Source organism: Sphaerodactylus townsendi, linkage group LG17 (genome assembly GCF_021028975.2).
Source record: "Sphaerodactylus townsendi isolate TG3544 linkage group LG17, MPM_Stown_v2.3, whole genome shotgun sequence".
NCBI lineage: Eukaryota > Metazoa > Chordata > Lepidosauria > Squamata > Sphaerodactylidae > Sphaerodactylus > Sphaerodactylus townsendi.
Window position 1 is genome coordinate 6,067,234 of NC_059441.1, and position 105,937 is coordinate 6,173,170.

At 55.7% G+C, this 105,937-nt stretch overlaps 1 protein-coding gene across 1 annotated transcript; it reads left to right on the top strand.

Annotated features, from left to right (window-relative positions):
- Positions 1 to 52,082: 52,082 nt before the first annotated feature.
- RASGRF1 (Ras protein specific guanine nucleotide releasing factor 1) lies at positions 52,083 to 105,365 on the top strand. Its single transcript, XM_048482105.1, has 27 exons — positions 52,083 to 52,448; positions 62,399 to 62,505; positions 63,894 to 64,042; positions 64,864 to 64,961; positions 65,460 to 65,713; positions 68,442 to 68,521; positions 69,942 to 70,135; positions 70,293 to 70,402; positions 70,830 to 70,948; positions 71,120 to 71,280; positions 73,418 to 73,484; positions 74,268 to 74,404; positions 75,092 to 75,174; positions 75,387 to 75,635; positions 76,140 to 76,510; positions 77,210 to 77,335; positions 77,731 to 77,901; positions 78,567 to 78,673; positions 79,776 to 79,888; positions 81,524 to 81,584; positions 82,919 to 83,022; positions 83,414 to 83,498; positions 91,769 to 91,966; positions 96,333 to 96,412; positions 100,797 to 100,914; positions 101,148 to 101,216; positions 104,021 to 105,365. The coding sequence occupies exons 1-27, from the start codon at positions 52,185 to 52,187 to the stop codon at positions 104,111 to 104,113; spliced, it is 3,768 nt and encodes a 1,255-aa protein (XP_048338062.1). The 5' UTR covers positions 52,083 to 52,184; the 3' UTR covers positions 104,114 to 105,365.
- Positions 105,366 to 105,937: the final 572 nt, after the last annotated feature.

Genomic DNA, 105,937 nt, shown 5'->3' on the forward strand with positions numbered 1-105,937 from the left:
ACCCCCCCCCCCCCCCACCCCCCCCCCCCCCCACCCCCCCCCCCCCCCACCCCCCCCCCCCCCCACCCCCCCCCCCCCCCACCCCCCCCCCCCCCCACCCCCCCCCCCCCCCACCCCCCCCCCCCCCCACCCCCCCCCCCCCCCACCCCCCCCCCCCCCCACCCCCCCCCCCCCCCACCCCCCCCCCCCCCCACCCCCCCCCCCCCCCACCCCCCCCCCCCCCCACCCCCCCCCCCCCCCACCCCCCCCCCCCCCCACCCCCCCCCCCCCCCACCCCCCCCCCCCCCCACCCCCCCCCCCCCCCACCCCCCCCCCCCCCCACCCCCCCCCCCCCCCACCCCCCCCCCCCCCCACCCCCCCCCCCCCCCACCCCCCCCCCCCCCCACCCCCCCCCCCCCCCACCCCCCCCCCCCCCCACCCCCCCCCCCCCCCACCCCCCCCCCCCCCCACCCCCCCCCCCCCCCACCCCCCCCCCCCCCCACCCCCCCCCCCCCCCACCCCCCCCCCCCCCCACCCCCCCCCCCCCCCACCCCCCCCCCCCCCCACCCCCCCCCCCCCCCACCCCCCCCCCCCCCCACCCCCCCCCCCCCCCACCCCCCCCCCCCCCCACCCCCCCCCCCCCCCACCCCCCCCCCCCCCCACCCCCCCCCCCCCCCACCCCCCCCCCCCCCCACCCCCCCCCCCCCCCACCCCCCCCCCCCCCCACCCCCCCCCCCCCCCACCCCCCCCCCCCCCCACCCCCCCCCCCCCCCACCCCCCCCCCCCCCCACCCCCCCCCCCCCCCACCCCCCCCCCCCCCCACCCCCCCCCCCCCCCACCCCCCCCCCCCCCCACCCCCCCCCCCCCCCACCCCCCCCCCCCCCCACCCCCCCCCCCCCCCACCCCCCCCCCCCCCCACCCCCCCCCCCCCCCACCCCCCCCCCCCCCCACCCCCCCCCCCCCCCACCCCCCCCCCCCCCCACCCCCCCCCCCCCCCACCCCCCCCCCCCCCCACCCCCCCCCCCCCCCACCCCCCCCCCCCCCCACCCCCCCCCCCCCCCACCCCCCCCCCCCCCCACCCCCCCCCCCCCCCACCCCCCCCCCCCCCCACCCCCCCCCCCCCCCACCCCCCCCCCCCCCCACCCCCCCCCCCCCCCACCCCCCCCCCCCCCCACCCCCCCCCCCCCCCACCCCCCCCCCCCCCCACCCCCCCCCCCCCCCACCCCCCCCCCCCCCCACCCCCCCCCCCCCCCACCCCCCCCCCCCCCCACCCCCCCCCCCCCCCACCCCCCCCCCCCCCCACCCCCCCCCCCCCCCACCCCCCCCCCCCCCCACCCCCCCCCCCCCCCACCCCCCCCCCCCCCCACCCCCCCCCCCCCCCACCCCCCCCCCCCCCCACCCCCCCCCCCCCCCACCCCCCCCCCCCCCCACCCCCCCCCCCCCCCACCCCCCCCCCCCCCCACCCCCCCCCCCCCCCACCCCCCCCCCCCCCCACCCCCCCCCCCCCCCACCCCCCCCCCCCCCCACCCCCCCCCCCCCCCACCCCCCCCCCCCCCCACCCCCCCCCCCCCCCACCCCCCCCCCCCCCCACCCCCCCCCCCCCCCACCCCCCCCCCCCCCCACCCCCCCCCCCCCCCACCCCCCCCCCCCCCCACCCCCCCCCCCCCCCACCCCCCCCCCCCCCCACCCCCCCCCCCCCCCACCCCCCCCCCCCCCCACCCCCCCCCCCCCCCACCCCCCCCCCCCCCCACCCCCCCCCCCCCCCACCCCCCCCCCCCCCCACCCCCCCCCCCCCCCACCCCCCCCCCCCCCCACCCCCCCCCCCCCCCACCCCCCCCCCCCCCCACCCCCCCCCCCCCCCACCCCCCCCCCCCCCCACCCCCCCCCCCCCCCACCCCCCCCCCCCCCCACCCCCCCCCCCCCCCACCCCCCCCCCCCCCCACCCCCCCCCCCCCCCACCCCCCCCCCCCCCCACCCCCCCCCCCCCCCACCCCCCCCCCCCCCCACCCCCCCCCCCCCCCACCCCCCCCCCCCCCCACCCCCCCCCCCCCCCACCCCCCCCCCCCCCCACCCCCCCCCCCCCCCACCCCCCCCCCCCCCCACCCCCCCCCCCCCCCACCCCCCCCCCCCCCCACCCCCCCCCCCCCCCACCCCCCCCCCCCCCCACCCCCCCCCCCCCCCACCCCCCCCCCCCCCCACCCCCCCCCCCCCCCACCCCCCCCCCCCCCCACCCCCCCCCCCCCCCACCCCCCCCCCCCCCCACCCCCCCCCCCCCCCACCCCCCCCCCCCCCCACCCCCCCCCCCCCCCACCCCCCCCCCCCCCCACCCCCCCCCCCCCCCACCCCCCCCCCCCCCCACCCCCCCCCCCCCCCACCCCCCCCCCCCCCCACCCCCCCCCCCCCCCACCCCCCCCCCCCCCCACCCCCCCCCCCCCCCACCCCCCCCCCCCCCCACCCCCCCCCCCCCCCACCCCCCCCCCCCCCCACCCCCCCCCCCCCCCACCCCCCCCCCCCCCCACCCCCCCCCCCCCCCACCCCCCCCCCCCCCCACCCCCCCCCCCCCCCACCCCCCCCCCCCCCCACCCCCCCCCCCCCCCACCCCCCCCCCCCCCCACCCCCCCCCCCCCCCACCCCCCCCCCCCCCCACCCCCCCCCCCCCCCACCCCCCCCCCCCCCCACCCCCCCCCCCCCCCACCCCCCCCCCCCCCCACCCCCCCCCCCCCCCACCCCCCCCCCCCCCCACCCCCCCCCCCCCCCACCCCCCCCCCCCCCCACCCCCCCCCCCCCCCACCCCCCCCCCCCCCCACCCCCCCCCCCCCCCACCCCCCCCCCCCCCCACCCCCCCCCCCCCCCACCCCCCCCCCCCCCCACCCCCCCCCCCCCCCACCCCCCCCCCCCCCCACCCCCCCCCCCCCCCACCCCCCCCCCCCCCCACCCCCCCCCCCCCCCACCCCCCCCCCCCCCCACCCCCCCCCCCCCCCACCCCCCCCCCCCCCCACCCCCCCCCCCCCCCACCCCCCCCCCCCCCCACCCCCCCCCCCCCCCACCCCCCCCCCCCCCCACCCCCCCCCCCCCCCACCCCCCCCCCCCCCCACCCCCCCCCCCCCCCACCCCCCCCCCCCCCCACCCCCCCCCCCCCCCACCCCCCCCCCCCCCCACCCCCCCCCCCCCCCACCCCCCCCCCCCCCCACCCCCCCCCCCCCCCACCCCCCCCCCCCCCCACCCCCCCCCCCCCCCACCCCCCCCCCCCCCCACCCCCCCCCCCCCCCACCCCCCCCCCCCCCCACCCCCCCCCCCCCCCACCCCCCCCCCCCCCCACCCCCCCCCCCCCCCACCCCCCCCCCCCCCCACCCCCCCCCCCCCCCACCCCCCCCCCCCCCCACCCCCCCCCCCCCCCACCCCCCCCCCCCCCCACCCCCCCCCCCCCCCACCCCCCCCCCCCCCCACCCCCCCCCCCCCCCACCCCCCCCCCCCCCCACCCCCCCCCCCCCCCACCCCCCCCCCCCCCCACCCCCCCCCCCCCCCACCCCCCCCCCCCCCCACCCCCCCCCCCCCCCACCCCCCCCCCCCCCCACCCCCCCCCCCCCCCACCCCCCCCCCCCCCCACCCCCCCCCCCCCCCACCCCCCCCCCCCCCCACCCCCCCCCCCCCCCACCCCCCCCCCCCCCCACCCCCCCCCCCCCCCACCCCCCCCCCCCCCCACCCCCCCCCCCCCCCACCCCCCCCCCCCCCCACCCCCCCCCCCCCCCACCCCCCCCCCCCCCCACCCCCCCCCCCCCCCACCCCCCCCCCCCCCCACCCCCCCCCCCCCCCACCCCCCCCCCCCCCCACCCCCCCCCCCCCCCACCCCCCCCCCCCCCCACCCCCCCCCCCCCCCACCCCCCCCCCCCCCCACCCCCCCCCCCCCCCACCCCCCCCCCCCCCCACCCCCCCCCCCCCCCACCCCCCCCCCCCCCCACCCCCCCCCCCCCCCACCCCCCCCCCCCCCCACCCCCCCCCCCCCCCACCCCCCCCCCCCCCCACCCCCCCCCCCCCCCACCCCCCCCCCCCCCCACCCCCCCCCCCCCCCACCCCCCCCCCCCCCCACCCCCCCCCCCCCCCACCCCCCCCCCCCCCCACCCCCCCCCCCCCCCACCCCCCCCCCCCCCCACCCCCCCCCCCCCCCACCCCCCCCCCCCCCCACCCCCCCCCCCCCCCACCCCCCCCCCCCCCCACCCCCCCCCCCCCCCACCCCCCCCCCCCCCCACCCCCCCCCCCCCCCACCCCCCCCCCCCCCCACCCCCCCCCCCCCCCACCCCCCCCCCCCCCCACCCCCCCCCCCCCCCACCCCCCCCCCCCCCCACCCCCCCCCCCCCCCACCCCCCCCCCCCCCCACCCCCCCCCCCCCCCACCCCCCCCCCCCCCCACCCCCCCCCCCCCCCACCCCCCCCCCCCCCCACCCCCCCCCCCCCCCACCCCCCCCCCCCCCCACCCCCCCCCCCCCCCACCCCCCCCCCCCCCCACCCCCCCCCCCCCCCACCCCCCCCCCCCCCCACCCCCCCCCCCCCCCACCCCCCCCCCCCCCCACCCCCCCCCCCCCCCACCCCCCCCCCCCCCCACCCCCCCCCCCCCCCACCCCCCCCCCCCCCCACCCCCCCCCCCCCCCACCCCCCCCCCCCCCCACCCCCCCCCCCCCCCACCCCCCCCCCCCCCCACCCCCCCCCCCCCCCACCCCCCCCCCCCCCCACCCCCCCCCCCCCCCACCCCCCCCCCCCCCCACCCCCCCCCCCCCCCACCCCCCCCCCCCCCCACCCCCCCCCCCCCCCACCCCCCCCCCCCCCCACCCCCCCCCCCCCCCACCCCCCCCCCCCCCCACCCCCCCCCCCCCCCACCCCCCCCCCCCCCCACCCCCCCCCCCCCCCACCCCCCCCCCCCCCCACCCCCCCCCCCCCCCACCCCCCCCCCCCCCCACCCCCCCCCCCCCCCACCCCCCCCCCCCCCCACCCCCCCCCCCCCCCACCCCCCCCCCCCCCCACCCCCCCCCCCCCCCACCCCCCCCCCCCCCCACCCCCCCCCCCCCCCACCCCCCCCCCCCCCCACCCCCCCCCCCCCCCACCCCCCCCCCCCCCCACCCCCCCCCCCCCCCACCCCCCCCCCCCCCCACCCCCCCCCCCCCCCACCCCCCCCCCCCCCCACCCCCCCCCCCCCCCACCCCCCCCCCCCCCCACCCCCCCCCCCCCCCACCCCCCCCCCCCCCCACCCCCCCCCCCCCCCACCCCCCCCCCCCCCCACCCCCCCCCCCCCCCACCCCCCCCCCCCCCCACCCCCCCCCCCCCCCACCCCCCCCCCCCCCCACCCCCCCCCCCCCCCACCCCCCCCCCCCCCCACCCCCCCCCCCCCCCACCCCCCCCCCCCCCCACCCCCCCCCCCCCCCACCCCCCCCCCCCCCCACCCCCCCCCCCCCCCACCCCCCCCCCCCCCCACCCCCCCCCCCCCCCACCCCCCCCCCCCCCCACCCCCCCCCCCCCCCACCCCCCCCCCCCCCCACCCCCCCCCCCCCCCACCCCCCCCCCCCCCCACCCCCCCCCCCCCCCACCCCCCCCCCCCCCCACCCCCCCCCCCCCCCACCCCCCCCCCCCCCCACCCCCCCCCCCCCCCACCCCCCCCCCCCCCCACCCCCCCCCCCCCCCACCCCCCCCCCCCCCCACCCCCCCCCCCCCCCACCCCCCCCCCCCCCCACCCCCCCCCCCCCCCACCCCCCCCCCCCCCCACCCCCCCCCCCCCCCACCCCCCCCCCCCCCCACCCCCCCCCCCCCCCACCCCCCCCCCCCCCCACCCCCCCCCCCCCCCACCCCCCCCCCCCCCCACCCCCCCCCCCCCCCACCCCCCCCCCCCCCCACCCCCCCCCCCCCCCACCCCCCCCCCCCCCCACCCCCCCCCCCCCCCACCCCCCCCCCCCCCCACCCCCCCCCCCCCCCACCCCCCCCCCCCCCCACCCCCCCCCCCCCCCACCCCCCCCCCCCCCCACCCCCCCCCCCCCCCACCCCCCCCCCCCCCCACCCCCCCCCCCCCCCACCCCCCCCCCCCCCCACCCCCCCCCCCCCCCACCCCCCCCCCCCCCCACCCCCCCCCCCCCCCACCCCCCCCCCCCCCCACCCCCCCCCCCCCCCACCCCCCCCCCCCCCCACCCCCCCCCCCCCCCACCCCCCCCCCCCCCCACCCCCCCCCCCCCCCACCCCCCCCCCCCCCCACCCCCCCCCCCCCCCACCCCCCCCCCCCCCCACCCCCCCCCCCCCCCACCCCCCCCCCCCCCCACCCCCCCCCCCCCCCACCCCCCCCCCCCCCCACCCCCCCCCCCCCCCACCCCCCCCCCCCCCCACCCCCCCCCCCCCCCACCCCCCCCCCCCCCCACCCCCCCCCCCCCCCACCCCCCCCCCCCCCCACCCCCCCCCCCCCCCACCCCCCCCCCCCCCCACCCCCCCCCCCCCCCACCCCCCCCCCCCCCCACCCCCCCCCCCCCCCACCCCCCCCCCCCCCCACCCCCCCCCCCCCCCACCCCCCCCCCCCCCCACCCCCCCCCCCCCCCACCCCCCCCCCCCCCCACCCCCCCCCCCCCCCACCCCCCCCCCCCCCCACCCCCCCCCCCCCCCACCCCCCCCCCCCCCCACCCCCCCCCCCCCCCACCCCCCCCCCCCCCCACCCCCCCCCCCCCCCACCCCCCCCCCCCCCCACCCCCCCCCCCCCCCACCCCCCCCCCCCCCCACCCCCCCCCCCCCCCACCCCCCCCCCCCCCCACCCCCCCCCCCCCCCACCCCCCCCCCCCCCCACCCCCCCCCCCCCCCACCCCCCCCCCCCCCCACCCCCCCCCCCCCCCACCCCCCCCCCCCCCCACCCCCCCCCCCCCCCACCCCCCCCCCCCCCCACCCCCCCCCCCCCCCACCCCCCCCCCCCCCCACCCCCCCCCCCCCCCACCCCCCCCCCCCCCCACCCCCCCCCCCCCCCACCCCCCCCCCCCCCCACCCCCCCCCCCCCCCACCCCCCCCCCCCCCCACCCCCCCCCCCCCCCACCCCCCCCCCCCCCCACCCCCCCCCCCCCCCACCCCCCCCCCCCCCCACCCCCCCCCCCCCCCACCCCCCCCCCCCCCCACCCCCCCCCCCCCCCACCCCCCCCCCCCCCCACCCCCCCCCCCCCCCACCCCCCCCCCCCCCCACCCCCCCCCCCCCCCACCCCCCCCCCCCCCCACCCCCCCCCCCCCCCACCCCCCCCCCCCCCCACCCCCCCCCCCCCCCACCCCCCCCCCCCCCCACCCCCCCCCCCCCCCACCCCCCCCCCCCCCCACCCCCCCCCCCCCCCACCCCCCCCCCCCCCCACCCCCCCCCCCCCCCACCCCCCCCCCCCCCCACCCCCCCCCCCCCCCACCCCCCCCCCCCCCCACCCCCCCCCCCCCCCACCCCCCCCCCCCCCCACCCCCCCCCCCCCCCACCCCCCCCCCCCCCCACCCCCCCCCCCCCCCACCCCCCCCCCCCCCCACCCCCCCCCCCCCCCACCCCCCCCCCCCCCCACCCCCCCCCCCCCCCACCCCCCCCCCCCCCCACCCCCCCCCCCCCCCACCCCCCCCCCCCCCCACCCCCCCCCCCCCCCACCCCCCCCCCCCCCCACCCCCCCCCCCCCCCACCCCCCCCCCCCCCCACCCCCCCCCCCCCCCACCCCCCCCCCCCCCCACCCCCCCCCCCCCCCACCCCCCCCCCCCCCCACCCCCCCCCCCCCCCACCCCCCCCCCCCCCCACCCCCCCCCCCCCCCACCCCCCCCCCCCCCCACCCCCCCCCCCCCCCACCCCCCCCCCCCCCCACCCCCCCCCCCCCCCACCCCCCCCCCCCCCCACCCCCCCCCCCCCCCACCCCCCCCCCCCCCCACCCCCCCCCCCCCCCACCCCCCCCCCCCCCCACCCCCCCCCCCCCCCACCCCCCCCCCCCCCCACCCCCCCCCCCCCCCACCCCCCCCCCCCCCCACCCCCCCCCCCCCCCACCCCCCCCCTCCCCCACCCCCCCCCCCCCCCCCCCCCCCCCCCCCCCAACCCCCCCCCCCCCCACCCCCCCCCCCCCCACCCCCCCCGCCCCCCACCCCCCCCCCCCCCCACCCCCCCCCCCCCCCACCCCCCCCCCCCCCCAACCCCCCCCCCCCCCCCACCCCCCCCCACCCCCACCCCCCCCCCCCCCCAGCCCCCCCCCCCCCCCCCACCCCCCCACCCCCAACCAAACCGCAAAACACCCCCCCCCCCCCCCCCCCCCCCCAAACCCCCCCCCCCCCCCACGCCCCCGCCCCCCCAAACCCCCCCCCCCCCACCACCCCCCCCCCCCCCCACCCCCCCCCCCCCCCCCACCACCCCCCCCCCCAACCCCCACCATGCTGGCAGGGGGCTGATGGGAATTGTAGTCCACAACATCTGGAGTGCCAAAGGTTCGCCACCACGGCTATAGGGTCTCCATCCTATTGATGTTTTCCTTTGAGTGTATTTATGTTAAAAGATATTGAAGCGTTAATGGCCCTGTCTGATCTGAGCCATAATTTAGCTGGGAGTTACTAGTCTCTTGCTCTTCCAGGGCACTAAAGGAACATAAACTACATAGAAAGGGTATGATTTAGATTCCTGCTCCTCCAGGCCAGCCATAAAGGCATTAGCCATAACACCAGGTTATACAACCTTGCAGCGAAAGAGGTTCAGAGGGAGCTGCTGGAACGTTTCCCTAGAAATCTCCTGCCCTCTGAGGTCCTTTTGGTTTCCATTTTCTGATCCTGGGTCATACGAACTTCACCTGTTATCCTACGTAAAAGGTTGGCTAAGGATGCTGTAAGCAAGATGCATGTGTGGCTGATTCCCAGATGCCCAGATAACCTCTGACCTCTGACTGTTGCTTTGCTTCTGCCTTCAGTCAGTCAGCTGTTTTGGCTGCAGCTCAAAATAAAAAGGTTTCGCTTCTCTCCCCTGGGACTGGTCGTCGACTGGGCTTGGCCTGGCGCCATGCCCCAAGCCTGGACCACCAACAGGTGGTGCAACAACTCAATTGATATCACTCTCACACCGAGCTATTTTCCTTGATTTTTGAGGATGCTTGTCCACTTTTAAACAATCTGCCCTCCCTTGGAGTCTAAACGATGGTCAAGAAATACCTTCCATGCACTGAACTGCAGCTAAAAGACTGACATTACAACCCTGGAAAAATAAAGCCCCCCCTGCCCCCCCGGTAAATCAAGGGGTGGAGGACTCTCTCAAGTACTGAGCACCTGGCATATAGACAGCAATTGTGTGTGGGCTTATTTTTAGATATTTGGAAACCGTTTATAGAAACATGTGCCGCGTTGCTACCACCGTCATATTTGTGTCTGTCTGTATATCCCACTGGTCCAGTGAGAAGAGGATTCTGCTCTGAATGGCTCGTTTGCCCGTGGGCTACAGGCTCTCGTTTGCCCTTTTTGCCAGGGACTGATGGGAATTGTAGTCCATAAACATCTGGAGCACCAGATGTTTATTGGCTACCAATCTTGATCCTCCTTGATCTCAGAGTGCAAATGCCTTAGCAGACCAGGTGCTCAGGAGCAGGAGCAGCCGCAGAAGGCCATTGCTTTCCCATCCTGCCTGTGAGCTCCCAAAGGCACCTGGTGGGCCACTGCGAGTAGCAGAGTGCTGGACTAGATGGACTCTGGTCTGATCCAGCAGGCTAGTTCTTATGTTCTTATGTTGGACACCCCTGCAGAGTCATCAGCCGTCTTTCTGCCTCAGTCAGCCAGCTGTTCGGGTCATGCCTTCTGCTGCCCCACAAACCTCAGTTCAAAGTCTCCCCTTTGGGACTGTGTTCCATAAAACCAACCGCACATCTGGACTGCCGACACACCCTGCTGTGGCGCATTCTCTCCGGACCCATCGTCCCATCATAGCCCGTCTTGAGAGTTGAAGCTTTAATTTTTAAAAAATCAACCCCTTCCCTGTCGCCAGAAGAAGGTACCCCAAGGCGCACGCTGACTCCCCCCGTGCATTTGCCAGACCAGATCCCTTTTCCGGTCTTTCGGCTGCTGCGGCTTCTTTGCTCTGTTTGGCCTTTTCGGTATCCAAGACCGAATCTTTAGATTTTGTTCAATGATGTCAACAAACCCATCAGCTCAGGAGGATCCGTGCAGACAATGGCTGGTCGTGCAGAAAGGGGAAGAAAGCAGAGGAAGGGCCTGTCAAAATGGCGCCTCTTTTTCCTCATTTCAGTCATTGGCTCTCTGCAGGCATCCGTTCTGACAGCGTTTCCACTGCCAGCAAATATCGGGACAGGGGACCCTTCTGTCCCTAGAAAGTAGCACGGAAGAACTTCAGTGGATCTTCCCCTCCTGATCTGTTGCCATGGCAGCACACACATCATGCGTTTGGAGAGCTGGTTAGTTGGAAGGTTGCCTCACATTTCCGGCTCCCAGCGTCCTTCCGCCAGCACTGCTGCTTGTGCCGCTGAAGCGCCTCGCTTGCCTTTATTTTATTCCGAGCGGTTTTATTTTACCACAGAAAGAAACTCATTTGAGCCCACTCACCTGCAAGAGCAGCACTGGCGCCATGTTGGGCCACGGCACGCGGCACGTAGGGTCCCGTGGGGTTCCCTTTGTTGATTGTGTAAAGTGATTTGGGCCTGTGGTTGGGGGAGCGTTGGGCTAGGTGCGGGGTGGGGGTGGGGAAGCAGAGATAGAAGCCAGTGAGCAGGTGCAGGGATGTCCGGGTCTCGGGTAGGACCAGCAGAAGTGAGTCTCTCTTCTTCAGCTAGGGGTCAGTCTTTGTATTGGTTTCACAGCTCACTCGGCACGCAGGCCTGCCTGCAAGAAAAACCCAGCAAGAGGTACTACGTGCCATTCCCTCAGCTCTGAATGCTACCTTATCTATACAGTTCTAAAATAAATCCTTTCCCTGATGAGCACTTCTTGTGTGTGGGCTGGAAGGCCACGGAACAGAGACAGGCTCAGAGTCCAAGGACAGGCTTGTCAGATAACCCCCCCCCCCCAAGAAAAGGTACTTTAACATGAGGGATAAAAGTAAGGGGGCTTTCCCCTCCCTTCCACACATTGGCATCATTTAATGCAAATTATGCAAACAGCTCAACAGAAAGCAAATATTAATAAAATCAAATCTTCTGTCATTCTAACTTTTGTCTTAAGTACATGTCTCTAAAATAAGACAAAGCATGTTTTAGATTTGAAGAAAGAATGTTACAGAAATTGGGGGACAGGAGGCATAATGTAGGAGAGGAAACACCCAGCCCCCGCCATCTCTTAAGGATGTCCTGCAGAGTGTGCAAAAATAGTCCTCTCAAGGGAAGGGGGCAAGTGAGGCGGAGGGATCCACGGCTTAGATGGGACACCTTTTGGTGTAAGATACTTGTCAGCTAAAGCCAGAGGTGGGATCCAGCAGGTTCTCACAGGTTCCCGAGAGTAGGTTACTAATTATTTGTGTGTGCCAAGAGGGGGTTACTAATTGGTGATTTTGCCACGTGATTTTTGCCTTAGTTATGCCCTTCCTCTCAGCAGTAGCGTGCAGAACTTGGAGCAGTCTAGCAGGAGGTGCACCGGCGTGCGTGGCAGCCTGCGCCTGCGTGCATTCGTTTCCCGCCCAAGGATCGGTGCAGCGGCTGCATCCTTGCCACAGCCCTGCCCAGGAATGCCCCGCCCCTGGAATGCCCAGCCACACCCCCATCGTGCCCCACCCAGCCCCATTGGCGCTACGCCACAGTTTAAATCCCACCACCATGGGAACCTGTTACTAAAATTTTTGGATCCCACCACTGGCTAAAGCCAATGTGATTCTGGACGGAATCAATAGGAGTAGAGTGTCCAGATCAAGTGATGTAATAGTAGCTATTTTGCACTGGTCAGACCTCACCTGGAACACTGTGTCCAGTTCTGGGCACCGCAATTCAAGAAGGATATTGGCAAGCTGGAACGGGTCCAGAGGAGGGCGACCAAAATGGTCAAAGATCTGGAGTCCATGCCCTATGTCGAGAGACTTGGGGAGCTGGGGATGTTTAGTTTGGTGAAGAGACGGTTAAGAGGTGACAGTTAAGAGGTGTTTAGATATTTGAAGGGATGTCATGATGGTGAAGGAGCAAGCTTGTTTTCTGCTGCTCCAGAGACTAAGACCAGGAGTCATGGGTTCAAGGTGAAGGAAAAGAGATTCCACCTAAACATCAGGAAAAACTTCCTGACGCTGACAGTAAGGGCTGTTCAACAGCGGAATGCACAACCACCTAAACATTAGGAAGAACTTTTTTACTGTTGGGGCTGCTGGACAGTGGAATGCTTGACCTCGGAGTGTGGTGGCGTCTCCTTCTTTGGAGGTTTTTTTAAAGAGAGCCTGGATGGCCATCTGACAGGAGTGCTTTGATTGTGTCTTCCGGCCTGGCAGGGGGTTGGGGTCTCTTCCAACTCTATGATTCTATATCAGGTGAATAACAGCAAGTGTTTGAGGCTACATCTTAATAATCCTCAAGCAAGTTTTCAGGCTGCCTTTGGAATTGCTGGCAATTAAAATCTCCTTTTTCAGTTACACTAATGGGCTGGCTTGTTAAGAACAGCCCGGCACTTTTGACACAACCCCCCAACCGGCAGCTGAACCTGACACAGGTTGTGAAGTTACATAAGAATATCTGGAGTCATAAGCATAGAAATGACTAAAATCACGAATATACACACTCCCCCCCCAGAAGGCCTCGGGCTGCGGCTGACCTGGAGTTCTCCTGATTATAACCTATTTCTGGGCTGCAGAGATCCGGTCCCTTGAAGGAAAGAGCATCCTTCTCCCGAGGGTGGACACTATGGCATCACGTGAGAGCTGCCAACCTCCAGGTGGGGCCTGGAGATCTCCCGCTATTACGCTTGACCCCCAGATGACGGAAATCAGCTCCCCTGCAGAAAATGGCTGCTGCGGGGGGTGGGCTCCATGCCGCTGAGGCCCCTCCCCTCCCTAAACCTCCCTCCATAAACCACCCACCCCATTCAGGGGTGGGCGGTTCCTAAATCATCATCATCATCATCATCATCATCATCATCATCATCATCATCATCATCATCATCATCATCATCATCATCATCATCATCATCATCATCATCATCATCATCTTCATCTTCATCTTCATCTTCATCTTCATCTTCATATTATTATTATTATTATTATTATTATTATTATTATTATTATTATTATTATTATTATTCGGACTGAATATTCAGACTGTGTTTACTAGTGACTGGATTTCTGTGTCTGATTTCCCATGCAGCTTCAAATCATCCATGTACAGCAAATGTGAGATATTATTATTATTATTATTATTATTATTATTATTATTATTATTATTATTAACAACAACAACTACTACTACTACTACTACTACTACTACTACTACTAAAAAAATCTCACATTTGCTGTACATGGATGATTTGAAGCTGTATGGGAAATCAGACACAGAAATCCAGTCACTAGTAAACACAGTCCGAATATTCAGCACAGACATTTCGATGGAGTTTGGCCTGGAAAAGTGCGCCACTGTGGCAATAAAGAGGGGCAAGATCACCGAGAGTGATGGGATTGAAATGCCTGATGGCCAACTCATCAAATGCAACCAAGAAGCAGCTTATAAATACCTGGGCATTTTGCAGCTGGATAACATCAAGCACGGGCAAGTGAAGACTGTTGTCAGCAGAGAGTAATAACCCAGAAGGGGTCCAGGAGAGAATTTTGAAATCTAAATTAAATGGCGGGAATACCATCAAGGCCATCAACACCTGGGCCATACCCGTCATCAGGTACACTGCGGGAATCATCAACTGGACACAGGCTGAGTTGGATGCATTGAATAGAAAAACTCGGAAGCTTATGACAATGCACCATGCCTTGAACTCACGCAGTGATACTGATAGATTATACCTTCCCTGGAGATCTTGTGGCAGAGGCTTACTGAGAGTACAGCAAACAGTGGAAGAGGAGAAGCAGGCGCTGGCTGATTATGTGAAAGAAAGTCAAGAACAGGCATTGACTGAAATGAAGAACAGACATTTGCTGAAGACCCAGAAAACCAACAAGAATACAGAAAAAATGTGATTAAAATGAGGACTGAAAGCTGGCACAACAAAGCTCTGCACGGCCAATTTCTGGAGAAAATCAAGGACAAGGTGGATAACAAAAAGACCTGGCAGTGGTTAACAACTGGAACTCTGAAAAAGGAAACTGAATCCCTGATTTTAGCCGCCCAAGAGCAAGCCATCAGAACAAATTCGATCAAGGCCAAAATCGAAAAATCCTCAGATGATGCAAAATGCAAAAAGAAGCTGATGAAACTGTAGATCATGTCCTCAGCTGCTGCAAAAAGATTGCCCAGAGACACAACTCAGTGGCCAAGATGATCCACTGGAATTTATGCAAGAATTACAACATAAGAACAGCTAAGAACTGGTGGGAACATTGTCCAGAGAAAGTAATGGAAAATGAGAAGGTCAAGATCCTGTGGGACTTTTGAATCCAAACAGATAAAGTGTTGAAACACAATACACCAGACATCACTGTGTTCGAGGACAAGAAAGTGAGCATCATCGACATAGCAGTCCCCGGTGACAGCAGGGTCATTGAAAAAGAACACAAGAAGGTCACTAGATTTGAAAATTGAGCTTCAGCATCTATGGCAAAAACCAGCTGAGGTCGTCCCAGTGGTAATTGGCATGCTGGACGCCATCCCAAAAACACTAGGGCAGCACTTGAAACATCTTTGAATTGACAAAATTAACATCTGTCAAATTCAGAAGGCAGCCCTGCTGGGATCCGCACGAATACTATGCCGATACATTACAACTTCCTAGGCCTCTGGGTGAGGCTCGAATTGTAATGAAGGCCAACAACCAGCTAAAGATCTGGCAGCTGTGAAATCTACAATAATAATAATAAGCCTCTGGGTGAGGCTCGAATTGTAATGAAGGCCAACAACCAGCTAAAGATCTGGCAGCTGTGAAATCTACAACAACAACAACAATAATAATAATGAAGGCCAACAACCAGCTAAAGATCTGGCAGCTGTGAAATCTACAACAACAACAACAACAACAACAACAACAATAATGAAGGCCAACAACCAGCTAAAGATCTGGCAGCTGTGAAATCGACAATAATAATAATAAACCCCACCCTCTCCAGGCTTCACCTCCAAAACCTCCAGGCATTTCCAGCCCAGAGCAGCAGCTAACCCTGCGTCATGTCCCTGCTCAGGTCCCCCCCGCCAAATCCTGCCCTTCCCAGGCCCCCCCTGCTAGTTCTCTGCCAGTTTCCCACCCTGGAGTTGGCAACCCAAGGCCCAGAACCTCTGTAAGTTGGTTCAGAAAGAAACCAGGAGATCTCCAGCCACCACCTGGAGGTTGGCAGCCCTCGGTGTGGGCTCCTGGGATGAGCTGGCAGAAGAGTGGCAGCGAGTGAGGGGCTTCCTTTTGCCCAGAGCCGACAAGGAGCTGCTTTTGGCCAGATTACGCCCGAGAGGACGGTCTCCTGCAGCTCAAGCGCACGTCAGGATGTCGGTGCACTGACAGAGGAAGACGGAGACGTCACGGAAGCCTCCCTGGTTTGGACCTGAGAGCCTCACCCAGTGCAATGGCTGGTGGGTGCTTGGCTTGACCGGCAGCAGGGGTCCGGGGGGGCTGCTGAGCTGAGGGACCGGCTGCTTCCTTCCCTGTCGCTCTGTTCCAGCATTCAGAGCATGTGACCTTCTTTAAGACGAAGGCCTGCCTTGCTAAACAGGGACACGCGTCCCCCAGGTCCAGGGGCTGCTGCCTGCCTCGTGTTTCATTCTAAGTGCATTTGGTTTGTCTCTGCAGAAGCACAGCCGCCGCATCATCGTCAGAGGGAAAGACCCTCTTTGGGTTTCCTGGCAGGGGCTTCTGGGGGAGGGAGCCCTCTGGCTGGGGAGCCGGGCATCCTTGGGGGTCTTGTTTTAATCAGTGGGTGGAGGTCAAGGAGGGACGCAGAACAGATGTAGATGCCAGCAGCCTGACACCGGCTGTTCCGTGTTGCCCCTTCTTCGCAGAGGCCAACTTTTCTCCGTAGGGGTGAGGGAGGGCAGGCGGCGTCTCCACAAGCAGTGTCAGCAGGGAGAGCGTTTCATCCGTGAACTCTTCCGGCAGAATTATCTCCTCTTAGTGTCCTGGAATGGATTTCCTCCCTTTTGTATCCAGAAGCTGATCTGGGGGAGCTGAGCCCCCCCCCCCCCGGCCTCCTCTGCAAACCTAGCCGGCAGCACCTGCGCTCGATGCGCGAGAAACCCGTCTCACAAAGCTTGGCTTACCGGAGTGCCTGTTCAGCAGTGAAGGGGGATGCTGCAGCCAAGCGCGATGGCCGAGGGTTGCTCGACCAGGCAGAGCCAGTGGCCGGCCCACTCGGCCCAGAACCCCGAAGTCTGAAGCTGTTGTTACCGATGGGAAAATAAACAAAATATTTTCCTGAAGTCAGGTTGCCTGGCTACACTGGCTCCCTGCCTGGACACGGAGACTTGTGTGGTTCAGAAGCCTCCATAAGGTTCACAGAGGAAGCGCGATATGCTTAATGTTTCTTGTGCCAATGCTATATATGATTTCCCTTGTGTGTTTGTGTCATTCCTAGAGGATGTAGTAAAGCGCCCTCTTAGTTAAAGTTTATATGCCTGCTTAGTTTAGGATTTTAGTTTAATAAGGTTCTCTCCAGTTAGGATTTAAGGTCTCTATTAGTTTTAGGTTGAGCCCTGCCAGTAGGTAGATGTACGGAAGAGTCCTGCCTTATAAGTATAAGTATGTGTGTTTATCCTTTTAAAGGTTTTCCCTAATGTTTAAGTTAGAAATGTTATTTTTGAAATTTGTGTCTGAGAATAGAAGCAGTAGCCAGTTAAGGTCTGATATTAAGTAACAAGGAGGTTGACTCTGGAAGGCTGCTTAGACCAACGCCCAGCCGGCCTTTTGACAAGAACAACGACCCTCTTTGGACTTGCTAATCGAATCTGTTGCCAGCACTCAAGGGGTCCACCCGAGCCTTGGAAGATGTCAAACTTACTGTTTTTGCTATTATTGGACTGTTTGAAGTTTTACTCTCAGGATCCAGAAGCTCCATTGGACTGTTCTACACATCCTTACTTTTCAGGATCCAAGAATTCATTGGATCATTTAAACTTGTCTCTGTCTAACACTCCCAAGGAACCACCTCAGGCAAGAAGGTGCAAACTTTTCTTCTGGGATTTGATCTCATCAGCATGTGCAAAGGGATTGTTTTCTCCCTTTGGTGTTCTAGGATTTTTTCTCTGTATTAGATGGAAGGAGACCGCCCCCTTCCTGGGTTTTGCACTGTGGGGGTGGGACTGCCCTACACCCCTTTCTGGGTTACTGGGAAAGGTATAAAGGGGCTGATGCACAGCCATGTGGAGTTCCTTTCTGCTGAGCTGTGCCAAGAGATCACTTGCAATAAAATCCTTCCTGCTTTGAAGAAACGCCGGCTTCCTGTGCCTCATTAAGTTGCTGAGCTGAAATCACTTATTGTTACCTGGCAATTCGCGGTAACACTGTAATGCTCAGAACCCCGTCCCATGTTTGATCGTGCTTCCAATAACACCAGAATCTGGAGAAGGTTTTGCTGGGGACTTCCAGTTAGCTGGCTGGGCCAGCTGCTGCGAAAGGCTCTGGTGGGCCTCAAGTTGGGTTCTTTCTTGATGTTTGTTTTAGGAGACCCTCCGCCTTCTCCCTCCCTGAGAGGTTGTAGAATCGCCCAGATGCTGGCAGCACCCACCCAGATTTTGCCCCGGGCTCCACTTTCCTCCGGTACAGCTCTGCTGACGCCCCATGAGTGGCATTCAGAGATCCAACCGACAGACTGATTTGGTCATGCCCCCACCCCAACCCCAGGGTCTGGCAGCTCCCCCCAAAGTGGACAGTCCCAAGGGAGGGAACCACGCTTCATGATCGTTTGACTGGTGGGAATCCTGGTTGGAGGAATGGAGTCTCCTGTTCGGAGTCTCCTTAAAGGCTCTGAGCAGAGCACCACCAGACATGCACAGAAGAACCGGCGCTTGTTCTCTGCCTCGGGTGTTTGGAGCCAGTGCCCCCTTCCTGCACGAAGGGCCCTTCTGTGGGGCTCCCATCCTCCTAGGTCAGTGATGGCGAACCTTTTTGGGACCGAGTGCCCAAATTGCAACCCAAAACCCACTTATTTATCACAAAGTGCCAACATGGCAATTTAACAATAATACTGAGGTTTTAGTTTAGACAAAACGGTTGGCTCCGAGGCATGCATTACTCGGGAGAAAGCTTGGTGGTAGTTGGTGGCTTTGCTTTGAAGCAACCGTGCAACTCTTCCAACGGGTGAATCACGACCCTAGGAGGGTTTACTCAGAAGCAAGCCCCATTGCCCTCAACCGAGCTTACTCCCTGGTAAAGGATCACTCTTTAGTTCTTCGCATGAAAATCAGTGGGGTTTAACAGTACTTAACAGGGTTACCTACACTGCTTCCCCAAAACTAGGTCTTAGGTTTAATGCTAATAATCGAGCCCAGTGCCCAGGCCAGCCTAGATGTGTGTGTGTGGGGGGGGGGACTCTGTTTGCGCGTGCCCACAGAGAGGGCTCTGAGTGCCACCTCTGGCACCCGTGCCATAGGTTCGCCACCACTGTCCTAGGTTCTGTGTGCAGCTCCAAGCTGTAGCTGCTATCGTCTGAGACCTGGGTGTCCTTCATGGGGTCGTGTAATGTTTGGGAGGGCTGCGGTTGCCGATCTGGAAGGGTGTGATTGGCTGCAGGCTTCGTCTACAGCCTAAGATGTGCAGGTGCTTATGGGTGGGGAGGGGAGGGGGGCAGAGGGCTTTCCCCTGTGGGATGCTCTGAGAGACACCCAGGTGTGCCTTTGTGCTGTTCTTGGAGGTGCTCCTGGGGCTGGCACACCCAATACTATCCAGTGCTGTGCTGGCACAAAGTTCATACCTGGTGGCTGCTGCTGTGTTCCCAAGAACTCTGACACGGGTGGGGGGGGGGGTTAGTTGCCACCCTCATCCCTTTCAAGCCAAGGTTTCTGTTTGGGCTGCATCATGGTCTTTAACCTTTAACCTAAGTCAAAACACTGAAGTCCTCAGAGCAGCTCAGGGTAAGCAGCAGGCCTGCCCTTTCTTCCAGTCTGGCTTCTCTGTGGCCGGCTGTGGTCTTTGAGGGATGTGGGGGGGGGGGCTGGGCCTTTGCCGGGAGTTGCCTGGGACGAGGGTCTGCTGTCAGAACTGGTGAGAAATGCAGAGGAGGAATGGGGGGGGGGGAGGTTTCGGAAGACAGTTTCCCTCTTCCAAGGCTGTGTCCTGAAAGAGCACCAACAGTGGCCTGGCCAAGAGCCCTGAATAGTTTTCACCTTGCTCTGTGTTCCTTTGGTGGCCCTGGGCGAGCCTGGATGTTCTCAGCCACCCTCTGCAACAAGGCTTGCCTGGATAGGGCTGGCAGCATTCTGTCTCGGCCACCCTTTGAACACTCTGACGTGCCACATAAATGCTAAGCAATCACATTTTTGCTTAATCTGCGTGGTGGTCGCTGGCTGGAGAACAAAGCCTCCAGGGGAAAGCCGATCATTTTTTTCAGGGTAAAGAGCCCAGTGTTTTTGTCTTGCATGTCCTGTTCAGGGATTAGAAGGAATCCAGGCATTGACCAGGGAAATCCTGCAGGTCATTTGGCAAGGAGTCACCTGTAAGCCTGCCATCCCAAAGGTTTCTTGCTTTCATGTGAGCGTGGCCAGCTGCTAAGATCTCCACTGGTGTTGGGGTGTCCCAGAGGTTTGGTTGTCGGCTCCCGCAGGGTGGCAGCTTCCTCCCTAAGTATTGTCGATGGCTTTCACGGCCAGATTCAACTGGTTGTGGTGGGTTTTCTGGGGGGCTGCGTGGCCGTGGTCTGGTGGATCTTGTTCCTAATGTCTTGCTTGCATCCGTGGCTGGCATCTTCAGAGGTGTATCACAGAGAGAAGTCTGCTAGACACACAGCCTGGAAAACCCATCACAACCAGCTCCCCCCTGACCTTCTTCAGACAGACTTGCTTTACAGTTGCTTTTAACAGATGAATTTTGCTGCTGATCGAACATGATGCTAAATTGGTCTTTTTTCTTGGTCTTATTCAAAAATACAAAAGAGAAGATAACTTATCATTACAGTGAACAGAATGCATAGAGCTATATTATCTTAGTTTACTTACATTATTGTCTGTCTGATGGAACATCTGGTTCCATTCCTCTTAGTTTTTTGAAAGAATAAGATGGGTCAAAAACAGAGGTTGGGACTTTCCAGTGTGTTCCTTAAACTGAGGAGCTGAACTTTTATTCCAGTGTGGCGTATTTGCCTAGCCCTAGGGCAGTGATGGCGAACCTTTTCGAGACCGAGTGCCCAAATTGCAACCAAAAACCCACTTATATATCGCAAAATGCCAACATGGCCATTTAACCTGAATACTGAGGTTTTAGTTTAGAAAAAGCACTTGGCTGCAAGGCGTGCGTTACTCGGGAGAAAGCTTGGTGGTAGTCGGTGGCTTTGCTTTGAAGCAACCGTGCAACTCTTCCAACAGGTGGATCACGACCCTAGGAGCGTGTACTCAGCAGCAAGCCCCATTTCCAGCAACCGAGCTTACTCCCAGGTAAAGGATCATGCTTTAGTTCTTTGCATGAAAATCAGTGGGGTTTAACAGCGCTTAACAGGGTTACCTACACTGCGTCCCCAAAAGTGGGTCTTAGGTTTAATGCTAATAATCGAGCCCAGGCCAGCCTAGATGTGTGTGTGAGGGGGGATTCTGTTTGCGCGTGCCCACAGAGAGGGCTCAGAGTGCCACCCCTGGAACCCGTGCCATAGGTTCGCCACCACTGGCCTAGGGACATGGGGTACCCCATGTCCCCGGGCGCCAACCATTTCAGTCACGTGGGGGGGCGCCAAAACATCCCCCCACAGACTGAACCATTCAAGCTCCTCATTCAAGCAAACTGCAAATCTGAACTTCCATGGGAGTGCCTGGTCTTAGCCCCGCCCACTCTCTGTACCTGTCCCAGCAAACCGACCTCATCTGCTGCTTCTGAGCTTGAGGTTTGCACGTGGCACAAACCAACTGTGAAGGGGGGGGGGCTGCTCTGCTTCTCATTGCCCCCCCACCCTTACCTGCCTTTGCAAAGAGGGCTTAGGCCTGCTGCTGCTGTTGGAGCCTGCTGTCTGAGTGAGGACGCGTTCCTGAGCAGGATGTGTGACCCCAGCGCAGAAGGAAATCTTCTGCAGGCAAGAAACACTTTATTCCCTCCTGGGACTGGCCGCTGGATTGCAACAGAGCACCTGGGGAGCCAGATGTTGAAGGGTTTTCTCTTTCTTGGGGAGCTGCTGCCTGTCTGGCTGTTCTGCAGGGCTGTTTCTGAGAATATTTAAAATATCTGCATCGCGTCTTTAAATTTGCAACCTGTGGCTCAGGGTCCTCACATGACCGGAGTTAATTGTTCTCCAGCCCAGAAACACAAAGCCCAATAAATGTGATTTTTTTTGCTAATTTCAACTTGGAACTCTTTTCAAGTTGCAGATTGCCTGCAACAGCCATATTGGTTGGACTGAAATAGTAACTCATTTGGAGCAACTATGGGCGTTTCCCCACTCTCCCCTATCCCCCCTATGCTGCGCGCTGCTCTCAGTGTGTGGTATCCCTGGCGCGCGCCCAGGCATCCCCACAACCCCGCACAGAGCATCAAAAGGCGCCCTTTGCAAGAGTGCCAGGGATGCCGCACACCGAGGGGGCGCAACAGTGGCAGTGTCGGGGCGACTGCGCTGTCACCGCCCCTCTCGTGGGGAGTGCCGGGGACCCCGCGCTACTCTCCTCAAGTAGCGCGGGGCTTAAGGTAAGTGGGGAAAGGCCCTACAATATTGGGGGGAGGGGGGTGCTAGTCATAATATTTATTTGTTGCTGCGTGGCACCACGGGTCAACAGCTAGGCTCAGGAGAGCTGAGACAGCAACTCACCAAGAACAGGACCAAGGGGATGTATTCTGCTCCTTGGAAAAAAGACTTCAGTAGACTTAGAAGAGTTTGGCTTTGTGTGGGGTTGCATGGCTGATGGCCTTTTCTTCTTGGGAGGAGCCGTGGCTCACTCCCTGAACATGTGCTTTGTTTTCAAAAGGATCCAGGAACAAGGAGTGTGGTGTGGTGGTTTACAGTGTTGGATAGGATTTGGAAGACCCAGGTTCAAATACCCACTTGTGCCGCAGAAGATCATGAGTGACCTTGGGCCAGTCACAGTCTTTCAGCCTACCAAAAAGGGTTGTTGTGAGGATAAGATGGAGGGGAAGAGAATAATGCAAACTGCTTTGGTCCCTATCGGGGAGAAAAGCAGGGTATAAAGTGAAGCAAACAAACATAAAAAATTAAACAAACTCTCATAGCATTTCCTGTTTAGAGGCTGTCAGGTAGCAGGGTATAGGAGGTCAACCGTGGTCTGAGACCCTGCTTTCAGCCCAGAGTGGACAACATTGTGCTGTATGTACCAGCTCAGCATAAGACTGCTTCAAATATTATATGACTTTATTTGACAATATGATAAGGATGGAAAAGGTGAAGGAACACGTGAGCTACCTCTTGTAATTCCATTTGACACGGTTCTTCCTTATTCACAATTTGTACTGGATGGAGGTCTCGTGTTGATTTCTGTTAATCATGGACCTGGTAGTGACGTGGAGATGTTTGACATGTTGGTGTTGGGTTCAAATCATAAGAACATAAGAACAAGCCAGCTGGATCAGACCAGAGTCCATCTAGTCCAGCTCTCTGCTACTCGCAGTGGCCCACCAGGTGCCTTTGGGAGCTCACATGCAGGATGTGAAAGCAATGGTCTTCTGTGGCTGTTGCTCCCGATCACCTGGACTGTTAAGGCATTTGCAATCTCAGATCAAAGAGGATCAAGATTTGTAGCCATAGATCGACTTCTCCTCCATAAATCTGTCCAAGCACCTTCTAAAGCTATCCAGGTTAGTGGCCATCACCACCTCCTGTGGCAGCATATTCCAAACACCAATCACACGTTGCGTGAAGAAGTGTTTCCTTTTATTAGTCCTAAATCTTCCCCCCAGCATTTTCAATGGATGCCCCCTGGTTCTAGTATTGTGAGAAAGAGAGAGAAATTTCTCTCGGTCAAGGTTTTCTACCCGATGCATAATTTTATAGACTTCAATCCTATCCCCCCTCAGACGTTTCCTCTCCAAACTAAAGAGTCCCAAACGCTGCAGCCTCTCCTCATAAGGAAGGTGCAATCCTTTCTCAAGGATTGATGAAGCTTCTTTGGGCTGGTGGACCAGTTGTGTCTGTTCCTTAAAGTTTTGTAAGTAGAAAATTGATTTCTGGCTGCATTAATCTGGGAGGAAATATTCTTCTCCCTGCCCACGTCAAGGAAGTGTCCTGGATTGTTTTCTGTCTCAGAAGACCAACATGGCAAATGCAAAGATTAGGTTTCACTGCATGCTTTGATTTAGGATAAGTGAACCAGAAGAAGAAGAGGATTTTGTGAGAGGCAGACATGCTTAGATTTGTTTGGGAAATGTTCTGTGGGGGGGGGGGGGGGGTTTTGTGAGTGGTCTCCATGCTTAGATTAGTGTGTGGGGAATGTTTTGCTTCAGGGGAAGGGTGTTTTGTGAGAAGCACATGAACACATGTGGGAAATAGAAAGCTCGGCTGAAGAAGAAGAAGAAGAGTTTGGATTTATATTCCCCCTTTCTCTCTTTGTAGGAGACTCAAAGGGGTTTACAATCTCCTTGCCCTTTCCCCCTCACAACAAACACCCTGTGAGGTAGGTGGGGCTGAGAGAGCTCCGAGAAGCTGTGGCTAGCCCCAGGTCACCCAGCTGGCGTGTGTGGGAGTGCCCAGGCTAATCTGAATTCCCCAGATAAGCCTCCACAGCTTCAGGCGGCAGAGCTGGGAATCAAACCCGGTTCCTCCAGATTAGATACACGAGCTCTTAACCTCCTACGCCACTGCTGCTCCTAGTTCTCCTCTCCTCCACTATATCCTCACAACAGACCTGTGAGGTAGGCTTGGCTCCATGCATGTGACAGGCCCAACATCACTCAGTGATCTTGCCTAATGTGGAAGTGCGCGCTCTCCTGTGTATTTAGGTTTGGTATTTGTGCATGGCAAATGCATGCGTCTTCCCTGTTTGCAGAACACTGCCATAATGCGAGGAATGTGGGAATTACTTTCCCTTCTGCTTCCTGGGGATGGCTGCTTTATTTCACTTTGGCCTTGGAGCGGCTTCAAATGAAGAATCCATGATGTTAGTAAGTGCCTTGCAGTGTCAGCATTAAAATTCAATGTGTGCAACTACTGTGAAAAACATGACTTGAAATTTCTCACTGTCCCCTCCCTCCTTCTGTTCTGGCACTGGGCTGTTTCCAATGTTGGGGGGCAATTGGGGGTGCTGGATATAACACCATAAAACTTTTTCACAGCAGTAATAAAACATTTTGTAAGCATTTTGAAAATGTCACAATTTTTAATTTCTGCTGAGCGGCACGGACTATTGCTGTGTTCAGATTTGTGAGTTGGGGCCTGTTCTAGAAGGTGATAAAACTATAAAACATGTAGAAAAGCAAGACCTGCTGAGAAAGAGTCAGCATGGCTTTTGCAGAGGCAAATCCTCTCTTACAAACGTACTAGATTTCTTTGAGGGTATAAACAGGCATGTGGATAAGGGGGAACCAGTGGACATTGTCTACTTGGATTTCCAAAAGGCTTTTGACAAAGTTCCTCACCAGAGACTGTTGAGAAAACTCAGCAATGAAGGAATAAGAGGAGAAGTCCTCCTATGGATTAAAAACTGGTTGAGAAACAGGAAGCAAAGGGTGGGTGTAAATGGGAAGTTTTCACAATGGAGAGATGTCGGGAGTGGTGTCCCCCAAGGATCCGTTTTGGGACCAGTGCTCTTTAACCTATTCATAAATGACCTGGGAGTAGGGGTGGGTAGTGTGGTGGCCAAGTTTGCAGGTGATACCAAATTAGGCAGGGTGGTGAGAACCGCAAAGGATTGCGAAGAGCTCCAAGCGGACCTTGATAAATTAGGTGAGTGGGCTAAAAAATGGCAAATGCAGTTCAATGTAGCAAAATGTAAAGTGATGCACATAGGGGCAAAAAATCCAAACTTCACATACACACTACAGGGGTCAGTGCTATCAGTCACAGACCAGGAAAGGGATTTAGGCATCTTAGTTGATAGATCCGTGAGATCTGGGGGAGGGGGAGGAGCTGTAATGCTTTAGAGTCCACCCACCAATGCTGTCGTTTTTCGATGAGAGTGGTGATTCCAGGAAATCTCCAAGTCCCACCTGGAGGGTAGCAGCCCCATCCTGGCCTGTTTTATTCTGATATCTCCTGGCCTGTTTTGTTCTGATGATATCCCTGTGAAGTAGGACACACACACACACACACACAGAGAGAGAGAGAGAGAGAGAGAGAGAGAGAGAGAGAGAGAGAGAGAGAGAGCACGTTGTTGGGTGTGAGATCTGCCTGCTTCTTACTTCAAACTCTCACCCGCATTCCACATATGCCCCAAAGGCAGGGTATAAGAAGTGGTGGGATTCAAATAATTTAGCAACCGGTTGTTTACAAGCACCATTTTAACAACCGGTTCTGCCGAAGTGGTGCGAACCGGTTGAATCCCACCATCAGTATTCTAAGCACGGGCAGCCAAGCCCATGTGCAGACTGTTGTGTGTGGACAGCAGCAGAATAGCCAGGGAGCTGACGCGTGGAGCCCTGGGCTGAATGGGCCAGGCCAGTCTGATCTCTAAGCAGGGTCTGTCCCGTCAAGTATTTGGAAGGGAGACCACCAAGACAGACGAGGGGTGTGATGCGCAGAGGAAAGCAACGGCACTCCACTTCTGTTGGCCTCTGCCCTTCAAACCCTCACCAGGGATCGCTGTAAGTCAGGTGGCAGGAAGGGCGGCTGAGTCAGCCATTTTGTGGCACTCCCGCATCAGCTCCAGTGGGCCACGGAGTGCTTCAGCTGTCTGGTCATTTTAACAGGAGCCGCAGTGAGCTGATCCTCTGTTTATTCACCCCGGGGGGACGTTATGCAAGCAAGCGGCATTCTTGGCCTCTGGATCTTCTGCCTTCGGGGCAGGATCAGAAGAGTTCCTGGGAGGGGAGGGGGCACCGGGGGAGCAAGAGGGCGGCGGCAGTTCTGCAAGGATGAGCAATTCTTCCGCCAGGCTCGGAAATCTCTCGGCAGCTTCACTCCATCCCGCTCAGGTGGTTGTTCCAGCCACCATTCCGCTCTCAGCCAAGCCGGTTGTGGGGAAACGCTGATTGTCCCGGCAAGAACGCCGAGTCCCCCGGTGGAAGTGTAACCTCTGTCTGTGGGTTCTGTGGGGCAGAACTTGGAATGAGTTTGCAACAACAAATTTTAAAAACAAAATGGTTTACTTTCTTAACATATAACATCAACATTTAACATCACACTTCAAGGTCCTGTTCAGGTTGCATTTTCAAGTCCTTCTAGTTACAGTCTACTGCTACTGCCAAGTCCAATTCTTCTTTGCAAGTGGGTTTGGCTCCTGAAGACTCCAAGGGCTTGGTGAACAGGATTCAACAGGATGAAGGTTTCCCGGAGAACTCTCACCCATCACAACCACAAAAGAAACCCTGAAACAATAAACTCCAATATTTACAACATAGCAAAAATAAACAACTACCTTCCCAGTAGTTCCCAACAACATTGCAGTTACCTTAACAAGATGTTAAGGGCTTATAGAAACCAAGGTCCGAGTCTGGTAGCCTTGTCTGCTCCAAACTACATGAGGTCTGCAGCCTCTTGCTGCTTTGAGTCAACCCATTCTGAGCATGGGGGTTACAGAAGCAGGCTGGGAACTCGCTCTCAGCTAGCACGTTTATGGCGGGCCTGAGACCAACTTCAGCCGATGACCTTTTGAGCTTCTCAATTTAAGTTCATGACCCGTGGTTGGACATTGTGAATGCGGACTAAGACCCGGGGGTATTCGGGGCTTCTCTGCTGCCTGCCCTGCAGTGTGGGGGTCCCCAGTGTGGTGCCGGGGGGGGGGGAGGTCATGGAGCCTGCCGTGTGCCTTCAGGCACGGGTGGGCCTAGGGGGAACCTTTGCCCAGGAGAGATCCTGATCGGCTGTGCAGATAAAAAGGCACCCCGTTAAAACGGAGCTTCTGCCAGAAATGCTGAAGAGTTATTGTTGGAGTTCTATCTAGCCTGAGTCCTGTGGCGGCCACTTCGTGATTGTGTGCAGCCCCCTGTGGCAGTAGTCTAAGGGTGCCCAAGGCTCAAAACGGGCAGGGGGCCCTGCTACTCACGGGGGGGGGGATCTGAGGAGCTGGGGGGGGGAATGGCAGGCAGGCAGGCAGGCAGGGCCGCTTTCGGGCCAGGTCGTGTTCAGCCCTGTGCTGCACCGGCCTTTAATTCCTCCAGGCAGAGTGAAATTTCCTGGCCTCGCTTTGATATTCATAAAGCATCCGGTCTGCGCTTGCTGGCCCCGTTGGATGCGGTGCTGGAATTTCCTATTGGGGGCTTAGCGCTCAGACTGCGTGCTCAGCAAGGGCAGGGGGGAGGGGGGGAGGGAGGAGGGAGGGAGGCAGAGCCCTCGGAGGGGGCCCCCCCCCCGCCAGCCGTCCAGCCAGACAGGCCAGGCCGGGCTGGTCCCGGAGCCGGCTGTTGACTCTGCCTTTCCTGCCAGCCTGAAACATCTCGCTGCCTCAGCTGTTCTCTGGCCTGAAATAAGCCGCTTTTTCATGGTTAAGAAAACAGCCGCGAGGAAGGCTCCTGTTGGCGCGCAGAGGCCGTCGGCGCCCTTGTTTAGAGAGCGCCCAGAAGTCTCGCTCGCTCGCTCGCTCGCTCTTTAGGGGCATTAACTTGATGCGGAGCAGTTTTCCCCTTCTCTGCCCTTTCTGGGGGGAAAAACAGGCACAACTGCAAAGGGGCCTTTGAAAGTGAGTTTCTTCCCCAGTGATTCCTCTCTGCTTTCTGCTGTTCCGGAGTTTGAATTGTTCTGCTCTCTCTTTTCATTTTGACCACATGCCCAGTCGGGTCTCCCCCCGGCCCTTCCGCCGTTAAACGTGCGATTGCCTTCTGCTACACCATTGATTGCAATCATCGGTTGCATAAGTGTGGCTGATATGGGGGTGGGGGCTGGGAGCCAAGGGGTCTGGGGTCTAGCTCCGCTGCCAGGCACTCAGGCTGCCCCGCAAGGGGGTGGGACCGTCTCTCACGATGCTGTGAGAGATACACACCTGTTTGCCATCCCATCCCTCCTCCTGGCCCAGGGACTGGCCCTGTCTTTCCCATGCAAAGTGCAATTCTTCCCCTCACACAGACCCCGTGACACACAGGCTGTGGCCATGCCGTGAAGAGTGTCCGCATGAGCCCAGGACACAGCCGGACCTCCGCCCCTCTCCTCCGGGTCCTGGAAGGCCTCTGCCGTCCTCTGGGGGATGGGGGGGAGGTGTTCTGAGAGGTCAACCCCTTTCCTCCCCTGGCAGCTGGGCTTTTTGCAGGTGAACGGAGTGTGTTTTGAGGAGAGGCTGGGATAGTGAGTGGGAGCCCCTCCATCCACGAAGGCCCAGCAGCCTCTTTGCATTCTGGGTGAGGGTTTAGACAGGGCAGCATCAAGGCGATTTGGGCGTGGACACGTGGCTTGTGGAGAGAGCATCATCATGACTGCTGGAGCTGCAGCCGGGCCACTGTGCTGCTGGGGCCGTGGCCGGGATTTCCTGTTTGGGGTAGGATCCCAACTCTTCCCTTGGGCCAGCCATCCTTGCTCAGCACCCACCTGTTCGGGGAGTTCACATCTAAAGCTTAAGCTTCCTGTGATTGGCACCCCTCTTCCCACCAAGCTCCTACTTATTTTGGGACTGTTGCTTTGGGGGGGGGATCCAAACCTCGCTTCCTGTGCCTGCCTGCCTGCCTGCCTGCTGCAGAGTCATGCCAAGAAGCAGGCTTGGACCCTGGACGGGACAGGAACAATCATGCTGTGTCCCTGGATGGGATGTTCAAATCCAGAGGGGGGCTGTGGGCTCCTGGGCAAAGTCTCCTAAGCAAGTACCGGCCCTGCTTGGCTGCTGAGATCTGGCAGAGATCAGGTTTTCCTCCCCCTTCGTGCTGTCGCTGATTTGATTTGACCCGTCTCATGTGTGCTTCTGAGTTAACGGTGCAGGAGGACGCTCTGGTTTGAAACTTCAGTGTTGCTGTATTTGTTATAAATAAGTGACTCTGTCTTCGCTATCTCCATCTAGACCCGTGGTGGCGAACCTTTGGCACTCCAGATGTTATGGACTACAATCCCCAGCAGCCCCTGCCAGCATGGCCAATTGGCCATGCTGGCAGGGGCTGGTGGGAATTGTAGTCCATAACATCTGGGGTGCCAAAGGTTCGCCACCACTGATCTAGACCTCACATACTGTCTTCATTTAGGATATGTTCGCAGTGCACAGAGAGGCGGGTTCGAAAGGCACTGGAGCTCTATTAAATAAGTACACCGGTCAGCTTGGACTTTGCAAGGAGCAGGTGCTGGTGTGGATCCTGAGGACTTTTCTCTAAAGCCGATCAGAATCTGTAAGGATGCCCTCCCCCCCGGCCCCCTGCTGCTCGCAATCGCAGTATGCAAAACCTCTGCATTCCGCTGAAACGCTCCTTCCCTCCTAAGACTCCTGCGTTCCTGATTAGGTCACCTGTTTCTCTGCCATCCCACCTGCCAAAGAACGCTGCCCATCCAAACGAATCTTTTCCTGGCAACACAGACACACGCGCTGCAGAGCTGGGTTCTGCAGTGGCGTAGGAGGTTAAGAGCTCGTGTATCTAATCTGAAGGAACTGGGTTTGATTCCCAGCTCTGCCGCCTGAGCTGTGGAGGCTTCTCTGGGGAATTCAGATTAGCCTGGGCACTCCCACACACGCCAGCTGGGTGACCTTGGGCGAGTCACAGCTTCTCGGAGCTCTCTCAGCCCCACCCACCTCACAGGGTGTTTGTTGTGAGGGGGGAAGGGCAAGGAGATTGTAAGCCCCTTTGAGTCTCCTGCAGGAGAGAAAGGGGAGATATAAATCCAAACTCTTCTTCTTCTTCTTCTTTCCTATCACTGCCAGTGTATTTAAGTGAAAAGAACAGAAAATGTATAAGAAATGCAGATCTGTGATTTCTGAAAATCGTTTCTGACCCAGTACAGGCGAAAACTTCTGTCCTGAGGTGAAACAGGAGGGTCACGTATCTTACAGAATCCAGGGGGTTCCTTTTGTTTCCTCAAGAGGGAAAGAGCACATTCAATTGCTGGGGGCGGCGGGGGGGGGGGGGGATCTTGCAAACAGCAAGGCAGTGCGTGGACACGATTGGCCGGGTATGCTCTGTGTGCCCATGACTGGCAGGATTCTCTATTGATAAACTGATATTTTAGTTGTTTTGTAAGTTTCAGATATAAAATTTCTGAAGTCCAAATCAACCACCAATCAGAAAATAGCCAAATTAATTCAAGTGAACGCAACCTGACCTTCATCTATCGCAGTGGTTCTCAACCTTCCTAATGCCGCGACCCTTTAATACAGTTCCTCATGTTGTGGTGACCCCCAACCCTAATATTTATCCAGTTTACAAATGGAGAACACTGGTGCAGAGAGTCTTAGGCGACCCCTGTGAAAGGGTTGTTCGACCCCAAAGAGGTCGTGACCTACAGGTTGAGAATCGCTGATCTATTGGAAGAAAGGTTGATTTCTCCATTCACAAACACATGCACGTATATTTGTAGTGAATGGACATTTCAAACCATATTTTATTTTGATCAAGTCTTGGGAAGGGAAAAAAAACATGTTCACCTGGTCATCTTCACTGTCCTTTGTATATACTGAAATCTCTCTCTCTCTCTCTCTCTCTCTCTCTCTCTCTCTATATATATATATATATATATATATATATACACACACACACACACACACACACACACACACACACACACACACACACACACACACTGAAAATATATACTGAATATTTACTGAAATATACAGAGTTATTCTGGTCTGCCCATTGAAATTAAAGGGCAAAGACTGGATTTCATGGTAGAGTTTTCAGATATTTTCCCTTTTTGAAGACAAAGTAACATTTTTAGCACTAAGGAACATATTTCCTGAAAGGTTAGTATTTTAGCCACCGTTGGGTTGTGTCCAAGGGCTGACAACATGAATCCCAAGAGACTCTTGACAGAATCAGAAGCATCAATAAAAGGCAGTGCCTGTTAAAGAACATTTTAGAAAAGAAGGTGTTTTACTCCCATTTTTATAAAGTCAGTACACAGAAACCTGTCTTGGACAGCTACATCGAGTTGCTCGTAGACTTCTGACGAATGCCAAAATCTTTGGTTGCCCTTTACTTCACTGAAGCAAAGGAGAAATATCTTGGGTGCTGTGTGGTTTCCGGGCTGTATGGCCGTGTTCTAGCAGCATTCTCTCCTGACGTTTCGCCTGCATCTGTGGCTGGCATCTTCAGAGGATCTGATGGTAGTAAAGCAAGTGGAGTATCCTCTAAAGATGCCAGCCACAGATGCAGGCGAAAACGTCAGGAGAGAATGCTGCTAGAACATCGCCATAGCAGCCCGGAAACTACACAGCACCTGCGATTCCGGCCGTGCAAGCCTTCTCGGCTACTACAGGAGAAATATCTTACGTATCACAGCTGTGTCAAGGTGCAAGGGAACGCCCCTGAAGTCAGACTCACACACAACCTACACCAGGCAGACTCCTTGCGCAACTCCTGGTTGTGGTACCGCTTACACACACTCTTACTGAAGTTCTCCGTCCAACGGTTTCGCGGCAATACCGCCGAGAAAGCTGGCAGGAAAAGTGGGATAAGGGCATGGGTATGGCATTTTGGGAGTCTCTCAAAAGACGCAATGAATCAAAAAAAGCAGCAGGCAGAAGGTGGAAAGAAAGTTTGACATCACCAGCGGCATCTGGAAGGTCGGGAGCCTCTTCGCCAGGTGGTAGAAGGCAACAGGTGGAGAAACTGGCGGCCTCTATAATAGCCGTGAGAGTGGAGCATAAGCCCTTCCAAATGCAGCTGATGTCTCTTTGCAGGTCCTTTGGCGGGCGGGTGGGTGGGTGGGGGAAGCGGATGGGGAACAACCGCGATCCACCCGGGTCATGCGTGGCAGTAAGACTCTGCCCTCTCGCAGGCCTCTCTCTCTCTCTCTCCAGTTGAACAGGGTCAGCCTATTCACAAATTCTCAGCAACCTCAAGTCTCCTCCTCAGCAGGATTGGACTTATCGCGGTTCCTCACGCTTTGTGGGCTTGCAGCACTTGGGCTGACTGGCTCAGCAGCACTGGGATGGGCAGGTCGCATTCCTGGCCGTGGGCGGAGACGGTCCGTCAGACAAGCAACGGGCAAGAGAAGCTTCTGAGTGCTGGGGATCTGCTCTCCAACGCCCCCCCCACCCCACCTCTGACTGCCCCAAATCCACACAAGGGCTCAATTTGGGCTGGTGCCTGGGATCCCTGTATTCCGGGAGAGAGGAAGACCTACAATTTCCCAAAGAAAAGACATAAAGGAGAACAACGTATTGTTGAAGGCTTTTGAATCCAAATGTGGAGAACAGTTTGCACTCCAAAGTTTTCCTAAGATACGAGAAAGAGCCATTTCATACTGGTAACAAAATCTACAAGTACAGTACAGACTTCCAGCCTTGTTCCCCCAGTTTATCCCACACGCGTGCCCAGCTTTTTCCAGTCCCTCTGGCACGATCGCAAGACCATTTGGGTAAAAAGAGACTCTCTTTGCCCCTGTCCCTTTTGCGACCATCAGGGCCTCCCTCCTCCTGACATTGCAGTGCTGCAGATGTGAGATGCCCATGAGCGATCCCATCAGCTGGGGACCAACGTTTCAATTGAGTCACAATTCGGGAAGAGCTTGGCCTTACAAGTTCCTGAAGCTGCAAGAACGGCAACCAGCCGCTTAATGTGTGTCTTTCCCTATTAGCTTATTCCTGCAGGAGCTCTTTAAAACTCCCTCAAAATTTGGTTTCTGGGGGCTGACCTGCTTTGCATATATAGAGCAGCCAGAAGTTCATCGTGGTGAGCAGCAGCAGCCGCAGCTGAGAGAGAGAGAGAGAGAGAGAGAGCGCGCTCTGGAATGTGCACTCCTGGCTGCCCCCCCTGGGCCCAGCTCCTGCAGCCTCTGGGTGGCCTGTCCTCTCTGCTGCCTTGGAGTGGATTCTGCCCCGGTGCAACCAGGTGAGGAATAGCATCTGTGCAACGCCACCTCGGTGTTCCAGGAAGCCCTTTTCCAAAAGGGCAGCCCTTCTTGCCCTGGGCAGCTGGCTTTTCAGAGTAAGCTCCAGCACAGCGCAGCTGCATGACTCAGTTGCCAGCAATGGGATTACATGGGGTCAGAAAAGGGTCTGGGGGAAGTCGATCCTCTTTAGGGTCACACAAGCACTGGCTGGAGCCAGCAGACGCTGAAGGGGAGGCGCCTGACCCGGCCCTGAGGCACTAGGCAGTGGAGGCGAACCTTTGGCACTCCAGAGGGATTCTCGAGCATTTTGACTCTCAGCCCCTGCCAGTTGGCCGTGCTGGCAGGGGCTGATGGGAATTGTAGTCCATAACATCTGGAGTGCCAAAGGTTCGCCACCATGGCACCAGAAGATTTATTTATTTATTTATTTTATTTCTTCAATTTATATACTGCCCGATTCCTGAAGATGGCTTTGAGTTTGTCCTGGATTTTGCATCGGCCAATCTGGCTTCTTCCTGGGCTGCTCTGTAGCCCGAACTGGCCTTTGTGGGAACCTGGATGGCTTCCCAGATATCTTGCAACTTGGCCTCCTGCGTTATCTGTATAGCCCAGTGGTGGCGAACCAAAGGCATGTGTGCCAGAGGTGGCACTCAGAGCCCTCTTTGTGGGCACATGCGCTGTCTCCCCAGTTTGGGCACTCTGCAGTGACATAGCGCCAAGGCGGCGAGGGGTGTGCAACCTGCTGGGCATGTGCCCCTGTAGGGTCGTGGCAAGGGCGTTCTGGGGGCGTGGTCGGGGTGTTTCATGTCATTCTGGGAGCTTTCCAGGGCAGGGCGGGGGCGTGGCAGGGGCGCAGGATGCACGCATGCCCCGGGCACAGTTTCCCCTTGCTCCACCCCTGGCACTCTGTCTCTAAAAGGTTCGCCATCACTGGTATAGCCCCAGCATGGCCAACTTATGGGGTGGAAAGCTTTGCTGAGGGTCGTGAATGGCCACTTTGACTTGGCCATGAGGACAAAGAGCCCGTGAGGATGCCACCCCTCCATTTGGGGCTGTGAAATTCTCTTAAAGGCTTAGAATTATAGGGGGGGTTGATTTCCAGAAAAGCACAACCTCCGAAGCTGCCCTGCCTGGCTGGGAACGGCCCCCTCCCCCCCCCCCCCCCCCCCCGGCAACAGGCTGCTGCTGCTCAGCCAGACTGTCCGTTCCCATGATCCAGAGCGGGCTGCTGAGTGCTGTTGGATTGCTTGGCTGCGGTGGCTCCTGGTGACTCTGTTTGCCTAAAAGTGCACGATCCAGGCCCCCGCCCTCTTCCTGGCACCAGCTGATGTTGCCCACCCACATGAAGCGGCCTGATACTGCATCCATCGGCCCAACGAGGTCAGCCTTTCCTCCTCACAGTGGCAGAGGCTGTCCAAGGGCTCAGGCAGACGTCTTTCGCACCCCTGCGTGCTCCCCGGTTCCTTTGACTGGAGGTCCCCGGGATGGTCCTCGGGGCCTTCCACATTCAGAGCAGATGCTCGTCCTTCCCAGTGGGACCCACGGCCCCTTCCCTGACTGCGCAGAAACGTTCCTGGGGAGAGGTGGGGCACAGCAGGGTTAACTTCCAGGGAAGGTGGGGTGCGGAGTCTCAGTGGGCAGGCAGCCTCGGCGCTGGAGCAGCCCTGCCAGGCCATGAGTTTCACCAGGGCCTGCCTTTGCTGGTGACGTAGAGACCAGGGCTTGAGCAAGGAGGACTGGGTGACTCCTGCGGTCTCCAGACTTGGCAGGACACTGGCCGGAGGCGGCGGCTGCTGCTGCTGCTGCTTTGGAATCTGCAGAGTGTAGCCACACGTGGTAAAAGATATTGTGAATGCTCAGTTAGACCTAAGAGTAATGTTCATAGGCTAACAGGAGCAGCAGTGGCGTAGGAGGTTAAGAGCTTGTGTATCTAATCTGGGGAACCGGGTTTGATTCCCGGCTCTGCCGCCTGAGCTGTGGAGGCTTCTCTGGGGAATTCAGATTAGCCTGTGCACTCCCACACAGGCCAGTTGGGTGACCTTGGGCTAGTCACAGCTTCTTAGAGCTCTCTCAAAAATGCCTCTCTGGATAGTTAAGGTTGCCAACCCCTGGACTAGCCTCTGCAAAGAGTCGACGTCTGTCCTTCAGGGGCTGTCTTGCCAAGTGGGCAGAAGCCAGAGTGAGGAACAGCCTGTTCAGCCAATGGGCCCCTTCCCTGTCTCTTACTGATGCCGGATGTGTGCCTGTGGGTTGGGTGGGAACATCTGTCTGTTGTGTCCAGGCTGGGTGGAGCGGCTGCACGCTCTTTTGGCCGGGAAGTTCCACGTGCGGCTGAAAAGGCTGGAAGCTGGAAGAAGGAGCACCGGTGCTATGGACAGAGAGTGTTTGGAGACTTGCATAATGCTAAACACTATTTAAGATGCAAAGGCTTTGAAAGGAAATACTTGTTCTTGATGTAATCTCTTGTGCACTTGGTGGCAGAGAGACGCCAGTTCAGTGCTGGGCTTGGCCTGGCTGAGTCCAGCTTTAAACGATGGATTCGCCCTCTGACGTCGACGTGATTTTGGAGGCAGAGCTTTGTAGGCGGAGCCACCGGGATGAAGCTGGACCTGGTCAGGCTGAGCCCCCCGTGCAACACTTGGCCCCTGGATATTTGTAAAATAGACCGTGTGGCCCCCGCTCTGAAAAGAGCCCCCCCCCCCCTGCTCTAGACAAAGGCCATCAGCTAAAGCCTCCCCTCAGAGTCCTGTTCAGGCTGACAACTAGAATAGGCCGAGCACAGGAGCTCCTAAAGGGAGGCTGCTTTTGCTGCCCTTTGGCGTCCATTTTGTGGTCACATCCCGACACGTCCTCAACATTGCAGAAGTCCCTGCAGGCTAAAAAGAGCTGGACTCCCAATCAGGTGCCTGCATTTTGCTCCTGTCCTCCTTCCAAGGAGTTCGGGGCAGTGCGGTTGGATCTCCCTGGTTCCCTCAACCTCCCCTGAGGGGAGCTGGGAGACTCTCAAGGCACCTCCCCTCCACCACCTGCTGCCCACTCCGGTGCGTGGTGCTCCTGCCATTCTCTGTGCCAGTGGGACTTCTCTCCCCCTGCCTGCTGCGAAGGTGTTCCTGGCTTCCTCCCTTGCAGCCCGTGCCTTCCTTCTGCGCCGGCATCTGGGCCGGGCTGCTGCTCTGCCTGCCGCAGCCCCCTGGAAGAGCCTGGCCCACCCGCTGCACTCGCAGCATTTATTTTTGGCTTGGAGGCTGTCAGAAGGGTTTTGAATTCAAGCATTCCTGAAATGTGAAATCCAAAAGGCTATTTAAAGTCGTGATGCAGGAGGAGACGCGGTATATTTTTAGCAGCATCGCTCCAGTGTTTAGCCCAGCAGAAACGGCTCCCTCGGCTTCAGCTTCTGCGGCTGGAAATCAAACTTGGGAAGTGCTGAGGGGTGGGGGGTGGGGAGCGCTGGTCGTGGGGGTGCCTCTGACGTCTCCCTCCCCTGGGAATTCATGGCAGCCCTGAAATCTGCAGGAGCCCCCTCCCTCCCTCCCTCCCTCCCTCCCTCCCTGGTGCCTTTGAGTTTCCCTTCCAGTTGACTCTCTCTCTCTGTCTTCCATGTTGGTTCTGAACCCACCTTGGTTTTCTGATTAAAAGGAAGGAGAGAGAGAGCCAACATGGGCAACCGCTGGGCAGAGGGCAGAGCTGGAGAGCAGAGAGGAAGGGCAGAGCTGACGTGGGCCTGACTCTGCTCGCCCTACCTGCCCCTGGCTTCGTTCCTGTTTCCGGCAGCCTTCCTTCCTTCCTCTGCTAGTGCCGACGGACCCGCAGAAGCCTGCCCTGCCATCAAACCCAAATGACAGCCCCCAAAGACGACTTCTGCCTCCTGTGTTTATCTTGCTCTCTCAACATGTTTTCCAGAAGTATCACAGTACTTGGGCTAGTATGTACTCCTGTCCATGGTATGTCCCTGAAAACATAATTCCATTGCGAATCTGCAAACCCAGTTCACATATCCCAGTCTGGCTTAATTTGATAAACACGATATTTTCCTTCCAGCATCCATGCAGTAGTGCATAGGTGTCAAACTCGTGGCCCTCCAGATGTTATGGACTACAGTTCCCATAATCCCCATCAGCATGATGCTGGCAAATGATGATGGGAACTGTAGTCCATAACATTTGGAGGGCCACAAGTTTGACACCTGTGCAGTAGTGGTTCCTGCGGCTGCCATTTGCCCATTCCTCTTTAATTGCCCATAGAATGCGTATGGTTCTGAATAAAGCTTTCTGGAAGGGCTGGCCTCCACAGTGCTAAGAACTTCAGAAGAAGACTGCTGGATCAGACCCAAGGCCCATCTTATATAACCCCCCCACCCCCCGCAACACACACACACCCCATTGTGTGCCATATACTGCTGGCCAACATCTTCTTGAAACCAGGGCATGATTAGTGGCCTTAAAGTTGTGGGTATGTTTATGCTTCAACCTGGAGGTCCCAAGTTTAATGTATGAAGCTTTGCCTGCCCTGCATAGAGACCAAAATACTCTAGGTTGGTCACTCGAGGCTTTGGCAATGTTCCCAGCCAATGAAATCCTTCAGAGCTTGAAAAGGAGGTTGATTGACCAAGAGTGCCAGAATCCAACCAGAGAAGCCACTAAGTTCTGTTCCCCACTCTACCTTGGAATCTACCCCTAGGTAGCTTGTATGGCAATCAGAGGCCAATCAGCGCCGAGCCTTTACTTGGGCAAGATGTAGCGCTCCCATCAGCCTGGTTACAAGGCAGACAGCTGAAAATTCCCCATCATGAGAGAGTTTGCAAGAGCACCATGAACTGCGTGGAATTGCTCGAACACCTGCTTTTGCACTTACCTCTCTTTAAGACAACCAGATTAAATCTTTTGCAACAGGTTCTGGCAAAGAAAAAAAGTTTGTCAGACCAACAAAAAAAATTATACCTGTTGAATAATGAGGTTGCTAATATAACGGAGACAACAGCCAAATTTCTACCTCTCACCATCGTGATGCGTCTTTAAACATAGAGTAGGAGTTCTGTAGCACTGCAGCCAATTCTCAAACTCAGTTATATTACGTACGACTTCCCCTCCCCCCTCGTTTGTCTTTATGCTGATACGCCAATAAAGGTTGTCTCGACTCAACTTGACTTGACATATTCCGTGGCAGAAATAGTTCCTTATGTCTGTCCAAAAACTCCAACCGTTCCGCTTCAGAGGATGGCTTTTGGGTTCTCATATTATGGGAGAAGGAGAAACTGCCCCTTCTCTCCATGCCAAGCATAATTTAATAAATCTTTTTCGTGCCTCTCCTACTCTCTTCTGTTCTAGGCTAAGCAACCCTACGCATGTAAACGGGTCCTCACAGGGTAGCTGCTCTACCCCCTGAGCTGCTCTACCCCCTGAGCGTTTGGGTTGCTCTATTCTGCAAACTTCACAAGCTCTGCAATATCCCTTTTCCGGTGCAGTGGCCAGAACTGTAGAAGAAGAAAAAGAGTTTGGATTTATATCCCCCCTTTCTCTCCCGTAGGAGACTCAAAGGGGCTTACAATCTCCTTGCCCTTCCCCCCTCACAACAAAGACCCCGTGCGGTGGTTGGGGCTGAGAGACCTCCAAAGAGTTGTGACTAGCCCAAGGTCACCCAGCTGGCATGTGTGGGAGTGCACAGGTTAATCTGAATTCCCCAGATAAGCCTCCACAGCTCAGGCAGCAGAGCGGGGAATCAAACCCTAGCCCTCCAAGATTAGAATGTTCCGTTTCAGTTAACCATATCGCCATCGCCGCATAAGGTATTCCAAGTGTAAAACGTACTCGAGAGTTGCCTTTGGGGCACATTTACAGCTGCAGTTTAATTCCTTCTGCTCTTATTCCATTTTCCAGGGCTAAAGCGTGGAAATTACGTCTCGTGAGTGAGCCTGCAGGAACGGGGCCTGCTCTGCCTGTGGTGGTGCAGCCTGCCAAAGCAGCTCTCAGAGGCGCAGACGTCTTGCTGCCACCCGGGAGTCAGCAACCGCCTCCGCCTGCCTTGGGCCCAGGCCCCTGGCTCTGATGCTGGTCAATAAACACGTGGGATATTTCACAGCTGCATGATCCCTGCTGGGCAGATCGGGGTCGGTGGCGCGAGGGAATCCTAACTACACATCAGAGATGGTTTCTGGAAGAGGTCTCATCATTCCAGAGCCTTGATCTCCCAACTGATGCGCATGGGCATGTGTAGAGTGCTCTCATGTCACAGCCAGATGATGACAATCCAAGGCAAGAGTCGAATGGAAGTGGTTTACCATTGCCTGCCTCTGCATCGTAACCCTGGTTTGTCTCGGTGGTCTCCCATACAGGTACTAACCAGGGTGACTTTGCTTAGCTTCCAAGATCTGGTGAGAAGGGGTCTGCAACCTGTGGCTCTCAAGATGTTCATGGACTACAGTTCCCATCAGCCCCTGCCAGCATGGCCAATTGGCAGGGGCTGATGGGAATTGTAGTCCATGAACATCCAGGGAGCCGCAGGTGGCAGACCCCTAGGCCCTATCCAAGTCATGGTCAAAACTGATAAAGTTAAATTTACTTTTGAAGTGTGGTCATCACTCCTCTTGTCTTATTTGGAGCAGCTTTGCTCAAGGATTCCGCATTTTGACCACCACTTTGGAAGTCTTGTGCCCCTCTTCCAAATTAATGCCAGTTCTGTCCAGCCACAGGTGGCCCTTTTGAGAATACGCCTGAGCAGAAGAACTTCAGCCGAAGACAAACGCTGGTTGGCTCTTGTCTTCTCTGTAGGGAAGCCGTGCCGCTTGCCGGCTGCCGATACTCTGAAAAATGTCTCAGTCTGATGTAGATGTTACCTGATTTGCACATCGTTAGTCATAATTCTGAAGTTTTCGTCCTCCTCCATGTATGTGCCCAAGTGCTAATGAGGAATTTCCACGATGAATCACCACCATAAGCTGCATAAAAGCTGATGCGTTTGTTATTTGACAGGAAGGCCGGGCTCTGGCGAAGGGCTTTGGGAAGCATCCATTTTGCTAATCCATCCGGACAGTGGAATGCAAGCAGAAAATATGATGAGCTCGTCACTGGAGCCCTGACATATTGATGTGGCACCTGCACCTGCCTGCGGGCCTTCCAGAAAACGCTCTGGAGTGTGGCTGGCAGGGAGGAGGGGCTTCTTTTCCGCCATGCACCAGAGCAGAGCTCCCCGGGAGCCTTTCGGCTTGGGAACGTGCCAGGGTCTCTTAACCTTGAAGCACACAACAGATTCTGTGCTGTTGATCAGTTAACGGCATAGGTGTCAAACTTTAGGTTCTCCAGATGTTATGGATTACAGTTCTTATCATCCCCTGCCTGCATAGATGCTGGCAGGGGGTGATGGGAACTGGTAGTCTGCTACCATCTTGGAGGGCTGCAGGTTTGACACTTTATGACCTTTAGATTGGATGCTTGTGCCCTGGTTGAACGTGGCTTTTGCTGTCCCCTTCATTCCAGCGGTAGTTAGTCCCTCTCCCATTTCCCCAAGGAATGGAATGGATCAAGCAATCAGGTGCTGAGGATCGAGGGAGGGTGCTGCTCACCCGATCCTTAGCACCCAATTGCTCGACCTGGCCGTTGGCGCTAGTTAGACCAGGTCACAGTCATTTCCCGCCAGTTCAGACCCGATCTCGGTCTTGGAAGTGTCCTCAGTGGAGGGGTCCTCTTCTGACTCAATGCCGCCCCCCCCCCGGCATCATCCCCTCCCCGACGGAGGGGTTGCATTTCAGCTCCCTCTTTCCTGGAGCGGGTTTTCGGGTCGGGTCGGTGCTCAGGTTGGCAGGGCACTCGGTTGCCCTACTGCTCTCTTTGGGCAGGCGGCGATCAGCTGCCCCAGCTGACACCACCGTCCCGCGTAAACCGTTTCTTCCTGCTCTTTGCGGGCTTGGCTCAGATGGCCTTTCCTCCCCCCAGTCCTGGCTGGTGGGGCTTCTCCGGGGCCTGGTCATTTGCTGGCGGGCGCAGTGCACTTCTGTCAGCCCTGGATTGTGCTTGGGCCCAGGGTTGCTGCACACAGGCATGTAATGGCCAAGCATCTCTGGTAGCCTCTTGCCTCGAAACCCCTAGCTTTATGGTGGTGGTCAAACCTATGGCACTCCAGATAGTGGACTACATGTTTATCAGTTCTTCGCCAGCATGCACACTGGGCTGGCCATGCTGGCAGGGGCTGATGGGAATTGTAGTCCATAACATCTGGAGTGCCAAAGGTTCGCCACCACGGCCCTACGAGCTCACCGTAAGTGACTCCAACTGGTCAGCGCAGCACAGATGCTCCCCAGCAGGTCTCCCAGTGGCTGTCTGCCATTGTCGTGGCCCCTGCGCCTTCTATTGCTTGCCTTCAGTGGCCCAAAACCCAGCTTCCCGACTCTGGAAAGCATTAGGGCCCCTTTTAGCCACCAAAGACAGACGCTTGTGAGCCCTCACTTGACAGTAGTGTGAGTGTTGATGGAGAAGAGACATAATGACAAAAAGCTGCTGTGATTTCAGTAATGCTTTTACAAAAAGTCTATGAATCTCAACAGCATCTACATACCGCTGAGCCATAACAAGACACACATGCGCAAGACAGAGTATTGACCTGGTCTACTGACAGTGTGTTTGATTGCCTGAGGTGGTGGGGCTGTGTGGCAACTCTCAGAGATGGGAAGTCTGGTTAAGGGGCGGAGAGGACAGCAACTCTTCCCAGGCCTGGATATGGGGCTGGGGGTCTTCCGCGGGATTGTGGCTCCCCTGGCAATGCCCCCCGTCTTGGTCTCTGTGGTCCCCAGAGGGGTCCCAATCCAGGCACCTGGCTGCTCCCCATTTGCTGGACTTTAAAGTTGAACTGTGTAATGGGAAGAGTTAACGGGGTTCTCTGTGTCCAAGGTGCTGAGACTGGCAAACGTTATCCCCCCCTCACACACAAACACACAAACACTTTGTCCTTTTACCATCTTTGGTTGCCCTCAAAGGTAAAAGGTCTGGACTCCATGGCCTGCAAAGAGAGACTTTGGGAGTTGGGGATCTTTAATCCGAAGAAGCAAAGGTCAAGGGGGGACATTAGCTATGTTTAAATAGTTGAAGGGATGTCACGTCGAAGAGGGAGCAAGCTTGTTTTCTGCTGCCTCAGAGATTGGGATAATGGAGTAATGGATTCAAGGTGCGGGAAAAGAGATTCCACCTAAACATTAGGAAGAACTTCCTGACCATCAAGGCTGTTCGACAGTGGAATTCACTGCCTCGGAGAGTGGTGGAGTCTCCTTCTTTGGAGGTTTTTAAACAGAGGCTGGATGACCATATGTCGGGAGTGCTTTGATTGTGTGTTCCTGCATGGCAGGGGGTTGGACTTGATGGCCCTTGGGGGTCTCTTCCAACTCTATGATTCTATGATGATCTTGTAAGGGAGGCTTGGCTGAGAGAGTGTGACGTGCCCCAGCCACCTCGTGAGACTTGGAATGGGGTTCAAGAAGGACAGCTCTGTTCTGTTTCCTTACAGCTGAGAACAAACAGTGAATCCAGAAGGTTTCTTCTGGTTTCTCCTGGCTTTTTCTGATCAAGGCTCACTTTCTTCTGCTTCTCCGGCCTTCTTCTGCTGTACCTGGCGGGGAAAGGTGGGTTTTTGTTGTCTTGAATGTTCAGGCCCAAAGGACAAGACATTGGATCTCCAACCCTGGTTGCAGAAGTCACCTGGGCCGCTCTGTCTTTCGGCGCACTGTTACAAACCATTCTGTGCAGTTCACAAGCTTGCTGCTGACGTTGCTGCAACAGATCCCTCAACCAGCCTCTTCTGGCGCTGAATGAACGTTTCACTTCCTCCTGTTCAGCCCCCCCCCCCCTTTTCAGATTTTGCAGCTTTCCTGTTGCTGGGTGACAGCTGAAAGGCAAACCTGCTCTGGGCCGGCCCACCCTTCACCCCAGGGAGGATCAAGGGAAGGGGCAGCGCCTTCAGTTCCGCCCCCTGGCGGCTCAGCTAGAGGATGCTGGAAAGCAAAGGACACAGTCACCTGATAACAGCCCCCTTCTCATCACCAAATGGTGGAAATGCCTGCTGTTTTTCAAGGGGGTGGGGGTGCTCTTACTGTCCACCTGTACCACAAGATGCTGTTCAGAAGTGTCTCCCCCATCCAGTATGTGTGTTCCTCATTTTTGTTACCCGGGTGTAGAGCTAGGCACTTCTTCCTCTTCCTCTGCCAGAGTCTCCCATCCTCCCTTTTGTCTCGTACCGGTGAATTCCACATAACATATTTATCACAAGCTGCTGTCGTTGTACATGAACCATTTTCCTTTTTTCTGTCCACCTGCGTGTCATCTACGCCTTCAGGAAATGATCTGAGGCCATGGAAACAACGCAGGTTGCTTTCGGGCCTTCACACGGAGGCCCTTATTTTGTTCATTTTTTAACAACGCGTGCGTGGCTGCGAAGGCAGATGGAAGTGAACCCTCACAGCCACGCCGATTGTCCCACCATACAATTGGCCACACATTTTCAAAACACTTTTTTTTAAAAAAAGGGGGACTATCTTGCAATGGGCAGGAAAATAAGGAATGTGTAGCTGTAGATCTTTGAGTGAGATGGTGGCCACACTTGCTGCCGTGGGGAGAAAGCATGCCCGGAGGAATGCTCGTGCAGTGGCTGGCAGGCAGAATCTTCCCAACGTGGCAGATGGCAGCAGCCATTTTATTTTATTTTTATTTATTGTTATATTTATAAACCATCCTCCCCCAAAGGGCTCAGGGTGGTGTACAGGCATGAAAGTAAAATGGTGGGAGCAGGGGGAGGGGGCACTCAGCAGGCCGCCCGGGAGCACGAAGCGTCTCCTGCCGGTCGTGTTCACGCAGGAGCATCTTCAACCTGGGGTTTTGCAAAAATGATTTCTGGTTTAGCAATTTTTGGAAAACTTGACAGGAATATCATGGGCTTAAATTGTTTTGGGGAGTCAAATCAATTGTTTGCCCATTTCCTCGCCCCCTATCCCTTGTTCTGTGTTAGGTGCCACTCTAACAAACTCTGTGTTTTATAGTGGAGTGTTGATACTGTATGCTGTTGTGATGCCTGGGCTCTGTTGGTGGGTTTTCAGTCTGGTCTGTGGAGAGGTGTCTAGGAATGGCACTTTTGATGAGTCCATTTGGACTAAACTATTGATAAGCCTCTGAACGGCTGCTGTATCTATCTGTCTCTTATGGACAATTGTTTTATTGTATTTTGGAATGCCAATAAAGGCTTGTCTATACTAAAAAAATTGTTTTGGGGAAGAGACTAGTGTGAAGTTCTTCCCTCAAATGCTATTTATAACATCTTGAAGATGTTATATTTGTGCTGTACAGAATCCCATCTCTGGTAGCCCAACGACCAGGAATTGCAGGGATGTAACTTTGTTGATGTGAGCCATTCTTGTACCTCCTTTCCAGCCAGTTCAGGTTCCCCCTGCAGCAAACGTTGAATACCATTGGGGGAGGCCGTGGGAAACCAGCCAGTAAAAAGAAAGCAGTCTGTCTGGTCAGCATTGTGATGAGACGTCACCCAGGGCATCAGGAATGACCCGGTTCTTGCACAGGAGACAACTACCGTCACCTTTTTAGATGGAACAAGACAGAAGTGACACGGCCCCTGCTGCACCTCTGCTGATTCAGGGTGCCCAGCGGTGTCAGATGTTGGGGGGGTGCAATTCCAGTGCTTTTCTGTAAATACACCCCAGCAACAGACCACGGATGCCTCTCAAGCAAAGAAGTCTGCCACTGATGTTTTGAGTTCTTCCTTGTAGTAGCAGCTAGAACATACTATCTCCTCCGGCCCCTCCTCGGCTCTCTCTCCGTCTCCCTCTCCAGTCTCTCTCAATTCTCTCATTCCTCCGTCTGTCTCCTCTCCTCCTCTCCAACTGTCCTCTCCCTCTCCCTCCTTCCTCCCTTCCTCTTCCTCTTCCCCTCCCTCCCTCCCTTCCTTCCTTCCTTCCTTCCTTCCTTCCTTCCTTCCTTCCTTCCTTCCTTCCTTCCTTCCTTCCTTCCTTCCTTCCTTCCTTCCTTCCTTCCTTCCTCCCTCCCTTCCAATACCCTTCCATATAGCTAAAACAGCTAGGTCATGTTTTATTTGTGAAATACATACTTGTGCTTTCAGTGAGAAGGTATTTTGAATTTGCAGTAAACCTCATGCTAAGAAAGAGGTGTGAGTTTGTTCATATGAGTGTGTGCATGTGTGTGTGTGGTGGTGGGGGGCTGTGTCCTGAGAGCCAAGGGGGAGCCACTGTTGTGTCGCCTGTGTGTTGAAAGGGGTGAGAAGATCTCGGGGTGAGGGTTTACGTGGGCTGGTTCCCTTTGGAGCAGAGCACGTGGAGGTTCAGAGGTGAGAAGGGAAGAAGCGATGGGCTCCCAAGGAGCGCTCTCAGAGCCCCTGCCTGTGCGGGCCTCTGCTTCCTCCCAAGGCTTCGGTTTCCCCCAGTCCCTGCGGCCAGCTGGGCATCGGACAACACGCTCAGCACAAGGGCCCCTGCAGCAGGCTGCCACTCGCTGCCCGTCCCGTCCCGTCCCGTGCCAGCCATCGCGGTCTTCTCTGTGCAGGGAGCTCAAGTGAGCAAAAGGGGTCTGCTGGCATGAATTAGCACCTTGTCATCTCAAGTGAGGAAACAGTCCGAGAATACTTGAGTTGCTGGAATAATTTTGCGCTGTCACTTAACAGGTCTTCCGTGATCCACGGCAGAGCTGTTTCGGTCCCCTGCTGCCATGTTCCTTCCCAAGCAGCGAGAGAACGGGTGCGTGGCAGCTGCCACGGATTGGGCTCCAAGCAGCCCCTGCAAGTGTGTTTGAGAACCTAATGGGTTACAAACGAGGTGGCTGCCCTGCCAGTTGTGGAAGCATCTGGATGGTGGGTTGCAAGGGATTGAAATTGGTCACCATGCCGGCGGTCACAAGCAACCCCCAAGTCCCAACTGCCACTGCTTCCATGGCCACACTGCTGTGCCAAGACTCACTTGCAGGGCAGACGTGTCAGTGTTTCCTTCTCTTTGCTGACTGTTGATGGCTTCTCCTCTGCCAGGGCTTCCTCCTGCTCCTCCAGCTGCTCCCAGTCTTCCCCTCGCATTCTGTGCCCTCTTGGCATACTCTGCCTCACCTTTTGTCCGTGCCTCTTGGTCCAGCTCACAGTGATCCATGGAGCTGCACAGGATCATCTGCTTTGGCACAAAGGTGGTCACGGCTGGAGTCAGGATGTAACCTCTACCTGTGGGTTCTGTGGGGCAGAACCTGGAATGAGTTTGCAACAACAAATTTTAAAAACAAAATGGTTTACTTTCTTAACATAGAACGTCAAACATCAACATTTAACATCACACTTCAAGGTCCTGTTCAGGTCGCATTTCAAGTCCTTCTAGTTACAGTCTTCTGATATTGCCAAGTCCAATTCTTCTTTGCGAGTGGGTTGGCTCCTGAAGACTCCAAGGGCTTGATGAACAGGATTCAACATGATGAAGGTTTCCAGGAGAACTCTCACCCATTATAAACACAAAAAGAAACCCTGAAACAATAAACGCCAACATTTACAACATAGCAAAAACAAACAACTACCTTCCCGCTAGTTCCCAACAACATTGGAGTTACCTTAACAAGGTGTTAAGGGCTTATACCAATCAAGATCCAAGTCAGGTAGCCTCGTCTCTTCCAAACTACATGAGGTCTGCAGCCTTCTGCTGCTTTGAGTCTCCACCCCTTTCTGGGTCAACCCATTCTGAGCATGGGGGTTACAAGGACACTGCTGCATTCCTAGGAGCAAAGTAGCCGCAGGCTTCGCGTGCTTTATCTGGGGAATTGGGTCCCAAGCACTATCTGGCCAAAGCTCTTCCAGGCAACTCCTCTCTGGACAGAGTGAATCCCAAGGAGCCCCAGGGACAGCTACTTCGAGCATCTCATGTTTTTCCTTCCTGGTCCCAGTATTCAGACCTTTGGAGCTTCTGCTTCTGCCAGGACCTGAAATGGGAGGCTGTCCCAATGCACCTTGCCTCCGGAGTTTCAAGAAACAAGTTGGCTACACATAAGAACACTGAGCTCCCATTGAGGAGAAAGAGAGTAAATGAACAAACTCACTAGCAGCAATAGGTCATTTCTCTAGTTTTGCTTAACCGGCTAACCCTGGAATTGCTGCGGAGTCCAAGCTTGATCAAGACTAAGGAATTCCGTACCCTGGTTCATCCTCGAGGGGGTGGAGGAGATCCTGTCAGACCTCTTCATGAATTCCCATTCAGCAGTTCACACTGAAGTCCCCCTTTGAAGTTCTCTGGATGAAGCAGGGAGACTTTTAGGTCAGCCGCAGCAATGCACCCTGGGCACCTGAAATGTTCTGCTGATTTCTGAGTGATGCTCTTTCCATTGTCAGGTTTATCCCATTGGTTTTGTTTCTGTAAAAACTGTCCTGTTTGTCCTCTGTAAGGAGAAGAAAAGCATGGTTGGCATGAGCAGGAAATGGTGTTGCTGATGTATTGTTGAAGGCTTTCACGGCCGGATTCAACTGGTTCTGGTGAGTTTTCCGGGCTGTGTGGCCGTGGTCTGGTGGATCCACCAGGCCACGGCCACACAGCCTGGAAAGTCCACCAGAACCAGGTGTTGCTGATGTCTATTAGACCCGACGATAGCACCGCCTGGGTGCGTGCAGGGACAAAGCGGGCATCAGGGTTTCTTGAAAACTCTGGCCCCTTCTTCCTATGTGGGTCTGTTGGATGCCCTGTGCTGTTGGCAAGAAGCCCTTTTCATCTAGCACAGTGATGGCGAACCTTTTTGAGACCAAGTGCCCAAATTGCAACCCAAATGACACTCAATTATCGCAAAGGGCCAACCTGGCAATTTAACCTGAATACTGAGGTTTTAGTTTAGAAAAAACCGGTTGGCTCCCTCTTCCTCCGCCCCACCTGCTCGAGCAGGGGCCAGCCTGCTCTAGCCTCCGTGTGCAAGTCCTACCCGCTACATCTTCACTCTTGTGCTGCCTTCTTCTAGGCATCTTTCTGTCTCCTCTGCACTCCCCCACCCTCTCTGCAGCAGCAGCCACCCGAGCACAGACTCCGGGCCGGCTGAGTCCTTCCTAAGCTCATCATGTGTGCAACGCAGATTTATCGTGCTCCAGCGTGACTCCAGTAACAGCTCTGGATGTGTGTGTGTGAGGGGGTGATTTTCCGCCCCCCACATGACGAACTCTGTGTGCGCGTGCCCACAGAGAGGGCTGTGAGTGCCACCTCTGGCACCCGTGCCATAGGTTCGCCATCACTGGTCTAGCATCAGGGAACATGAAGCCTATGGAAGAAAGACATGATGATTGGAGGTGGGGGGGCTGCCGATCACTGGGTTGTCAAGGCTGGCTTGAGGGATGAGCTGCAGATAACAACCAATAGTGTCGTTGGCTTTTTCGGGGCACTAGTCTGTCCTTGGCAATCTGTTTATCTGCTTGGTGGTGGTTGTAGGTGTGTGTTTCCAAGAACACCTGAGAGTCTCTGCCCAAGGAGCTAAAATAATCCTATCTGGAATCAGAAGGAAGCCAAGAACCTGGAGCAACTGTTCTTGACAATGAGCAATGGACTGTGTGGTGTGTGCTGAGTGGTACCAATGATTGGTAGTGGGGTTTTGTAAGACTATGGTGGTAATATATACACCATGTAGTTGTATGGCGGGGTGTGAGTGTGTGTGTGTGTCCAGAAAATGAACCTGTCCAGCTCAGGCTGATGGTGGGGTGGAAATTCTTGGTCTGGTGGAATGTCTTGAGTACTTCCTTCTCACGGGTCCAGATGACGCCATGTTCTTGGTGGACACAACCAGCACGGGAAAGGTACTGGCATAATTCTCCTCCAACCCAGAAGTGACCTTGAGAGCCCTCCCACTTCCCAGACATTTCCTAGGTGTCACCATGGTGATTTATGACCTCACGCAAGCCTTGGCAGCCTCAGCCACATTTTTCAGGTGAAACAAAACTAATTGACACGATTTCCCTGACATGCCTCAGTCCTATTTAAAGAAGGCACATCTAGGTCAGGCAGAGAAAGAAGGAAGGAAGGAGCAAAGCCCGCCAATTAATATTTCCCAGCTTTCTTTGACTGCAAAGGTGTTTGGATCAATCTCACGAGGTCAGGGCTAGACTCTTTCGACCCCATACTTCTTCCAGTGTGACTACCATCCCTTCAGGGGTGTCAAACTTGCAGCCCTCCAGATGTTCATGAACTACAATTCCCATCAGTCCCTCCCAATATGAGCATTGGCTATACTGGCAAGGGCTGATGGGAATTGTAGTTCATGAACATCTGGAGGGCCGCAAGTTTGACACCTGTTCTTTAGAAGATGATTCCCACTCCTTCACCCTATTTCTTTTTCAGATGGAGACTTCAAGGGGTCACTGAAATCCCATCAAAGCATTTCTGCTCCGTGTGTTGTCCTGTCCTGCTTTCATCCAGCAGCCCCCCCCTCCCCCGGAGGCTTCCCTTCATCCCCCTCCACCCTCCACCCAGATCTGTGGCAGGACTACCTGAAACCTCGCTAGGAAAGGGCAAGGCTGGCCACGGAGCCACAGGGGCAGGGCAAGGAGAGGAAGATTCGAGTCAAGATGGAGTCTACAAATTCGGCCTTAGTGAACTCTTTCCCTCAGAAAAAAGGAAAGGCGGAACAAAGGCCAAACCTTCCCCCCCCTAGCCCCCCCCCCCCCCCCCCGTTGGCCCCTAACTGTTAGAAAGACATCTTAGTTAAGGGCCAAGAAACCAGCATAGAAAAAAACCCCTCTGTGCACAAAGTAGCCCGATTGTTCCAATTCTGTGTAAACTGTGTAAATTCACACCCCAGCGTCACTCTCTGTGCCCCCCCTCCCCCATTCAATCACTGATGTAATCTTCTGCTCAGTTCCTGGTAAAACCAAGCACGGCAATTTCTCTCTAGTAAAATCTGTACATCCCTTGCTTGCTTGCTTGCTTGCACTGGGTCCTGGCGCAGGAGTTTGTACTTGTCACTCATTCTACATGTGGGTTGATTAGACCTCCATATGTTGAGTTTTGCTTCCAGCATTAGAAAGAAAGTAAAAATGGGGATGTGTGAGTTCCATAGTTTGGGAATCTGGATAAATCCCAGAAACCCTTTCTGAGCCACAAAAATGCAAGGGTGGGGGTGGGATTTGATTGAAGAGGGGATGAAGAGGCTGAGCTCCTCCTCCCCTCTGGCTTGTCCTGCCCTTCGGGGCCCACAAATATTCCAAAGGGGAAATGGACAGGAAGACTCATCGTGCTACGGCTGCCCTATAACAGGTAGCTGTCATTTGGAACCAGTTTGCTTTGCCTGCATGAAACACACCACTGGAATAAAAGCGCATCTGGCAGGTAACACAGCAAGACTATCCTGGGGTCACCACAGCCTGGTCTGAGCAACGCGGGGGTGGGGGGGGGGGAGAGCTCTGGGGCCTCCATGGAGAGAAACTCGTCTGGGAAAGAACTTACAAGGTTGCCGGCCCCAAGGTGTGCCTCCCTCCAGACTTTCGGATCCCCCTTTGTTGTGAAGCCTTCAGGTGTGCTTGTGCCCTGGCTCCAAAGGGCTCTGCCCTCACCTGCCTCGTCTTCAGCTGTGGTTTTATTGCCCTCTGCTTGCTGCTGCTGCTGCTGCTGCTGCTGGTCTCTTTGCATCCTGACGTTGTTCACTGTTTTCATCGTTTAATTGTGGCCGTCTGAGCCTCACACATTTATGCGACCAGGAGAGAGATGTGTTAAACAAGTGCACAGTGGACACAATGGCTAGCCTCTTTATCAAGCTCAGGATGGGCGATTTCCTAGAGTTCTTCAAGCAGAATTGTTGTTCAAGCCAGAAAGGAAACCAGGGGCCCTCATTCTGTTCCTCCATCACCCTTCGACTGTCCCTGAAGTGCTGAGAAGAAAAGGCAGGCCAGAGGGGGACCGGGGCTCGGCTGCGAAAGGCACTAAAAAGCCCCTGGAGGGTGTTTAGCAGCCCAGGAGTCCCTGGGAACGGTTTCTGGCCATGGGGTGTAGATGAGCTGGGATGCCTCATCTCGGGGTAACCTGGCTTGACAAGGAAGCAGGCAGCTGTGCCTGTTGGTGGGTGTGGCGGCTCAGAGACGTGGCCTTGGGCAGGGTGGGGGATGATGACTCTGAAATGTTACGCTGGGCATCAACCGGTATAAATGACTGCTGAGTAATGGCTCCAGATCTCCTGCTAAGCCCATGCAACAGAGAAGGAAGATGGAGGCTGAGCTTCCCGCATGGAAGACAAGTCCGGGCAAATGCAGCAGGCTCTCTGCCTCTGGGGAAAGGGCTCTTCTAGGCGCAGCCCCCCCACCCCCCAAGGCAGGGGCCCAGGCATCTGAGCCAAGCACTGCCGGATCTGGGGATGGCTCGCATCCCTGGCAAAGGCCGTGGAGGGTGCGGGAGCCTGAAGGAAGCCCGACCGAAGCCCAATCGCAGTGCTCCGGCGGTGGCCGCGTGTTGTGCCACCCCAAAGGGTGGCAGCAGCAGCAGCAGGGGGGGGTGGGCACCGGCCGGGTAGCGGCAGGGGAGCCTCTGCAGTGCGTCATGCAAGGCAGCCCCTTCCCCACGCCCGTACCGCTGCTCGCCGATCTCCTCTGGGACGCCCCCCGCCCTGCCCGGAACGCTCCCCCGCCCCCCCAAACTTGGGCTGCGCCGCTGTCCTTGGTGCTGATCGCGGCCGGGCTCGCGGCGGCGGCGGGTGGCGGGGCGCCGCTGTCCGCGGTGCTGATCACATGACGCGCCGCGGCGGCTGAAGCGGAGCCGGCGGCACCGGGCGCGGCGGGGCGATGAGGAGGCGCTAGGCGGCCGGAGCGCCGCGCGGGCGGCGGCGGCGGCGGCGGCGGCGGCGGGGAGGGGAGGGGAAGAGGGATGCGAGCGGCGGCGGCGGGGCGGCGCGGGGGGCGGCAGCGGGGGCTGGGGCTGTGAGCGCGGCCCGCGGGCCCCTCCGCCCGGCCCCTCCGCCCGGCCCGGCCCGGCCCGGCCCGGCCCGGCCATGCAGAAGGGGATGCGGCTGAACGACGGGCACGCCGTCCACCTGGCGCTGCTGGCCAAGAAGGAGGGCGCCCGGCGCGGCTACCTGAGCAAGCGGAGCTCGGACAACACCAAGTGGCACCCCAAGTGGTTCGCGCTGCTGCACAACGTGCTCTTCTACTTCGAGAGCGACTCCAGCTCCCGGCCGGCCGGCCTCTACCTGCTCGAGGGCTGCGTCTGCGACCGGGCGCCCTCGCCCAAGCCCAAGGACCCCCTCGAGAAGCAGGTGGGTGCGGCGGGGGGACTGAGGCCGCGGGGCGCGCTCGGGGAGGTTGGTGCATTTGCTTGGCGGGAGCTTTCGGCAACCTCCCCCCCCGCACTCCCGGCCTCTAACCCTAACCCCCCCCCCCCGTCTGCTGAGTTCTGCAGTCCTAGAATCCCCACCCTCACCCACCCACCCCGCTCTCTGACTCCAGGACTGGAGCGGTTCCCTCCAGGCAGGAGGCTTTTCTTTTCGACTCTTCCCCCCCCCCCCTTCCCAAGGAACCGTCCAAGGCCGGGACAGCCATTCAACGGGGCAGGAGTTTTGGGTTGTTGTTGTGTTGGCCACATTAGGGGTAATCAGCCGTATTAATTAGGCAGCCGGTTGAGAGGCAAGAGCGCCCCCGGTGGAGGAAAAGTAGAAACTTCTGCGGCAGCTTCCACCCGCCCAGCGCCCCCCCCCCCCCGCGCCCCCAGAGCATTTCTTTTTGGAGGTGATGACTTGGCTGTGAGCTCAGGCCTCTCTCTGGGGTCCTTCTTTGGCGCAAAGCCAACCGAGGCGGTTGGGGCTTTGGGTGCTGGTGGGAATGGAAGGCACCCGACGACTCCCAAGCGATCTGGCGGAGTCTCAGTCACGTGCTGGAGAAATCTCGCCCCGAGTGCCTGCCAGTCAACACAGTTGCAGAGGCAACGCAAAAGATCTGGCCTTCCCTCCCCCCCCCCCACCCCGGACAGCTTCCCAGGGGGCTGATCTTGCCTGTAGCTAAGCGCTGCTGTGCTGACCCAGGTGAGCCCAGCAGGCATGCTGGCAGTTAACCCTAGACCGCCCCCCTCCCCCCCCCCGTGGAAAATCCAGAGCCACCCAGGGTGCACCTGCAGAGCTCCAGAAGAGGTACTGCCAGCATGGCAGGGCCCAGGCGTCACCATTTCTCTGTGGCCCTGAGGGACGTGGCTCTCGAGTGGCCTGGTGGGTTTTGGCCTGCAGGGAGATCACCTGAGACCAGAAAGGCTCACTTGCCGGTGGGATTTGATTCCTGCAGCAGCTGCAGCAGAGAAGGGTCCTGCAGGGGCCCCCTGCTTGGTTGTCGTCAGCCAGGAAGTCCAAAGACCATTGGAGGGATGTTTGGGGGTGGGGGATGGGGACTCCAGTTGTCTAGTTTGTCAGCGCAGCAGTGGCTGGTGTTTGGGGGCCGGGGGGCCTCTGGAGTCTCCTCCTTGCAGAATTCTCCCTTCGCTGGCATTTTTAGCAGCATTGTGCAGCCTTTGCTGAGTTTCTGCACCATTTTCCGGGAATCGGAAATCAACAGGAAACGTTTCTGCCGTTATGTAACAGGACTCCAACATCCAGAGAACAGTCCTGGGTCATGTGGTGTCGTTCTAAGAGACGTGTGGGAACAACACACCGCTGGGTGCTCTGGACAGGGAGTCGGGGGCGGTGATGGTGGACAGCATTGCAAACCTTGCTGAGCGGACGGCTGAGAGAACAGCCGTTTGTTGGTTCTACTGGTCCCCAGAGGAGGCTGCATTCCTTGCAAAGCTGCTGAGGAAGAGGCTGGGCCTCTCTTCGCAAATGCCTCCCCTGGCCAGTCTTGCGTCGCCTGAGGAACTACCCAGATAGGCCGCATGCCTGCAGTGAAGCCTGGCAGTGCCTGGGTGGGGTGGGGGGGACTGGATGAAAGTTGAGCCCTTTCATGTGCCTAGTTACTGGAGGGGGGGGGAAGTTCAGGAGTTGCTTTGCAGGCAGAAGGATCCCTTGTTTGTTCCCCAGGCAGCCAGAGTTGGAAGGAAAGACCATCTCTGTCCGAAGCCCAGTCAGAGCAGATAATCCTGAGCTAGATGGACCGATGGGCGCACTTGGCATGAGGCAGTTAGCGATTTGTGTGTGTGAGAGAGAGGGCGGAGAGGCTGAGTCCAGATCCTGAAACCTACTGGCCATCCTTTCTCCATCCATGGGTACTAAGAGCAATAGTTGAGGTATTTCAAAGATATTTCTATAATTCCTGTGGGGTTAGAGCTGCAGCGCCTCAATGGCTGCCATCTTCTCTCACCTCTGGGGTACCTGCATCCTTGCTGATCTTTATCAGCTGAACATAGTGGGCCTTTCCCCACTTTTCCCTCGGCCGCCATCGCTGCGCGCAATTCCCAGCGCGCAGAATCCCTGGTGCGCGCCCGGGCATCCCCACGACCCCGCGCAGGGTCATCAAAAGGCGCCCTTTGCAAGAGCGCCAGGGATGCTACGCACTGAGGGGGCGCGACAGTGGCAGCGTCGGGGCGGCTGCGCTGTCACCGCCCCTCTCGTGGGGAGTGCCGGGGACCCCGCGCTACTCTCCTCAAGTAGCACGAGGCTTAAGGTAAGTGGGGAAAGGCCAACTGGCAAAAAGAGGTTTTAGTCTCTCTTCCCCAACTAACCTGAGAGGCGAATTTGCATTCAGAACTATCCCTGGCCTTCTTCAGGGGCACGCCGCTGCTCACGGAAGTAGCCCCCCAGCCAGGACTCTGTTTATGAATGCAACCAGACTTTTGAAAAAGTGTTTAGGGTGTAGCTTGTGGCTGAGTCCCTGGATAGAAAGACTGAGAACCTCGCCATCTGCTCTGGTAATTCGGAACTCAGAATACCATTAGGTTTCTTTCCTTTAGTATTAATTCTTGGACTTGATGCTTCAAACAGAAACTTGCCTTCTGATAGTCAGTTTGGTCAGCGGGAAGTTTCCAGAGGGATGTTCTGACTTCCAGAAGATCCTCTGTGCAAACCAAGAAAGGCTGTTCTTTCCCTCTTGGAGCAGCCAAGATGTGTCCATAGGAGATTTTTTATTTAATTGTCATGTTGGAAAACTTCATGTAGCCAGCCAAAAGGTCATTTTGAAGAAACAGAACTATTTTTCATCACAAGTACTCATTGCTAAAAAAAGAAGAAGTGACCTTTAATATTTTCTCTTGTATGAAGTCAGGCATCTGGAATTTTCCCTGTGACAGTAGCAGCCTATGCAGATGTCAAGGCTGCGCTGCAACAAAGCAGTTCCCCAAAATACTTGGGTATTGTCAGGGGGATTGTATCTAGGTGACTGAGATGCATTCCTAACTTGATGTAACTGCTTGCAACTACAAATCAATGCTGCTACAAGATGTATGTAACCAGCCTGCCATATGCTACCACTGCCATCTGGAGCATTCTTTCCTTGATCTTTACTTTATGGCTTCACATGCTTTGTAGATAACTATGCTTCCCCTGACACCCTGGTCCCATGAGAAACAGTGTAGTTTCCATTATCTTGTGGGGACAGGAAGCCAGATAAAGAGGATGGCAAAAGCCAGGTTTGTCAGAACTGACTTTGCCAAGTTTTGGTGCTCAGACGCTTATCAATAAACGCTACAGATCAACAATACAGAGTCCGTTTATTGGCTTAAGGTTCGAGACCTAACAGGTATTTTTTGTACAGAACACAGTTAGGGACTGTGGTCCATACTATGGTGTACTATACTATGGTCTAGAACCCAGCAGTGGGAGGGGGAAAAAATCTTAAATAAGCACCCAAGGGGAATGAAGCATGGCCTTAGATGTCTCTACACTAATGTACTGAGCATGGGAAATAAGATGAACTCACGCTCTTAACATGGCAAAGCAAATATAACAGGTATCACTGAAACCTGGTGGGATATAACCAGTGGTGGGATCCAAAAATTTTAATAACAGGTTCGGATGGTGGTGGGATTCAAACAGTGGCGCCGCCACACACACGCGCCTCCAGTCCCTATTGGGCAGGGAGGTTGCTTTAGGAACCCCTTCTCGGCACTTAGAAAAAATTAGTAACCACTTCTAGAGAAGTGGTGAGAACTGGTTGGATCCCACCTCTGGATATAACCTATTTCAGAGAAATATACCAACTAGGAAAAAGGAGTAGCATTATATATCAGGGACTGATTACACTTGTGAGCAGGTCCATGATTTAAATCCTGGAAGCCAGGTTGAAAGCATCTGGGTAAAAATTAAGTTGGAGAGAAACAACAGTGATCTCACTGTGGGGGTCTGTTACACACCCCCAAGCCAGACTGAAGAGCTGGATGATTCCCTCCTGGCCAGATGACCAAACTTTCACAAAGGAGAGAAGCAGTAGTAATGGGAGATTTTGATTATCCTGACATTTGTTGGGAGTCACTGGTAGAAGTCATTTCAGAAGCACTTGCTATAATCTTTGGCTCATTCCGCACATGCAGAATAATGCACTTTCAAACTGCTTTCAGTGCTCTTTGAACCTCTGCGGAATAGCAAAATCCACTTGCAAACAGTTGTGAGAGCGGTTTGAAAACGCATTATTTTGCGTGTGCGGAAGGGGCCTTTGAGAACTCCTGGAGACCAGGAGAAGTTCCAGCAGACTGTTGTCCCCATCTTCAAAAAGGGGAAAAAAGAGGACCCAAACAATTACCACCCAGTCAGCCTGACATCAATACCAGGAAAGATTCTAGAGCACATCATTAAACAGACAGTTTGTAAGCATTTAGAAGGGAATGCCGGCGTGATCACTAAAAGCCAACATGGGTTTCTCAAAAGCAAGTCATGCCAGACTAATCTTATCTCTTTTTTTGATAATGTGACAAGCTTGGTAGGCGAAGGGAATGCTGCGGACATGATATACCTAGATTTTAGAAAGGCTTTTGACAAGGTCCCCCATGACATTCTTGCAAGCAAGCTAGTAATATGTGGGCTAGTCAGTGCTACTGTTAGATGGATTTGTGATTGGTTGACTGACCAAATCCAAAGGGTGCTCATTAATGGCTCCTCTTCATCCTGGAGAGAAGGGACTAGTGGGGTGCCACAGGGTTTTGTCCTGGGCCCAGGGCTGTTCAGTATTTTTTATCAATGACTTGGATGATGAAATAGAGGGCATGCTAATCAAATTTGCAGATGACGCCAAATTAGGAGGGGTAACTAATACTCCAGAGAACAGGGTCAGGATTCAAAATGACCTGGACAGATTAGAAAGCTGGGCTAAAACTAAGAAAGTGAATCTCAACAGAGATAAATGTAAGGTACTGCATTTAGAGGGAGGGGGGGAATGAAATGTTCAGATACCGGGTGAGTGACACCTGGCTTGAAAACAGTACTTGAAAAAGGGATCTTGGAGACTTAGTAGTCCCCAAACTGAACATAAGTCAACAGTGTGATGCAGCAGCCAAGAAAGCCAATGCAATTCTGGGCTGCATCAATAGGAGTATAGTGTCTAGATCGGGGAACGTAATAGTACTTCTCTATTCTGCACTGATCAGATCGCACCTGTGTTGGATCATTTCCTTGGAGAGATTATACCTTTGTGTTACAAGCAGAGGGCACGAGGCTGGAGCACAGCGGAGCGTTCCAAACAGGAGTGTGGGCTTGGGCACAAAGAAAAGTTGGAGTCATTTGTAATTGCTAACCTAATTACAAAAGTATTTATTAGTGAATTCCATTCTGGATAGAAAAGTAGATAGATAGGTTCACTAATCTAATCTAATATAGCTGGCTGCATCCATCCACTCTACGCATATGGTGCTGTAAAAGGTTAGAGAGCAAGGAGTGAGAGCCAGAAGGAAGGAAGGAAGGAAGGAAGGAAGGAAGGAAGGAAGGAAGGAAGGAAGGAAGGAAGGAAGGAAGGAAGGAAGGAAGGAAGGAAGGAAGGAAGGAAGGAAGGAAGGAAGAGGAAGGAAGAAGGAAGGAAGGAAGGAAGGAAGGAAGGAAGGAAGGAAGGAAGGAAGGAAGGAAGGAAGGAAGGAAGGAAGGAAGGAAGGAAGGAAGGAAGGAAGGAAGGAAGGAAGGAAGGAAGGAAGGAAGGAAGGAAGCTACTGCATTTAGGCAGAAAAAAATGAAATGTTCAGATATAGGGATAGTGCCAGCATATCAGAGTAGTCAATCCCTAGGTACCTATCTAGCGTCTGGCGTAAAACCCCCTCTGTGGTTGAGGCAGGAAACAGCTTCAAAGTCCTTCACTTCCAACAACCTGGAATATTGTGTCCAATTCTGGGCACTGAAATTCAACAAGGATATTGACAAGCTGGAACAGGTCCAGAGGAGGGTGACCAAAATGGTAAAAAGTCTGGAATTCATATCAGAGGAGGGTGACCAAAATGGTAGAAAGTCTGGAATTCATATCCTTTCAGGAGTGACTTAGGGAGCTAGGTATGCTTAGTCTGGAGAAGAGAAGGTTTAAGGGTGACATGATAGCCATGTTTAAATATTTGAAGGGATGTCATGTGGAAGAGACATCAAGCTTGTTTTCTGCTGCTCCAGAGACTAGCTCAAGCAGTAACGGATTCAAGGTGCAGGAAAAGAGATTCCACCTAAAAACCAGGGAGAACCCCGGAGTGTGGTGGAGTCTCCTCCTTTGAGGTTTTTAAACAGAGGCTGGATGACCGTCTGTCAAGGGTGTTTTGATTAAGTGTTCCTGCCTAGCAGGGGTCAGACTTGATGGACCTTGTGGTCTCTTCCAACTCTGTATGGTTCTATGGCTTCTACTGTCTGTTGCTGTAAGCTGGATTCTATATAGCTTCTGGTCTGTTTTTAGTTCTGCTTAGTTTCAGATGCCTGCGATTCATGCCCTATTGCAGTGGTGGCGAACCTTTGGCACTCCAGATGTTATGGACTACAATTCCCATCAGCTCCTGCCAGCATGGCCAATTCGCCATGCTGGCAGGGGCTGATGTAGGAAACCCATGATCCTGTATCTGGAGTCTCAGAGACTACCCTGTGGCTGTGCATGGCCTGTTGGTGTCCCATCCGTTTTGTATTGTCTTACTCTGTACAATCTGCTTTGAGTTCCAGTGAGAAAGGTGAACTATAAATAATGCCAACAAACGCATAAATCTACAGGTTCGAGATTCAGCGTGCAAAGGGGTTATTTCGACCCCCAGTCTGAGCTGCTTGATTTATTTGGGTTCTTCGTGTTAGAACGAAAACTATTGTTTCTCACCATCATGCAGAATGTATGTTGACCTTTCAACCCGTCCACTAGGTATAAAATTGACAGTGGAGAAGCAGAATATGAGGAGTGAATTTGTGGGAGGCCTCAGTTGTCTCTGCCCCACACAAGACTCTTTTGTGCCCAAGGATGTTTGGGAGGACCCAATTCTTCGGTGACGGTGTGCTCAGCACAGCTTGCAAGACTACAGGAGGGAAGGGGAGAGGTGTGACTGGGTGGGTCTCAGAGAAGAAGAAGAAGAAGAAGAAGAGTTTGGATTAATATCCCCCATTTCTCTCCTGCAGGAGACTCAAAGGGGCTTACAATCTCCTTGCCCTTCCCCCCCTATGCAGCAAACACCCTGCTGAAGTGGGGTGGGAGCTGAAGGCTCGAAGGCTGTGACCTTAGCCCAGGTCACCCAGCTGGCATGTGTGGGAGTGCACAGGCTAATCTGAATTCCCCTGATAAGCCTCCACAGCTCAGGCGGCAGAGGGGGGAATCAAACCCGGTTCCTCCAGATTAGATGCACGAGTTCTTAATCTCCTATGCCACTGCTGCTCCTTTTGACGAGGTAGAACGGGTGTAGAACGGGCGCTCTTGCTGCCCAAGCCATGCTCTTGCCGCCTCCGACTTGGAAAGGTGTCCCATCGGAAGATGGACTAATGGGCTGTCCAGACCTCTGAAGTTGATAAATGGCCGGCCTCCTGACCATTATCCTGCAGCAGAGTCTGTTCTACGGACAATATGCCTGTTTGCAGCTTCTGCTTACCTGTGGACATAGGAGGGTGGCTTGGACTGAATCCGACCATCCACCCATCAGGGTCAGTCATTGTCTACTCAGACAAGGTCTCAGGCTGACGTCTTTCATATCACTGACCACTTGGTCCTTTTAGAAGAGAAGAAGAAGAAGGGTTTGAATTTATATCCCCCCTCTCCTGCAAGGAGACTTACAATCTCCTTGCCCTTCCCCCCCTCACAATAAACACCCTGTGAGGTGGGTGGGGCTGAGAGAGCTCAGAAAGAATTATGACCCAAGATCACGCAGCCTTTGGCGTGTGTGGGGAGTGCACGATGAAATCTGATTACAGATAAGCCTCCACAGCTCAGGCGGCAGAGCTGGGAATCAAACCCGGTTCCTCCAGATTAGAGTACACCTGCTCTTAACCACTACGCCACACCGGCTGTCTTTTAGCTGGAGATGCCGGGACCTTCTGCATGCAAAGTGGGTGCTCTGTCACTTGAGCCAGCGTGGTGTAGTGGTTAAGAGCAGGTGGAATCTAATCTGGAGAACTTGGTTGGATTCCTCAGTTTTCCATGGGAGGGAAGACGGCTGTGGGGGGGCCCATCAGTGCCAAGAGTAGCTGCTGCCTGGGGGGGGGAGGGGGGCTGGCAGGCAGCCACAAGGCCTCGCTGCTTCTCCATGGCTGCTCTGTTGTCACTGCCAGAAAGCAGTTTTACTTGAGAGTAAGGCCTGAGGGTCAGTGGATGGGAGGAGCAAATTGTCTCCATGTTTATTTCCCAGTTCAGTCTCTGGCCTTAGAGAACGTGGCTTGTTTCCTAGGAGACTGAAGGGAAGGAGAGCAAATGAACTGTGCGTACAGACACACACAGGCACTCCCTGCCCGCCCCCCCCCCCCCTTGCTGGGCTAGAAACCTCCTTGATGAACATTAACACAAATACAGCAAATGCCAAGGGAAGCTAAAAATAGCCCGCTGGCCGAGTCCCTTTCTGGTTCTGTCTGCGCCCGCCTGGAGTTCGGCAGCAAACGAGGAGTGCTGGGGCCCCAGAGGCTCTCTGCCTGGCCTCCCTCCCAGGGGCTTCTGCTGAGCGGGGGGGGGGGGGGGGGGGCTAGACTGCTCACAGGAGATTCATCCACCTGCCTCCTTTGCACACATAGACACTCTGAAGGACTCCCCCAACAAGCCACCATGTAGTCACGCAATCCAAATGGCTAAGAACACGAGCCCTGCTGAATCTGGCCAGTGGTCCATCTAGTCCAGCATCCTGTTTCAAGCAGCAGCCAGCAAATTGGCTTAGAGGCTGAGGCCGCCCCAGTGTTGCCTCCTGGCACTCGTATATTCAGAGGTTGACTGCCACTGGATATGAAGGCTCCATTCATTCACCACAGTTGCGGGCCATTAATCTATATTCGTGGCCATCAGTACATCCACTGGCAGCGAACTCCACCATTCAGTTACTTGTTGAGTAGAGGAGTATTTGCTTTTGTCTGTCGCCCAGTCACTTTCTTAGGTGCCCCTCTGAGTTCACCTCTCTCCATCGAGAGGCTATCACTGCATGCATTCCTCCAGAGCCAGCGTGTGTTTCGGTTGGAAACAGGTACTCTGATCTGGAGGAACCAGGTTTGATTCCCTGCTCTGCCACTTGAGTTGTGGAGGCTTATCTGGGGAATTCAGATTAGCCTGTGCACTCCAACACATGCCAGCTGGGTGACTTTCGGCTAGTCACAGTTCTTCTGAGCTCTCTCAGCCCCACCTACCTCACAGGGTGTTTGTTGTGAGGGGGGAAGGGCAAGGAGTTTGAATGCCCCTTTGAGTCTCCTTGCAGGAGAGAAAGGGGGGTATAAATCCAACTCTTCTTCTTCTTCTTCTTCTTCTTCTTCTTCTTCTTCTTCTTCTTCTTCTTCTTCTTCTTCTTCTTCTTCTTCTTCTTCTTCTTCTTCTTCTTCTTCTTCTTCGACTGGTTAGAAGATCAACAGTTTTATATTTGGTGTAAGCCCCATGTATGGAGAAGGCAGAAAGCTCAGGTGCTGAGGTGGACGGCTGCCCCCCTGGAGGTCTCACTGTGCACCTGACACTTAAAGAGCATGAGAGGGACACTCCTGAGCTGAGATGGGGGGGGAGTGGGGCAGTGGTCTGAAAGAGGCCCTCTGGTGAATTTGAGGTGCCCTTGGAGGAAACACCCACAGCCCTAAACAAGGAGGAATGTGCTTTACGCTGAGGGGCTTTCAGGAGGGTGCCTTGGCCAGGCTGTGGCAAATTGGCCCAGTCTCCGTACATTCCTAAAGCAGTTCTCTTCTATATTTTACAGCACTATTTTACTGTTAATTTCAACCACGAGAACCAGAAGTCCCTGGAGCTGAGGACAGAGGACTCCAAGGACTGTGACGAGTGGGTGTCTGCCATCAGCCATGCGAGGTACCTCCTTCTGGAACTTTTGCTCCTGGACTCTTCTCCTCCTGTTACTCTGAACTATTAAGAAAGGCAAACTCTCAAAACTCACCTTGAGTTGTGACACTGAGAGCGAGAGCCCAGCCTCCATTTGGGCCCTGCAATGAATGTGTTAGAAGAATTAGAAAAAACAGTGAAAGAGGTGGTTACACTCCTGCATGTGCTGTGAGTGGCATTTCTGTGCCTCACATGATGAAAGGAGTGTGTCTGCACAACTGTGGGTATCTCTGTGCGGGGGTGTGTGTGTCTTAAAGCAGCCCCCAGGGATCGCAGGAGGCGGTGGGGCATGTGTGTGTGTCTGTGTGAAAAGAAAGGGCGCTGCTTTGAAATGCTGGAAAGAACAGAGTCTGCCTGAAGGTGGCATGGAATCTCTCCCTTCCTGTGGGGCAGAGGCACGGGGGTGGGGGTGGGGTGGGTGGCACCTGGGACAGCACCTGCCGGAGGCTCTGCCGGCTGAAGGAGCAGCCTGGTGGGGCGGGGCCAAGGGGTGTGGGAGTGATTCTCCCTCCCCCACGTGACCAACTGGCATAGCCTGGGGACCCCACATGTCCCCTTGAGTGATCCGCCTCTGCTGTGGGGGGTCGAGGTGGAGTCAGTTAGAGCTCCTCACTCTCTTGCTAGGGGCCTCTCTGCTCCTGACCTGCACTTTTAAAAACAAAGCCAGTGGGACAAAAATGCTGAATGTCTCTGTGACAAACCTGGGGAACTTTTAACCACTCAGAGGAATGGAGCAGCCACCACAATTCATCAGACAAGAACAGTAAACTTCTGCTGAGTTTTATGTAAAGGTATCGCCAACCATTTTTCTTGGATACGTGGCTTTTAAAAAAAACTCTCCTAATCACAATTCCAGACTCTCTGTTCCTCCGCTCTGCGCATCTGACCAAAAGGGCTCTATGGCCCTTTCCCCTCCTGTACAACCAGCCCTGCTCTGCTGGCCCTAAAGTAGTAGCGGGGTCCAACTACCTCCCCAGCTTCAAGGGCTGCGAGCGCCCAGCCACCTTGGCAACTGCCTCTCTTGCACCCCTCAGCCGCAGCATCCCAGGTGCTCTTCTGCCAAGAGGCTGGGAATTAGGTAGGCAGCCTTCCCGAGCCTTACACCAGGGATGCAGCTGAGGCAGCTAGCGTGGCATAGAAATGGAAGAGGGGTGAGGGAAGGCCCCTTGTCCCAGCTTTTAGCGGAATGAAGCTCTTGAGAGATCTTTTAACTGCAGTGGAGTTAGCACACAGCTCACCAGCGGGGAGGTTAATGAGGCCCTTGACTCTTGCGCTGAGCCGCCTCCTGGGTGTGCCAAACGGGCCAGCGGGACGAGTGGAGAGGAGGCACGGTTTTAATTGTTGTGTTTGTAAAACAGTTACAGGACTCTGGCCACAGAGCACGAAGCGTTAACGCAGAAGTACCTCCATTTACTTCAGATTGTGGAAAGTGAGAAAACGGTTGCCAAGCAACTCCGGCAACAAATCGAAGATGGAGAAATTGAGACAGAGCGCCTGAAATCCGGGGGTAGCGGGCCCAGCCCTGCAGGGGGGCTGATGGATTTGGAAGAACCAATATGGGCTGCGGGCGGCTTGTTTAGGGCTGCTCTCAGTCATCCACGCTCTTCTGAACTGGTTGGGTTCTGCCGGCAAAGGCTTCTCACTCGCAGCACGAGCAGCTGGAGAACAGCAAAAAGATGGCCGATCGAGCAGCTGATTGGGTGCCCAGATAAAACCGTAACGGGAAATGTATTCTCACTCACTCACATAGCTGCACAACGCCCAGCCCCTCATGATGGAACACGCAATCACTGCGCCTGATACGCATCGGTAGAGTTTGACATTTGATATTCCAGTCCTTGGAAGAATGGCCTGCGAGAGCAGTCAGTATCTAAAGTGCTGCAGTATCTGGCAGGAAGAGGGCAGAGTGGGGCAGGTGATAGCGGAAGGCAGGGAAGGAGTCTTGTCGAAGGCTTCCATGGCCGGATTCAACTGGTTGTGGTGGGTTTTCTGGGCTGTGTGGCCGTGGTCTGGTGGATCTTAACGTTCCTAATGTTTCGCCTGCATCTGTGGCTGGTGTCTTAAGAGGTGTATCACAGAGGGAAGTCTGTTACACACTGTGTTGCACACGGGACACTATGAGGAAGGGAAAAGAGTTTGTCAGCCCCTTTGAGTCTTCTTGCAGGAGAGAAAGGGGGGATATTAAATCCAACTCTTCTTCTTCTTCTTCTTCTTCTTCTTCTTCTTCTTCTTCTTCTTCTTCTTCTTCTTCTTCTTCTTCTTCTTCTTCTTCTTCTTCTTCTTCTTCTTCTTCTTCTTCCTTGTTTTTTTTTCCTGTATTGTTCCAAGATTTAGCCTGTGGTTTGCCAGGAGAAGCGTCATGGCATGCAGATCAATCGAACAACTGCCCTAGCGATGATGACAGTGACATCAAGAAGATCAAGAAGGTGGGCTCTAGCTTTTGGGGGGCCTTGGAGAAACGCTGGCACACGGCGAGTGGGACCTTTGATTCAGATGGCCAAGGGGCACAAGCGAGTGCTGGGATCCGTTCTCTGGCTCACGGCAACTGCAGGCCCCTCTTTGGAATCCTCCCACCTGGAGGAGGGGAGGGGAGGGGAAGCAGCCAGCCGGCCTCCGCTGTCCTCCCGGAGAAGGGAAATCTTTTCTCCCGGTAAAGACAGTCTTGCCAAATCTGCACATCCCCAGTCAGCAACTGCTGATTGAACCAGGGTGGGGTGGCGGGGGGGCATTGCGCTGCTTTAAAATCATGCCCAATGAAGCAAAGCGCCCATGGCTGTCTGTGCAGCCTCCGGCCAAGGGCTGTAAGTGGGCCCCGAGAGATGCTGAGGTTGCCCTGGCCCGCCCAGAAGACGGGGCCCTCAGCCAAGGGAGAGGTGGGCAGGGCGGAGTCCACTTACCTCTCTGCGCCTCCTTCTCTGCCACAGGTGCAGAGCTTCCTGCGGGGGTGGCTGTGCAGGAGGAAATGGAAGACCATCATCCAGGACTACATCCGCTCCCCCCACGCGGACAGCATGAGGAAGAGGAACCAGGTGGTCTTCAGCATGCTGGAGGCCGAAGCGGAGTACGTGCAGCAGCTCCACATCCTGGTGAACAACTTCCTGCGCCCGCTGAGGATGGCGGCCAGCTCCAAAAAGCCACCCATCACCCACGACGATGTCAGCAGCATTTTTCTGAACAGGTGAGCACTGAACAGGTGAGTTCCAGCCAGGGCAGGTGGGAGAAAAGCAGCTCCGAGATGAGGGCGCTGAGCTGGATGTGGAGAGAGGGAGAGCCAGGGCTGCTTTTCAAAAACGAGGACAGAAGCAACCTGGCTGTTCCATTCTAGAATCATAGAGTTGCAAGGGCCCAGACAGGCCATCTAGTGCGACCCCCCCTCCCCCCGCTCACTGCAGGATCAGCCTAGAGCAGGGGTGGCCAGATGTTTATGGACTACAATTCCTTTTTTATATATATATAATTTTTTATTGTATAGAATATTATTATATTTGTTACATTCAATATGTTTGTTCCAACTATACATTTTCCCTTTTTCACCCCCCTCCCCCCCTCTTTTCCATTGATTATTTCAAGCTTAAGCTTGTAGAAGAGTTCATTCTTCTTGTGCTTATTCCATAGTTCTTCGTTAAATCCATCTTCTTCCATCCATTTTTCATACAATGTCCATAGCTTCATAATATCTTCTAGTTTCTCTTGCCATAGTGTGTTTTTTGCCAGTCTCTCAAAAATCTCTAACTGAATTTGTTCCCAAATATATTCCAACCATTTTGAGAATGGACTACAATTCCCATCAGCCCCTGCCAGCATGGCCAATTGGCTTGCTGGGTATCCAAAAAGAGGAGTGATTGTTTGTGGTCGAGATGGTGTCTTGCACGGTGTTATGAGCAGGGCTACGTAGCAAGGCAGTCTTCGGGATGGGGATCCCGGCCAGTCCTCACTTATCCGGGAATCAGATCATTGCTGATCATAACCAGTGAGACCCAAAGGCCTCGAGGCTTGTCGCTGTGCCGGCAGTGGCCCCAGTCCTGGGGTGCTTTCTCTCAGACAGGTGGGTGACTGCCTTGAGCGCAGCCTCTGACGATGCTCTAATTGGCTGGGGTTCGGCAGGGCAGTCCTGAAGCCCGGTGGCCACGGAGAGGCTAAACGGAGAGCCCTCACCCTCTCCCTGCCACACAACGCTCCTCCTCTGCATGTAAGTCCACACAAGCCAGATCGATCTTATCGTCCTCCCATGACCCAGACGGGAGTGGAGTTGTATCCTAGACTGATCATCTGGGGGTGCGGCATCATCAATGACCAAACAGGAGCCAGGGACGCCGGCAGCCCCTGCCTCTCTTGGGGTGGGTCAGAGGAACAACCTGCAAGGATGTGTCTCACTGGGGACAGACACTCCATCGTGCAGTCTTATTTATTTTATTTATTTATTGGACTTATAGGCCACCTCACCCCGAAGAGGCCTCAGTGAAGCTCACAGCTTGTAACTGTTCTCTAGACAGCAACCAATACAAATAAAACTTAAACCCATTAAAACTTATTAAAACTTAAGCAGCAGTTTCTAAAATAAATACAATTAAACAACAGAAATTGTATGCAAAACAGAAGCCCGATCTAAAGGCCAAGGAGTGGGGGAGGGGTAGGTAGGGCCCAAGATGAAATCAGGGCCCAGCCAGGATGGGAAAATAGACAGCCTCGATCTTGCTGATATGTGTGTGTGTGGGGGGGGGGGGGGGGGAGATAGCAACCAAATGGGGAGTCCGTCCCAATACAAACAAGACAGAAGGACAAGACAAGAACTTCACCAGGGACTTTGGGGATGGGTGGGAAATAAGTATTCAGGTTAAATAAATAAGAAAGACAGAGGGATCGAGGACGCATGTAGATGCAAACATGCCGTGGCTACAGTGAGCAAAATACTTTTGTCATGATGAGTCCCTTGAGAAGCCTCCTCCCCCCCCATTTCTTCCAGTTCCCAGCGGCACTGAAATATCAGCCTCCGTCAACTGTGGCGTACCTGCCTAGGAACAGGGGGTACCCTATGTCCCAGGCGCCCCCATTTTTGGTCACATGGGGGCGCCACCATTTTCAGGATGTAGTTTGTGTGTGTTTTTTAATTTTTTTGTTTCTACGTTTTGGCTACAGCAGAGTAGCATTTTTTAGACTAGTGGCACCCAAAATGAAAATACAGGGTATCACCCAGAGACTGTCCTGATGATACCACCCAAATTTGGTGATGTTTGGTTCAGGGGAAACAAAGTTATGGACCCCCAAAGGGGGTGCCCCATCCCCATTGTTTTCAATGGGAGCTAAGATGAGATGGGAGCTACCCATTTGAGGAACCATAACTTTGGTCCCCTGAACCCCCTTCCTAAACTTGAGATGGCATCATAGGAAATAATTACCAGATGATACCCACAAGAAATTTTGGGTGTTACTAGCTTTAAAGCCTCTACCTTACAGGCACCCAATAGAAATTTGCCCAAGATTCTTTGTTTTGCAGTGACTTTGCTCCATTTGTAGCCAATGGGGGGGTTTCTGAGGTGTTGCAAATCATTGTTTGGTCATGGTGGGGGAGGTGGCCCCATGCCAAACTCAGGATTTTGTCGGAAGCCAGTTTGCCCTGGGGTACACCCTGTCCGTCAAGCATGCCTTTTGAAATGCAAACAAAGAACAAAACGTGCCCAACATCTAGCCAGCCCCAAAAGAATCTTAAGATCGCTCTACAGCATAGCAGATGCACAGAACTGATTAGGAAACCCCCCCCCCCTTCTTGATTAAAATGATGATAAATTCCACAATGGATATTTTCCTCTTTGCAGAATTAGTTTTTCTCCCAGGGACCAACTGATCTGAGAACGAGCGCTCGGGCAGCCCCCAGCGTCATGTGCCTTCTCTGTGTGTTCCTTTTTCAGTGAAACGATTATGTTTCTGCACCAGATCTTCTACCAGGGCTTGAAAGCGCGGATCTCCAGCTGGCCCACCTTGGTGCTGGGTGAGTAGGCCCCCTAGGCGTGTTTCCACCTGACAAAGTCACAAGAAATTCACAGGTCTTGAAGGTGCCACGGGGTTCTTTCAGAGCGGCATCTGTGTGGATCTGCAGGAGAGCAGCAGCTACCTTTGAGTCCAGGAACAGCTCAGAGCCCAGCAAGGGCTCCAGAGCAGGAGCTTTCCAGAGCCAAATTGGCGCCCTCCGTCAGACCGGGCTCTTTGCTATTCTGGCCGCAGCAGCCAAGTGACCCCAACTAATGACCTGAAGCCAGAGCAGGGTGACTGTGGGCAGTGGGCATCCTCACTGCCGGAACAATCAAGGAAAGGGGACTCTTGGTGTCCAACACTGTGCCATCAAGAGAAGTGGAGAAACAGTTACAGCTTGAACAGGGTGCCCCAGAGGCATGGGGGGGGGGGAATGGGGCCCGGGAAACCCCTGCTGCGGGGACATGTGACCTCACATGTCGTGAGCGCTCCGCCTCTGGTGTCCCCCTCCCAGGGAATGGGCCTGGCAGCTCCAACTGGAGGGGTGGGGCTGCTGCTGGGAGCTCAAGAGTCTGAGCAGAGCAGTGGACAAGGAGACGCTGAGACACACTTGGCTCTTGCACTCGGCTGCCGGTGCTTCCAGCGCCCACTCCGTGCCCCCCCTGCCAGGCTGTGTTTTGTACTTGCCTGATGCGAAGCAGAGAGACACCCCCACCCCACCCTCAGCAGAGCTGGCGGGCTGATAGGTGGTTTAAGAGGGGGCTGGCTGGCTGCTGAGTTAGTTGCCCTCCTAAGCTGCGTCGTGGCTTCCGGGCACATCAAGAGGCTGGATTAGGGCCTTTGTATTTTCACTCTGTATAGCTTAGGGGTCTGCAACCTGCGGCTGTCCAGATGTTCATGGACTACAATCCCCATCAGCCCCTGCCAGCATGGCCAGTTGGCCATGCTGGCGGGGAAACTGATAAAGTTGTAGTCCATGAGCTATCTGAACAGGTTTTAGACCCCTGGTATAGCTCCTTAGGGGACTTTCAGAAGTCACACCGCAGTTGACGCTGGCATGGCCTTGCCTGGCATTAGGGGCTGTGGGCGGTGAAGCCCCAAAGACCTGCCACGATGCCAGTGACAGAGTGATGCTGGCAAGGTGCTGGGATGGCTTTGATTGTCAGAAGCTTTCACGGCCGGAATCACTAGTGTTGTGGGTTTTCCATAACTGGAACACAGCAATACAACCCGGAAAGCCCACAACACCCTTTCTTTGATTCTCCGGCTGTAATAACTTGACGGTTGGCTGCCGTGGCCAACGTTTCCTGAGCAAGAGGTGACCCCTCCCTGGGTGCCTTTTCCTCGGGACCTGCGTGCTCAGCTGTCTGGGACGTGGCGCTCTCCTCTCCAGACACCTGGCGGGAGCTCCTTCAAGCCCCGTCCTTCCACCCTTGCAGCTGACCTCTTTGATATCCTGCTGCCCATGCTCAACATCTACCAGGAGTTTGTCCGGAACCACCAATACAGCCTGCAGATTCTTGCCCACTGCAAGCAGAACCGGGATTTCGACAAGCTCCTGAAACACTACGAGGCCAAGCCGGACTGCGAGGAGAGGACGCTGGAGACCTTCCTGACCTACCCCATGTTCCAGGTGAGGGGGGCCAGGGGCCTCGGGGGCCAGTGAGAGGAGGGGGGCCCAAGACACTTTGCCTTCCGGGACGTGAAGCCAGGAAGGAGACGTGCAAGCCCAGAGGGGTGGGTGTGTCTGAGCGAATCCTGATGCCCTCCTCTGTTGCCTCCTGACCCAGATCCCCCGGTACATCTTGACGCTGCACGAGCTCTTGGCCCACACCCCCCACGAGCACGTCGAGAGGAACAGCCTAGATTACGCCAAGTCCAAGTTGGAGGAGCTCTCCAGGTGGGAAGGGTCAACTTCTGTCCTTTAGAACATGGGGGAGATTGAGGGGTGCAGATGGGAAGAGCCCCCTCCCAAAGACAGTGAATTGCCCCACTGGTGCCTTGGCCAGGCAGCGGCCTGTGAAACAGCTTGTGTACGGTGCGCAGGAGCTTAGCTACAAGAGAGTTGGCAACCACACAGCAGGGGAGCTGGGACCAGGGCATAAGCAGAGCACATGGCCCCACTTCCTCTTGGGAGTGGGGGTGTGGCAGAGCTGGGGCAATCCTGGCACCCCCGGGTCCCTCAGCCTCTCTCCTTGCAGCGTGGAGCATCTTGGAGGACCTGGGGCCCTGGCTTACGCTGGCTCCTCAGTGACGCGGTGCCTGGGTGGTAGAGGAGCGTCTCACCACGAGGTCTTCCGCTGAGGGTGTCTTTCATGTTCCTGCAGGATAATGCACGATGAAGTGAGTGAGACGGAAAACATACGGAAGAACTTGGCAATTGAGCGGATGATTATCGAAGGATGCGAAATCCTCCTGGACACCAGCCAGACATTTGTAAGACAAGGTAGTCTTGCTCAGGTGGGCCCCTGGCTGGGCCGGGCCGTCCTTTCCTGGACCTGACGACCATCCTTGCCCGGGGCGGTGGGGTGGGGGGAGTCGGCTTCTGCCCAGCTGGGGAGGAGCGGTTCCCCCAGTAGCTCTGCCCCCGCCCAGCCTGTGCCCTCTTCTCCCCCAGGCTCCCTCATCCAGGTGCCCATGTCCGAGAAGGGGAAGATCACCCGGGGGCGCCTGGGCTCCCTCTCACTGCGGAAGGAGGGGGACCGCCAGTGCTTCCTCTTCTCCAAGCACCTGATCATCTGCACCAGAGGCTCTGGGGGGAAGCTGCACCTGACGAAGGTGAGCTGGAGGGGAACCCTGCCTGGCTGGCTCTTCCGCAGCAGGCACAGTGGGAGGCGTGGCCCGAGGGGTGGCTTGTAATAGGCGTCGGTGGGCGTGCGAGTGCCGCAGGGCTTGGGGATCACACACACACAGACACACAAATCTGCCAACTCCTGAATCGCTCCTGGTCATCCAGGTCCGTCTTGTCCACTCAGGCTGGCAGTGGCTCTGCAGGGTCTCGGGCAGAGAAAGGTCTCCCCCACCCCATGGTCCTTTTAAGAAGATGCTGGGGTTTGAACTTAGAAGAAGAAGAAGAAGAGTTTGGATTTATATCCCCCCTTTCTCTCCTGTAAGGAGACTCAAAGGGACTGACAATCTCCTTGCCCTTCCCCCCTCACAACAAACACCCTGTGACGTGGGTGGGGCTGAAAGAGCTCCGAGAAGCTGTGACTAGCCCAAGGTCACCCAGCTGGCGTGTGTGGGAGTGCCCAGGCTAGTCTGAATCCCCCAGATAAGCCTCCACAGCTCAGGCGGCAGAGCCGGGAATCAAGCCCGGTTCCTCCAGATTAGATACACGAGCTTTTAACCTCCTACGCCACTGCTGCTCCTTCTGCATGCAAAGCGTGGGCCCTTCTGCTGAGCCACCCACGGCCACTTCCCACCCAACGCCTGCATTTGACAGGCACCAGTTCCAATGTGGCCGCAGAAGGCCGAGTGGCCACTCCCTGCCCAGAACCAAGGAAGCACGCTGAAGCTAGAAGAGGCCATCTGAGCAGAGCCACGCCCAAAGCAGGGGCGAGGCACTTCCTGTCCTCTCCTCTGCTGGTCGCTGCCTTCTGCCGTGGCGATTGTCCCACCCCCAAAGGCTACTCCAAAGGCCTCAGGCAGCCTCACAAAACAGGGTGTACCCCCCCCAGCTCCCCCGGCAGGCCAGTCCCCCTGGCAGAACTGCTCAGCTAAAGCTGCATTTAAAGGGGTTAGTTGGTGTCCAGCCCTCTTCCTGGTCTGCCCCACCCTCCAGTCAGGCAGGTTCCTCCCACCCGTTCCTCCCTAATGTTGCCCCACCTGCCCCAAAGCTAGCTTTCCCTCCCTCCCTCCCTCCCCATTTCCCCTCTGCCAGCCTACTGGAGGAGGGCTTTTGCTTCCCGCCTGGCCAGCCTCGGCTGCTCCCGAGCCCCCCATCTTTCGACTGGGGATGTGGGCTGCCACGTCTGCCCCTTGCAGTGCTTCTGATGGCTCCCTCCCTCTGCAGGGGACGGGGCTTGCTCAGGAGTCACGGGGGGGGGGGGGGCACGGCAGCCAGGAGCTTGTGGTGGTTCTTGCAGCAGGTTCCTCGGAAGGACTCCCGCCCCCCAGCTCTCCTCCTCCCCCAGTCAGTGGGCAAATCTAGGGTGTGATACGGCGCAGGGGCTAGGGGTGTTCAGCGACGTGGACAGATGGCCTGCTTCTAGCCCAGTGATCTGCAACCTGTGGCTCTCCAGATGTTCACGGACTACAATTCCCAATTGGCCATGCTGGCAGGGGCTGATGGGAATTGTCGTCCATGAACATCTGGAGAGCCGCAGGTTGCAGACCTCTATTCTAGCCTCTGCTTTAAAGGTCTCCAGCAAAGATCTCCTGAACATGGGGTGGAGCTGCTCTTTGGGATCTACTGGTGAAGCAGCATTTCGAGAACAGGCTGCTCTTCATTTTGACCGTAGGATGATTTCCCACAAAGCTTGTCCAAATTAGTCTCCCCTCCAATCTGGTGCCTCTCCCTACTTTGTCCTCCATTAAGCACCAATCGGCAGGCTGTTTCCTGAGCCATCTGTGGAGGTCTCTCTGGGGATGAACCAGGCTGGCCTTTGGGGCTCCAGAGAGGCATCGGCTTCCCTTCGAAGTCCCTCCGTTTGGGGTTTCTAAAGCAAACATTGCCAACCCCATCATTTGTAAGCGACCAAAAGGGCAAGCGACCCCACGTTGGCTGCCGTGCCTTGGCACTGAAGTTGGAGCCTGGCCCTGCTGCTGCTGCATCCTGTTGAGCTCTGACCTCTGACCTCTGCTGCAGGCTGAAAACAGCCAGTTCTAAATGAACTGCCTAGGGCAGGGGAGGGGGCCGGGACCCCCCGAGTGAAATGCGTGACTCCTGCCTCTTGAGCTCCTGTTTCTCTTTCAGAATGGGGGCGTCATCTCCCTCATCGATTGCACTCTGGTGGAAGACACTGAGAGCGCCGAGGAGGAGGGTATGTGCCACCCAGAGCTGAGCTTAGCCCTGCCCCTCCTGCCCCTCACGTGCAGCATGCTCCGTTTGACCGATGGTCCCTGCCCCCCCCTGGCCCCTCAGCACCCCTGCCTGCTTCCTCCCAAGCACCTCTGCCCAGGTGGCTGTCTGCGCTGGGGCTGGGAGCAGCACCCCGGGCGTCCCGTGTCCTTACAGTTCTGCAGACGCCCACAGTTGTGTGTGGCCTCCTAACAGAATGCCCAGCAGCGTCTGTGGCTCCGCTAAGCAGCTCCCCAAAGGCATCCTGGCCCACCCCGCTCATGGCTCTGGGGCCGGGGCATGAAGAGAGGGCTGGTTGCTGGTAGCCCACAGAGGAAGTTGAGGCTGTTGGAGTCATGGCACCTTCTGCCCCCAAGTTGTGGCTTCCCGTGCCTCTCGTTTGGAGGGCCAGACTCAAATCCAGCAGTACCTCAGCAGCCAACAAGATTTGGGGGGGGGGGGGGAGTTTCAAGTGTTGAAGCTCCCTTTGTTGGCATCTCACGAAGGGAGCATCAACCCCCAAATGTCGTTGGCCTCTAAGGTGCTGCTGGCCTGGAGTGGAGCTGTTCTATTGCAGACCAACCCCGGCTGCAGCTCTGACTGGACGGGAATCTCAGTCGGCTGCTGTCCCAAGATCAAAGTTTCAGCCTTCCCAAAGGTCCCATCATCCATTTTGCCTCCCAACTGACGTTCTGCCCCCCCCCACCGCAGCCCTGAACCCCCCCTCTCCCATCCCCAATTCCCACTCTTTTTTCCCTCTTGTAAGCAAAAGGATCTGGACAAGACATTGACCACCTGGACTTCAAGATCGTGGTGGAGCCCAAGGACGGCCCATCCTACACCGTGATCCTCGTGGCATCCTCCCGGCAAGAAAAGGCTGCGTGGACCAGCGACATCAGCCAGGTAAAGAAGCCTCAGTGTTTGAGTGGCGACACCCGATGGGTGCTGTGATTGCCCTTCATGCTGGTGACCTACTATACTAGTACATATGCTATACTACAAGTTGACCTACTATGCTAGTAGCACTGGCAAGCCAACTCCAGTAAATTCAAAGATATTCTAGCAATTACTGTTTAGGGTGAAAATAGTCAGTTTTGTAACAGAAAGGAGAGTAGGGCTCATTCCGCACACGCAGAATAATGCACTTTCAAACTGCTTTCAGTGCTCTTTGAAGCTGTGCGGAATAGCAAAATCCACTTGCAAACAGTTGTGAAAGTGGTTTGAAAATGCATTATTTTGCGTGTGCGGAAGGGGCCTAGGAACAGAAATGAATTTTCCCAAGCTGGTACAAGCTGAGGTATTCTGGAAGATTCCCAGGAATTCAGTTGCAGAACCTTGCGCAGAATCGAGCTACAGATTCATAGCACGGGTGTTTTGAGTTTTCCGGGTTGTATGCCAGCCACAGATGCAGCCAAAATGTTAGGAGAGAAGGCTACTGGAACACGGCCATACAACCCAGAAAACCCACAACCCCCTCGTGATTCCGGCCGCGAAAGCCTTTCGACAATACAGATTCATAACTTCTTTATTTGAGTCCTGTTTCCTCTGCATCTTCCGTTCTGCGTAAACCTGCCCCCGTGTGTGTTCCAGTGCGTGGACAACATTCGATGCAATGGCCTCATGATGAACGCCTTTGAGGAAAATTCAAAAGTCACTGTCCCCCAGATGATCAAGTAAGTTCTCCTTGAGCGGGTGGCTGGAATCCCTGGGAAGGGGCACAGCTGCTTGGGCGACCTGCGTGATCCCGTGGGAGTGCTCTGCCTGATCTGGAATCTGTCCCAGGGGATTCCGGCAGCCAAATGTCCTGCAGTAGATCTGCTCTGCATGTGCGGGCGGTGCTTGCAGGGGGGCGGGCATCATGCCCTGCCTGTGCCCGTCCCCGCAGGTCTGACACCAGCCTGTACTGTGACGACGTTGACATCCGGTTCAGCAAGACCATGAACTCCTGCAAGGTCCTCCAGATCCGCTACGCCAGCGTGGAGCGGCTGTTGGAGAGGCTGACAGACCTGCGGTTCCTCAGCATAGACTTCCTGAACACCTTCCTGCACTCTTACCGGGTCTTCACCTCTGCCCTGACTGTCTTGGACAAGCTGATCACCATCTACAAGAAGCCAATCAGTGCGATCCCTGCCAGGTGAGACCGGAGGGGGGGGCGTCTTCTTCTCCATCAAGGGGCTTCCTCCTCCTCTCAGGGAAGACGGGCACACGGGGGCGAGCCCTGCGGGTGCAGGAAAGAGGGTCGCAAGCTGCCTCGTGGCCCCTCCTGACACCCCGTCCTGCCTGCATTCCTGTCTGCTGGCCAACCTTTGACCAGTGGCTTCCAGCCTCAGCTGGGACCCTGGGCCTGGGTGCCAGTCACTGCCGAGCAAGCCCTGTGGGCATCTGTGTGCAGCAGGCAGGGGGCTGTTCCTGGCAGGGCAAGGTGAGGGGTCCTGCAGCAGAGGACTGGGCAGACGTCGTCAGCGCCTGACTTGGGAGAGGCCGCAGCAGGCCAAGCCCCGTCTAGGGAGCAGCAGGGCCGGGCCGGCGGCCCCAGGGCTGGTTCTTGCTCCCTCCCGGCTGGCGCGGGGGCAAGATGGCAGGACCAGGGGAAGCGTTCTGGGCAGTCAAGGGAGCCTCTGGTCTTGTGTCCCCCAAGGTCCCTGGAGCTCTTGTTTGCCAGCAGCCAGAACACCAAGCTCCTCTATGGGGAGCCCCCCAAGTCTCCGCGTGCCAACCGCAAGTTCTCCTCTCCGCCCCCCCTCTCCATCACCAAGTCGTCCTCGCCCGGCAGGAGGAGGAAGCTGTCCCTCAACATCCCCATCATCACTGGGGGGAAGGCCTTAGACCTGGCTGCCCTCAGCTGTGCCTCCAACGGCTATGCCAGCATGTACTCCTCCATGTCCCCCTTCAGCAAGACCACCCTGGACATCAACAAGCTCTACGTGTCCGGCAACTATCCCAGCAAGCTGCCGGACGAGGGGGAGGGGCCTGCCGAGAAGCCCGAGGATTCTTTTCAGAACAAGACTGGTGAGTGGTTCCTGCTCTGGGGATGCCGGGCCCCCTCCCTCCCTCCCCTCCCTTGCACGCCACCCCTCCCCTCCCCTCCCTCCCTCCCTCTCCCTCTGCTAGGGTGGGTGGGCCATGTCCAGATGCCGGGGCCCCTCCCTCCCTTGCATGCCACCCCTCACTTCCTCCCCTTCCCTCCCCTCCCTTGCATGCCACCCCTTCCTCCCTCCCCTCCCCTCCCTCCCTCCCCTCCCTTGCATGCCACCCCTCACTCCCTCCCTTTCCCTCCCTCCCTCCCTTCCTTCCCTCTCCCTCTGCTAGGGTGGGTGGGCCATGTCCAGATGCTGGGCCCCCTCCCTCCCCTTCCTTGCATGCCACCCTCCCTCCCTTCCCTTCCATGGCACCCTCCCTCCCCTGTTACCAGTGGCTTGTTGTAACCCTTTGCGGCGGGGGGGGGGGAGCAGAATTGCTTTTCCTGGGGGGCTGGAGATGCAGCTGCGTCTGGGCACGTGCCCCGTAAGTTTGGAGGCTTTAGGTTTGGAGCAGTTGTCTGTGCCAGCCGAGATGGATTAAGGCCCCAGAGGGAGCCCCACTCTTCCTCTCAGGTGCAAATGGCAGAGGTGAAGTCATTCACCCCAAAACCGAATCTGGACGGCCCTGCCCACGTCCCCTCCCCCTCCCCCCTTTTAATTCACCAGACTTGCTGCTTCTTGCTTCCAGGTGCGGAGGCGTCTGTCCGAGAGGAGTCGGATACGGATCAGAACCAGAGCGATGAAGCCGAAGCGGAGATGTCCCCCATCAAATCCCCCACCACCCCCAAACTGGTCAGAGGCAAAAACAGCTCAGGTAATACGAATGGGAGACAAGGAGTCTGTGAGCAGAGAGCTCTTTCCAGGTCTACATATTTGCACTGCTGATTTATTTGCAGCCGTTGGAGTGAGGCTGTCCCTGCTGGATTTCCAACCTTTGATGCTGGAAGCAGCTGTGATCATCTGGGACACCCTCCTCCCCCCTTTATTTACACCATTCTCTCTCCTGCAGAACAGAGTTTCAGTGTCTGCCCACTTCTTTTGAACGTGCTCCAAGGACTTCTCAGCAGGGTCTGAGCAGCCACTCACTGAATTAACCGGCTCCCAGAAGCTCTTTCTCAGAGGCCAGTCAGTGGAGGAGTCTTCTGGAAGAGCTCCCCCCCCAAACCTGCCCACCGGCAGATGCTGACCTGTTCCCTTATCCTTGCACAGAATTCCCCCTGTTCTCGTACAACAATGGAGTCGTGATGACCTCTTGCCGGGAACTGGAGAACAGCCGCAACGCCCTCTCCGCGACTTCTGCTTTCGCCATCGCAACTGCTGGGGCCAACGAGGGCACCCCAACCAAAGAGAAGTACAGGCGGATGTCACTAGCAAGTGCAGGTGAGCCTCAGTGGGGTGGGGGTGGGGGTGGGGGCAGAAGCACCGGCAGGATCCCAACCAGGCTGGGATTAAGTTCCAGGGCCTAGGCCCTGCCAAGACGCCCAGTGCCATTCCCCCCGGGGAAGAGATTGGATGAAATTAGGTGGGCCAGAAATGGCCGCGTGCTGCACTTGGAGCACAGGTGACTTGGTGTGTGTGTGTAGGGGGGGTGCAATGAAGCCCCCCCCCCCCCCGGCAGTGCAGCAGGACCCGGCACTGAGCAAAATGGAGCTGCTCTCCCAGCTCTTTAAAAAAGCCCTGTGCCTAGTTTGGCTCCGAGTCGTATTTCTCCCCAGAAGAAAAAGGATCAGGAGCAGAAAGGGTTGCAACAGTTACACCCGAGCAGAGGGAGTTCTACAAACCAGCAGCGCCCCCTTTTGACCCAGCCAGGGGTGGAGCCAGCTGTCCAGTTGTTGGCTCTGCTGGTGGTTCTGACATCCTTCCTTGCCTCTAAATCGGGGGTGGGGGGTGGGGGAGGGTCTGCTCGAGGTTCCTCCTTGCTGGCCTCCAGCTGCTCCACAGCTGCACTTGAGAATGGGTCTGGGGAGGGAGAGGACCCCTCTGCGGCTGGCCTGGGAGCTCTGAGGCCAGCGCGGCCCCTGCGGTGTCCCGGGCTCTTCTTTCAGGCTTCCCTCCCGACCAGAGGAACGGGGACAAGGAGTTTGTGATCCGCAGGGCTGCCACCAACAGGGTCCTGAACGTCCTCCGGCACTGGGTCTCCAAACACTCCCAGGTACTGCTGCATGGAGGGGGCCGCCTGCTGCTAGGGAATTGCCTGCCCTGGAGTGGGGGGGGGGGTGTGTCACTGGGGCTGGCCAGGAATGCGGCAGGATGGCCAGCTCTGAGTTGGGAATTGCCAAGGGGGGTCAGGGTGGAGCCTGAGGAGGGCGGAGTTTGGGGAGGGGAGGGCCCCGAATGTGGTATGATGTCATACAGGCCACTTTTCAAAGAGGCCTCTGTCACCCGGAGATCTCCAGCCACCACCTGGAGGCTGGCAACCCTAAATTCTCCTCAGGCCATTAAGCCCTCTGGGTAGGGGGTTGCAGGAGCTGCCTGGATCGTTGTGCCTGGGGCTCTTGTTTGAGCCTGGGCCCTTCTAGTCTGGCCACGCGGGCCCCCGGAGTGCCGAATGGCCGGACGTGCCTTCAGACTCCCTCTGGCTGGGCTGCCCCCTGTTTGGTGGGAGGGGGAAGTCCCTTCCTGACTCTGGCTTTTGATAGCCCCACACGCCTGGTGCGTGTTTTGAACATGGTTCTCTAGGGACCATGAGTCTAAGAATGGCTTGACTTTGAGGCGAGAAACTCCCTGCGACTCAGTGCAGGACTTCTGCTGCAGGGGAGGCTGCACTCCCGTGTGGCCTCCTCCCTTCATGCACCACTCCAGAGGACATGATGAAGCGCCTCTCCTGATGGTTCCCTGGGGAGGGGGTGAGGAGGGGATGTGTCTGTCTTTCTGGTCTGGTCTGTGCTGTGTGGAGCTGCTATTTCCTTACTGAGAAATGTCTGAGGGTATTTCTAATGTTCTGTTGTTTCAGTCAGCTTTGAGCCCTCCGGGGGAGGGCGCTATATAAATAGACAGACAGACAGACAGACAGACAGACAGACAGACAGACAGACAGACAGACAGACCTGGTTTAAATTAAGGTGCCTTGAGCCCAGGCAACAGAGGAACAAGGCACGCCTCCTGCCTCTCAGGGGGCGGGCTCCTTTGCCACTGCCTGTGGGGTCCAGCCCATTCATCCCGCCATAGGAGGGGCCAGCGAAAAGACTCCTGAGTCTCTCGTCCTCTGGTGTCGCAGGCAGGTAGATGAATGAATCCGTGTGTCTTTTGGGCAGGATTTTGAAACCAACGAGGAGCTGAAATGCAAAGTGATCAGCTTTCTGGAGGAGGTGATCCATGACCCGGAGCTCCTGACTCAAGAGAGAAAAGCAGCCGCCAACATCATCAGGCAAGTGGCTCTGTGGGAGGTGGTGGGCCGCTGGGTCAGAAGCTCACTCTCTCCCCAAGACCCCTCCCACGCCCATTTGCTGACACCTGCTCAAGACCCCGTAAGGCCAAAAGACAGAGTCCGCGATGATCTTCTTCTAGGCAAAGGCCAGGCCAGTGCTGCACCAGCTGTGGTCATCTGGAACACCCCCCCCCCTTTATTTATTTGTTAGCCAGAGTTAACTTGTGGGCTCACCGCTGCCTCCAGGGAGAAGCTGTGGCTCAGGGCCCACAAACTTGCTTTGTACGCACCAGGTTCAGTGTTCAGCATCTCCATGAAAGCACCAGGTGGGAGGCGCTGCGAAAGACCTCTCGCCTGAGGCCCTGAAGACCTCCTGCCGTTCAGGTGGGACAGAACTGACCTTGATGGGTCAAAGGCAGCTTTGCATATTGGCCGCCTGTTTCCCTGCCCCCAGCCCTCGTTTCCCACCAACAAGGAACTGAGGTGTGGCAGGAAAAGAAGGCTTTCATGCAGTGGTGCTCTAGGAATTCCTTCAAGTTACTATGGTAAATGCCATTGAGCAGTGATGGTGAACCTTTTGGGCTCAGGTGTCAAAAATTCAGAAGATGCCTAACTTGACCCTGTTCGTGTGTCAAACCCCCCCCCCCCCACACACACACTGCCACCACCTTCAAACAAAAGAGAAACAATTCTTTAAACATCCATTTTTCAAAAATACAGTCCGATCACGTGTGGTGCTGTGTGTGTGTTGTATAAAGGAATGTAAAATAATTACAAAAATAACACAAACCAACACAGGAAGAGTAATTGTTGTTGGCTGCTGGTGAATGCCGTATGTTGCCCAAAGTGTCATGGCATGTCACCTTTGACCCACAGGTCATAGGTTCACCATCACTGTTGTAGAGACGAAAGGGAACAGATTAGAGCGTCACCTGGAAGTGATATCCCATCTTCTCCAAAACTTTACCCTCCCCAGGCACTGGGAGCAGCGGTGGCGTAGTGGTTAAGAGCAGGTGCATTCTAATCTGGAGGAACCGCGCTCTGCCACTTGAGCTGTGGAGGCTTATCTGTGCACTCCACACTTGCCAGCTGGGTGACCTTGGGCTAGTCACAGTTCTTTGGAGCTCTCTCAGCCCCACCCACCTTGCAGGGTATATCTTGTGAGGGTGGATGGGAAAGGAGTTTGTCAGCCCCTTTGAGTCTCCAATAGGAGAGAAAGGGGGATATAAATCCAACTCTTCTTCTTCCTCTAAACCTCCCAACATTTGCCGAGGCATTGTTGGAAATCCCATTTGCGTGTTCCTCTGGTCCACCACGGCTGTGGGATTATTAGGCTAAAGACAACAGCGATGACTGTCCTGCTCAATGGAAGAGATTTCTTGGACATCAAGAAAGATGCTCCACATAGAATCCTGGGAAAGATGACTCCTGCTGAAAAACTACAGAGCAGTGGTTGAGGCTGGAGAGTATAAGTGGACTGGGCCGACAGGAAGGTTGGAGATGGATCCAGAGAAACAAAAATTGGGAGCTTTTCTTTCCCAGTCCAGAACAGAGTAGCCGGGGCGGGGGGGGGGGGGGGGGGTACCGGTGGCATCTCACACTGATGGTCCTCTCTCTGTCTTTTCTGCACTCCAGGACTCTGACCCAGGAGGACCCTGGAGACAATCAGATCACGCTGGAAGAGATTGTGCAGATGGTGAGCCCTCCCCCACCCCCAGTTCTAGTCTTTCTCCTGCTGGTTACCATCAAGGACAGAGGTTCCTTTCCCCTTTGCCCTGCACATAGCAAACATCTTGCTTGATTGGCCACAGCCAGAGCTTCCCCCGAGGCCCGCGGTGCCTACAGGCATGACATCAGGACTGTGCATTTGGTATGCCCTGCACTCCCAGCACAGGCAGGCAGCGTCCAAGCGCAGCCCCAAGGGGGGACTGCCCGAACACAGACTCATGCACCAGGCAAGCTGAGGGCACCCTCTAGTCGCCACACATGGCAAGGGCTGAACCACTCATGACAACACTGGATGCCCCTGCACCTCCCGCACAAAGCGGAACCCGAAAACCCAGACAATGTGCTGTCTGCCTGCCTGCCTGCCTGCCTGCCTGCCTGCCTGCCTGCCTGCCTGCCTGCCTGCCTGCCTGCCTGCCTGCCTGCCTGCCTGCCTGCCTGCCTGCCTGCCTGTTTTATTATTTCAGTTTAATAAGCCACCCACCCCTGAAGGGCTCTGAGCGGTGTACAATACATAGATTAAAATTATTCAAGATGAAACAGTTTACAACATGAAACCACAAATAGCAAGTTAACATACAACTATAGAAAAGCCAGATGACAAGAACAATATCTCGTTTGATGTCACGAAGGTTGGTCAGGATGGTAAATGGTATATTAATTAAATTGGAACACAGATGATGGCAGCCATCTTGCGGCCATCCCCCCCTCCCCCACCATAAGCCTGGCAGAATAATTCCGTTTTGCAGGCCCTGCGGAGCTGCTCAAGGTCCCAGAAGCCCCTAACAGACGGGGGTAAGGAATTCCACCAGGTGGGGGCCAAGGCACTGAACGCCCTGGCCCGGGTGGAGGCCAGTCGTATTGTAGAGGGGCCCGGGACCACCAGTAGATTGGCCTCTGCAGAGCGCGGAGGCCGAGTGGGGAATGCGGTCCCTATTGGCCATGCAATTGGCCATGCTGGCAGGGGCTGGTGGGAATTGTAGTCCATGAACATCTGGAGAGCCACAGGTTGCAGACCCCTGGTCTAACCTGTCTGGCAGGGTTATGGTAAGGATACAGTGGGGAGCCGCTGGGGGTCCCCGCTGGGGCGGGAGGCAGGATGTGAATGAAGTAAACAAACGGGATTATCTATGTATTTAATCCCTTTGGAGATGCTGCTATAATAGAATGACACAACTGAACTGGTGCCTGTCTCTGTAGACGCAGTAGGACAGCGTGTCAGGGGACTCTGCCTCCCTCTCAGATCTCGCAGCTGACGCTTCAGGCGGGCGTTTCAGTAAACGGCCTCTCGGTTTTCCTCCGCAGGCAGAGGGGGTCCCAGCAGAACCTTTTGAAAACCACTCAGCTTTGGAGATTGCTGAGCAGCTCACCTTGCTCGACCACCTGGTCTTCAAGAAGATCCCCTATGAGTAAGTAGTCAGGCCTGGCCCAGATCTTCTCTTCCACCCCACCCCCACCCCTCGCTGCCAGCGCCGTCCTCCTGGCTCCTTCTGCAGAAAGGAAAGGTCCTCGTGGGCCAAAGCAACTTCATGGAAGTCCTTGCTGTGATCTTTCTCATCCCGTTCGTGTGCAAACTTGGACACCAACATGGTACATGCACACACATGCACACACCAAACTTCCTTCTTTCTCGTCCTGTGGTTTATAGAAACGAGCAGAGCCCCTGTCCCCCTCCCCATAAGGCCCCTTCCAATGAACCCCTGCAAAAGTATTTTCTGTGTAGAACAGATAGAACCACCAGCAGCTTGCCCGGGAACCTGCCAGTGGGCCTGAGCTGATCCAGGCATTTCTTATCTGCAGAGAATTTTTTGGACAAGGGTGGATGAAGTTCGAAAAGAACGAGCGGACTCCATACATTATGAAGAACACCAAGCACTTCAATGACGTGAGTTTGGTCTCAGGTGGCCACCTCCTGCCTGTGAAATACCTGGAGATTTGGGGGTGGAGCCCAGAAAGGGCGGGTTTGGGGAGAGGGGCTTCAGTAGGGTATAATACCATAGAGCCCACCTTCCAAAGGATTCCTTCTCTCCAGGGGAACTGAAGTCAGTTGTAATCCCTGTAGATCTCCAGCCACCAACTGGAAATTGGCAACCCTAGTTTGGGTGCAGGAGTCAGCGTGGGTGGGGATTGGCAGCAGAGGGGTGCAAGAACCCCCTTGCAGGACAACACAGGATCCAGCCCTGTTGACCTAGAACTGCTTCTAGGGCTGCCAGCTGAATAGAGGCTGAATGATGGGATATTCACCAGGGGATGATATTTACCCCCAAGCCCTGAGAAGTCTCACCTGCCCAATTCCAGATTCTAAACCTCAATGAATGGGACTGGACATTTTTCTCCAGGCCTGTTGGCAGCCCTCTTTACTTCTCTCCTTGTGCAAAGTCTTCAAAAGCTGCCCTTGGAAGGGTTCCGAGGTGCCTGTTTGAAATTAAACAGGAAACTGAAGGGCATTGGTGGGTGTTGAGTGCCCAGCCAGCTTCTAAAACGGCTGTTAGTCTATTTACTTGGTGTTAATTGCAGGGGGAAGTTGTGTTGGTCGGCAACAGACCAGCCAGATCTGAGTCCCGAAGCACCTGAAAGACCAGCGCGGGTTTTCAGGGTACACGTTTTTGAGCCAAAATCTCAAACCCCGGAAATCCTGTCGGTCTCTGAGGTGCTCCCAGGCTCACGTTATTGTAATATAATGGACTGGCAGAGACGGTTGTTTAATGCCTAGCAGTGGCGGCGGCAGCAGCAGCTGTTTGGTGGGTGTTCATTGGCTGCAGCCTTTTCCCTTTTCACTGCAGAGCTTTGCTGGAATGAGCCCTGCGGGGACTTCCATGTGACAAAGTCGTTATCTTTTGCATACTTCTCCAGTTTCATTCCTGGAGGCCTCTCTCTCTCTCTCTCTCTCTCTCACACACACACACAGAGAGAGAGAGAGAGAGAGAGAGACAGACAGACAGACAGACAGAGACAGAGACACAGAGACAGAGACACAGAGACAGAGACACAGAGAGAGAGAGACAGAGAGAGACAGAGAGAGAGAGAGAGAGAGAGAGAGAGAGAGAGAGAGAGTCTCTTCGTGGAGAGCCCTGCCAAATAAATTCCTTCCAGGAGGCCAAAAGTTATGCTGGGAAGGTAACTGGAGGACTATCAGAGGCACACCAAGGCTGCTCTTTTTGTCCATCACCACACACAATGTCATGGCACCTTGGGCAATGAAATGTGATGGCACAAAACCAGGTGGCCACCTCTTAGCCACCAAAAGCCACCAGGGCTGGTGGACACACTGCTCGTGTTAGCAGGTTCCCTGTTTCCTTCCACACCTGGACTCTCTCGGAGCAACCATGAGCCCCACACTCAGAGCCCCAGGCAGAGGCATAGCTACAATGGGAACATCCGGGGACAAATGCCCCAGGCGCTCCCTTGTGGGGGGCACAAAAATTGCGGTTTGTGGCTTTTTGTATTTTTTAGTGTTTTTTTCCATTTTTGGCCTGCAGGGGGGTGACGTTTGCTTTAGCGCTGAGTGGCGCCACAATTCTGAACAAGCCTCATGGAGATCAGGTGACTCTCCTGTATGAATTTGCCAGCCAAGTTTGGTGAAGTTTGGTTCAGGGGGTCCAAAGTTATGATCCCATCCTCCATTGTTTCCAATGGGAGCTAATAGTAGATGGGGCTACCCTTTTGAGGGTCCATACCTTTAGACCCCCTGAACCAAACTTCACTAAACCTGGGTGGTTTCATCAGGAGTGTCTCCTAAAGATAGCCTAAAATTTTTGGTACTGTTAGCGTAAAAATTGCTTCCCTGACAGGCACTCTCAAATTTTCCCTAAGTTCTCTATTTAAATCCACCCCTTTGGAGTGGATTTAAAGGGAGAATCTGGGCTCCCTAGATTAAAAAAAAACATTGAAAGGTCTTGTTGAATGCTTTCACAACCAGAGTTCAACATGAGTTGTTGTGGAGTTTTACACAGGCTGTGTTTCTGCCATGGTCTGGTGGATCTTGGAACCTACCATTTTGCACTGCATCTGTGGCTGGCATCTTCCGGAGGTGTATCACAGAGGGAAGTCTTCGTTATAAGGAGAAGTCTGGACACCAGTGTACTAAACATTACTTCTCTCTGTGATACACTACCTGGAGATACCAGCCACAGATGCAAGGTGGAAATGGCATTAGGAACAAGAGATCTACCAGATCCCACGACCACTCCTGGCTAGAAAACCCACAATAACCAACATTGAAAATGATGCTGTTTGGGGTGGGGTGGGGGGAATCTACCCTGAAACAGCATCACTTTCAATGTTGTTTAAACTAGGGAGCCCTGGGTGTGTTCAGATTTGTGTGTTGGGGCATGTTCTGTAATGTGATGGTAACTTTGAGATGACCTGGTGCAAAAAATGTTGTTTGGTTGTGGTGGGGGAGGGAGGCTGCCCATATTGGGGGGGGGGGGTGGCAAAACTGAGATTTTGCCTCGGGCTCCATTTTTCCTAGCTACACCTCTGGAAGCAACACACACGCGCACTCGGACAGACAGATGTGCAAGGGGGGGAAACATACCTGCAGAAAGGAGAGTTGTCCCTGGTAATGCAGTCCCGGCCCCCCCACCCCCCGGATTGCTTCTTTCTGAGGCTTCATGCTTGTCCAGAAAGGCTTGCTTTGCAGTGGCAGGTCTCTTTCCGGCCAACAGCTTCAGACCAAAGGGGATGGCGGTTGCAGGCGGCCCTTCTGGCCCAGGCAGGACTGAGTTTCCGTCAGGAGCTCTGCCACCCTGCTCCAGACTCCAGCCCCCTGGTACACAGTGCCCATGAGGGGCCACCAACAGCACTGCCATCCTCAGAGAGCCCCAAGCCATTTGGCTGCTTTAAAAGGTCCACCCTCTCTTGCTGCCCCCCCCCAACCCCTGGCCAGCTGGGCTGCCCCAGTCCTGTTTTCTCGACAGGTACCTTTCAGGGTCCTTCAGCCTCGGCGATCATACCAGAACACTGGTTATCTGCTCTTTTTGCTCCTCCACTGGTAACATGACCCACCACAGTAGAACGAGGATTCCCCCTGGAAACTGGGAGCCAATAACTGCCCTTCATTAGAGACTGTGCTGCCCCCCCCGCAAATCTCCAGATTCCTCCTCCTCCCAGTTGCTCACCTTTCCCTCCCACCTGGCTCCACTGTCATGCTCAGCTCTTTTTATTAACAGCAGACAAAGGTGGCTTAAGCATGCTCCCCCTCCCCCGCTCACATGAGGTAAAACGTTGCCCACCCACGGCCACCAGACTTAATATGGCTGCATACCCCCTCCCCGAAAAGTCTCAAAGCCCACCACATGTATCTCACAGGCCTCCCTTGGGACCCCCAGAGGCAGTGCCCTCCCCCTACACAGAGCCCATTCAGGTGCAGCCCTCACAGAAGTGCTAGACAAGCATCTCCTGCTTGATTCTTTTGTGATTTTCACCTCTTTTCTCAGCAGCAGTCAGATCCCTCCACTATGTCTGAAGCCCCCGACTCCTCCCCCTTGCCCTCTCCACAACACACACCTTATGAGGCAGCTGACGCTGAAGAGTATACTGAAGAGTGTGACTGGCCCAAAGTCACCCAGCAGGAATGTGTAGGAGTGGGGAAACAAACCTCATTCTGCAGATAAGAGTGCACTGCTCTTGTGGACGAGCGCAGAATCACAGTTCTCCAGAGGAGAGTCCACTAACTCTTAACCACTACACCACGCGTGTAATAGGCAAGCACAGCTGCCCCTCTGGCAGTCTTCAACACGACAGGCCTCCGTTAGGGGCTGGAGTGGGACATCAGGATCCCCAAACATGGTTCTCTCCCCTGTCACAGAGTCCTTTCCAGCGGCTGCCTCCACACAAGCCCCCCCCCTCCCAGACAGTTCCCTCTTGGCTCTTCTGTGATGCTCAGCTGTTTTTGTCAACAGCACCAAAACCCCTCCAACATGCATGAACACCCCCCCTCCTCCAAAAATGAATGCAGCCGACCTCCCGAGCGAATCTGAAGCCCCAATTCCCCCCTAAATAAACAGACACACCCTGTGAAAAGTCTTCACAAGACCACAGTAACTGAGCACAGCTCCCCCTCTAGAACCCCCCCCCCAATATGCATGAATTCCCCCCCACCAACCCCAAAAGACCCCGCAAAGTCTCACAGATTGCAAATGTCTCTGCAGGAGCACAGGACTTGGTAGGATACGCCAGCACAGCTCTTCCTCTGGAAGTCTTGACCCCATAGTGAGCCTTCCGACTACCATGAGCAGGAGAATTGGGAGGCGGGGGCCCTCGGAATGGGGCTGTTCGCTTTTCAAAGCTGCTGTCCCCATCAAAGCACCAAACGAGCATTTTCCTCTTCGGTCTTCTGTGATTTCAGCTCTTTTTGTCAACAGCAGCAAAACCCCTCCAACGTGCATGAACGCCACCTCACCTCCAAAAATAAATGCAGCCAGACCCCACCAATGCATCTGAAGCCACAATCCCCCCCACCCTAAATACACAGACTCACCTTGTGAAAAATCTTCACTGGACCACCAGACTTACTACAATAACCCAGGACAGCTCCCTCTAGAAACCCTCCAACATGCATGACTGCCTCCCCCACCATCAAAACTAAATGCTTCCAGACCCCCCGAATGCATCTGAAGCCCCAATTCCCCACAATATACGACACACCTTGTTAAAAGTCTTCATAGTACCCCCAGACTTGCTACCTGGCAGAGCCCCTCGCTCTAAAATACTTATTGGGGCTTCTATAGGGGCAATAGCTGAAAGGGACCGCACTGTCTCTGAGGGTCCCACTCTCTTGCTACTGCGCCAATGTACACTAGAGACAGTGACTTCCCTTTCAGCTGCTGCCCCAATAGAAGCCCCAAACAGGGGTCTTCCCTTTGATTCTGCTGTGATTTTCATCTCTTTTTGACAACAGCAGCCAGAGCCGTCCAACACGTCTTAAGGCCCCACTCCCCAAACCCCACAAAGGCTTTGCATTATAGACCAGCTCTGGCTGTCTTCAAGTACATATGTGTCTATTGGTTGCAGTACTAGGGCAGTGGGACCCTCAGCGATTGGGGTGTTACTTTCTGCCGCTGTCCACATGGGAGCTCCAAAGAGGCGTCTTGCTCTTCTTGACTCTTCTGGGATTTTCAGTTGGTTTAGACGAACAGTTTGAAACGCCCCTCTGAAAAAGAAACACAAAGAGTCACCTGTAGTAAAAGTCTGCAGAGAATTACTGGCATTGTGCAGTGGGGCAGTACCGCTTCCCCTCCGGCTGTCTTCAACCCCACAGACCCCAAACATGGTTCTGTCCCCTTTTGCAGAGCCCCTTTGAGCTACTGCCCCCATGCAACCCCCAAACAATCCTGGTTCTTCTGTGCGTTTCAGCTTTTTTTTTTTTTTGGTCAGTAGTACCGAGACCACTCCAATGCGCATGAGACCCGCCCAGAACAGACCCCCAAAAGTTCACCTGAGGTAAAAGTCTCTCAGGTCTGCCAGACTTGGCATAATAGGACAGCACAACTGCCTCTTGAACCCACTGAACCCACTGAGGCCTGCAGTAGGACCCCCAAAGGAAGGGCCATTCTCCACCAGAGAGTCTCTTTCAGGTGCTGCCCCCAACCAAGCCCCAAACAGACGTCTTGCTGTTGATTATTGTGTGGTTTTAGCTCTCTTTGTGAAGAGGAACCAGGTCACTCCAAAATACCTGAATACCTGACAACGCCCCCCCCCCCCCCACACACACACACAAAGGCTCACCTGAGGTAAAATTCTCCCCAGGACTGACAGACGTGGCCTAATAGTCTTGAACCCCACAGACCCCCACTGAGGGCTGGAGTAGGACTGTGGAACCCCCAAATATGGGTCTCTCCCCCTTCACAGAGTCCCTTTTAGCTGCTGCTGCCCCCAAACTAAGCTCCGAACAGACACCTTCCTCTCGGCTCTTTTCCAAAATGGCACCTGCACCCTTCAGAAAACCCCCTCAAAGGCTCACCTGAGGTAAAAAATTTCCCCAGGACCCCCTGACTGGGCACAGGAGGCCAGCACAGCTCCCCCTCTGGAGGCCTTCAGCCCCACAGGCCTGCATTTGGGGCTGAACGGGACCCCCAAAAGACAGTTCTCTCCCCCCTGTCAGAGTTAACGTCTGTTGCTCTCTCTATTGAAGCCCCAAAAGGGCATCTTTCTCCTCATTCCTTTGTGATTTTCAGCTCTTTTTGTAAACAGCAGCCAGACCCCCCCCCCACACACACAATGTGTCTGAAGCCCCTCCCCCGCCCCAAGGCTCACCTGAGGTAAAAAGTCCCTCCAGGACCCCCACACCTGGCATAATAGGCCAGCACAGCCCCCCCCTCAGGAAGTCTTGAACCCCACGGGCCCCCACTGAGGGCTGGAGGAAGACTGTGGGACCCCCAGATGTGGGTCTCTCCCCCTTCACAGAGTCCCTTTCAGCTGCTGCCCCCAAACTAAGCCCCAAACAGGCACCTCCCTCTCGACTCTTTTCTAAAATGGCACCTGCACCCTCCAGGACCCCCACACCTGGCACAATAGGCCAGCACAGCCCCCCCCTCGAGGGGAAGTGTCTTGAACCCCACGGCAGCTCACATTGTGGAGGGGCTGGAGTAGGACTTTCTGTGGGGGCTCCCCAAATGTGTAGGGTTCTCTCCTCCTTGTAGAGTCCACTTTTCAGTTGCTGCCCCCAAACCAAGCCCCAAACAGACACCTCCCTCTTGACTCTCCTGTGACTTTTAGCTCTTTTTAGAATAGCACCTGTCCAATGTGTTTGAACCCCCCCCCCCCCAGACACACACAAAAGCACACCTGAGATAAAATTCCCCCCAGGACCCCCTGACTGGGCCCAGGAGGCCAGCACAGCTCCCCCTCTGGAGGGCTTCAGAACTGCAGGCCTGCATCCAGGGCTGGAGCAGGGCTGTGGGACCCCCAAAAGACACCTCTCTCCCCCCCTTGCAGAGTCCCTTTCAGTGGCTGCCCCCAAACAGGCACCGTCCTCTTGGCTCCTCTGTGCTTTCCAGCTCCTTTGGTCAGCAGCAGCCAGACCCCCTGGGGCGAGGAGGGTTGCAGGCTCCTTTCCAGAAGAGACCTCGCCCCATTTTGACCTCTGACCCTGTTGGGGGCTCCTCCTGGCAGACCCCTTTCCTGTGATGAGCCCCCTCAGCCACAGCAGAAATCCTGATGCAAAAGGCCCTGCCTGCCTGCCCTCTTTTCCTGTGGTGGGAACTTCAAGAAACAGCAGCGGCTGGGAAGGGCATCCAGACCTTTGAGCTGCTTTTAAAGAGCACGTTTGGGCAGCCATTCCAGATCGCTGAGTGCTGCGGGAAAAGGGGAGGGGTGCGGGGGGCTTGGCCTTGCAGCCAGCCAGGGAGAATGGCCAGTCGGCAGAGTACCACTCCTCAGCTGCACATGACTGACGCACCCCCACCCCCATGGTAAGCTCCCTGCACCCAAGGAGCCAGTAGGATAGGGGAGAAGGTGAGGATGATTCCCCTCAGCTAGCTGTTCAGCTGCTGAGCACTTGAGGTTGTGGCAGGGAGGCCGGCTTCTGCACAGCACAGGCAGTGTGGGGAAAAGCTTCAAGGGGGTCTGCCCCTCCTTTGTGGAATCAGCTCAGTTGAACCTCCTGCTGGAGCGGAGACTTGCTGCGAAGCTGCCCAGGGGTCCGTCAAGCCCACCTGCTTTCTGGTGTCTCAGAGCAATCCTGGACATCGCTGATGCCCGATCCTTTGGCGCGACAATGTTGTGGATTGACCCTGGGACCTTCTGCGGGCCAAGGAAAGATCCGGCCACTGAGCCCCGCAGGACCACCTGAAGAAGCCCCCTTCCTCTGATCATACCTTCACCTGGGACACATTCCCCCCCAAACACACCTTCTGTCATAGACACGGTGTGCAGGAGCCAGGAGAGAGGCACCTGCTCCTAGAAGTCAGCCGACCACGCAGGATTGTGCAGTTGGTCTTTGTGTTGTGGTGGCCACACGCGGAAATGCACACTCTCCCCCCCCCCCCACCCATTTAGACTGCCTGTAATGCGATGCTGCAGATCCACATAGCTTATCCTTAGAAAGCAGCCTCGGGATCTGAGTGCCATTTGGAGACCCAGGGAGCTTCCCCGGGTGCCACCCTTCCATTCGGGGCTCTGCCGTGACTCCTTTCCTCTCCGGGACCCCTGCAGATCAGCAACCTGATTGCGTCTGAAATCCTCCACAACGAGGACATCACTGCGAGGGTCAGCACCCTGGAGAAATGGGTGGCCGTGGCCGACATCTGCCGGTGCCTGCACAACTACAACGCTGTCCTGGAGATCACCTCCGCCTTCAACCGCAGCTCCATCTTCCGCTTGAAGAAGACCTGGATGAAGGTGTCCAAGCAGGTGCCGGCTGCAGGTTCAGTCCTTACCATGATTTAACTGGCCGCTTCTGTAAAGACCGGGGGGTGTTTTCTAATTTGCCTCAGGTCCTTCATTTGAGGACAGATGAATACGTATTTGTTCGTTACTGTGTTTGTGTGTGTGTGTGTGATCCTCCGTTGCTTCTGTATACAATCAGTGCTTTTGCATACTTCTCCATTTCTGCACAGACATTTGTTGTGATTGCAGCTGTTGGGCAAAGACTCTCTTCCTTCCTTTCTCAAAAAATGGAAGTGGAACCAGAGCAGCTGTGGCTGACCCTCAGCGGGGCCCTGAGGGGGAAGCTGGCTTTGCACTTGATGCTTCCACACAGGGTTTGCTGGCAGGTCTAGGAAGAAGGGCTGGGGTTGTCTCAGCATCTGGAGGGATGTTTTGGGCCTTCTGCAGTCAAACAAAAACTTGGTTGGTCAAGAAAAATAACGAAAGGAATGGATTGACAGCAGCACATCTGTTCCAAAGATGGACGAGTTTGCATTCCTTATTGTCCCAGAAACAAATTATACTGAAAATCATGTCGAATGTTTCCACAGTCCTGGAAGAAGAACCACTGTTTGGAATGTTTCTCATTTAAAGATGGTGCAGCGTGGGAGAGGCCCCAGAGAGGGCGTACAGGGCACCGTAGAAAGGCGAGGTAGAAATATTCTGAAGAAATAGTTAATATTTGCTCTCTCATACATGAAGTGCTTTGTGGAGAACCCTTTTAAATTCCTTTTGCAAACAAGATAACTGTGGGAAAGAAATGAACAAGGCTGAAGCATCACAGCGGCAGAGTGAGATGTGGTCAAGGCCAGCCTCATTCCATAATTCCCCTCCTGATAAGAGGTGGGTACAGTCACCTGTTTCCCGCCCCCCCCCTCCTTTCCCAAGATGTCCTGGGAATCCACTTCCTGTTGTTGCTGTTAAGACCCTGGGATAGAGATAAGGAGACCCAGCCACATTCCTTCCCAGCTAAGAGAGAAAAATCAGTTTATCTAGAAAGGGAGGGTGTGGTTTGGAGTGAGCGGTTGGTCATTTGTTTTCTATATTTGGTGGGGGTTTTCCAGTTCTGCCAGTAAACGTCTGGTGACCTATTTCACTTGAATCGCTTTTCTGAATAAAGACTTTTGCTGAAACAGAAGTGCCTTCCCTGAACAGTTGGGAAGGGGTCCTGACAGATATGCAGAAGTCTGAAATTAACCCCCTCACTTCTGCAGGAGTCTATTGCATACCCTGCAGCTGTGGAAAGGTCTATATCGGAACCACAAAATGCAGAATTCAGACTCTTATTAAGGAGCACAAAAGACACTGTCGGCTTCACCACCCTGAAAAATCTGCAGTAGCAGAACATGTCTTAAACAAAACTGGACATAACATTTTATTTGAAAGCATTGAAAGTCTGGACAATTCAGAAGGTTACTATGTCAGACTGCACAGGGAGGCCGTTGAAATTCACAAACATCAAGACAACTTCAACAAGAAACTCTGAGAATTAACAAAGCTTGGCTACCAGTACTTAAAAACAGCAGAAGCAAAGGCCAAGGGCAGGCTAAGTTCATGGACAATGGACTCCACCCAAACACAGGATTTGCATTCACTAATACTGCTGCTGCTGCAGGGAATGTGAATCGCTCCCTGGACTGAAAACCCCCACCTGCAATACTATACTATCAACCACACCTTTGCATAGCAAGTTCCACCCAAACACTCACTGATTGGTTCCCCACCTGGGGACATGACAATTTATACCCCACTAAAACATTTCCTTCTCACTAGACACAGTGTGTAACTGACTTCCCTCTGTGATACACCTCTGAAGATGCCAGCCACAGATGCAGGCGAAATGTTAGGAACAAGATCCATCAGACTTCTGAAGTCCATCTAATGTAGAGCCCAGATACATCAGCTCTTACCTCAAAACCACCTGTTTGTGAATGTCACTATTGGTTGAATGTTTTAAGACAAGTTAGGTGGTTCACCTCAAACACTGCAAGTTTTAATTCTGGCATGACTGATCACAGATACTTCCCCCATAATGTTTGGGGCAAAGGATTCCAAATTAAACTTTAAAGTTGCCAATTTCTGTGAATCCCAGAATCATAGAGTTGGAAGGGGCCATGCAGGCCATCTAGTCCAGCCCCCTGCTCATTGCAGCACCAGACTAGATGAGCCCGGACTATTTTTTGACCAGCTGCTGCTTAAAAACTGCCAGTTACGGGGGGCTCACCCCACCCCCCCGGGCAGCCAATTCCACTGCTGCACAACTCCTACTGTAAGGTGAACCCCAAAATTGTGGGTTTTTTTTGAAAGGCCTCTCTGCTAAGCCGAAACCTACAGAGAAAAACTTTGAAAAGCATTTTATTTTCTGAAAAGCATTCTTTTTGCAAACATGCTAAGATGCCCTGACCACAAACTTCTTGCCTTGCAGAGACCAAGCTTATTTATATCCTGTACTAGAGGTGTCAAAACCACGAGGTTTCTCTTAGAAATACTCTTTAATGTTGTGTTCTTGTGATTCTCAGAAAAGCCACCTGCACTCTTCTCCTCCTGACCCCCTCCCTAGGGAGCCTTTGCTTCATGGTTATTTGACATGTGAAAAGCTATTCTCAAAACTGTTGCTTGAGTCCAACAAACTGGGTTGCCAACCTAACGTATACCGGAAAGCACCCAAATTTAAGTGACAAGGGACATAGACAGGAAGAAAGAAGGAGGTGAAAATACCAATTAGCCAATCATTAATTCAAGTGCTGCACATTTGTTGACGTATGGTATATTATATAAAATGAATAAAGTATTGCTAGCAAAATTCGTCCTGGACCCAACTAGATCTAGTTGTAAGAGCTCTGGTAATAAACTTTCACTGATTTTTCAACCATTTGCCTTTTTGCAACTGAATCGCGTGGTCTTGTGACTGACACTCAAGGGGCAGAGTTGTCACTACCGTAAAAAATGTTTTCCCTAATATCCAGTCGGAACCTTTCTCCCCATAATGTATACCCATTAGAGCATTGATGGCGAACCTTTTTGAGACCGAGTGCCCAAATTGCAACCCAAAACCCAATTTAACCTAAATACTGAGATTTTAGTATAGAAAAGCGGTTGGCTCCAAGGTACGCGTTACTCGGGAGTAAGCTTGGTGGTAGTCGATGACTTGCTTTGAAGCAACTGTGCAACGCTTCTAACAGGTGAATCACGATCCTAGGAGGGTTTACTCAGAAGCAAACCCTATTGTCAGCAACCAAGCTTACTCCCAGGTAAAGGATTACACTTTCGTTCTTCCCATGAAAATCAGTAGGGTTTAACAGCGCTTAACAGGGTTACCTACACTGCTTCCCCAAAACTAGATCTTAGGTTTAATGCTAATAATTACTGAAATAAATTCCCACTGAATTACTATTCACATGACAAACCTCTCTGTACACGCAGATGCTCACAGGACCGGGGCTCACGAGGTGCCCACCCTCTGGCACCCGTAAGCCGTGGAGTTCAGGTTCACTCACCGTGCATTAGAGTGAGTCCTGTTCTTTGCTGCCAACAGGAACCGCTCCCAGCCCTCCTCTAAGCAGCAGCCCTTCTAATACTTTAAAGAAAGCAATTATGTCCACCCCCCTGCCCCCCCCAATCTCCTCTTCTCCAGACTAAACATTCCCCAGGCGCTCAGCCTCGCCTCGCAGGGCTGGTCTCCTGGCCCCTGATCGTCCTCGTCGTTCTCTTCTGCACCTGCTCCGTTCTGTTGCACTTTTTGAAGTGAGGCCTCCAGGACTGCGCTTCTCTCTCCAGCACTATGACGCTTCTTCAGTGCACTTCGTTTCCTTCCCACAGTGATCTTGTTTGCAAGAGGAACTGTGCACAATACTCCAGGGGAGGCCTGACCGATGCAGAGTGCAGTGGGACTATGACGATACCTTGTGATTTAGATGTTCTGCCTCTGTTGATAGACTTGAAGGTCGCTTTGGCCTTTTTTGTTGTTGCTTGATCACTCTGGCTGCTCATATTTTACTTGCTGTCCACCTGCCCCCCCTTCCCCCCAAGATCTTGTTCACACACTCAGCAGTGTCTCCTCCATCCAGTCTGCATGATCCTCATTTTTGTTACCCAGACGTAGAACTTGGCACTTACCCGTGTTGAACTGCACCTTCCTCACCTTCTCCCAAGATGCAATTCCCCAGGGATAAGTGCTGAGTTCTACACCTGCGTTGTTCTGCATGGACCAGATGAACTGCTGGACTGGTTGGTTCCCAGCCTGTCTCTCATGGACCCCCTTCAGCGGCAGCCTGTCCTTAGAGCCGTTCCTGGGAGCCTCCTCAGCTCCTCCGCCTCTTGCTGGGGAAACAGCCTTTTCTTCTTTTTCCAGACAAAAGCCTTGATTGACAAGCTGCAGCGACTGGTGTCTTCAGAGGGTCGGTTTAAGAATCTGAGGGAAGCCCTGAAAAAGTGAGTTGCCCTTGGTCATCCTGCCTGTCGGGGGAATGGGGGCTGCCGGGGGACCCAGGGGTCAAAGTCAGAAACTGCTCTTTCAAACACAGTCGGGCGGCGCTGAATCCAGAGCGTTGCTTAACTCGTTAGTGTTGCGGCTTGGCTTTGACAAGAACCCTGGCTGGTAATGTTGGCATTTTGTACTTTCTGGATGTTTCTCTGTGTATTAGATCCACACAGGGTTGCCAACTCTGGCTCAGGAAATGTGGAGGGGTGGGGGACTCAGCAGGGGTGTGATGATGTGGAGTCGGCCCCCCAAAGCTGCCAGGATCTGTGTAGATCCTGGTTTTATATCACCTATTTTGTTGTTAAAGGTTGCCAACCTCCAGTTGTGGACTGAAGTTCTCCCAGAATGGAGTTAGGACAAGTCGCCATCAGTTATCAGTTATCATAGGGAATTGTTGAACTGTGAATTTTAAATTGTTATTAGTTTGTTTTTACTGTTATCTATTTGCTATCTGATATGGATGTACACCGCCCTGAGCCCTTCGGGGGAAGGCAGTCTAAAAATGGAAATAAATAAATGAATAAATATATTGATCAGTCCCTCTGAGAAAATGGTAGCTTCAGAAGGCTACCCAAGAGTTCTTAAAGAGCTCAAGCATGAAATTGTTGATGTTCTCACTTTAATATGCAACTTATCCTTGAAATCAGGCTCCATCCCTGAAGACTGGAAGATGGCCAATGTCACACCAATCTTTAAGAAAGGATCTAGGGGGGACCCGGGAAATTACAGGCCAGTCAGTTTGACATCTGTTCCTGGTAAATTAGTAGAATCTGTCATTAAAGATAGAAATTCATAGTAACGATGTACAAAAAGCAAAACCTGCTGAGAAAAGAGAGTCAGCATGGCTTTTGCAGAGGCAAATCACATGTCTATACAAACTTTACTAGGAGTTCTTGTTTGAGGATGGCAAAATAGGCATGTGGATAAGGGGGAACTAGTGGACATTGTCTACTTGGATTTCCAAAAGGCTTTTGGACAAAGTTCCTCACCAGAGACTATTGAGAAAACTCAGCAAATGGAAGGAATAAGAGGGAAGTCCTCCCATGGATTTCAAAACTGGTTGAGAAACGCAGGAAGCAAAGAGTAGATGTAATAAATGGAAATTCTCACAATGGAGAGATGTAGGGGAGTGGTGTCCCCCCTAAGGATCCGTGATTGGGACCAGTGCTCTTTTAACCTGTTCATAAATATTGACCTGAAGTAGAGGGTGGAGTAATGCGTGGTGGCCAAGTTTTGCAGATGTATACTAGAATTATGTAGGAGTGGTGAGAACCACAAAGGGGATTAAGCGAGGAGCCCAAGCCCAACCTTGATAGAGAATTAGGTGAAGATGGGCTAAGAAATGGCAAAATGCAGTTCAGAAATGTAGCCAAAATGCAAAGTGATGCACATAGGGCAAAATCCAAACTTCTACATACATGCTACAGGGATCCAGTGCTATCAGTCACCCAAGAGACCAGGAAAGGGATTTAATGGCGTCTTAATTGATAGTTCCATGGGAATGTCAAACTCAGTGTATGGCAGCTGTGAAAAGGCAAACTCTATGCTGGGGATAATCAGGAAGAAAGGAATTCGATAATAAAACTGCAAAGATTGTCATGCCCTTATATAAAGCCCATTGGTAGAGATCACACTTTAGTAATTTGTGTTCAGTTCTGGTCACTACATCACAAAAAGGATATTGAAGAGATAGAAAAAGGGTGCAGAGAAGGGCAACGAGGATGATTGAGGGACTGGAGCACTTTCCTTATGAGGAAAGGCTGCAGCGTTTGGGGGGACTCTTTAGTTTGGAGAGAGACGTCTGAGGGGGGATATGATTGAAGTCTATAAAATTATGCATGGGGTAGAAAATGTTGACAGAGAGAAATTTTTCTCTCTTTCTCTATGTCAATACTAGAACCAGGGGGCATTCATTGAAAATGCTGGGGGGAAGAATTAGGACTAATAAAAGGAAACACTTCTTCACGCAACGTGTGATTGGTGTGTGGAATATGCTGCCACAGGAGGTGGTGATGGCCACTAACCTGGATAGCTTTAAAAGGGGCTTGGACAGATTTATGGAGGAGAAGTCAATTTATGGCTACCAATCTTGATCCTCTTTGATCTGAGATTGCAAATGCCTTAACAGTCCAGGTGCTCGGGAGCAACAGCCGCAGAAGGCCATTGCTTTCACATCCTACATGTGAACTCCCAAAGGCACCTGGTGGGCCACTGCGAGTAGCAGAGAGCTGGACTAGATGGACTCTGGTCTGATCCAGCTGGCTTGTTCTTAAGGCAATCTCTATCATAGATCATGGATTTCAGGAGAAGTGCCTCCCCATAGAGATGTTCAGTGTGTTGTCGAAGGCTTTCACGGCCGGAATCACTGGGGTGTTGTGGGGTTTCTGGGCTGTAGGGCCATGTTCCAGTAGCATTTTCTGACTTTGCCTGCATCTGTGGCTGGCATCTTCAGAGGATCCTCTGAAGATGCCAGCCACAGACGCAGGCGAAACGTCAGGAGAGAATGCTACCAGAACATGGCCCTACAGCCCGGAAACCACACAGCACCCTAATGCCTCCCCAGATTCTCCCTTCCCTGGGTCCCCCCCCCCCCCACAATCTCTGGGAATTCCTCTAGTCAGAATTGGCAACCCAGTGTGTTGCCTTAGTTAAATGTACATGATATAGAAATTAAACCATTAAACTTTTGGATAACCTTTCAAGTATAGCCTGGCAGTGGATGATGTGTTTGAAAATGGGGGAACATACTTTGTTCACAGTAGAAAGTCAAGAACTCCCATTGCAGCTGAGGAGCCAACCTTTTCAGAATCCACGCGCCGGTACTCAGAATGTGCTCCACAAGCTCAGTTGCCCCCCCCCCCCCCCCGGGCCACTGGATGCACTTTCTAGTCATTTTCTTTCTGAAACTCATTTAGACCAGCAGAAGAGCCCCCACAGCATACCTTTCTGGCTTGCTGGAGTTTAGAATGTTCCCTGCCCCCCCCCCCCCCCGTCCCCAAGGACTGCGTGCCCAAATGCAGGACTCGGGGGAAGGCTGCTTAGGGGCCAGGCACCCAACTTGCAGAATGATTGATGGGGACTTGTTCTGGCTGAAGCCACACACCATGCACTCTCAGACTTAAATGCACATCCGTGTGCCCTAGCCAAGAGCAGCCCAACCGCACAACAGGTTGGTTGGAATATATTCTCCTGGCTGCCTGCTCTTTTCAGGCCTCGAGGGTCTTTGTACCAGTCTAACAAGAACAGGGGAAACGGAGTGCTGGCCATGAAACTGCCGAAGGGAGAATGGTGTGCCCGTCTGAGAGCAGGGGGGGCCGTGTGGCCCGTCTTCCATGGGGGCCATGACAGCCAGAGGGTATATTATTGGCCCAAAGCATTACACGCCCCCATCCATACCTGTTCAGCTTGGCACTGGGTGGTGATCTTGGGGTGGACACACCTGCTGTGCCTGGGCCATTGATGAGCTATCCCCCCTCCCTGGAGAGATTTGATATCATTCATGGGGGTTGGAGTCCTCTCAAGATGTGTAGGAGCCTGTCAGGTGGTTCTGGCCTGCAGGAGGATGGATCTAGAACAGGGGTGGGCAATTATTTTTTCCGTGGGGCCGCATAAGAAACAGAAAATATTGTGGAGGGCCGGGCCAAAAGGCAGGGGGTCGAGGCGCTTTTGAAAGCCCCGCAGAAGCCGGCAGCCAAGGCAACCGGCTTCTGCGGGGCTTTCAAAGACTCCTCGCTCCCCAGCACGGCAGGGGGGCCAGTCAGGGTCATCTGGCGGGCTGGATGTGGCCCGCAGGCCGTATAATGCCCAGGTCTGATCTAGAATGTGGCCGTTGTGCTTGATCCTTGAATGGATTGAATCGACCCTTCAATGAATCCTTGCGAGGGCAGGGAGGGGGAGGGATCACTTTGGAGAAGGGATTGCAAAGGTCTGAGATCTGATGACCCAGAAAGGAGAGGCCAGGAGGCTCCCTTAGACCCACTTTGGAGGCCAGGGCACGTGGTACTCGGCTCAATTTTGACCGGGTTTCTGGCTAAGCTCAGGTCAGACGCCCAAGTAACAGAGAGGCCACGCCTGTAGCTCTCCAGGGCACGTCTGGGTTGTGCACCAGGGCTGTCCCGTGCTCCGCTGGCGTTGCTCCAGCCTGGAAGGGCCACTCCGGAAAAGGGTGCTGGGGGATTTTGGCTCTCTCCCTGGGCATTTATGCTACAGGATTGCTCAGGGCTTTGTTTTATGCCGTGATGCACTCTGCCTGATTTGGGCAGCTGATCTTCTTGCCTTTCTCAGGATCAATATAGTGGAATCTCTATTAACCTGGATCTCTTTTGCCCCTGCCAGTTGTGACCCGCCCTGCGTCCCTTACCTTGGCATGTATCTAACAGACTTGGCATTCATTGAGGAAGGCACGCCTAATTATACTGAAGACGGCCTGGTGAATTTCTCCAAAATGAGGATGGTGAGCTTTTGACAGCGGAGGAATTGCCCCAGAGAGCTGCGCAGACACCAGTCCATGATATGTCTAGTTTCCCAGCCCTCTCCTACAAAAGAGCTGAGGGTGTTTCTTTGCTTTTTATTTTGTTTGGGAGATCCCCCCCCCCCCCCGCTGCCTCTCCAGAGCCTCGTGGGAGACGGAGTCAGCTGCCTGTTTAAAAATTCCCTGGAATGATAATGTATTTTATCTCTGAACAGATCTCCCACATCATCCGAGAAATCAGACAGTTTCAGCAAACGGCCTACAAAATAGAGCATCAGGCCAAGGTACGTCCCCTGCAGACCTTTCCAAGTCCAGGTAAATGTCTGACTCTTGCTTGAGGCCCCTGCAACACCTGACAGGTCCTCTGAAAAGATTTGGGCAAAAAGAATACTTAGTGGAGGTAGCGGAAGGCACCGTCCAGAAACAGCTGAATTACGGCGAACTCAGGGAGTTTTCAAGACAAGGGACCTTAAGGAGCGGTTTGTCACGGCCTCCGTCTGTGTAGCATCCCCTGATTCCTGAGTGGTCTCCCATTTCAATATTGACTCGGGTCAACCCTGCTTAGCTTCCAAGATCCGACCGAAAAGGGCCCAGCTAGGCTTGAATGGTCGAGCCCATTGGGGTTCAAAGAGGGTGGCCGTTGCCCGCCTGCCTGCCTCTGCCTGAGGATCCAACGTTCCCATCCAGATAGCACTCAGGGCCAACTCTGCTTCGGTCCCGAAATCTCCCAAGATGAGGCTTCTCTCAAGGAGGCCTGAAGTCCCTCTTGGACCCAGGCAGGCAGGCAGGCAGCCTCCGGCCAGCAGACTGAAGCTGTCTGGGAGGGCAAGCAAGGGGCATATGAACTGGGTGGGGGGCCTTAACCCTTTCAGGGTGCTGCCCACAGCCTCAAAACAAAAAGCATCCCAAGTAGGTGGACAAGTCAGCAGCCTGGCCCCACCTGACGCCTCCGCTGCTACTGTGGAGCCCGTGTCGGTACAGGTGCAAGAGATTTTACCAAACAGAGCACCTCTGGGCAGGTCAGGTTCTTACATGCCTCTGATCCCCCGGAACTGGTCCACTGCATATCATCATCATCATCATCATCATCATCATCATCATCATCATCATCATCATCATCATCATCATCATCATCATCATCATTTTATTCGGCGTAATAGGCAGCCCAACCCCCGAAGGGCTCTGGGCAGTGTACAATGAGACATAAAACAAATACAATATAAGGTCTCATAAATAGGGTATAGCGGTAAAAGAAACGTTAAAATTAACTAAAATACATTATAGCAACAATTCCCAGAGAGTACAAATAAAAATACATGCCCAAAGTGCATGCGCCAGATTGGTAACTAAAAGGCCAGGAGGTGCTTGCATTTACTTAAAATGGATGGTATTATCAGCGATCAGAGCAATGCTGAAGATAGCTAAAACTATTGTGGGGGCTGCAGAGGGAGCAGGCAGTCTACGGCTAAGACTCCACAGGAAGGCCTAAGTGGAACAACTTCGGTCTTTGGGCCTCTGCGGAACTCACTAAAGGTCCCACAGTCGGACAGCAGATATTAAAAGCCATTTACCAGGCCGGGGCCAGAACATAATGGCCCTGGCCCGGTTAAAACAACACCTATCGATCGAAGTGCAGGGTTGACTACCAGCAAATCTGTTCTGCAGCGTTCCGCGGAGGACTATTTGGGACATGGCGGAGTTCCAGGCAGGTCTGCGGCGTTGGTAAGGAAGGGCATTTTCTATGCTGTCTTCACTGCCACGGAGGGAACCTTAAAATGAGCTTCAGCCCGTGGCTTGTTGGATTCATCCTACGTGTCCCTCCACTGCGGCTCTGGCCATCTGCCTTGTCTCTGCATCACCAGCAGCCCCTTGGGAAATCAGGCGGCATCCCAGGTTTTAAGACGAAGGCCATCATCTGGGACTGGTGTCAACTGTTAATCCCAGTGGTGTAGCACCCATGGGACCTGGGGGGGCGATGCCCCGGGCAGAGCAGCGGTGGAGGCGTGACCGGGTTGTTGAGGGGGCATTCCGGGGTGGGGCAGCGGTTGGCGAGGCCACAGCAGGAACGCAGGGCGTGCACGCCCCGGGCACAGTTCCCCCTCGCTCCGCCTCTGTTTAACCCCTCCTACCCATCAAGTCTTGTTGAGACAAGCCAGGTTGGTCCACTGATGATTAACTGATTAAGTCCTGGATGGCGATCGATCGTTGTCCCCGGGGCTGACCTGATGTTTAACAGCAAGATTTTGTTGCCTTGTGTGGAGACGATCACCAAGAACACCAAGTCTGTGGTCCATCCTCCTTTACTTCTCTCCCACCATATCTCCCTCTCCCCCATATGAATTGCAACACCATCCCTCACCCCGTTCCACCCCGTTCCACCCCCAAACACACCACTCCCAGCAGCAGGCAAGAGAACAAAAGAAAAGTCAACACACACACTCAGATGGTAAAGAGAGGCTGAAGCAGCCATCGCCTGGACTTGAGCAGAAGTCCAAGGAAGTCCAGATTTAGGGTGATGCAGTCCAAAGCAACTGAGACATACCATCTTCTCCTCCTTTTGGTCGCTGTTCGTGCCTCCAGCACAGAACTGGGAATGGCGTCCATCCTGGCCGATCCCCAAAGGGCTTCAGAGGTCCACCCACGATGCTCTTGTTGGGTCTGTCACACAGTGCGCTGTCCCTCTTGGGAGATAGAGCAGAAGGAGCTACTCCTCCTCTGTTGCTCTTCAGAGAGACAACTGAGACAAGTCATGGCTTGCTGCACAAGACGTTGTGGCTTGCATGTCTTGCACAAATGTACTTGAATGCTTGCTGTGACCTGGATCTTGTCAGATTTCAGGAGCTAAGCAGGGTCAGCCCTGGCGAGTACTTGGATGGGAGACCACCAAGGAAGTCCAGGGTCACTATGCAGAGGTGGGCAAAGGCAAACCTACCAGGGGGTGGGGGAATCACCAGAAGTTGCCTGCAACTTGATGGCCCTTCCACCCACACACCCGTGCTCCCTCACTGCCTGCGGGCCCTTCGTTCTAGAGGGTGGGGGGTGGGGAACTGCTAACAATGTCCTGACATTTGCCTTATTTCTCTTTCAGGTCACCCAGTACCTGCTGGATCAGTCCCTCGTAATGGACGAGGAGGCGCTGTACGAGGCATCCCTCCAGATAGAGCCCAAACTGCCCACTTGAGCCCAGGCTTTCGGATCTTCCCGCACTCCTTGCACCACTGTTGTACATAGCCACTGTTTGCTCTTTGGAAACCCCCTCGACCGAGTCCCCACTATGTGCTTCTCCCAAGTTGGAAAGGAACAAGAACAGAGCCCCTTTAAGGCCCCCTCCCTTTTTGGTCTTGGAAGGAGACTGGCCGTCCCTGCGCTTCCCTGAGGAGTCTGGCGTAGCCCACTTTGTCGATTGCAGTCCTGGTTTATATTAAGCAATGTTCTCTTTGTCATTGATTCTTTGTGTGTTGGGGGGGAGGGATCGGGGTGGCAGGAGGAAACCCCCACGACTAGTGCACCTGGCACATTGCATCATGCTCCTCTTCTGACGGAGGAATTGTGGCTTCTCTTGGGCTTTGCAATCTGAACATTTTGTCGAAAATACAACCAGCACACCTGTCCCAAGTCGAGCAATTTGCTGCATGAGCCCAACACCACCCATTATTATTTTTTTAAAAACCCAGCAAATTTGGGAAGAAACAACCCGGGCTGCTCACTCTTTCCCTCTGCAAGGAGCCTGTGACGGCTGACATCAGGGAGGCAGGAGAGGACCCTCCCCGTGCATGCGGATGGCCGGCCTGCGGGGGGCTTGAAGGCGGCCCTCGGGCTCCACGGTCTCTTGTGGGCCAGCTCCCTTCATTGCTGAAAGCAGGGGTGACAAACGGCAGGGAGGGAGATTTTGGGTCCAGAGCGGGAAGGAACCAGATGTTCGACCCAAGGCAGATGCGCCCTTCGTTGCGCTTTTATGGAAGACCCTGCCTGCTGTCAGTGCGTGGGGGTGGGTGGGTGGCAGCTGCACTTGGGATGCAGTCCCAGACACCCTGCAAGGCCACCAGCCGGCCCTGAGGGGAGACAGCCCGTCTCTCTGGATATGTTTCCACTGCATCATGTCCCTGGGCAGCTTCTGTCAACCTGCTCCGTCTGTAACCTAGTGACACTTCTTAGTAATATAATGTAGAATTAGAGGGGGTGGGGGGGAGAATGTTTTTATTACATATACTGTAATCCTGACTAGCCGCTCGTTAGCAGGAATATAGTAATGTAGTGCTTATTCTGTGAATATTATCATGTATTTTTTACATTGTACAGTATATAGACCCCGGAGAACTCTCCAGTGGCAGGCAGGCAGGCAGGCAGGCAGGCAGGCAGGCAGGCAGGCAGGCAGGCAGGCAGGCAGGCAGGCAGGCAGGCAGGCAGGCAGGCAGGCAGGCAGGCGCAGGCACGCAGGCAGGCAGGCAGGCAGGCAGGCGCGGCGAGGCACGCAGGGGCAGGCAGGCAGGCAGGAGCCACAATAACTCGGGAGGCAGGAAACGTGGCTGTCGGGGCAATGCCCGAGTGGTACTCCGGAATTCTCTTTCCAAGACCTGCCCAGTGTTTCCACCCTTTACGGCTTTGTTTTGCGACATAGGGAAATTTCCGGCTTTGTAAAAAAAATATGTGTTTCCTCTGATTACCTCTTGCTAATGTCTATTTTATCTCCAGGGGTGAGGCGATAGCTTTGCAGAAATTTACATCGCTGTCCTGGCCCGGTTCTATATCTGGGGATACAAAATTTCATATTATTGGTGGCCCTTGTTAGCCTGTTTATTGAAATGTCCTGGGGATCCATCCCAAAGTGTGAAGGAAGTATTTCTAAACAGTGAAAGGGAATGCTGTGTTGAATATCCCTAAGGCGTGGCGGTCTACCAGGGGTCTGCAACCTGCGGCTCTCCAGATGTTCATGGACCACAATTCCCATCAGCCCCTGCAGGGGCTGATGGGAATTGTAGTCCATGAACATCTGGAGAGCCGCAGG

Excerpts from the sequence above, each read along its gene's own strand:
- RASGRF1 (XM_048482105.1), top strand. The coding sequence starts at position 52,185 with ATGCAGAAGGGGATGCGGCTGAACGACGGGCACGCCGTCCACCTGGCG. Across the intron at positions 65,714-68,441 it reads AGCAGCATTTTTCTGAACAG|TGAAACGATTATGTTTCTGC; the intron begins GTGAGCACTGAA and ends TTCCTTTTTCAG. Across the intron at positions 101,217-104,020 it reads AAATAGAGCATCAGGCCAAG|GTCACCCAGTACCTGCTGGA; the intron begins GTACGTCCCCTG and ends TTTCTCTTTCAG.